This window comes from Pituophis catenifer, unplaced genomic scaffold (assembly GCF_029215685.1).
Source record: "Pituophis catenifer annectens isolate HBS135680 unplaced genomic scaffold, rPitCat1.0.hap2 SCAF_15, whole genome shotgun sequence".
NCBI classification, from domain to species: domain Eukaryota; kingdom Metazoa; phylum Chordata; class Lepidosauria; order Squamata; family Colubridae; genus Pituophis; species Pituophis catenifer.
In genome coordinates, this window is record NW_027256895.1 from 6782111 (window position 1) to 6926289 (window position 144179).

The 144179-nt window shown below is 40.4% G+C and overlaps 8 protein-coding genes and 1 pseudogene across 8 annotated transcripts in view; all 9 read left to right on the plus strand.

Annotated features, from left to right (window-relative positions):
* LOC139324827 (vomeronasal type-2 receptor 26-like) overlaps positions 1-1148 on the plus strand; it is a 9140-nt gene extending 7992 nt beyond the window's left edge. The window contains exon 5 of the mRNA XM_070954579.1: positions 247-1148. Coding sequence (XP_070810680.1) covers positions 247-1148 — 902 coding nt within the window. The remainder of the gene's footprint in view (positions 1-246) is intronic.
* Positions 1149-3609: 2461 nt separating this feature from the next.
* On the plus strand, positions 3610-17001 carry LOC139324828 (vomeronasal type-2 receptor 26-like). The gene is made up of 7 exons (XM_070954580.1): positions 3610-3694; positions 4874-5048; positions 7720-8011; positions 11261-12124; positions 12990-13211; positions 14137-14263; positions 16103-17001. Exons 1-7 carry the CDS (start codon positions 3610-3612, stop codon positions 16999-17001), a joined length of 2664 nt encoding a protein of 887 aa, XP_070810681.1.
* Positions 17002-27818: 10817 nt separating this feature from the next.
* On the plus strand, positions 27819-40085 carry LOC139324829 (vomeronasal type-2 receptor 26-like; annotated as a pseudogene).
* Positions 40086-53591: 13506 nt separating this feature from the next.
* LOC139324830 (vomeronasal type-2 receptor 26-like) lies at positions 53592-58812 on the plus strand. Its single transcript, XM_070954581.1, has 4 exons — positions 53592-54377; positions 56229-56456; positions 57335-57461; positions 57914-58812. The coding sequence occupies exons 1-4, from the start codon at positions 53592-53594 to the stop codon at positions 58810-58812; spliced, it is 2040 nt and encodes a 679-aa protein (XP_070810682.1).
* A 6437-nt stretch (positions 58813-65249) lies between these two features.
* LOC139324831 (vomeronasal type-2 receptor 26-like) lies at positions 65250-81244 on the plus strand. Its single transcript, XM_070954582.1, has 4 exons — positions 65250-65846; positions 78676-78888; positions 79767-79893; positions 80346-81244. The coding sequence occupies exons 1-4, from the start codon at positions 65250-65252 to the stop codon at positions 81242-81244; spliced, it is 1836 nt and encodes a 611-aa protein (XP_070810683.1).
* A 4778-nt stretch (positions 81245-86022) lies between these two features.
* LOC139324832 (vomeronasal type-2 receptor 26-like) lies at positions 86023-100644 on the plus strand. Its single transcript, XM_070954583.1, has 7 exons — positions 86023-86051; positions 87073-87300; positions 87874-88165; positions 91358-92206; positions 96648-96875; positions 97646-97772; positions 99734-100644. The coding sequence occupies exons 1-7, from the start codon at positions 86023-86025 to the stop codon at positions 100642-100644; spliced, it is 2664 nt and encodes an 887-aa protein (XP_070810684.1).
* A 5633-nt stretch (positions 100645-106277) lies between these two features.
* On the plus strand, positions 106278-113628 carry LOC139324833 (vomeronasal type-2 receptor 26-like). The gene is made up of 4 exons (XM_070954584.1): positions 106278-107063; positions 109894-110121; positions 110854-110980; positions 112730-113628. The coding sequence occupies exons 1-4, from the start codon at positions 106278-106280 to the stop codon at positions 113626-113628; spliced, it is 2040 nt and encodes a 679-aa protein (XP_070810685.1).
* A 9045-nt stretch (positions 113629-122673) lies between these two features.
* LOC139324834 (vomeronasal type-2 receptor 26-like) lies at positions 122674-126473 on the plus strand. Its single transcript, XM_070954586.1, has 3 exons — positions 122674-122751; positions 125140-125266; positions 125575-126473. Exons 1-3 carry the CDS (start codon positions 122674-122676, stop codon positions 126471-126473), a joined length of 1104 nt encoding a protein of 367 aa, XP_070810687.1.
* A 10581-nt stretch (positions 126474-137054) lies between these two features.
* LOC139324835 (vomeronasal type-2 receptor 26-like) lies at positions 137055-138646 on the plus strand. The gene is made up of 3 exons (XM_070954587.1): positions 137055-137174; positions 137329-137455; positions 137748-138646. The coding sequence occupies exons 1-3, from the start codon at positions 137055-137057 to the stop codon at positions 138644-138646; spliced, it is 1146 nt and encodes a 381-aa protein (XP_070810688.1).
* Positions 138647-144179: the final 5533 nt, after the last annotated feature.

Sequence of the window (144179 nt, forward strand, 5' to 3'; positions counted from 1 at the left end):
ACAAGAAAGGAAGTTTTAAAAGAAACATGGATGGAGATATTCCTGGGGTTTGCTATACTTTTGTACGTTTTTAAAGGAATCCTTGACTTAATTCCAACAACACACAAACCATACATAGGGAGAGGTTTAAATATATTTTCCTAATGCGGGTTGTATATTTTGTACCAAACATATAAATATCAGGGTGTGGATAAAAATGAAAATTCACAATTATAATTCTTATGAATCTTTTTTTTTCTCTTTCAGACACTGCTGCTTGCTTTCAATGTCCTGATGATCAATATGTAAACCATAAGAAAGATGGATGTATCATGAAAACAATTAACTTCTTGTTTTATAAAGAAGTTTTAGGACTCAGTTTAGCCATTGTTGCTACTTTCTTCTTCCTTACCACGACATGGGTGTTGGGAACATTTATTAAGCACAAAGACAGTCCCATTGTCAAAGCCAATAATCGAGATCTCACCTACACCCTCCTCATCTCCCTTCTGTTCTGCTTCCTCTGCCCTTTCCTCTTTCTTGGACAACCTGGGAGAGTCACCTGTCTCCTCAGACAGCCTGCGTTTGGCATCATCTTCTCATTGTCCATCTCTTGTGTGTTGGCCAAAACCATCCTTGTTTCTCTTGCCTTCAAGGCCACCAAACCAGGATCTCGGATGAGGACATGGGTGGGGAAAAGACTGGCTGTTTCTATTGTCCTTCTCTGCTCTCTAGTCCAAGCTAGCATTTGTACTGTGTGGTTGTCCACCTCTCCCCCATTCCCAGAATTAGACATGCATTCAGTCCCTGAAGAAATGGTTCTACAATGCAATGAAGGGTCAGTTGTTGTGTTTTATTGTGTCCTGAGCTATATGGCCTTCCTTTCATTTGCCAGCTTCTTTGTGGCTTTCCAGGCTCGTAAACTGCCTGATAGCTTTAATGAAGCCAAGTTCATCACCTTCAGCATGTTGGCCTTTTGCAGTGTGTGGGTCTCTTTTGTCCCAACGTACCTGAGCACCAGGGGAAAAGCCATGGTGGCTGTGGAGATCTTCTCCATTTTATCCTCCAGTGCTGGGCTCCTAGGTTGCATCTTTTTCCCCAAGTGTTATATTATTGTTTTGAGGCCTGATTTAAACAACAGGGAACAACTGATAAGAAGGCATGTTTAAATACCTTTTTATTTTTATTTTTTTTATTTTTTCTAAATTTTTATTTTTATTTTCTATTTTTATACATAAGCTTTTAGGTTGGTAAGATTAAAAAATTGAAATAATTATAAGTTTCTTTATCTTTCCTAAAAGGTTACCAAGCTTACCATCATGATTTACTCGTAGCTCTGAAAGCTGGGTTTATGGGAACTTAAGTTATTTTTTCCCCAAGAACATCAAAACATGATTTATTTTTTTTAAAGTTAAACCAGGAAAAAAATGTCCACATACATTTTGAGACGACAGAATTATAAAAACAAAATAAAACTGAAAAAGAAACAAATACATACATGCTATACATGACCCCAGCATACTAAAAAGCAGAGACATCACTCTGCCAATAAAAGTGTGTATAGTCAAGGCTATGGTTTTCCCAGTTGCAATGTAGGGCTGTGAAAGTTGGATCATAAGAAAGGCTGAGCGCCAAAGAATTGAGGCCTTTGAACTCTGGTGCTGTAGAAGACTCCTGTGAGTCCCTTGGACTTCAAGGCAATCAAACCGGTCAGTCCTAGAGGAGATCAACCCTGACTGCTCTTTAGAAGGCCAGAGCCTGAAGATGAAGCTCAAATACTTTGGCCACCTAATAAGAAGGAAGGACTCACTGGAGAAGAGCCTAATGCTGGGAATGATTGAGGGCAAAAGAAGAAGGGGACGGCAGAGAATGAGGTGGCTGGATGGAGTCACTGAAGCAGTAGCCGTGATCTTAAATGGACTCCGGGGGATGGTAGAGGACAGGAAGGCCTGGGTGAGGCCACGATGGGTCGGACATGACTTCGCAACTAACAACAACAATATATGACCCAACAGTAATACATTTACAAAGGTTTTACATAAACGTTCTGCAGTCCATTGGGAACTGAGGTTATTTGCCAAACAAAAGCTTTTTGTCTCGTCTAAAATAGAAAATCCACTTTTCACATTCATATTGTCATATTTATTTCATGGTGTATACTCACATACATATGTAAATTTAATTTAATATTTGAGACCATTAAATCTTGTCTCACGAGATAATGTATATATTAGGATCATAATAGCTGTTGCAATTGTAAATGCTATCATTCACACTTACAATGCCATCATTTACATATCCTGGGCTGTCCTAAGCAGAAAATGTTTGTTTCCTAAAGGAGAAAAACATTTGCAGCTACTAATGTGAAGTATAAATGCTGGCTTTCACTCAAATCTTCCATTTATCATGTTTCTCCATTTAGTTAATGTTGAGATCTGGATTGCACATTGCATTAATTTAGCATGAAAGAAAGGGAATTTTTTTTGCCTTTGTTTTGCACCCATAAATCACCAAAGTCTTTGAGTCGATGTATAAAGTAAAGGTAAAGGTTCCCCTCACACATATGTGCTAGTCGTTCCCAACTCTAGGGGGCGGTGCTCGTCTCCGTTTCAAAGCCAAAGAGCCAGTGCTGTCCGAAGACGTCTCTGTGGTCATGTGGCTGGCATAACTAAATGCCAAAGGCGCATGGAATGTTGTTACCTTCCCACCAAAGGTGGTCCCTATTTTTCTACTTGCATTGTTTACATGCTTTCGAACTGCTAGGTTGGCAGAAGCTGGGACAAGTAACAGGAGCTCACCCCATTATGCGGCACTAGGGATTTGAACTGCTGAACTGCCAACCTTTCGATCAACAAACTCAACATGTTAGCCACTGAGCCACCGCATCCCCTGTCAATATATACTAAGCCATTATTAAAGACTCAAATCAATTCCACTTCTACCACTGGTGGTCCTCTAATATCTAATTAATTACAGATTAACAGAGTTAGAAGGGACCTTGTAGGTCATCTAGTCCAACCCTCCATCCAAGCAGGAGACCCAACACCATTTCTGACAAATGGCAGTCCAGTCTCTTCTTGAAAGCTTCCAGTGATGAAGCTCCCACAATTTCCGAAGGCAACTTCTGTTCCATTGCTTGATTGTTCTCACTGTCAGAAAAGAGAGTCTGCAAGTCCTTAAGGCCCCTTGGTTTATCTGTGCCCTCAGAGTCTCCTGAATGGTGCAAATGGGTGCGGAAACATTTTGGAACTGCTGAAAGGACTGTGTTGTAAATAGCAGATAGTTGGTGTCATATCCCTCTCCTTCTGTTGAGAGAGAGCTGTTCACTCTGAGAAAGAGTGCTAATCAGGGATGGTATTTTTTTACTTTCCCTACCAGTTTGCAAATGTAAGCGTCCTTCAATGCATGTACTTTGCTCGCTCACGCGCCTTCCGTGCATGCACCCGGCCTCAGAAATGTTCCTATTTTACAAATTAATGATGGCTACAGCATATAAAGAGAATTTGTATAAAATGTTTTATAGATGGCACATGTCACCGGAAAGATTTGGCAAAAGTGTTCCAAGATAAATCAACTAAATGTTGGAAATGCCACCAGACAATCGGGATCGTACTCTCACATGTGGTGGACATGTCCAGAAGTGAGAAATTGTTGGGCAAAAATTTGAAAATGACACAGCAATCTATTGATCTTAAACCGGAGCTGTTCCTGTTGGGTATCTTACCGGAGAAATTTAGTAAAGAAAATATATATTTGATTATACATGTAATAACGGCAGCAAGAATGGTATTTGCATAAAATTGGAAAGCAGAAAAAATTCCTACCAAGGGAGAGCTAATTAAGAAAATATTAGAATGTGCAGAAATGAAGTAGATTAACATTAGCAATTAGAGGGAACGAAGAATCGGAGTATTACAACATATGGGGGCAATTTTATCAATGGATGGAGACTGAATATAGACAATAGACAATGTAAAAATAAGAAATATGGGAAGAATATGTTGTAATACTTTAAATTTAAATATAAGAGGGAAGATGTACTAAGAAAATGATGATAAATGTTGAATATGATGACACAAAAATTTTTTGTACCCAGATGTTACACTGATTGATTAATGATGAATTGTTTGTTTAAAAATAAAAATTCAAAAAAATCCATGCCTAAATAGGACAGCATAGAGCCGAGGCAGGTGAGCGGGCCTGCCCGTGATTTCCGCTACCGGTTCAGGCGAATTGGTCTGAACCGGCTGAAAACCACCTCTGGTGCTAATGAAACAGATGACTGCAAGGAGTGTAAATCTTTGCATTCCCCACCATTCAGTCAGAACTGAAGAAGCTTCTTGGATGAGAAATGAAACATCTTCAAGGAAAAACAAACAAGGTCCAGTTGCCTCTTGAAAAAAAGCACCTTTGGGATAACCATGATCCATAACTACATGGGACAATACATGATTGTCCCGTGTATTTATGGGACAATGAATTGGGACAATGAATTGCAGCTATCTTTGTCTTCCCTGCAATTATCTGGATTATAATAATGACTGCTTCTCAAAACAAAATCCAACAGCTTTACCAAAGTTAAAAGAAAAACAGCTAATGTGTCATTTCAAACATGGTTATAAAACCCATTTACCCCACCCTGCCGTTCACATCTGGGCTAACTGGGGAGAAGAGACAGATGGCAGGCTTGGAACCCTGACAACAGATGTGGCTGTGGGTTGTTGTTGTTGTTTTTAATTCCTTTCCATGCTATGTGACATTCTCACCATTGAACGTGGTGCTTGTTTGAATTAAATATAGTCCTAGTGATGAGGTTCTTGATGGACATCTGAGCACCTAATCTGCACCTAGATGATGATATTAGAAGTCTTGTTCTTTCTTTTATCTCACGTAGAAAACAACATCAGTGCAAGGGTCTGCAATCCATCTGATTCCCTTTGCATCCCTCATGAATCGTACCAACCAGGTGACTTCCTCACAGGTGGGGTGACTTCTCAGATGTGGTACTTTTTTCATGAGCTTTCTTTCCACAAGCAACCTTCACAGGACCTGAGCTTCCAGTTTCCAATGTAAGAAACTCTCAGATCTGACTTTAAAGTATTTATTCTATTTTATTTATTTTTTAATATTCGTCAAGCATGTATTTTATGACAGATACAAGTGTAAACATAATTATAAATACATGAAAAGGATACAAATAAAAGAAAACATTAGGACAGGGATGGTAGGCACCCTGGTGCACTTACAAACCTCTTAGGAATGGGGTGAGGTCAACAGTAGACAGTCTTAGGTTAAAGTTTTTGGGGTTTGGGGAAGGAACCACAGAGTCAGGTAGTGCATTCCAGGCATTGACCACTCTGTTACTTAAGTCGTATTTTCTGCAATCTAGTTTGGATCGGTTTATCATGAGTTTGTATCTATTGTATGCTCTTGTATTGTTTTGGTTGAAGCTGAAGGATTCATTGGCTGGTAGGACATTGTAGCAGATGATTTTATGTACTATGCTTAGGTCAGACCGAATAAATATGAAAACCGAATAAATATGAATAAATATAAATATGAATGAAGTAGCTCCCTTATCTTTTCTATGAAATAAGGTATTGATTGGACAACTCTGTAAATCATAAGACTTGGTGATAGGCAAATGTAATGGATGAATGAATGAATGAAGGAGACAGTTTACATTTTTCATAGTTTTCATTCTATTTCATTTCATTTTTCATTCTCGGCGAACACATGCCAGTTCTGTGCTTACTTCTGTGTTTGAGCCACGGTGGCGCAGTGGTTAGAGTGCAGTACTGCAGGCTACTTCTGCTGACTGCCGGCTGCCTGGAATTTGGCAGCTCGAATCTCACCAGGCTCAAGGTTGACTCAGCCTTCCATCCTTCCGAGGTCGGTAAAATGAGGACCCAAATTGTTGGGGGCCATATGCTGACTCTGTAAAACTGCTTAGAGAGGGCTGTAAAGCACTGTGAAGTAGTACATAAATCTAAGTGCTATTGGAATTGCTACTTGCCTTTTATGTATTTTTGTCCTTTTTCAAGAGACACTCACAAGAGGTGCCATTCAAGATTAGCAGAGATGGAAAGAATCAATGAGACTTTTCACTGCTGAGGTTGTAATTGGCCTGGGAGACTTGGCTTATTTGATTTTGACTGGGTGGAGAAATGGTGACAAATAAGGATATTCAAAGAAGTGCCATTTTTAACTGAGACTACTGCAAAAGAAAATGGGAATGTGCCTTTCCCTTAAGCTTCAAATGCCAACATCCTTTTATTCAGTGTGTCTACATTGTCACTGCCTCCACCCTCTGGAACAAACTTATTCTTACAATTTCTAAGGACAAATTAAAGGGGAAATGAGTAAATAAGTAAGCTAAATTCTCTCTTATGTTCTCTCCATGGATTCCTCTAAGACATTATAATTGGAGTAACTACTTCCAAAATAATTTTTATTTGGTTTGGTTTCAGTCACTGAATTCATCTAATAATTCTATTCTTCTTCCCAGGACTAAGGAGAAATATTGTAATAGTGAGAACAGTTAGCCAGTGGAATGGCTGGTTTTCCAGAAGTTGTGGGTGCCAAATCACTGAACATTATCTGAAATGTTATAGAGTCTCCTTCTTGTGCAGGGTTTGCACTGCTCTATTATTTCTATTCTACTCTACTCTACTCTACTCTACTCTACTCTACTCTACTCTACTCTACTCTATTATTTCTACTCTACTCTACTCTACTTTACTCTACTCTATTATTTCTATTCTATTCTACTCTACTCTACTCTATTCTATTATTTCTACTCTACTCTACTCTATTATTTCTATTCTATTCTACTCTACTCTACTCTACTCTACTCTACTCTACTCTACTCTATTCTATTCTATTCTATTCTAATGTTATAGGGTCTCCTACTCAATCAGGGGGTTGAGTAGGACTAGAACACCTCCAAGATCGCTTCCAACTCTGTCATTCTATAGTAGTGGCCAAAATTGTGGAAACCTTTTGGGAAAAGTGTATTTTTGAGGTTTGATGGCTAATAACACCACTTTTTTTTTTTTTTGAGTTTCAAGATAATCATATTCCACTGCTGGAATGGCCTGGGAATAGCCCAGACCTTAACCCAATTGAAAATCTATGGAGCCAATTAAAGAAACTTGTTAGTCAGAAGTGACTCAGCAATAAAACACAGTTAACAGAAGCAAATATTCGATCTTGGTTTCACATTATAAGAGCTGCAGAACTAAAAGACTTGGTTCACTCCATGGGAAGATGTTGTAAGGCCATAATTCATGCAAAAGGTTACCCAACTAAGTATTAACTGAGGTGATAATTTTTGTATATCTCATTTTTTTCTATGGTGATAATTTTTGTATATCTTGTTCTTTCTACGTGTTTCACTTTTCTTCCTTATACTGTAACTGCTATTCTAATAGCAAATCCTTCATAAACATTACTGCATTACATTCTTGATTAAATTATCTTTCCATTGATATATAATTTTATGGTACTACTCCCCCCAAAAAAGTGGTGTTATTAGCTAGTTTTAGAAAATACACTTTTCCCAAAAGGTTTCCACAATTTGGGCCACTACTGTACATAAACAACACCTCATTTTGCTTCTATTGATTTTTTCCCCCCAAATTTTAGATTGCTTGTAGTACGTTAAATGGATCCAGAGACTGATTTTTTTTAAAAAAAGAGTTATATGGGTTGTACAATCTGAACCTAACTGTCTTTCAGCATAGTGACAAAGTTCTACCAACATGTCTTGGGCTTGGCATTTGCAGTAAATGAGATCAACCAAAATCCCCAGATCTTGCCCAATATCACACTTGGATTCCACATCTATGATAGTTATTATGATGAGAAGATGACTTATCGGACCACACTGGACCTGCTCTTCAAATTTGATCGATTTGTCCCCAACTATGCATGCAACATCCAGAAAAACCTCATGGCCATCATTGGGGGACTTGGCTCTGATATCTCCTTCCACATTTCTGACATCTTAACCCTTTATAAAATTCCACAGGTAAGATCTTCAAATGCATTTTTTTTGTCCCTTCTAGTTGTCTTGATTCCTGGTGACTGCCTAAGGAATAGACTAGACTAGACTAGACTAGACTAGACTAGACTAGACTAGACTAGACTAGACTAGACTAGACTAGACTAGACTAGAATAGAATAGAATAGAATAGAATAGAATAGAATAGAATAGAATATTGGCCAAGTGTGATTGGACACACAAGGAATTTGTCTTGGTGCTTATGCTCTCAGTGTATATAAAAGGATAAGATACATTCATCAAGAATCATAAGGTACAACACTTAATGATAGTCATAGGGTACAAATAAGCAATCAGGAAACAATATCAATATAAATCGTAAGGATACAAGCAACAAAGTTACAGTCATACAGTCCTAAGTGGAAGGAGATGGGTGATGGGAATGATGAGAAGATTAATAGTAGTGCAGACTTAGTAAATAGTTTGACAGTGTTGAAGGAATTATTTGTTCAGCAGAGTGATGGCATTTGGGAAAAAAACTGTCCTTGTGTCTAGTTGTTCTGGTGTGCAGTGCTCTATAGTGTCATTTTGAGGGTAGGAGTTGAAACAGTTTATGTCCAGGATGTGAGGGGGTCTGTAAATATTTTCACAGCCCTCTTTTTGACTCGTGCAGTATACAGGCCCTCAATGGAAGGCAGATTGGTAGCCAATGTTTTTTCTGCAGTTCTAATTATCCTCTGAAGTCTGTGTCTGTCTTGTTGGGTTGCAGAACCAAACCAGACAGCTATAGAGGTGCAGATGACAGATTCAATAATTCCTCTGTAGAACTGGATCAGCAGCTCCTTGGGCAGTCCCTACAGTTTTCTTGACAAGATTTCAGAAGTGGTTTGCCATTGCTTCCTTCCTAGAATTGAGAAAGAGTGACTTAACCAAAGTCAACCAGCTAGCTTCATGCCAAATGAAGGACTAGAATTCACACTCTCCTTGTTTGCAATCTGATGCCTTAACTGACTCTCATGCCACTATGAAGGGTATACTGATTTGATTATGAATTAAGATGGAGTAGATATGCATTTAATTCATTTTTGGAACTATTTTATTTATTTATTAAAAACAATGGCTACCAACCTGCCTTCCATTGAGGACCTGTATACTGCACAAATCAAAAAGAGGGCTGTGAAAATATTTACAGACCCATCGTATCCTGGACATAAACTGTTTCAACTCCTACCCTCAAAACAATGCTATAGAACACTGCACACCACAACAACTAGACACAAGAACAGTTTTTTCCCACACGCCATCACTCTACTAAATAAATAATTCCCTCAACACTGTCAAACTAGTTACTAAGTCTGCATTACTATTAATCTTCTCATCGTTCCTATCACCATCTCCTCCCACTTATGAGTGTATGACTGTAACCTTGTTGCTGATATCCTTAAGACTTCATTTGATTGTTTCCTAATATGATTTGATTGCTTATTTGTTCCCTGTGACTATCATTAAGTGTTGTACCTCATGATTCTTGACGAATGTATCTTTTCTTTTATGTACACTGAGAGAGTATGTACCAAGACAAATTCCTTGTGTGTCCAATCACAATTGGCCAATAAAGAATTCTATTCTATTCTATTCTATTTTTGGAACAATTCATTTATTTTAATTAATTTATTTATTTTATTCGTTTGTCAAACAAGTACAAGATAACAAGTATAGGTATGAACGTAAACATGAACAAAGGAAGTAAATACATATAAATGGGGGTAGTAAGACAGGGACGGTAAGGCACGCTGGTGCACTTATGCACACACCCTTTACGGACCTCTTAAGAATGGGGTGAGATCCACGGTAGACAGTTTGAGGTTGAAGCTGTGAGGGTTTGAGGCTGTAACAACAGAGTCAGGAAGAGCATTCCAAGTGTTGACCACTCTGTTGCTGAAGTCGTATTTTCTGCAATCAAGTTTGCAATGGTTTACCTTGAGTTTGTATTGATTGTTTGCCTGTGTATTGTTGTGGTTGAAGCTGAAGAAGTCGTTGACAGGTAAGATGTTGTAGCAGACAATTTTGTGTACTATGCTTAGATCGGACCCCAAGCGGCGCAGTTCCAGATTGTCCAAGCCCAAAATTTCAAACCTGGAGGAATTCTATTGTGATTAATATTATTACTCAATATTACTCAATATTTAGAAAAAAGGAAGAAAGATTTGACTGGCAACAAATGTTTGACTATTCAAAATGAAGCCAAGTTATTGTGGTTTAATGGATTTTGACAATTAAAGAACAGCAAAATAAGCTAGAGGAATGAATTTGAACAGATTTATTTATTATTATCCTCTTTGTATAAATTATTTCATTTCTCCATAGACCAGCATTGTTTATTTTGAATGAAGAAAAGGCATTCAAATCATGATCTGAGGCTCCATGTTCTAAAAGGGCAGTCACAAAGACTGAGAGATGATCAAGGGAGGTACTAATACCACTCTCTAAAGCCTTAGTAAGACCACACCTAGAGTACTGCATCCAGTTTTGGTCGCCATACTATAAAAAGATGTTGAGACGCTAGAAAAAGTGCAGAGAAGGGCAACGAAGATGATGAGGGAACTGGAGACTAAAACATATTTTTATTGTTATTATTATTATTAGTCATATTTCTATGCCGCCCACTCTCTGAGGTCTCTGGGCAGCTTACACCAAAGACAGTATACTAAATAGCATATTGCCCCCTAACAATCTGGGTCCTCATTTTACCCACCTCAGAAGGATGGAAGGCTGAGTCAACCTTGAGCCGGTGAGATTTGATCCGCTGATCTGCTGAACTAGCAGTCAGCTGAAGTAGCTGCAGTACTGCACTCTAACCACTGCACCACCTGGGCTCCATGAAGAATGATTGCAGGAGTGGGCAAGGCTAGTCTAGTGAAGAGAAGGACCAGGGGAGACATGATAGCAGTCTTCCAATATTTGAGGGGCTGCCACAGAGAGGATGGGGTCAAGCTATTTTCTAAAGCACCTGAAGGCCAGACAAGGAATAATGGATGGAAACTGATCAACCTAGAAATAAGGAGAAATTTTCTGACAGTGAGAACAATCCACCAATGGAAACGAAGTTCCCTTCGGAAGTTGTGGGAGCTTCATCACTGGAGGCTTTCAAGAAAAGATTTGTCAGAAATGGTGTAGGGTTTCCTGCTTGGGTGGGGGGTTGGACTAGTTGACCTACAAGGTCACTTCCAACTCTGTTAATCTAATCTAATCAAATATATCTGCCTTTCCTTTCAGCTCACATATGGTTCTTTTGCCTCGGAACAAAACAACCCAACACTGTTTCCTTCCTTTTATCGCATGGTCTCAAACGAAGCCCATCAGTATACAGGAATTGTCCAATTACTGAAGCATTTTGGATGGACCTGGGTTGGACTCATTGTCTTGAGAGACGAGAGCGGAGATCATTTCTTGAAGATCTTGGAACATTTGTTTTTCCAGAATGGAATCTGTTCTGCCTTCACACAAAGAATTCCAAGCCAAAGTCGTTTGCCATCGTTAACCCAAATGAACGAAGTATCCTCAAGCACTTATCAATATGTCATGGACAACAGAGCCAACATATTTGTTGTGTATGGAGAAACTCTTACAGTGATGTGGCTAAGTTCTCTAATGTTTCAGCCAGATTCTTTTCATCAGGAAAATGCATCCATTGGAAAGTTGTGGATTGTGACTGCACAAATTGATTTCACCATCATGGGCCTTGTCACCAGCTGGGATTCAGAATTATTCCAAGGCACCATTTCCTTTGAGGTCCCTTCAAATGAACCACTCGGGTTTCAGACGTATCTTCAGAACCTAAAATGCTGCTCAGAGCAAGGGGACAATTTCCTAAAGGATTTTTGGGAGCAAGCCTTTCACTGTACATTTTCAAATTCCAAAGAATCAGTAGAGCACGATAAAGTATGCACTGGGGTAGAGAGGTTGGAGGTGCTTCCAGATGCTGTTTTTGAAATGCAGATGACTGGTTACAGCTACAGCATCTTCAATGCTGTCTATCTGTTAGCACATGCTTTACATGCCATGACTTCATTTAGGTCCCTTCACCGAGCATCAGTGAAAAGAAAGAGACTGGCAAGCCAAGATCTTCAACCTTGGCAGGTATTAATGATCATGGTGGCTCCGGTGATTAGGACACTGGTTTATAGAATAGAAAAACAGAGTTGGAAGGGACCTTGGAGGTCTTCTAGTCCAACCCCCAGTTTAGGCAGGATACCCTATACCCACACTTTTTTTTAAATATTCCTCAAAACTATTTCATTCTTCTAGTTGAAGAATGAAACTTCCCACAAGTTGATCAATTAGGTGAACTGTTCAGGGGTGGGATTCTACCATTTTATTTATTATTTATTTATTTTATTAAATTTCTATAGCGCCCTTCTCCCAAAGGACTCAGGGCGGTGAACAGCCACAAGATAAAACACATAAATACAAAAATTTAAAATAAAATAAAAACGAATTAAATAATTTGGCTGAACAAATTTAAAATACCCCATAATTTAAAAACAAATTAAAATTTACATTTAAAAAGGGGAGAAGATTTAGGCCAGGCCAGCTTGATGAAATAAAAAAGTCTTAAGCGCGCGACGGAAGGTGCGCAGACCCACCCATTTTGGGTGGGTTCGGGGGAACCAGTAGCTCTAACGATCAGCTGGGAGCGAACCGGTTCTCCCCGACGATCAGATAGACCTATCCGCTCGCTTGCACTATTTTCCTATCTTTATCTCCTCCACTGATTCGTGCAGCAAAGCAGATTGCTGCGCCTCAGCTGTTTTTCTCCTCCGAAGAAACGCGGAAGTGAAATTTTTTTTCAATCTGTGCACATGCACACCCGTTCACAAAGTGCGCGATCACCGAACCGATTGTTAAACCAGGAGGACCCCACTACTGGAACCTTAGCTTGTGTCAATTTTCCCATTGTGTTACATGTGATGTTTTAGCTGTTTTTTTTTTTTTTTTTTGACAGCTTCACCGGTTTCTTCAAGGCATTTCCTTTAACAATTCAGCTGGAGAAAGCGTGGCTTTTAATGATAAAATGGAGGTTGCCACTGGTTTTGATATCATGAAGATGGTCACATTCCCAAATAACTCCTTCACTAAAGTAAAAGTTGGGAGAATAGATTCCAAAGAAGAGCAGAGTTTCAGCTTTTATCAAGACAGAAAGAGCTGGCTCAGGCTTTTCAACCAGGTGAATGATCTCAATTTAAATCCACTGCTCCGTTATCTGAAAAAAGTATTTGATGGATTAGACATTTCTTCTGGTTTAGGAATTGGCCCTGTATGGGTAGTTACCATATTTTTCAGAGTATAAGACGCTCCGGACTATAAGACGCACCTATCTTTTTTGAGGAGGAAAACAAGAAAAAAAAATCTGACTCTGCCTCCCAGCAATTTGCCTTGTTGCAGCAAACAGCCTGCTTTAGTTTCATTTTCATCACAGCCTGATTAGCACAAGAAAAAAAAAAAAAAAACGGCCTCCCACCAATTTGCCTCCTTGCAGCAAACAGCAGAGTCCCGCGTGGCAATAGGCAATGGCAATCCCTGCAGCCGGAAACAGCTGAGGATCGGGAGGCCGATTCAACCGACAATCAACTGCTTGTGGTAATAGGCTGTGCTGAAGCAGAAACGGGCTGTTTGCTATTTGCTGCTTGCTACAAAGAAGTAAATTGCTGGGAGGCAGAAGTCAAAGGGTGGGTGCCAGCGGGTGGGCGGGGCTACATTCAGTGTATAAGATGCACCCAAATTTTCACCCTCTTTTAGAGGAAAAAAAGTGTGTCTTATACTCCGAAAAATACGGTATATTTTGAAATGAAGAGGAATAGCAGTAGCAACAGCACTTAACACTTACGTACCACTTCATAGTGCATTCAGCATTTTCTAAGTGGTTTACAGAGTCAGCGTATTGCCCCCAACAATCTGGCTCCTCATTTTACCAATCTCAAAAGGATGGACGGTTGTGTCAACCTTGGGCCTGTCGGGATCGATCTCCTGGCAGTGGGCAGAGTTAACCTGCAGTTAACCTGCCCTAACTGAATCATGAGTATGATGAGTATGAATATATGATGAAGAAAACCAGGTTTTCTATCTTAAATTATTTTCACATGTATGGATAGGTTCTGCCCTTTTCTCTGTGTAGTGATCCTTGCCAGCCTGGATACCAAAAGAAAAAGAAAGAAGGGGAGAAATACTGCTGCTACGATTGTGCACCTTGCCCAGAAGGGGAGATTTCACACCAAATAGGTAGGTAATATAGTACAAAAAAATATTTCAGCACGTGTTAATGCAACCGAACATGTGCAAAATGTGTTACCCGTGTTTCTCCGAAAATAAGACCCTGTCTTATATATATATATATATATATATATATATATATATATATATATATATTTGCCACCAAAAAAGGCACCAGGACTTATTTTCCGGGGGGGGGCAGGAATGTTGTCCACTGACTCACCGCACTTGCGTGCATCACCACAAGCCTCTTTTTCATTATCAGAGGCCTTCAGGAACTTCTCATCTGGCAAGGCCAGCAAGGCTTTCCTGAAGGCCTCTGTAGCCAATAAGAGATCCCTGGATCAATCCAGAGCTCTGTTATCAGCTACAGAGGCCTTCAGGAAAGCCTTGCTGGCCGCAGCAAAAGAAATAGGCCGAGATGTATGCAGCTGGCTGCAACTATCCAAAGGTAAGCAGTAGCGCAGCTCCACCCCCTACATCCCCACCCTAGCTTAATTTTTACCTGAGCACCCTGGAGTGGGCGGGGTCAAATAATTTACTAAGACTGTATTACTATTCTTCTTCTCTTCCTCACTAGTATCTATCTCTTTCCACTTATGACTATAATCATGTTATTTATTTTATTATTATTTATTTTATTCGATTTTTATACCACCCTTCTCCCAATTGGACTCAGGGCGGTGAACAGCCAAGAGTAAAAACATCACATACAAAATTTAATTTTTTAAAAAAAGAATTAAACAAATTTTGGCCCAGTAAATTTAAGACACCCCAACTAAAATCAATTAACATTTAAAAATATCTAAAAGGGGGGGGGGGGTTAAGCCAGCCCGGCTTGATGAAATAAAAAAGTTTTAAGGGCACGGAGATCTTGGATCCTACGTATCTCCGGGGGCAGGTCATTCCAGAGGACAGGTGCTGCCACAGAGAAGGCTCTCCCCCTGGGGGTCGCCAGCCAACATTGTCTGGCCGACGGCACCCTGAGGAGTCCCTCTCTGTGGGAGTGTACTGGCCGGTGGGAGGCTATCGGTGGCAGAAGGCGGTCCCATAAGTACCCAGGCCCTAAGCCATGGAGCGCTTTAAAGGTGGTAACCAACACCTTGAAGTGCACCCGGAAGATAGCTCAGCAGACTAATGCATTGTAATTTAACTCCAGCTGTCTGCAATTAGCAAGTTCGAATCTCGCCAGGCTCAAGGTTGACTCAGCCTTCCATCCTTTCTAAGGTAGGTAAATTGAGGACCCAGTTTGTGGGGGCAATAAGCTGACTTTGTAAAAAATATACAAAAGTATGAAGGCTATTGCTTAACGCATTGTAAGCCGCCCTGAGTCTCCGGAGAAGGGCGGCATATAAATCAAATTAAAAAAAAAAAAAGACCACCGGAAGCCAGTGCAGCTTGTGCAGGAGGGGTGTCTTGCTTGTATCTTTCAATTTATATTGTTTTTATTTGTTTCCTAGTACGATTTGATAGCCTTATTAGCAACCTTGTCTATCACTAAGTGTTGTATCTTTTTATTCTTGATGAATCTACTTTATTCTCTTATGTACACTGACAGCATAGGCACTAAAGACAAATTCCTTGTGTGTCCAATCACACTTGGCCAATAAAGAATTCTATTCTGTCCTGTCCTGTCCTGTCCTGTCCTGTCCTGTCCTGTCCTGTCCTGTCCTATGCTATGCTATGCTATGCTATGCTATGCTATGCTATGCTATGCTATGCTATGCTATGCTATGCTATAGGCTAACACAACAATGTTCAACAGGGAGGGATTATGTTGAATAGAACATGGAAATGTCCCTTGGACACATATCGTCAATTTTTTATGTTTCTTTTTTCAATGCCCAGATATGGTTGACTGTTCCCCTTGTCCAGAAGATCAATATCCAAGCAAGAAGCACGATCGATGCGTTTTCAAGACTTTAAACTTTCTGTCTCATAAAGAACCATTAGGGATGGGTTTAGCCTTGGTTGGGATTAGCCTATTTATAACTACAGCTTTTGTCCTTAGAACCTTTGTTAAGCACCAAGACACTCCCATCATCAAAGCCAACAACAGGGAACTTACCTTTACACTCCTTCTGTCCCTTCTCCTTTGCTTTCTTTCCCCTTTGCTGTTTTTGGGGCAGCCTAACAAGACCACTTGCTTTCTTTGCCAAAGTGCTTTTGGCATCATCTTTGCTGTGTCCGTTTCCTGTGTATTAGCTAAAACCATCACCGTAGTTGTAGCTTTCATGGCCACCAAACCAGGGTCTAACATGAGGAAATGGTTGGGGAGAAAACTGGCCGGTTCCATTGTTATTTCCTGCACCCTTGTTCAAGCAAGTATTTGTTCTTGGTGGATGGCAACCTCTCCTCCCTTCCCAAATCTGGATATGCACTCCCTCACCAGTGAAATCATAGCAGAATGCAACGTGGGATCTGCTGTCATGTTCTATCTTGTCCTGGGCTACTTGGGATTTCTAGCCATCATTAGTTTTATGGTGGCTTTTTTTGCCAGGAAGTTGCCAGATGCTTTCAATGAAGCCAAGTTTATCACCTTCAGCATGCTGGTGTTTTGTAGTGTTTGGTTGACTTTTGTCCCTACTTATCTGAGCACAAAGGGGAAGTATATGGTGGCTGTGGAGATCTTCTCCATCCTAGCATCCAGTGGTGGATTGCTGTCTTGTATCTTTTTCCCCAAGTGCTACATTATTCTGCTGAGACCTCAATTAAACAACAAGCAGCAGTTAAGAAAAAGCAATTAAGCAAAGTTTATGTGTTCTTTGTGTGGTAGGCATGTAAACATGTGTGTGTATTACAGTTGGTGGTGAGTAATCAATTTCTGCCTAATTTTAAATGCAGCAGAACAAAATTTAGCTCCCTTCATGGAGACTGAATCATGTTGATCTGATAACAAGTGTATAATAAAAAGAACAGAATTTGAGCCCTCATAGAAGTTACAGTGTTCTGTCCCCGTCTCACACACGCACACAAACAGACAGCTGGAGGTTAAATAAACTGGCAGACAACCAATTCTTCCAATAAGATGCTTGGCAGCAACCCAGTAGCTGCTTGCCAAGAGCTTTTACTCAATAAACAAAATACACACAATCAAGAATTGTCCATTTCATAAAATAAATCCAAGGCCGATAATGTTGTTTCCAAAGATGCAATGTGATTCGATAGTAGTTAGTTTTGTCCGTCACAGAGTCTGAATGGCCACCTCACCCCCTTTTATATCCTGTGCGGTATGGTCCAGTGACTCAACCTAATCTCTGGCACGCCTTTGCTTCTGTTGCGCGCGTTTATCTCTGCGACGCTGCCGGGGATCCAGCCAAGACTCATTACCCTCATCACTGTCCACCAGTGGCTGCATGGACATGCTTGGCCCTGGCCCTATCTCTTGCCCTTCGGCGGGCACCGAAGGCATTGCCAGAGAGGAGGGTCTTGGAGAGGGAGGCCTTGCCAACTCCTCTCCTTCACTCTCGGAGTCCTCTCCTGCCAATGACACAGGCTCAGGTAATGGAGCCACAACACTACAGTATAGCACAGTGATGGCTAACCTTTTCTGGACCGAGTGGCCAAAGCGTGCGCACCCCCCCCAAATGCATGCAGCCCTGCATGCATGCATTGAACATACATGTGTGACCCACACGTGTCCCCCAGGCATCCCCGTGCATGCATCCCACCCTCACGCACATGCACGCTCACCCCTGCATACACCCTGACGCCTGCACATGCAGACACAGCCTCCCCATGGCCCTCCGTGCATGCACATGCCATTGCATGCGCTCCCCATGCATGCATGCATGCCCCCCCCCGTCATGCACCTCACTCCCCACGCATGCACGGCAGAGACCCAAAGATCAGCTGACTGGCGGGGGTGCGCGCACATGCTCAGCAGAGTTGAGCTGAAGCGACAGCTCATGTTCCCACAGAGAGGGCGCTGCTTGCCGCAATCACTGGTATAGCAGAATGTCAATTTAAGTTCAACAACTACTTTTCCATAGGGACATAATCTCAGCTCATAGGGGCATTGTCAACCTCCAAAACTGTTATGGGGAGAAAACCGAAGTGTACTTTTTTTTTCCCCTTTAATTTATATGCTGCCCTTCTCCAGAGACTCAGGGCAGCTTACAATGCATTAAGCAATAGCCTTCATAGTTTTGTATATTTATACAAAGTCAGCTTATTGCCCCCACAATCTGGGTACTCATTTCACCTACCTTTGAAAGGATGGAAGGCTGAGTCAACCTTGAGCCTGGTGAGATTTGAACTTGCAGTAATTGCAAGCAGCAGATGTTAATAACAGTGCTTTAGTCCACTGTACTACAGGCTCCTAAAGTTAGTTCTCTTTGGAATTTGAAAACAGTTATGTGGTGTAAGTATCTTGCTGGTTTGTAAAAAAAGGAAGGCTTCGCTGCTCAAAATAAAACATTCTTAGGTAGAACAGACTGGTCTTGTTAGACTTCCAGATCTTTCACAAGTAATTTAAATGTGCTGCGTGCAGGCTTATAACACATAATTAGGATTGCCTCCCTGGAAAAACCAAAATGTTGAATTCTTTTAGAATAACAGAGTTGGAAGGGACTTGGAGGTCTTCTAGCCCAACCCTCTGCTTAGGCAGGAAACAGTACACCACTTCAGACAAATGATTATCTAACATCATCTTAAAAACTTCCAGTGTTGGAGCATTCACAACATCTGGAGGCAAGTTGTTCCACTGATTAATGGTTCTCACTGTCAGGAAATTTCTCCTTAGTTCTAAGTTGCTTCTCTCCTTGATTAGTTTCCACCCATTGCTTCTTGTCCTGCCGTCAGGTGCTTTGGAGAATAGCTTGACTCCCTCTTCTTTGTGACATCCCCCGAGATATTAGAACAGTGCTATCATGTCTCCCCTAGTTCCAAGTTTTTGTGAGATGATTCTGTACCATATTGATTTGTAACAGAGTCCTCAAGAAGGAAAGAACTGAAACGGGTTTGAAAGAACAGTGTCCTATGATACAGGTATATGTGCCTGCTTCAACTTTCCCTCCCTCCCTTCTTAATATTACATTTAGAACAACATGCAGCTATCTTGAATATAGATTTTAAGAATTTAGACTGGACCCTTTCAAAAGGAGAACAGAGAGTATAAGGACATCAAAAAGTAGTTGTGCATGAAATGACATGCATGCTTTTTTTAAAATAAAGCTCACTCTTAAAACAGAATTGGTCTTTTTTATTATATCATCATCATCGTATACATCTTCATTACTATGTAAAGATTGATTGATTGATTGATTGATTGATTGATTGATTTACTGGTTCGATTTATATGCTGCCCTTCTCCGGAGACTCAGGGCAGCTTACAATGCTTTTAAGCAATAGCCTTCATACTTTTGTATATACCTGCTTAGTAGGGCTTTCAGGCCCCCCTAAGCGGTGTTCTTTTTTATACAAAGTCAGCTTATTGCCCCCACAATCCGGATCCCCATTTTACCTACCTCGAAAGGATGGAAGGCTGAGTCAACCTTGAGCCTGGTGAGATTTGAACTTGCAGTAATTGCAGGCAGCTGGTGTTACTTAACAGCACTTTAGTCTGCTGCGCCACCAAGATAAAAGCTTTCTGAACTCAGGCTGACCCTATAACCATTGAAGATCTAATAAGATGCTTTAAAGTATTAGTTGAGTTGCAAAATAGAGTCCCAAAGATGCTTTTTCAGGAGTCAACTGGACTTTCTTGTTTTTTCTTTGAAGATGTTTCGCTTCTCATCCAAGAAGCTTCTTCAGTTCTGAGATTGGGTTTCCCTTTCAAACGCAAGATATTATTTTTGTTTTACAAATTTTTGCTCTATGGTTATTTATTTATTTATTTATTTATTTATTTATTAAATTTTTATACCGCCCCCTCTCCCGAAGGACTCGGGGCGGTGAACAGCCAAATTAAAAACACACAATACAAATATTAAAATACATTAAAACAGAATTAAATTATCTTAGGCTTCTCCAATTTAAAACCCCGTTACCCATAAAATTCACCAATTAAAAATTTTTAACCCAGCCCGGCTTGCTGAAATAAAAACGTCTTCAGGGCCCGGCGGAAGGTCCGGAGATCCGGGATTAGTCGTATCCCTGGGGGCAGCTCATTCCAGAGGGCGGGTGCCCCCACAGAGAAGGCTCTTCCCCGGGGGGTCGCCAGCCGACATTGCCTGACAGACGGCACCCTGAGGAGACCCTCTCTGTGGGAGCGTGTTGGCCGGTGGGAGGTTATCGGAGGCAGAAGGTGGTCTCGTAAATAACTGGGTCCTAAGCCATGGAGCGCTTTGAAGATGAGAACCAACACCTTGAAGCGCACTCGGAAGACCACTGGAAGCCAATGCAGCTCGCGCAGGAGAGGTGTCACGTGGGAGCGCCATACCGCCCCCATAAGTACCCGCGCGGCCGCATTCTGCACCAGTTGGAGCCTCCGAGTGCTCCTCAAGGGGAGCCCCATGTAGAGAGCATTACAGTAGTCAAGGCGGGAAGTAACGAGGGCATGAGTGACCGTGCATAGGGAGTCCCGGTCCAGAAAGGGGCGCAACTGGCGTATCAGGCGGACCTGATAGAAAGCCCCCCTGGCCACGGCCGTCAAATGCTCTTCTAAGGACAGCCGTGCGTCCAGGAGGACACCCAAGTTACGCGCCCTCTCCGTGGGGGCCAATGTCTCGCCCCCAATAGTCAGCGATGGCACCAGCTGACTATATCGGGACGCCGGCAGCCACAGCCACTCAGTCTTGGAGGGATTGAGTCGGAGCCTGTTCCGCCCCATCCAGACCCGCACCGCCTCCAGGCACCGGGACATCACTTCAAGGGCATCGTTGGGGTGGTCTGGGGTGGAGATGTACAGCTGGGTGTCATCAGCGTACAGATGGCACTGCACCCCAAAACCACGGATGATCTCGCCCAGCGGCTTCACATAAATGTTGAACAGGAGAGGCGAGAGGACCGACCCTTGTGGCACCCCACAAACCAAGTGCCTTGAGGTCGACCTCTGCCCTCCAGCCAACACAGACTGCGACCTGTCGGAGAGATAGGAGGAGAACCACCGTAAAACAGTGCCTCCCACTCCCAACCCCTCCAACCGGCGCAGCATGATACCATGGTCGATGGTATCAAAAGCCGCTGAGAGGTCTAATAGGACCAGAACAGAGGAGCAACCTCTGTCCCGAGCCCTCCAGAGATCATCAACCAACGCGACCAATGCCGTTTCCGTGCTGTACCCGGGCCTGAAGCTGGACTGGAACGGATCTAGATAGACGGTTTCCTCCAGGTACTGGGGGAGCTGTCGCGCAACCACACTCTCAACAACCTTCGCCAGAAAGCGAAGGTTGGAAACTGGACGATAGTTTGCCAAAACAGCTGGGTCCAGAGAGGGCTTCTTGAGGAGGGGCCTCACCACCGCCTCTTTCAAGGCGGGAGGCAAGAACCCCTCACTCAAGGAAGCGTTTATAATCCTCTGGAGCCAGCCTCGTGTAACCTCCCGGGTAGCCAGCACCAACCAGGAGGGTTGAATTGCATTTATTTCGTTTGTCTTTTAAAATGGACACCTAACATTAAAAACGTCATCAAAAAAGCACAACAAAGTATGTTCTTTCTGCGTAAACTCAGAAAGTTCAAACTGCCCAAGGAGCTGCTGATCCAGTTCTATAGAGGAATTATTGAGTCTGTCATCTGCACCTCTAGAACTGTCTGGTTTGGTTCTGCAACCCAACAAGACAGACACAGACTTCAGAGGATAATTAGAACTGCAGAAAAATCATTGGCTACCAACCTGCCTTCCATTGAGGACCTGTATACTGTACGAGTCAAAAAGAGGGCTGTGAAAATATGCTGTTGTTTGGCTTTGTGTTCGTGGCCGTGCCATTTCTTCATGTTGGGTGTCAGTCCAATCCATACATGAAGCAGACTGACACCCAACATGAAGAAATGGCACGGCCACGAACACAAAGCCAAACAACAGCAACACAACTCACCAGCTCAAATCCCCCTGCTACTCAGACTAACCGAAGCACAACCAAGCCCCCACCTAAACAGAACACACACCCAGCCAATCGTTTCGACGAAGTCTCATTCGTCATCTTCAGGCTGGTGCTCTCGGCTTCGTGCTTCCAGGAGCAAGATTCTCTATTATTATCTGTCTGCTGTAGAGGGGAAAGGATTCTGGTAGGCATCACAGCACCCTTGATTGTTAGTTGAGATCTCAGCCTATCTTCTGGCTCGATCCTCTCTCTCTCCCTATTGCTAGCAATCCTCTGCAAAGAAGGAAGAATTCTGAGAGAGAGAATCTGAGAAAGCTGGGCCTGTAACACGAAGCCAAGTAGCTAGGAGTAGGAAGCAGGAAGAAAAACTGTTGTCCTCCAATCAGAACACAGAGTTGCAGGCTAGCCAGCATACGTCAGCAGCAGCAAATATAGATAAGTGACAGCTCCGGCCCCGCAACAGAGAACCCATAGCTTCTACATGAAACAGAGCCTGAAGATGACAGGGTGTGAGCCTGTCGAAACGTTGCTTTAAGAAAAACTTTTAAAGTCACTGGTAGGATTTTAGCTGAGGTTTTAAAGGACCTTGCAGAGTGCTCTGTAGGGAATTTTAGAAGATTTTAAGCTGGGATTTTAACTAGGATTTTAAATATTTTAACCAACTTATTTATAATGACGCAGGAAAACATCCGAGATTTTAATTTTTTGCATATATATATATATATATATATATATATATATATATATATATACACACACACACTATATATATATATAAATATAGCTCTAGTTGCTCATTTTCAGCAGCAGGAAAAAGTAGACTGTGACTCTAGAGATATTAATAAAATGTGTGTGCATTTTGTCTGTGTTGACTTCTCTAAGCCACTCTCGTGTCCTCCGAGCAATTCAGTTTCCATGTCAGCAAATTCCAGAGAAAGTTGAAATTATCTCAGCTGTGAAAAAAGCTGAGATGGTTTGTAAGAAACTCTTTTGGGGACTGCAACTCTCAAAGGCCTTGAAGTGGTCTTGTTCATAACATTGAGGCTGAGGAAACATCTAAAGCCAAATTGCAAAGTCATTATCTTGGAAAATAAACAATGGCATAATAAGATGTCTGTCGAACTGGGTATTAGATATCCTACTGTGGCATGCTTATGGCCAGCAGATATGAACATTCATATTTTTAGTTTGTGATTCAACCCAAGAATTAACACAAGCCCTAGCATCAGTCAACCCGCCGGACTGTCTGTGTGGTAATTACACACCAGAGTATATCACTTAATGATGTCAATGGAGATTCTCAGTCATCCAGGTCACGGTTGTCCTGAAAGTGCTTTTTCAAAAGGCAGCTGGATTTTGTTTTTCCATGAGGAAAAAATGTCTCCCTTGAAAAAGCATCTTTAGGATCACTTAATCATAGAGTTATTAGCATTCGCAGAAGAACGGCTGAGGAAGAAAAACTGAAATACTCCTTTGGTAGTTCTCCTAATCTCCCTCTTCTTCATATCTAACTTTTCCAATGACGCAATTAGTGAGCTGCAGTCCTGCTTCTGCTTTTTAAGAAATTATCCTCTCTGTGATTATATTGTAGGAAATTTGGTCCTGTGTTTTTGAAGCATCAGAATTCAAACCAAAACAAACACACTAAAACTATTTGAGATTTGATTCCTGGATCGTTTAATGACAGTGTGTGAACCTTAAGCTGACAAATCTATACAGCTCCCCTCCATTCCGTATTATGCAAAGATATATCAGCTTCTTTCTTTATTAAAATAAAATTTGAAATACAATGAAAAATAAAAAAGATAATATGATAAGATAAAAGGCAAATCACTAGCATTTAGCATTGCCTTTATTTTTTAGGATGTCGCGTGAGTCGTCTATGAGCTCTCAGGCCAATGTGTGGTAAAGCTATTAATAATAACAATAATTAAAAAATAAACTTGTCCAGGCATTTGCTATGAGTTAATACTACTTTGAATGTACAAATGATTCTGATTTTAAAGATCAGAAATTAGATTGCAATGGATATAGTTAGTTTCAAGTGCAGGCTGAAATCATAAGATAATAAATCATAAGAGATACATAAAAAGAACATTGGTTAAATTAGGACTCAGATTAAACCATTTACAGCAAAATTAACAGAATAACAGAATCATGGAGTTGGAAGGGACCTCGGAGGTCTTCTAGTCCAACCCCTCTGCTCAGCATGAAACTCTATACCCGTGATGGTGAACCTATGGCACACATGCCACAGATGGCATGCAGAGTCCTCTCTGTGGACACGCAAACCATCACCCTAGCTCAGCTCCACCATGAATGCACATATGCCTCCCGCCAGCCAGCTGATTTTTGGGTCTCTGCTGCGCATACATGGGGGGTGGGGCGCATGCGGGAGATGCATGTACAGGGGGCAGGGGGGAGCACGGGGGTCACGCATGTATGCATGGGTGGGCGGGGCACGTGTGGGGTTGTGCATGCATTGCATTATGGGTTATAAGTGCAGGAAGGCCTACTAGGCCCAAAATGGGGCACGGGGAGTGTGGTGCACCCCCCCATCCGTGGCTCATTTTTGCTCCCAGGAGGCTGCAGGGAGGTCTACTAGGCCCAAAATGGGGTGCAGGGTGAGAGCATGGGGGGGTCATGTGTGCATGCACAGGGAGGTGGGGCATGTGGGGGGGTCTCACACACGCATTGCATTATGGGTGTGGGCACATGCACGCGCTTTCGGCACGCAACAACAAAAAGGTTAGCCATCACTGCTCTATACCATTTCAGACAAATGATTTTGTGTCACTTTATGTCAAAAGATTTAGGCACCCCTGTTCAGGTTGCAGGTTAAATCAAAAGAAAGGAAGTAATAACTTGTACTTGAGCTGCAGTTAAGGATTATATCTTTCACCCAATGTAACGGTAGTTTTATTTTATGCGGCACGAATAGATTTTTGCATATAAATGGACCTAATACAAGTTTCAATCCTGGCCATAACAAATGGATCTCTTTTCCATTGTTCTGCAGCCTTGATCAGTGATTAATCCAAAATATGTGTTAATGTAATGAAGTCAAATTTCCTTTCTCTTCTGCCACATATTCATCTAAAACTAAGTATAGCTTCACGCCCGAAACCACTGCGCAAGGAACTGAAGTCTTGATTCTTGCTATGGGCTTTGAACTTTTATGCAAGTGTGAATTGTCCTGAATCAGAAACTGTAAGTGCAGAAGAGGCTAGAATTGTGTCTCCATAGAAAGAAAAACTCAGAGCAGGTTGTAACGTGTTCTGTGACTGCACGGTCTATACTCTAATCCGAAAAGGAAATAGTACTCTTCGGTGGGCTATATTGGGTTTTTTAAAAGATTTTATTTAGGCTTAGCTTAGACTTAAAACACTAAGAATAAATATTTAGGAAGTTGTGTATGCGTGTGGTTGAATACTATTGGATTTTAGCTACCGGTATGATTTTATAATCAAGGGTGAAAGGAACAAGAGATTATTCAAAGACGATAATTCCAATGGTTGAATGTAGGTTTTGTCACCAGAACTTTCTTCAGTGGTTAGTTCTTAACATTTCAATGACTTGATTGATTGGTTGATGGATTGTGTTCTGACCCAGGCTTCCCTAAAAAGCACGAAGCAGTCTTGGTCCCGGCAAAACCCCTTTTATTTACACGACAGTGAATTCCTTTCATTCACAGTCGGCAAGGCCTGGGAAACAGTCTTTCCAAGGAATATTTATCAACACAGACCTTATCTTGCTTGGAAAGCTGCCATGTAAATAGTTTCCAAACGCAGTGCAAGGCAAAACTTGGCACAGAGTCTCTGAGACTCACAGACAGATCTTCCCACCTTTCAAATGACTGGCCAAACGAATTGTTTCCTGCAAAAGCCCACTGCCCATTTCCTCCTCTTTTATTTCCTATGGGAGGGGCCAATCACCTCCAAGGTGTGGCTTTACTCCCAAGTCGACCCTGCTTTCTGAGTTGTTCTTGTCTTCTGGCAGCTCTGCACATGTGCACACTGGGAGCGGGCTCCAGCTGTTCCTCTGCCTCACTGCTGTCTAGTTCCCTCTCTGCCTCCGATGCAGAGCCCTCATCTGAGCTTTCCCCAGCCCCCAGGACTGGCCCATGTTCCTCCCCAACCTCCTCACTGTCCGACTCTGCTTCCAGCTCCACTGGCCGCCGGCGGGCCACAACAGATTGATTGATTATATTGTTTTCAATTTAGGAACTCCATAGATCAGTGGTCCCCAAATCTTTCTGGCTCCATGGACCAGCAGCAACAGCAGCTGGTCCATGCAGAGGCAGGAAGGAGAGGATGGTTTTGCACACACAAAACCTAGATCCCACACATGCACAAATGAAGCTTTGCACACTTGCCTGCTACTTGTGCAACTGGTTCCCAACGGGCTGTTGACTGGTACTGGTCCACAGCCCAGGGGGTGAAGACCTCTGCCATAGATAGATTTTTACCATGATGATGAATCTTTAACCTATACTTTCAAGTTTCCTAATGGTGCATTCATGGTCAATGTAACTGAATATGTCATTGTCCTCTTTTTCTCTTTCCTTCCTTCTTTCCCAGCATTAGGGCCTTTTCCAAAGAACTGGGTTTTCATATGAGGTGTCCAAATAGAATAATTTGTGCCTGGTCATTTGTGTTTCAAGTAAAAATTCTGGATTTATTTGTTTCATTAGCCATCAGGATTTTTATTTCTTGGCTGCCAATGGAATTCTCAGGAATCTTCCCCAACAGCAAAGTTCAAAAGCATCAATACTCTTCTTTAAAATCCCACTTTAGCTTCTGCAAAGTCACATACCATGGCAAGCAGGATTCTGATTTTTGTTGGTATAGACACTTCACAATATTTTGTTGGTATAGACACTTCACAATATTTTTTCCAAAGCCTTCACCTGTACTAAGTACTATTCTGTGGCATATTTGGAACATAGAATTACAGAGTTGGAAGGAACCTTGAAGGCTGTCTATGCACCCTCTGCTCAAGTAGGACAATACTATACTATTTCAGATAAATGGCTGTCCTCTTGAAAGCCTCCAGTGATGGGGGACCTACAACTTCTGAAGGCAAGCCATTCCACTGGTTGTTTTCATTGTTAGGATATTTTTCCTTAGTTTGAGATTGCTTCTGTCCATTGGTTTTTGTCTTTGCAGGGGGCCATATCATGTTCGGGGGGTACGTATGCGCTGTTTGCGAGCGATTGCGTACTCCGGCCCCCAGTGCATGTCTCGTTTCCTGGGTTGCACAGAATCTCAGGCCCTGGGTCCTCGGCTGATGCTGTGTAATGCCAGGTTGGTGGTTAATAAAGCCCCCCTCATTTGTGACCTTTTATTGGAGGGGGGTGCAGACCTGGCAGGGATTACGGAGACCTGGTTGGGCCAGGAGGGGAGGTCCCCCTAGTAGAAATGTGTCCACCAGGTTTCCGTGCATTTCATCAGCCGAGGGCCCAGGGGAGGGGAGGGGTGGTGGTGGTGATTATTAGGGAAAGTCTTTGTCTGAGGGAGGCCACTGTTCCTCAGATAGCCGGATGTGAGTCCCTCTTTGTGAAGTGGGGTTGTGGGGTACAGATGGGCTTGCTGACTACGTACCTGGCTCCCTGCCACGTGGTGGCAACCCTACCCGAGCTGCTCGACGTTATTGCCGGGGTGGCGGTGGATACCCCCAGACTCGTTGTCATGGGGGATTTCAACCTGCCATCCGTCGGTGAGATGTCGGAGGCAGATAGGGAGTTCATGGCTTCCATGACGGCCATGGACCTGACCCAGTTAGTTCAAGGCCCCACTCACACAGAAGGACACACTCTGGACTTGATTTTTGTCTCTGGTCAGTGGTTGAATGATCTAGGAATAGGTGATTTAGATATTAAGCCCTTGTCATGGACAGATCATTCCCTCCTTCACTTAGATTTCCGAGCTGCTTCCCCTCGCTGCAGGGAGATGGAACTGACCAGGTGGTTCCGTCCCAGGCACCTGATGGACCCTGATAGGTTCCTGACGGAGCTTGGGCCATTTCCTGAGACTCTGGCACATGACTCGACTGAAGACCTGGTGGCCGCCTGGGATACCTCCCGGCTGGACTACTGTAATGCTCTCTACATGGGGCTCCCCTTGAAGAGCACTCGGAGGCTCCAACTGGTCCAGAATGCGGCCACGCGGGTAATTATGGGTGCAACTCATTGTGCCCATGTAACACCTCTCCTGCGCGAGCTGCACTGGCTTCCAGTGGTCTTCCGGGTGTGATTCAAGGTGCTGGTTACCACCTTTAAAGCGCTCCATGGCTCAGGACCTGCGAGACCACCTTCTGCCACCGATAGCCTCCCACCGACCAGTTCGCTCCCACAGAGAGGGACTCCTCAGGGTGTCATCGGCCAAATTATGTCGGCTGGCGACACCCAGGGGGAGACCCTTCTCGGTGGGGGCACCTGCCCTTTGGAATGAACTGCCCCCAGATATACACAAGATCTCTGACCTCCGAGTTTTCTGCTGTGCTCTTAAGACCCTGCTCTTCCGACAGGCAGGGCTAGCTTCATAATTGAGTTTTAAATTTGGAATTCTTAAATTTTGCATTTTTTTAGCTAACTGGCCTTGAATGTAATACTTTTAATAATTTTTAAATTTAAATTGTGATATTTGTATTGTGTTTTTACCTGGCTGTACACCGCCCCGAGTCCTTCGGGAGAGGGGCAATATAGAAATAAAACTATCCTATCCATCCTATCCTTGTGGTTTGGAAAATAGTTTGTCCCTCTCATCTCTGTGGTAGCCCCTCAAATATTGGAATATTGCTACCCATGTTTTCCCAAAAATAAGACCCTGTCTTATATTTTTTGAACCCTGAAATAAGCGCTTGGCCTTATTTTGGGGGGGTCTTATTTTGGGGTGTGTGAAGCAAGATGGAGCTCCTCTTGCCATCTTACCTGATTTCCAGCTCTGCATTTAAATATTTTCGGGGAGGGCTTATTTTCAGGGGGAGGCTTATTTTAGCGCATGCACTCAAAAGTCTGATTGGGCTTATTATCATGGGATGTCTTTTCAGGAAAACAGGATATCCTGGTTCTTCTTTTCACTAGAAAAGGGAACTCATTTCATCAGACATTTTATAGGGAAATGGATTCCTGATCCATTGATAAAATTAAATCTTTTAATTTTAGGTTAAGAAAATAATTTGGATTTGGATTTTAGAATTAGAGCAATGTTTTAGCTTCCAACTTCCCAATTTGATTTCTCCACTATTTTCAAAACAGGTTAAGCATCAGTCACTTACGATGTCACTTCAAAGAAGGAAAGTTGATCAGACATATAAAGAAAACATTGGAAGAGTAGTGACACACCAACAGAAGATAGAGTAATTAGTAAAATCATGGAATGTGCAGAAATGGACAGACTCACAAAGGAACTACAAGATAAAGAGGGACACGATTACTATCTAGTATGGGAAAAGTGGTACACTTGGTTGGAAAATAGAAAAGGGAAAAAGACTAGGGAGTAATTGGAGTTATAGAAACAGAAACATAAATCACTAATGCAGGCTAGCAGTGAACTACAAAGATAGATATAAGAGAAAGACCAAACAAGGAGGAGTCAAAAACACAAATAAGAACATATATTACAGTTGCGATAACCTTGACAAAATGTATATTCAAATTCTTTGTTTACATATTTTGTATGTTTTGTGGTTACTCGTTTTGTCTTGTTTGTATTTTTAAACAAATAAAAAAAATATAAACAAATAAAAAAAGAAAAAAAAGAAAACATTGCCAGGTTGCCAATGGTTCAATGGCAGTTACGTCCCTTATGAATGACTGCAATCATTCTATTATTCTAGCAGGCCACAATATCAATCGTTCTGCACAGAAGGGAATAGAAAGTGAGAAAGGATCCATATAAATACTTCAAGAGCCACATGGAGGAAGGAAGTCGTAATGCTGACTCTTTGAGATTCATTTCCACAAAGTTCTCTTCCTTCTGTTTTATCTGCCAGATGTTCTCCTTGAAGGCAGACTTGGACATTTCCTCGATATACAGAGAATAATAAAATTGATCCTCCTGGTATTCCTGATGAACAAAGTGGTGACTCTGAGCTGTCCTGCAAGTGATGCTTTCCCTGTTCCACATGAGTGGTATCAACCTGGTGACCTCGTCATCGGTGGGATGATGTCTCACTTGATTTACCATTTCTATCAAACTCTATTCAAACAACATCCTTTTCTCAACCTTTATGATTCACCAGGGTAAATGTTTTCCTTTGAATCATCTGACCTTAGACTCACATTGCAAAGAATCATTTATATGGCTGTTTGCGTAGGAGATGTAGAGTTTTTCATGTAAATGTAAAAATCCTTTGTGTTTTGAAAGTGGTAAGAGAAGAGGGAACTTTCATTGTATTTGTTTCATTAACAACATTCAATAAATAAAGCATATTCGATTGTGTGGAAATTATCAAAAAGAGGAATGCTAAAAACAATCAGCTCTGCCACATTTCACAACCCAGAAATAAAAGTGTTTTTCCAAAAAGCAACTGGACACTATTGTTCTTTTCTTTGAAAATATTTCATTACTTATCCAAGAAGCTTCTTGTTCTGTCTCAGTTCTGGTTCAATTCTGGAAGCTTCTTGGATGAGAAATTAAAAATATTTTCCAAGAAAAAAAACCCCAAGAAAGTGCAGTTGCCTTTTGGGAAAGCACTTTTGGGCCAACCATGACCAGGGTGACTGAGAATCTCCATAGACTTAATATGGGAAAATAGTTAAATCTATTGGCATTCTGTTTTACTAAATAGGTAAGGAAAGATAGGATAAAGATGTTTTAATATTTCTATCTGTTGCAGCAGATAGATGATAGATAGATAGATAGATGATAGATAGATAGATAGATAGATAGATAGATAGATAGATAGATAGATAGATAGATAGATAGAATTTTTTATTGACCAAGTGTGATTGGACACACAAGGAATTTGTCTTTGGTGCACATGCTCTCAGTGTACATAAAAAGAAAAGATACATTTGTCAAGAATCATAAGGTACAACACTTAATGATAGTCATAGAAATAAGCAATCAAATCATACTAGGAAACAATCAATATAAATCCTAAGTATACAGCAACAAGTTACAGTCATACAGTCATAAGTGGGAGGAGATGGGTGATAGGAACAATGAGAAGATTAATAGTAATAGTAATGCAGACTTAGTGAATAGTTTGGCAGTGTTGAGGGAATTATTTGTTTAGCAGAGTGATGGTGTTTGGGGAAAAAAACCTGTCCTTGTGTCTAGTTGTTCTGGTGTGCAGTGCTCTATAGCGTCGTTTTGAGGGTAGGGGTTAAAACAATTTATGTCCAGAATGTGAGGGGTCTGTAAATATTTTCACAGCCCTCTTTTTGACTCGTGCAGTATACAGGTCCTCAATGGAAGGCAGGTTGCTAGTAATTTTTTTTTCTGCAGTTCTAATTATCTTCTGAAGTCTGTGTCTGTCTTGTTGGGCTGCAGAGCCAAACCAGGCAGTTAAGGAGGTGCAGATGACAGACTCAATAATTCCTCTGTAAAACTGTACCAGCAGCTCCTTGGGCAGTTTGAGCTTCCTGAGTTGGCGCAGAAAGAACATTCTTTGTTGTGCTTTTTTGATGACGTTTTTGATGTTGGGTGTCCATTTTAGGTCTTGAGATATGATAGAACCTAGAAATTTGAAGGTCTCTACTGCTGATACTGTGTTGTCTAGTATTGTAAGAGGTGGCAGTATAGTGCACACACATCATGGATATTGACTCTGGGGGAACTAAGAATTATGACCACTCATGTAATATTCCTTCAGAACTGAGCAGATTCAGATGAACAAGATGTATGGGTTTAGAGGGAAGCTCACCCTTAATCTATAATTCTTTCTAATTCAGTAACGTGCCTAGAAAACTAAATCAACAGAGAAACCAAGCCACAGCATTCTAGTTTAAACTGAGCACTGAAGTCAAAACCTCAGAAATTAATGTAGTACGCCTAACGATGAGTAACTTTCTCGAAAAATATAAAGGAACAAAAAATGTGTGCAAAATATATTTGCACTGATTACGAAATTATTTAATACTTCAGACAGAAACAAGTTTTCCCGTAATCAGTTACAAACATTACCATACCAAAATTATTTGGAAAATTATTAAATATTATTATTATTATTTTGAAAAGGTGTGCTTAATCTATTTGCAGTGTAATGACCAAATTCTACCAACACATCCTTGCCTTGGCCTTTGCTGTGAAGGAGATCAATGAAGACCCCCAGATCTTACCTAACGTCACTCTTGGGTTCCACATCTATGACAGTTACCAGAATCCAAGGATGACCTATCGCACCACTCTGGACCTCCTTTTCAAATCCCAGGAATTTGTTCCTAACTACAAATGTGATAGCCAGAAGAATCTGATGGCCATCATTGGAGGATTAGGTTCTGATACATCATCTAATATAGCTGAAGTTGTAGGTTTCTACAAGATTCCACAGGTCAATATGGAGCAAAAAATTCTGTACCATGTTTTTATGGCATAATTACTGCGAATCAGATGTTAGACTTAAATTAAAATGTTCTGCCAATCTTAAGATATAATACTTAGCACTCTTTTCTGAAATTACAATACCGCTCATAGAAGTACATATCAGGGGTGGGATCCTACTGGTTGGACAACCAGTTTGCTGAGTGCGTGCTTCGTTCACTCTCACTCTCTGGTTCGCTCTTGGCACGAAGTGGGAACTAGTGGTCTGAACTGGTAGAATCCCACCACTGGTATGCATCCTGGGACATTCCATAAATAAAGAAAAAAACTGAATGTAGTACTTCCTGGTCCTGTTCAAACAATTGTATATTATAATATATTATATTATAATGTGTTTGAAATAATTCCTAGAAATTCCATTCTATCTTAATATTTCAAAAGAAATAGAGGAAAAATGCCTTCTTTAGATATTTTTTACAGAAAAACTAGATCCAGAAAGATCGGATTTGAGCTAATGACTCAACAGAGTATTATTCTGCTTTATTTTAGCTGACATATGGCTCATTAGCCCAAGAGGAGTTTCAGAGCAGCAAACGCTCGTCACTTTATTTCATGGTCCCAAAAGAGGATCATCAATACATTGGAATCATTCAACTGCTTCATCATTTCAGATGGACATGGATTGGGATTTTTACTATAGATAACAACAATGGAGAACGTTTCTTACAGAAAATGCAGCCCATACTTTCACAAAATGGAATCTGTTCATCGTTCGTAGAAAGGCTTGCACAACTAATCCACATAGAACAGTTTGGTGAACTTTATCATCTAATCTCAAATATTATCATTAATTTGAGGAATAGCAACACCACTGCATTTCTTGTCTACGGAGAATCACTGACAATTATGTGGCTCAGGGCTATCACGTTTGTAGCAGATCCTGAAAACAAGCAAACTGCATTATTTAGAAAGGTGTGGATCATGACTGCACAGATTGATTTTGTGCTCTCCGGATTTCAAGTCATGTGGGATCTCCAGATGTTCCATGGGGCTATTTCCTTCACTGTTCATTCAACAGCAGTTGTAGGTTTCAAGGAGTTTCTTCAGACCATCAAGCCTCATTCAGACTACAGAGATGGGTTTCTGCAGGACGTTTGGGAACAAGCATTTGATTGTTCATTCTCAAAATCAGAATTACAAGAAATCTCCAATAGGCAGTGCCCAGTGGAAAAGAAACTGGAGGATCTACCTGGGCCCGTGTTTGAAATGGAAATGACTGGCCATAGCTACAGTGTCTACAATGCTGTTTATGCTGTGGCTCATGCTTTGCAGGCTCTACTCATGTCGGGGTCCAATAAGAAAAAAATAATGATGGGTAAAAAAACTAACCTTCCCCCTCTGCAGCCTTGGCAGGTATTCTCTCTGCATTCTTTTATTTCAATGAGCAATTTGATATAGAATTACCAATTGAACCTATAGCAGAAAGTCTTCATATTTTCTGCTTATGAAATCCAATTCGGATAGAATAGAATAGAATAGAATAGAATAGAATAGAATAGAATAGAATAGAATAGAATAGAATAGAATAGAATAGAATAGAATAGAATAGAATAGAATAGAATAGAATTCTTTATTGGCCAAATGTGATTGGACACACAAGGAATTTGTCTTAGGTGCATATGCTCTCAGGGTACATAAGGAGAATATTCATCAAGAATAAAAAGATACAACACTTAGTTATAGTCAAGGTTACTAATAAGCTATCAAATCATACTAGGAAACATATAAAAACAATATAATTGAAAGATGCAAGCAACATGGTTACAGTAATAAGTGGGAAGAGATAGATACTAGTAAAGAAGAGAAGAAGAATAGTAATACAGTCTTAGTAAATTATTTGACAATGTTGTGGGAATTAGTTGTTTAGCAGAGTGATGGCATTCAGGAAAAAACTGTCCTTGTGTCTACTTGTTCTGGTGTGCAGAGCCCTATAGCATCCTTTTAAGGGTAGGAGTTGAAACAATTTATGTCCAGGATGTGAGGGGTCTGTAGATACTTTCACAGCCCTCTTTTTGACTCGTGCAGGATACAGGTCCTCCATGGAATGCAGGTTGGTAGCCATGGTTTTTTCTGAAGTTCTAATTATCCTCTGAAGTCTGTGTCTGTCTTGTTGGGCTGCACAGCCAAGCCAGACAGTTAAGGAGGTGCAGATGACAGACTCAATAATTCCTCTGTAGAATTGAATCAGCAGTTCTTTGGGCAGTTTGAGCTTTCTGAGTTGGTGCAGAAAGAAAATCCTTTGTTGAGCTTTTTTGATGACGTGTTTGATGTTAGGTGTCCATTTTAAGTCTTGAGATATGATAGAACCTAGAAACTTGAAGGACGCTACTATTGATACTGTGGTGTTTAGTACTGTAAGAGGTGGTAGTACAGGAGGTTTTCTTCTAAGATCCACCACCATTTCTACGGTTTTGAGTGTATTTAGTTCCAGATTGTTCTGGTTGCACCACAAGGTTAGTTGTTCAACCTCCCATCTGTATGCAGATTCATCATTGTCCTGAATGAGACCAATCACTGTTGTATCATCTGCAAACTTCAGTATTTTAACAGAGGGATCATTTGAGATGCAGTCATTGGTGCATAGAGAGAAAAGAAGTGGAGAGAGCATGCAGCCCTGGGGGGCTGCTGTGCTAATTGTGCAGGTATTTGATGTAATTTTGCCTAGCTTCACCTGCTGCTTCCTGTCTGTTAGGAAGCTTATGATCCATTTACAACTGTGGTCAGGTTCAGCTAGCTGATTTAGTTTAGTTAGAAGAATATCTGGAACGATGGTATTGAATACTGAGCTGAAGTCTACAAAGAGGACCCTCCAAAGACCTATGACCCTTGCATAGGTCTTTGGAGGTTCAAGATGTTGTAGAATGTATGCAGAGACATATTAACAGCATCATCTGTTGATCTATTTGCTCGGTAGGGATCTAACAGCGGATCAGTGTTGAAACTACATTTTCATCATTGACAGTAGTCAAGAAACTACTGTCTTGTTAAGTAATAGAGTTGTAAAGGGAACCTGGCTTCCCTGTTGACTTTGCTTGTCAAAAGGTGACAAGGGTCACAAATTTGAAAAATGGACATAAGTCAGTGCCATTGCAACTTCAAACAGTCACTAAACAAGTTGTTGTAAATAGAGGACTACCTATATTAGCCTTACAACTCTCTCTCTTTTTTTAAATTCTCTTTCACATAGCTCCATCCGTTTCTACAGGGCATTTCTTTTAACAATTCGGCTGGAGAGAAAGTTTCCCTGAATGAAAAAGGGAAGTAATGGGTGGATTTGATATCATCAACCTCATCACATTTCCCAATCGGTCTTTTCAAAGAGTTAGAATTGGAAGAATAGATCCGAGTTCTCCAAAAGGCAACGGATTATTGATTGATGAAGATTTGATTGTCTGGCACCCAGCTTTTAATCAGGCATGGACTCATTTAATGGACTATATCTTGAGCTATTATGATCCCAAACAGAGGCCTTGGTCTCTTAAACCATATTGAGCAAAGCCTCTTTAGAAATCTAATTTCTATGTTTGTAAGAAAAAAATGGCATACTTTGAACAAATATGGCCCAGGATCAAGCATTGATCAAATTGACAAAATAATCTTACAATGTAAAAGTCTGCTTTTTCTTTTGGTTGCAATTACCTTTCAAATTATGGACGTTGCCTTATTTTTATAACATTGTCATCTCGCATATTTATTTACCCATCTTGCCTTTTTCAAAGAGGCCCTTTTCGTCATCATTGTAATTTCGACAACTTTTAATGTGGAATATAAATCCTGCTAGTTAATATTCACTTGCCCTTTGGGAAGTAAAGAATTCCTTACCCCAATAAAAGAGGGTGATTTATAACTCACGAATGAAGATGACCCAAGATAATATTGAAGAATCTACTCTGAGTCGGTCACCGGTCAACCTTTGGTCCCGGTGACTGTCCCAGATTGGATCCTGCAGGATTAATAAATGTTTTTTTTTTTTAATCTCCCTTTGCAAGAATCTTTTATCTTTATCACCAGGTTCTTCCAATTTCTCTGTGTAATGACCATTGCTCCCCTGGATACTGGAAGAAGGAGGCTGAAGGAAAACAATTCTGTTGCTATGACTGTGTTCCATGTCCAGAAGGGAAGATTTCAAATCAAAAGGGTAGGTTAGACAATCTAGGAAGTTTTCATTAGGTTGATTTAAGCAAACGAAGAGGAGCGGTGTTATATGCGAGTAGATAAATAGGTGCCTAGGAAACTGGGTACCTATTTATCTACTCTGGGAAAACTTGACCTCTGATTGTTCAGTTTGGAGGATAAAGACGCAGCATGGCCTTCTCCAATTCGAATAGACACTTGTTCAGCAGGCTGAGGCAAAAGGGCAGTCCTGGAACCAGCGAAATCTGGGGGCTGGGCAGGGGACAGAATGTATCTGCCCTCAGTGTGGAAGGGATTGCCACTCTTGAATTGGCCTTTTTAGTCACACTAGATGCTGTTTTAGGACTTCTTTCCAGAGCATGATACCATAGTCTCTTGAGACTGAAGGATGCCAATGTAACGAAATAGGTACCACTTCGGTGGGAAGACAAGCTGACACTTCATGTGGACTCATAGAATCCTGCTGGCATTGCACTTCCCATTTGCAATGCCCATTTGCGAGGCAGCTTTGGTGGTGGGACAGAACCCCATATGATGCTGCAGCCAAGACCACTCAACTTTCTTTCTGACGCAGAGCTAGTTCACTCCCTATGCTGCATTTTGGAAACATACAAGTGTGAACCAAATGGCTAGGAATCTTTGGCAGCCAAACTAATTGTTATATTAGCATTATAGTCTCCTGGCTAATGGAACATCACCATACACTAAATAATTAAGTGAGTTTGTGAAAAGTAGAAAAATGTGGGTTAGACAGCATCACCACCAGATGGATTCATAACTGGCTGACCAACTGCACTCAACGGGTAGTCCTCAATGGAACTGCATCTACATGGAGGGAAGTATGCAGTGGAGTACCCCAGGGCTCTGTTTTAGGCCCAGTGCTCTTCAACATCTTCATCAATGACTTGGACGAGGGGATAGATGGGGAACTCATCAAATTTGCAGATGACACCAAGCTGGCAGGAATAGCCAACACTCTAGAAGATAGGCTCAAGATACAGAAGGATCTTGACAGACTTGAACATTGGACGCTATCTAACAAAATGAAATTCAACAGTGAAAAAAGTAAGGTTCTACATTTAGGAAAGAAAACAAAATGCACAGGTACCGTATATGTGGTACCTTGCTTAATAGTAGTAACTGTGAGAGGGATCTTGGAGTCCTAGTGGACAACCATTTAGATACGAGCCAGCAGTGTGCAGCAGCTGCCAAAAAAGCCAACACAGTTCTGGGCTGCATAAACAGAGGGATAGAATCAATATCACGTGAAGTGTTAATACCACTTTATAATGCCTTGGTAAGGCCACATTTGAAATATTGCATTCAGTTTTGGTTGCCACAATGTAAAAAAGATGTTGAGACTCTAGAAAGAGTGCAGAGAAGAGCAACTAAGATGATTAAGGGACTGGAGGCCAAAACATATGAAGAACGGTTGCAGGAACTGGGTATGTCTAGTTTAATGAAAAGAAGGATTAGGGGAGACATGATAGCAGTGTTCCAATATCTCAGGGGCTGCCACAAAGAAGAGATAATCAAACTATTCTTCAAAGCACTTGAAGGTAGAACAAGAAGCAATGGGTGGAAACTAATCAAGAAGAGAAGCAACTTAGAACTAAGGAGAAATTTCCTGGCAGAACAATTAATAAGTGGAACAACTTGCCTGCAGAAGTTGTGAATGCTCCAGCACTGGAACTTTTTAAGAAGATGTTGGATAATCATTTGTCTGAAATGGTGTAGGGTTTCCTGTCTGGGCAGGGGGTTGGACTAGAAGACCACTAAGGTCCCTTCCAACTCTGTTATTCTATATTCTATATTCTCATTTAAGCAAACTGTAAAACATTACCTTAGCGTGAACATAACTAATTCTTTTATGTCTTCTTCAAGATGAATATTCATTTTTATAGCTGTGACTCACATTCTGTTGTTCAGGTTTCAAACTTTGTCAATACATTATGTTACTTGAGACGTACATATATCCTCACGGTTTTCTTTTCCACATTTTGGAAAAAAATGGGAAAAGTCCAAATTGCCTACATTGTAATAAATTTTAAAATGATACAAAGGGTTGCATTTCAAAGAACAATTGTCCTTCCTTTTCTGCTTGCTGTTATGCCAATCCTAAATTTTCCATTTGAGGAAAAATGGAATTTTCATAGAAACACAATCCATCTGGTAACCAGTGGAAAGAACTGAAAAGGAATAACAACTGTCACCCGTTCAGAAAGTAATTTGAATAATATGTCAAATTCATTGATTTTCCTTCTAGATATGGAAGATTGCTCTGAATGTTCAGAAGATCATTATCCAAATAAAGAAAAGAATGGATGTATCCTGAAACTGCTGGTCTTTCTAACATTTGAAGAAAACTTAGGAATTGGTTTAGTCTCAGCAGCTCTTTGTTTCTTCTTCTTGACATCTTGGGTACTTGGAACTTTTATTAAGCACAGGGATACTCCCATTGTCAAAGCAAACAACCGGTCCCTCACCTACACCCTGCTTGTCTCTCTTCAGCTCTGTTTTCTCTCCTCTTTGCTCTTCCTCAGCCAACCTAACAAGGTGACCTGCCTTCTCCGACAACCAACTTTTGGCATCACTTTCTCAGTGGCCATTTCTAGTGTTCTGGCTAAAACTATCACTGTGGTTGTGGCTTTCATGGCCACGAAACCAGGATCTCAGATGAGGAAATGGGTGGGGAAAAGATTGGCTTTTTCTATTGTACTTTCATGCTCTATCATCCAAATATGTATTTGTTTTGTTTGGTTGTTGACATCTCCCCCTTTCCCTGAGTTGGACATGCACTCAGAGTCCCAAGAAATGACTTTACAATGCAACGAGGGTTCAGCTTTCTTCTTCTACTGTGTCTTGGGCTACATGGGTATCTTGGCCATTGCCAGTTTTATTGTGGCTTTTCTTGCCCGTAAATTACCTGACAGCTTTAATGAAGCCAAGTTCATTACCTTCAGCATGTTGGCCTTTTGCAGTGTGTGGATCTCCTTCTTTCCAGCCTATCTGAGCACAAAAGGCAAAGCCATGGTAGCTGTGGAGGTCTTCTCCATCTTGTCCTCCAGTGCTGCATTACTGGGATGCATATTTTTGCCAAAGTGCTACATCATTGTTGAACGGCCTGACCTCAACCACAGGGAGCAACTGATAAAGAGGAATTAACACTTGGTGTAATATTTCTGGCTTTGAGAAATTGCTCACGAAAAAAAGAGACAAAGATTGTTTGCTGTCTATAGGAGACATATAGAAGTCCTTAATTCTGACAACAGAGGATTGATGGAGGATTATCCTGACAACTAAGATTTATTATAGTTGCCAATTGCAAAAGAAATGCTCATGCTGCTGCATTTGCAATCATTCTCCAAGATACTTTAATTAAACACCTTCCTTCTTTCAACACCCAAAGATTGAAAGACATTGAAAATTCAGTTGTTTTTTTTTAGAAGATTAGAGATATTGAATCAAATCATGTTTGCAGTTTCCTTATTTATTTATGTAGAAAATTTATATAGCCACCTACTTGCTCACAGTGACTCTAGTCAGTTTACAACAATAAAACAAAATATAGGAATTAATTTTTAAAAAGCTAAATGTCCTTGAAGCCATTTTGCTTCTCACCTAAAAAGCTTCTTTGGTTCTGACTCTGACCAAGAATGGAAGAAGCTTCTTGGATGAGAAGTAAAATGTCTTTGAGCAAAAGCAAAGAAAGTCCAGTTGCCTTTTGAAAAATCACTTTTGGGACAACCAACAACAAAAGAACCAGCACTCAGGAAATAAGTTGCAGACTATAATTTGCTGAGGTAGCAATGAAAGTTTCAGAGAAAGTTTCATGCACCCCAACACACTAGACCCCCATAAATTAATAAAATACAAAGAATTACTGGACCTCCAAGGAAGATTAAAAACACGGCAGGAACTCAGGGAACAAGGCATAGAAATAGATTGGCGGCCCTACCTACAAATACAAACTAGATACAATAAAGACAATGAGAAAGGAGGAATCGACATAAATCCCAACCGACTAGACAAATTATTAGGAACTAAGGATGGAAATTTGATTTCAAAGATATACAAATACTTATTAGAATTTGACCTAGCAGAAAATTTAGTTAAAGGACAAATGATAGCTTGGGCAAGGAACATTGGCAAAAATATACAATTAGAAGAATGGGAAAGAGTATGGGAAACCAACTATAGAATAACAAAATCCGTAGCATATAAGGAGAACCACTACAATATGTGGTACAGATGGTATCTAGCCCCTGCGAGATTGGCGAGGATGTATGCAAACCTTAATCCAACGTGTTGGAAATGCAAGCAAGCACAGGGAACCTTCTTTCATGTCTGGTGGCTTTGCCCAAAAATTTAAAAATATTGGATAAAAATAAAAATTTGCATATCAGAAATAATTGCAGAGGATATTGAGCTAGAACCAGAAATTTTTTTGTTAGGAATGCTTAAACAAAACATTAGAAAGGAAAAAAAGTACCTAATATTACATATAATTACAGCAGCTGGGTTAGCTCTAGCACAAGTCTGGAAAACAGATCAATTGCCAACGGAGCAGCAAATAATTCAAAAAATTTACACATGTGCAGAAATGGATAGACTAACATTGAAATTGAAAGATAAGGAAGACTCAGTATTTTAAGATATGGGACAGTTGGTATGAGTGGATAAACCAATGGAAAAGAAGATAAAGTCAAAACTTAGTAAGAAATTTAAAGTAATAATTATACACAATCATTAAGGGAAAAAAAGGGAAAATAAATTCTTGTATATATGTGTACTTATATACATTATATATACCTTATTTGTTGTTTGTTGATATTGTTGATTGTATTTTAAGGTTGTGAATGTTTTATACAATTTTATGTTTTTTTTTAAATCTAATAAAGTTTGTTTTTAAAACCAAAAAAATAAAATAAAATAGAAAGTTTCAGAGAAGACATTCAAGTGTCCTCATGTGACAATATACAGGAAGATAAGGATTCCCTGAAGAACACACAACCTACTGAAACAGAGCCATGGAAATTGTGAAAGTCACACCCAGCAACCACAATTTTTCTTTTCTTTGAGTATCAGTTCAATATTTCCTACTTTTGTTCGTGGCTTTGGACTTCCCTGCTCAAAAAAAGATTGCTCCATTCACTCATAAGTGACATTTATTTTATTTTATTTATTATTATTTGTCAAACATGTAAGATAACAGATATAAGTATAAACATGATTATGAATGCAGGATAAGGATACGAATAAATGGGGACAGTAGGACAGGGATGGTAGGCATGTTGGTACGCTTATGCACGCCTCCTTAGAGACCTCTTAGGAATGGGGTGAGGTCAACAGTAGACAGTCTAAGGTTAAAGTTTTGGGGGTTTGGGGGAAGAAACTATAGAGTCAGGGAGTGCATTCCAGGCATTGACCACTCTGTTGCTGAAGTCATATTTTCTGCAATCGAGTTTGGAGCGTTTTACCTTGAGTTTGTATCTATTGTATGCTCGCATATTGTTGTGGTTGAAGCTGAAGTAGTCATTGACAGGTAGGACATTGTAGCAGATAATTTTGTGTACTACACTTAGGTCAGACCGAATGCAGCGTAGTTCTAATTTGTCTAAGCCCAAAATTTCAAGCCTGGTTTTATAAGCTATTCTGTTTTGAGCAGAGGAGTGGAGGACTCTTCTCATGAAATAACCCTGGACTCAATCAATTGTATTAATGACTGATATACAGTGCGGGTTCCAGGCAGATGTATTCGAGAATTGGTCTAGCAAAGGTTTTGTGTGCCCTAGTTTGCAGTACAATATTACCAGAGAAGAAGCTTCATAGGATTAGGTTAACAACTTTTAATGCCTTTTTGGCAATGTTTTTGCAATGAGTTCTGGCACTTAGATCATTTGAGATGAGTACTCCAAGGTCCTTGATAGAATGAGCATCATCTACGAGGTCGTGTCTGCCCAGCTTGTATTTGATGTTCTGATTTTTTTTGCCAATGTGTAAGACAGAACATTTGTTGGTTGAAATTTTGAGTGGCCAATTGTTTGTCCATTCTGACGCATAGTTAAAGTCTCTTTATAGAGCAGTATTGTCAGTGATGTTGAATAGTTTTAAATCGTCAGAGAAGAGAATGCAGTTGCTTATAATATGATCGCAAAGGTCATTTATGTAAAGTATAAAGATTGTGGGTCGTAGAACACTACCTTGGGGGACACCGCTGTTAACAGATGTAGGGTTTAATAGAGCACTCCCTATTTTGACTACTTGTTGCCTGTTTGACAGGAACACAGCTATCCACTTATGTAGGGATCCGGAAATGCCATAAGATTTGAGTTTTAGAAGTAGTTTGTCATGTACCACTGAATCAAAGGCTTTGCAGAAGTCTAAGCAAATTGTGTGTGTGTGTGTGTGTGTGTGTGTGTGTGTGTGTGTGTGTATCACAACAAATTGTGGCAAGTTCTTAAAGAGATGGGGGTACCAGACCATCTTATTTGTCTCTTGAGAAACCTATATGCAGATCAAAGAAGCAACAGTGGGAATCGATTGGTTCAAAATTGGGAAAGGAGACCGACAAGGCTGTATACTGTCACCCTGCCTATTTAACTTATATGCAGAACACATCATGAGAAAGGCAGGGCTAGATGAATCAAAAGTTGGAATTAAGATTGCCGGGAGAAATATCAACAACCTCAGATATGCAGATGATACCACTCTAATGGCAGAAAGCGAAGAGGAACTAAAGAGCCTCTTGATGCTGGTGAAGAAGGAGAGTGCAAAAGTTGGCTTGAAACTCAACATTAAGAAAACTAAGATCATGGCATCTGGCCCTCTCAATTCCTGGCAAATAGATGGGGAAGAAATGTAGGTAGTGGCAGATTTTATTTTCCTGGGCTCCAAAATCATCGCAGATGGAGACTGCAATCAAGAAATTAAAAGACGCTTGATCCTGGGGAGGAAAGCTATGGCAAATCTAGTCAGTGTACTAAAAAGCTGTTGTGGCCCCGCCCTCTGAGCCTGTCCCATCGGAGGAAGAAAGCTCCGAGCATGAGGAAGAGGAGTCAGCCAGGCCTCCCTCTCCAGGCCCCTCCCCTCTGGCATTGTCTCAAGTGCCGGCCGAGGGAGAGGAGACAGCTGATTCGAGTCAAAGTGATAATGACACATCATTCCTGGACGCACGCCTCCGAAGGCGTGATAAACGTTTGCAGCAGCTTGGGAGGCATGCTAGGGATTAGAACTGAGTCACTGGACCACACCCCAGAGACCACACCCCAGAGACTATATAATAGAGAGTGGTGGTCAAGGATCTTTTGTGACGAACAAAGCAAAACCTTGGACAGTCACTAAAGCTCGTCCGGAACTGCTGGGAGGAATATTATTTCTGTTTGGACTTTCTTGAACGTTCGTATCTTATCTGTCTGTTTGTGAAAATAAAGTAACTTGGCAGACGGTGTGTCTATCGCTGCCAAGTCGGAGATAAGAACTGGGTGCGTTCCAAAGTGTTTCCTTAACCCTCGACTGGCTGTGTGTGTGTGTGTGGGGACGGGGACAGATCAAAAGCAGAGACATCATCTTGCCAACAAAAGTGCGTATAGTCAAGGCCATGGTTTTCCCAGTTGCAATTTATGGCTGTGAAAGTTGGACCATAAGAAAGGCCTTTGAACTCTGGTGCTAGAGAAGACTCCTGAGAGTCCCTTGGACTGCAAGGTGATCAAATGGGTCAGTCCTAGAGGAGATCAACCCTGACTGCTCTTTAGAACTCCAGGCCCTGAAGATGTAACTGAAATACTTTGGCCATCTAATGAGAAGGAAGGACTCACTCGATAAGAGCCTAATGCTGGGCAAAAGAAGAACGGGACAGCAGAGAACGAAGTGGCTGGATGGAGTCATTGAAACAGTAGGCATGAGCTTAAATGGATTCCAGAGGATGGTAGAGGACAGGAAGGCCTGGAGAAATATTGTCCATGGGGTCACGGTGGGTCGCACATGACTTCGCAACTAACAACAACAACAACAATGTAAATTGCCTCTATTGCTTTACCCTGGACAAGTTGTGTAGTCCATATGTTTTTGCAGTGTAAGAGTTGCAGATTGCAGTACAATTTTTTTTCTGAAACCAAACTGCTTGTTAGAGAGTAGGTTATTTGTCTCTAAGTGGAGGGTAATGGATTGGTTTATTCCCATGAACTCAACTCTGAACTCAAAAGACGTCAAGACCAAGACGTCTTTTGATGTCTTTTGATGCCTTGGTGGCGCAGCAGACTAAAGTGCTGTTAAGTAACACCAGCTGCCTGCAATTACTGCAAGTTCAAATCTCACCAGGCTCAAGGTGACTCAGTCTTCCATCCTTTCGAGGTAGGTAAAATGAGGACCCGGTTTGTGGGGGCAATAAGCTGACTTTGTATAAAAAAGAACACTGCTTGGGGGGGGGTCGAAAGCCCTACTAAGCAGGTACATACAAAAGTATGAAGGCTATTGCTTAACGCATTGTAAGCCGCCCTGAGTCTCCGGAGAAGGACGGCATATAAATTGAACCAATAAATAAATAAGACCAAGGAGAGACTGACTTATACATTGACTACTGCGCTGACTGTATCAAAAGTAAGAGCAACGGCCCCCGGCCCAACAACCACCACCCCAACAACCAATAATAGGTATGCATGCCCCTACCTTCCTCAAGATCCACCACTACAGACCTTAAATGCAAGCTACTTAACGCAAGAAGCCTCGCAAACAAAATACCAGAATTCCTCATCTTACTAAATATGGCTATATTCGACATTATATTTATCTGTGAAACGTGGCTGAATGCATCCCTCCCAGATTCCATTACCACAGTAAGTGACTATCATGTTTACTGGTCCGACTGTGAAATATGTAGAGGGGGTAGTGTTGCTATCTTCTATAAAAAAAATCCCTAAATCTAAAAAATATTCAAGTTACAAAGGAGCTTGTTCTTCCTGAGACCATCGTCTGAGAGCTGTCCCAAAATACCACATTTTGCTTCTTACAATGTTACAGAGCCCCTGATTACAACCTCGTACATGCAAACAAGCTAATTTCACTACTAACGTACTATCTTGCTTGGTGACATCAATCTACCTCTTATTAATTGGACCCTAGCAGAGTTCACAGGAGCGGGTACGTTGTAGTATGGCTAGATCAGGCCGTGAGCAAAGTTTATTATGGTTGGTGTTGCTTTTGGCAATTGACTTAATGGTATGAATGAATTTGTGTCTGCTGGACTCATTCTTGCAAACGATTCTGCAGAAGTGTGGGGCCACCCAGCTGTCGCTGTACTGGAACTCAGGGCTGTCACAGGAAATATCGATGATTTCATCAGGGGAGATTGTTGATGTATGAAAGGTTCTGATGTGCAGTCCAAGTTGTGTAGTCCAAATGTTTCTTCACTGTAGTGTTGCAGGAAATGAAACGAGACTAGGCCAAGCTCTCCAATGCAGGAAAAAGTTTATTGTGCACGGTTCAAACAGCCCAAAGGCAAACAAAAAGTCTGAACGCCGATGGCTTCCTCTGGCCATGTATTTATACAGTTTAAAGGCAAAAGTATTACAGAGAGTGATGCATTTCACACGTAGAAGCTGCCCTTTCATCTATCTCTGGGAAAGGAAATAACAAACTTCTTCTCACATACTCAGGTTCTCTGCTCTGGCGCTCAAGACATAACAAAAGGAGATAAGAGGCTTGGAGACGCCTCAAGGGCAATAAGGAAGCAGCACCCCTTATCCAGGGATATGCATGACATTTGGGATGCAATAAACATTAAACAACAGAATGTATCTGGTTAGGGTCAGTTTGCCCTTTTACAATTCTGTACCTACGTCAAATACCATTTGTCATCTCAGCACCTTGGCACAGAAGAGGCACTTCTGTCTTGACCAAAGATTTGGATTTCTAATATTTGAGTTTTATCCCAATATCGAATCTTAGCCTGGCTCAGTAGGAGTTGTAGATTACAGGATAAATTTTTCATTAAACCAAATTGCTTGCTAGAGAGTAGGTTGTTTGTCTCTAAATGGAGGGTAATGGATTGGTTTATGATTGATTCCATGACTTTGCAGGTGACACAACACAATGAGATTGGTCTGTAACTTTCAACTAGGCTGGGGTCTCCCATTTTGAAGATAGGAATGACCGGGGCTAATGATCATTGGTCGGGCAAGGAGCCGGTTCTGAAAGATATCTCATAGATTATGCTTAGTGGTTCGGCTATGGCAGTGGAAATCTTTTTCAAGAAGTAGGCACATAATCCATCAGGGCCAATAGATAAGGACGGTTTTAGGTTACGTAGTGCCTTTTCATTGTTATCTTCTGTAAAATCGATATGTAGCAGATCGTTGCAATTAGTTGTGGTATGACTAGGAAATGAGGGGCATGACCAGGGGTGAAATGCTCCCGGTTCGGACCGGATCGCCCGATCCGGTAGCGATGGAGATGGGTGGTTCGGAGAACTGGCAGCAAAAATCCCTCCCCCCCCATTACCCAGCTGAGCCGCACAATCATCAGAGGCTTTTTTTTTTATTTTTAAAAGCATTTCTTTCTACAACCTCTTTGGCCGAAAAAATGCTTTTAAAAGTTAAAAAAAAGCCTCTGATGATCACGCAGCTCAGCTGGGATCATCAGAGGCTTTTAAAAGCATTTTTTCTACAACCTCTTCGGCCGAAGAGGTTGTAGAACAAATGGTTTTAAAAGTAAAAAAAAAAAAAGTTGGACACACCCACTTAGTCATATTACTCCCCCCACCAAGCCATGCCCACAGAACTGATAGTAACAAAATTTACATTTCACCACTGGCCATGAGCCATTACTGTTGACAAAGACTGAACTGAAGAACATGTTGAAGAGGTCCTTTTAGGGGTGGCATGGTTTTCGAATCTTTAAGTTTGATATTTATGAAATTATAGAAGGCGCAGGTGGATTTCACGTGTAACAGCTTTTCGTCTTGTTTGCAGTAGTAATTGGTGCATTCTGCCTTTATCTGATGGCATAAGGTTTTGTAGCGGTTTTTAAAGTTAGCTACGTAGTCAGTTTTCATAATCTTACTATGGTTGGCAGAAAGCCCAGAAGCAATTTGCAGAGAACTAAGATCAAGACGTGAAGGAGAGTGAATTTAGTTGTTCCCTGCAAATTGCCTCAATTGTCGTCCTTCCTTAAATAGGGCTAAGGGAGTGCCTAATTAGCCCCCAGCCTTACTCTCGAGGAAACCTCCTCCTGAGGAGCCACTCCTGCCTTTTGGCAGCTCTGCTCGCCCGTGCATCGAGAAGAGGCTTCTCCTCTTCTTCCTCTCCACTTAAAGGAGCTTCTGGAGGTTCTGAAGGCCCTGGCTGAATCCCTGCCTCTGGCATCACATCTTTTTCAGCCTCCACACTGTCCAACTCAAGCGCCACCTGCACAGGTTGCTGGCGCAGCACCACACCAGCCTCCTCGTTGTCAGAATCAGCTACAATCTGCACAGGTGGCTGATGGGCCACAACAGCTGCCCATGTTAGTAGTGAGCTGCATTGGCTTCCAGTGGTCTTCCGGGTGCACTTCAAGGTGTTGGTTACCACCTTTAAAGCACTTCATGGCATAGGACCTGGGTATTTGCGGGAACGTCTTCTGCTGCCAATAGCCTCCCACTGAGCAGTACACTCCCACAGAGAGGGACTCCTCAGGGTGCTGTCAGCTAGGCAATGTCGGCTGGTGACCCCCAGGGAGAAGGCCTTCTCTGTGGCAGCTCCTGCCCTCTGGAATGATTTGCCCCCAGAGATCCGAAGGATATCGGATCTCCAGACCTTTCGCCATGGCCTAAAAACTTTTCTTTTCCATCAAGCAGGGCTGGTGTGAAACCCCCCCCCCTTTTTTTTAGCTTTTAAATTGTCAATGGGTTTTAGTTTGAATGTTTTAAATTTTGGGCCAAAGTCATGTAATTCTTTTAAAAATTTTAAATTTTGTATTGGTATGTATTTTAGTTCTGGCTGTGCACCACCCTGAGTCCATTAGGAGAAGGGCAGTATACAAATTGAATAAAATAAATAAATAAATAAATAGTGAGTTTAGCTTGTTCGCAGGGGCTCTGTAACATACTAAGAAGCAAAACATGGAATTTAGGGAGAGTTCGTAGACGATGGTCTCTGGAAGAGCAAGGTCCTGTGTAACTTGAATGTTATAATAATAATAATAATAATTTTATTTCTATACCGCCCTTCTCCCGAAGGAGTCAGGGCGGTGTACAGCCAATTTAAAAACACAGAAACAAAACAACAATTAAAATTTAAAATCATTAAATAATTAGGCTCCAATTAAAATCCCAGAAATTTAAAATACCCCAATTTAAAACGTTATGTTAATAGCCCGGCCTGGCGGAACAACAGGGTCTTCAGAGCGCAGCGAAACACCCGGAGGTCGGAGATCTTACGTATTTCCGGGGGCAGTTCATTCCACAGGGCTGGGGCTCCCACAGAGAAGGCCCTCCCCCTGGGTGTCGCCAGCCGACATAACTTGGCTGATGGCACCCTGAGGAGACCCTCTCTGTGGGAGCGGACTGGTCGGTGGGAGGCTATTGGTGGCAGAAGTCGGTCTCGAAGGTACCCGGGTCCTATGCTATGGAGCACTTTAAAAGTGGTAACCAACACCTTGAATCGCACCCGGAAGACCACTGGGAGCCAGTGCAGCTCGCGCAGGAGGGGGGTGTCACGTGGGCGCAATGAGTTGCACCCATAACCACATGCGCGGCCGCATTCTGACCAGCTGGAGCCTCCGAGTGCTCTTCAAGGGGAGCCCCATGTAGAGAACATTACAATAGTCCAACCGGGAGGTGACAAGGGCGTGAGTGACCGTGCGCAAGGCGTCCCGATCCAGAAAGGGCTGCAACTGGCGAATCAGGCGAACCTGATAAAAGGCCCCCCTGGCCACGGCCGTCATGTGCTCTTCTAAAGACAGCCGTGCGTCCAGGAGGACAGCCAGATTGCGAGCCCTCTCTGTGGGGGGCAAGGATTCACCCCCAATAGTCAGCGATGGCACCTGCTGACTAAATCGGGGCGCCGGAAGCCACAGCCACTCGGTCTTGGAGGGGTTGAGTCTGAGCCTGTTCCTCCCCATCCAGGCCCGCACGGCCTCCAGGTAGCGGGACATCACATCAAGGGCATCGTTGGGGTGGTCTGGGGTGGAGAATGTTCTTCAAATCTAGGGACTTTTTATAGAAGATAGCAACATCACCCCATTTACACATTTCATAGTCGGACCAGTACGATTTATGTGGTAACGGAGTCTGGGAAGGATATGTTCAACCACATCTTGCAGAAAAATATAAGATTGAATATAGAATCGTATTTAGTAGGAGGAGGAATTCAGGCATTTTGTTTGCAAGGCTTCTTGCATTAAGTAGCTTGCATTTAAGGTCTGTGGTGGTGGACCTGGATGAAGATGGGGGTGTGGAAGCCTAGTTTTGGTTGTTGGGGGGGGAGAGTTGTTGAACCATCAGTTGAACTCCTTATTCTCTCACAAAAACAAAATAATTATTTCCTACAGGAATCAACATATTTTTTTTTAGCTAGGCCAAAACATCAAGGACTGTGCAAAAAGGTATTTAAATCCAACAACAATGAAGGTACCAGTCTGGCTATCAAGAAACTCTTGAACCCCAGGGAGTTTGGCACAAAGGGATATTAATGGCTCCATCAGATTCAGTCCTACTAGTTGTCTCCCTCATTTCTTCTTTTTCAAAACATCTGTTCAATCTTAGTGATAGTCAGTATAGAAATTTGCACACACAAGGAACTTCAAATAGAAAACGATGGGATGTCTGATTAGGTGCATTGTCAGATATAAACCTTGGCTCAATCATTGAATGACCCACTGAAATACAAGCTTCCTTATGGACAGGACACACAAATATTTTCCCTATGACAAACGCCTGAAGATGTTGTTCCTTCTTGTGGTCTTGGTGCAGAAAGCAGTTGCTCTGAGCTGCCCTGCGAGTGATGCTTTCCCGATTCCCCATGAGTGGTACCAGCCTGGTGACCTCATCGTGGGTGGGATGGTGTCTCAGATAATTCAAACATTTTTTGAACTTGAATTTAAGGACACCCTTCTCTAAAACGTTATGATTTACCAATGTAAGGATTTTTTTCTTCCCACTCATTTTCTAATCTTAGCCAGATTTCCCATAATTGCTTATAGAGCTAATAGCTTTTTGAATATAAATGCATGGTTTTGTATATAAACTTACATGTCCTTCCTTGTCTTTCAAACTTATTGGATTGTGGAGAAAACAAATCATTTTCATTATGTTAAAATCTTACTCATGAAATGTATGAAACTATTCTGCAAGAACTCTTTTGGAAAACATTTAGGGAGTGTAAGATAATTAAAAGTATCCAGTCTGAGCAATCACTCCTTGCATAACTTACATGTATTAAAAAAGTGATATTTGCTGGTTATATTATATTTTGAGCCAAACAGATAGAAATAAATGCGATAGCATAAAAAAAAAATCACGATTTTGTTTTATACTTATTCGTTGCAAATCAGAAAAATATTTTAGATAGTTGAAAACTATACAAATTATTGGCTTTTTTTACAAAGACTCCTATGTTCTTATTTACAATAGAGACAGAAATGGTTGTTACTCATATATCAATGCTTTCACTATCAAAGAATTGTCAACTTATTTGTTCAATGGCGGTGTTTAAACTATTTGCAGTGTAATAACCAAATTCTACCAGCATGCCCTTGCCTTGTCCTTTGCTGTGAAGGAGATCAATGAGGACTCCCAGATCTTACCTAACGTCACTCTCGGGTTCCACATCTATGACAGTTACAACAATGCAAGGATGACCTATCACACCACCCTGGACCTGCTTTTCAAAGCCCAGGAATTTGTCCCAAACTACAAATGTGATAGCCAGAAGAATCTCATGGCCATCATTGGTGGACTAAGTCCTGATACATCATCCTTTATGGCAGAAAGTGTACATGTCTACAAAATTCCACAGGTAGTATGGGGTGGAATGAGAGGGAAAATTCTTCTGTAATTGATAGTAGATTCTAGTTGCTTTCTATACCTTTCTCCAGTACTTTAATTAAATACACTTTTATCACTCCTCATCTGTTTTTCCTACAACTCAATAGATTAGCTCAAGGTAATCCAATTAAATCAAAATCTTTTATTACAATCATACATGTGGTTTGACTTCCATGCAGCAATAGGTCACAATTTTTCTTGCTATGATTTGATTGGTGTGTGATAACAGTAGTTTAGTATAAAACTCAACTGTTTTTCCTAGCAATTGTTGAAGGATTGCTGCTAGTTAGTATTTTGCTATGTCTTTCTGCAGGACTTCAATTTGGCTTTCTTTGCTCTCCCTTCTGCAATTGATCCCACAACTCAATATGTTGGCTCAAACTCATCAGTCAAGAAAATCTTTTATTACAATCATAATATAGAAAATTTAAATCACAAATTAGAGTACAAAATTAATCTTATTTGAGAGGGTACCCTCATGTTTTGGATTGACCACTATCTGTGGTGAAATCTGGAGCTGTGCGAAGAGGAGGATAGAAAAGGCAGGCTATCACATGGAACATAGAATAATAGAGTTGGAAGGGATCTTGGAGGTATTCTAGTCCAACCCCCTCTTTAAGCAGGAGACCCAATGCCATTTCAGATAAATCACTGTCCAGTCTCTTTCTAAAACCTCCAGTGATGGAGCAACTGCAACATCTGAAGGCAAGTTGTTCCATTAGTTAATTGTTTTCAACATTAGGAAATTTCTCCCTAGTTCTAGGTTGCTTCTTTCCTTGGTTAGTTTCCATCCATTGTTTCTCATGTTGCTTTTGGTGCTTTGGAAAATAATTTGACCCCCTCGACTTTGTAGGAGCACCTCAAATATTGGAACATCTGCTATCATGTCTCATGGTTTTAGGAAGGATTTCCTTTCAACCACTTCCTGAAATCAAAGCTATCAGCTTCCAGCCACTTGCAGCCCATTCCCAACTCAAAGCCATCAGTATTTTCACTGCTGTCCACAACTCAACTCCAGATTCCACCAAGCTATCTGACAATAGGTCACAACTCTCTTTGGTATGTCTTGGTTGGGTCTGATAGTAATAACTGAATTTAAAACTCAACTGATTTGCCTGGAAATTGTTGAACGATTGGGGATATGTGGTACTTTTGGAGATATCTATAATAATTGCAGTAAATGAACACATGATTAATCCTTTCAATTCCTCCAGAATCTCATGGGCATAGTTTTTCATGTATAAGTATTTTATTTTATCTGCTACAAATAAGGGAAGAAGGTAATCCAGTAAATCTAGCTCTTAACAATCCTTTCCTTAGGCTGAGAAGAGTTCACAAGCTCAGCTATTTAGCAAGTTTCCAGATGTTCTAAGGGGATGAACATACTGGAACTCTGTATTAGGAAACAGTATGGTTGTAATCTAGTTAAATTTTAGATGTGAAAATATTTCATCATGGGGTTTCATCATCTACATAGAATTGGACAAATGTTCAATGTAGGGAGACCTTCATTAAATTTCTAACAAGCAGTCTTCATATTTTTCCCATGATTTTCATAAATAACCAATTTCTCTTTTTTGTTTGTTAAGTTGACTTATGGTTCCTTTGCCCAAGAAGACTTTCAGATTACTAAATTATTTCCACTTTATTGCATGGTCCCAAAAGAGGAGCATCAGTACACTGGACTTATACAACTTCTTCTCCATTTTGGATGGACATGGATTGGACTCTTTGCTTTTGAAAATAAGGAAGGACATTTTTTGAAGAAACTGCAGCCATTGCTTTCACAGAACGGGGTCTGTTTAGCTTTCACAGAAAAAATTCCCCAATATCTCGACTTGGAAAACTTGTCCAAATTGAGTAATTCAGTCTCAATTATTTCTGATAGACTGATAGATCAGAAAGCAAATGTTTTTCTTGTCTATGGAGATTCATTCACAATAGCGTGGCTCAGAAGCATCATGTTTCTACGTGATCCTGAAAATAAAGAGAGTGCATCATTTAGGAAGGTTTGGATCCTGATGAATCCTATCGATTTCATCCTGATGGGAGCTCAAAGGAGCTGGGATCTCCAGATGTTCCAGGGGGCTCTTTCCTTTGCTGTGCATTCAAGAGACATTCAAGGCTTTAAAGAATTTCTTCAAGTCATCAAACCTTCAACCCAGATAGATCAATTTCTTCAAGATGTTTGGGAACAATTGTTCGATTGTTCATTTTCAAATACAGAATTATCTTCAATGATGAATGAAACCTGTACTGGAGAAGAGAATTTGGAGAATCTACCTGCACCTCTGTTTGAATTTCAGATGACTGGCCAAACCTACAGTATCTACAATGCTGTTTATGCAGTGGCACATTCCTTGCATGAGGCAGTGAGATCAAAATCCCAACCAAGAGAGATTCAAAGGGTTGAATTTCCAAATCTGATGCCTTGGCAGGTAATCTTTCCATGCCACACCTATCGTGTATCTCAATGATTATCCACAATCATCCACAATCTAATATATTTTATTTACCCTGGTCTATGGCTGCAACTCAATAGAGAAACTGAGGCAACAAAGTCATTAGTTTTATAAAATAAGTGGATGAACATAAACTGTATGTTTATTAATTTCAGGATAGTCAGTGGGATTTACTGTATGCATCAATTTTCATTGTATATATAACTTTTAACTTCCACATAGAATTGGCCTGTCTTGTAAATTTATCCAACCTGGTTCCAAGAAGAATTCGACTGTATTGTGTCCAAAGGCAGTCTTTCTTTTATTGTGCTCCCAAAATGAGCCTTGGTAGTACAGTGGTTTAATGCACCCTGTTATTAACACAGCTGCCTGCATTTACTGCAGGTTCGAATCTCACCAGGCTCAAGGTTGACTCAGCCTTCCATCCTTTCTAAGGTAGGTTAAATGAGGACCCCCATTTGTGGGGGCAATAAGATGACTTTGTATAAATATACAAAAGTATGAAGGCTATTGCTTAGCACATTGTAAGCCGCCCTGGGTCTCCGGAGAATTTAAAGAATTTAAATTTAAAAAAAAAATATATTTATGAAATGTAGACATTTCACTTTTCTTATTAGCTTTTAAATAATACTCACCAGAGCCATGAGGGCGCAGTGGTTAGAAAGCAGTACTGCAGGCTCCTTGTACTGGCTGCAGGTTATCAGTGGTTTGCAGTTTGATGCCCACTGACTCAAGGTTTGACTCAATCTTCCATCCTTCTGTGGTTGGTAAAATGAGGAGCCAGATTGTTGGGAGCAAATGCTTGACTCTGTAAATCACTCAGAGAGGGTTGCAAAACACTGTGAAGCAGTATATAAGCCTAAGTGCTATTGCTATCCAAATTTATCCTCAACCAGTTCTCTAATCTACTTCTCCTTGAATCACGAACCTTTCAGAGTTGGGATGCAGAGCATTATCTCTCTATAAATGTTCAAGAGGAATGGACCAAATGTCAGTCCTTTTCACCTGTGTCCTCCACCCTTTAAAAACTCTGTTTTTAAGAATACACACACACACACTCACACACACATATATATATTTGTTTACGTAGATTTTCATGGGTACAGGTATGCAAGGCTTGGTGTATTCGGGTCTTTTCCCGTGCTTCTAGGAGCACGAAGCTGAAAACACCAGCCTGAAGATGACGAATGAGACCTCATCGAAGCGTTGCCAAGACAGTTCCAATTTTATGCAGGAGAAAACCCGAATATCCAAAGACCTACAAATACATATATATATATATATATATATACTCACAATCTCTCTCCCCTCTCTCTCAAAAGAATTAAGTCTCAGATGATAAAATCTGACTAAAGGAAATTTGTCAGGACTCATGATGTTAAATACGTTTCTACTAACAAAGAACAAAAAATGTAGGATGAGTTTAGATATGGTCCAAATTTGATTGTTTAGTTGTTTAAATAGTGAATATAAATCATATCTGAATCAAGTTGTGTAATGTCAATCCCTTGTTTTGATTTTGATTTGTTAAATGCTGTTGTTTCATTTTTTTCCCTTGGAAGTAACATTAAATTAATACTCGAACAGACCTGTGTCTTTCTCTGAAATATAGATTGTCTATATTCTATGTGTACTTATTTGATATGAATACGTATCTATATTCTAAGTGTACTTATTTGAATGAGTAAGTGAAAGTTAAATATACTGGCCACTTTTTCATTATCATCCTTCCATCTCTCTCTCTCTCTCTCTCTCTCTCTCTCTCTCTCTCTCTCTCTCTCTCTCTCTCTCTCTCTCTCTCTCTCTCTCTCTCTCTCTCTCTCGTAGCTCCATTCATTTCTTCAAGGCATTTCTTTTAACAATTCAGCTGCGGAGAGAGTGTTCCTGAACCAGAAAGGGGAAGCAACAGGTGGATTCGACATCACCAACTTGATCACTTTTCCAAATAGATCTTTTCAGAGAATTAGAGTTGGAAGGATGGATCCTCATATTCCCAATGTGAAGGAATTAATCATTGATGAAGAGCTGATTGTGTGGCACCCAGCTTTTAACCAGGTGTGGACTCATTTAATCAACTATTCCTCGATCCATTATGATCCAATATTAAACACAGTCTCTTTAGAAATCTAATCTGTGATTTTTGAAATGGCATCTGTACAACTATTGTCAGTGATCAAGCTTTCATCAAATTGACAAAATGACATTACAATTTAAAAGAAAGGTATTCACATTTAGGTTGCATTTCCCTTTGAAATGCAGGAGTCACATTATTTCCATAATATTGTAATCACATATATTTCTTTATTCACCCTGACATTCTCCAAACATGCCCTTTGCTCATCCTTATAATGTCAGCATTTTAATGGATAGTATAAATATGTGATGGCTCAGTGCTGAAAGACACTGAGCTTGTCAGCAGGAAAGCCGACAGCCAAGGTTTGAGACCTGAGCACCACGCAATAGTGTGAGCTCCCCTTCCTGCCTCAGCTCCTTCCCACCTAGGAATTCAAAAGGATGGAAATATAAGTAGAGTCATAGGTACAATTTTGGTGGGAAGGTAGCAATGTTCCTTGTGCCTTTGGCGTATAGCCATGCTGGCCATATGACCATGGAATATTTCCAGTGCTGGGAGAACCGGTTGTTAACTTTCTGAGCAATTTGGCAAATTGGTTGTTGGAAGAAATCATTAGGGCAGAGAACCGGTTGTTAAATTACTTGAATCCCACCACTTAATATATCTTCAGACAATTCTGACTCCCTCGGCCAAGAAATACTGTGAGCACTGTGCCCTAGAGCTGAAAACAACTGGACAGGGAAACCTTTACCTTATAAAAACACCTGGACTAACCCTTTGAGAATTCAAATATTAACAAATTAGCAGTACAAACTGCTTAAAAATCCTCTTTGCAGAAACCTTTTATGTTTATCACCAGGTTCTTCCAATTTCTCTGTGTAATGACCATTGCTCCCCTGGATACTGGAAGAAAGGGTTGGAAGGAAAGCAATTCTGTTGCTACGACTGTGTCCTGTGTCCTGAAGGGAAGATTTCAAATCAAAAGGGTAGGTTAGACATTCCAGCAAGTCCTCAATAGAAGCAAATTGTAATACACTGTTTTAGTGTAGCAAGTAGTTTTTTGAATTTTTCAAGGTGAGTATTCATTTCTATACCTGTGAATCACAATGCCCATGAGAGCTGAGCTCTTATATCCACCCCTACAGATTTCTTCTTTGTGTTTTGGAAAAATGGGAAATGTCAAATTGGTCAAAATTTTAAAATTTGGAAGATTTATTAGACAGGACTGTATTTCAGTGAATAATTGCCCTTTCCATTGTACTTCTGTTATGGTAGTCCCAGCTTATTCAATGATGGAAAAACTTCATTTCCATAGAAACATAATCCAACTGGTAGTAAATAGGAAAAAAACTTGAGCGGGATAATTGTTGGTACTCATAAAGAATATTATTTTCAAAAATATGGAATGTATAAAAACATGCCTTGGCTTTTCTTTCAGATATGGAGGACTGTTTTCAATGTTCAGAAGATCATTATCCAAATAAAGAAAAAAAAGGATGTATCCTGAAACTGCTGGTCTTTCTCACTTTGGAAGAAACCTTAGGAATTGGTTTATCCTCAGCAGTTCTTTGTTTCTTCTTCTTGACATCTTGGGTACTTGGAACATTTATTAAGCACAGGGATACTCCCATTGTGAAAGCCAACAACCGGTCCCTCACCTACACCCTCCTTGTCTCTCTTCTGATCTGTTTTCTCTCCTCTTTGCTCTTCCTCAGCCAACCTACCAAGGTGACCTGCCTTCTCCGACAACCAACTTTTGGCATCACCTTCTCAGTGGCTATTTCTAGTGTTCTGGCTAAAACCATCACCGTGGTTGTGGCTTTCATGGCCACGAAACCGGGTTCTCAGATGAGGAAGTGGGTGGGGAAAAGATTGGCTTTTGCTGTTGTCCTTTCATGCTCTCTATCACAAGTATGTATTTGTATTCTTTGGCTGTCAGCATCTCCCCCATTCCCTGAGTTGGACATGCACTCAGGGCTCCAAGAAATGATTTTACAGTGCAATGAGGGTTCAGCTTTCTTCTTCTACTGTGTCTTGGGCTACATGGGTATCTTGGCCATCGCCAGTTTTATTGTAGCTTTTCTTGCCCGTAAATTACCAGACAGCTTTAATGAAGCCAAATTCATCACCTTCAGCATGTTGGCCTTTTGCAGTGTGTGGATCTCCTTCTTTCCAGCCTATCTGAGCACAAAAGGCAAAGCCATGTTAGCTGTGGAGGTCTTCTCCATTTTGTCCTCCAGCGCTGCATTACTGGGATGCATATTCTTGCCAAAGTGCTACATCATTGTTGTACGGCCTGAGCTAAACCACAGGGAGCAACTGATAAAGAGGAATTAACAAAAAAGAGCCTTGATAGTACAGTGGTTTAGTGCACCCTGTTATTAACACAGCTGCCTGCAATTTCTGCTGGTTCGAATCTCTCCAAGGCTCAAGGTTGACTCAGCCTTCCATCCTTTCTAAGGTAGGTGAAATGAGGACCCAGTTTGTGGGGGCAATAAGCTGACTTTGTATAAAATATACAAAAGAATGAAGGCTATTGCTTAACGCATTGTAAGCCGCCCTGAGTCTCCGGAGAAGGGCGGCATATAAATCAAATTTAAAAAAAAACAAAAAAAACACTTGGTGTAATATTTCTGGCTTTGAGAAATTGCTCACGAAAAAAAAGAGACAAGGATTGTTTGCTGTCCATAGGAGACATATAGAAGTCCTTAATTCTGACAACAGAGGATTGATGGAGGATGATCCTGACAACTAAGATTTATTGTAGTTGCCAATTGCAAAAGAAATGCTCATGCTGCTGCATTTGCAATCATTCTCCAAGATACTTTAATTAAACACCTTCCTTCTTTCAACACCCAAAGATTGAAAGACATTGAAAATTCAGTTGCTTTGTTAGAAGATTAGAGATATTGAATCAAATCATGTTCAATGTTTGCATTTTACTTATTTATTTATGTAGAAAATTTATATAGCCACCTACTTGCTCACAGTGACTCTAGTCAGTTTACAACAATAAAACAAAATATAGGAATTAATTTTTAAAAAGCTAAATGTCCTTGAAGCCATTTTGCTTCTCACCTAAAAAGCTTCTTTGGTTCTGACTCTGACCAAGAATTGAAGAAGCTTCTTGGATGAGAAGTAAAATGTCTTTGAGCAAAAGCAAAGAAAGTCCAGTTGCCTTTTGAAAAATCACTTTTGGGACAACCAACAACAAAAGAACCAGCACTCAGGAAATAAGTTGCAGACTATAATTTACTGAGGTAGCAATGAAAGTTTCAGAGAAAGTTTCATGCACCCCAACACACTAGACCCCCATAAATTAATAAGATACAAAGAATTACTGGACCTCCAAGGAAGATTAAAAACACAGCAGGAACTCAGGGAACAAGGCATAGAAATAGATTGGCGGCCCTACCTACATATACAAACTAGATACAATAAAGACAATGAGGAAGGAGGAATCGACATAAATCCCAACCGACTAGACAAATTATTAGGAACTAAGGATGGAAATTTGATTTCAAAGATATACAAATACTTATTAGAATTTGACCTAGCAGAAAATTTAGTTAAAGGACAAATGATAGCTTGGGCAAGGAACATTGGCAAAAATATACAATTAGAAGAATGGGAAAGAGTATGGGAAACCAACTATAGAATAACAAAATCCGTAGCATATAAGGAGAACCACTACAAGATGTGGTACAGATGGTATCTAGTCCCTGCGAGATTGGCGAGGATGTATGCAAACCTTAATCCAACGTGTTGGAAATGCAAGCAAGCACAGGGAACCTTCTTTCATGTCTGATGGCTTTGCCCAAAAATTAAAAAATATTGGATAAAAATAAAAAGTTGCATATCAGAAATAATTGCAGAGGATATTGAGCTAGAACCAGAATTTTTTTTGTTAGGAATGCTTAAACAAAACATTAGAAAGGAAAAAAAGTACCTAATATTACATATAATTACAGCAGCTGGGTTAGCTCTAGCACAAGTCTGGAAAACAGATCAATTGCCAACGGAGCAGCAAATAATTCAAAAAATTTACACATGTGCAGAAATGGATAGACTAACATTGAAATTGAAAGATAAGGAAGACTCTCAGTATTTTAAGATATGGGATAGTTGGTATGAGTGGATAAACCAATGGAAAAGAAGATAAAGTCAAAACTTAGTAAGAAATTTAAAGTAATAATTATACACCGTCATTAAGGGAAAAAAAGGGAAAATAAGTTCTTGTATATATGTGTACTTATATACATTATATATACCTTATTTGTTGTTTGTTGATATTGTTGATTGTATATTAGGTTGTGAATGTTTTATACAATTTTATGTTTTTTTTTTAAATCTAATAAAGTTTGTTTTTAAAACCAAAAAAAAAATAAAATAGAAAGTTTCAGAGAAGACATTCAAGTGTCCTCATGTGACAATATACAGGAAGATAAGGATACCCTGAAGAATACACAACCTACTGAAACAGAGCCATGGAAATTGTGAAAGTCACACCCAGCAACCACAATTTTTCTTTTCTTTGAGTATCAGTTCAATATTTCCTACTTTTGTTCGTTTGGACTTCCCTGCTCAAAAAAAGATTGCTCCATTCACTCATAAGTGACATTTATTTTATTTTATTTATTATTATTTGTCAAACATGTAAGATAACAGATATAAGTATAAACATGATTATGAATGCAGGATAAGGATACGAATAAATGGGGACAGTAGGACAGGGATGGTAGGCATGTTGGTACTGTCAAATATAAATGCCTTACTCATGCCAGGGGTCAACAGAGACACAATAGTGCAGGGGTTAACATCAACACCCACTTGGTCAGCTCCACCCACAGACCACTCCTTACCTGAGTCTCCGCCCACAGGTATAAAAAGTAGACACACTCTTCCCCATTCCCCACTTCCAGATGCAGTATGTGATGTAATGATGAACCTGTAAATAAAAGAGACTTGATCAATCAATTGACTCATGTCTGTTATTGGGCCTGATCCATGGATCCTGTAACAAATATGGTAGCAGAGGATGGTTTGATGGCCCAATAACCTCCAAACCCACAACGAGGACCCATCACTGCCTACGAGATGGCGACTTCTCCGAAACAACGGGATGGCAACCCAGCTGGATCGCCAGGGAAGGCAGAAACCACGACAGACCCCAAAGCCACCGCAACGGAGGAAAGAGGGGAGACCAAGAAAGGAAAAATAACAGACCCTGGTGACTGAGAGGAAGAAAGACTGCGGCTCGACGTCCTACGACTGCTAAAGGAGCGAGCCAGTGACAAGAACCTCCTCACGGACCTGTGAATCTTCATAATGGACCGCGAGGTGGCAAGGAGCGAGGAAGACTCAGATCTGGAGCTCGAAGAGCTGGACTCGGTGAGTGGATCACCCCAAAACGACCCCACGGCAGTCACCGAGCCCCACAGCCCTGCTCAAAATTCAAAACGGTGGCCATCTTTGACCACATGGTCGGACAAGATGGCCAACCCCCACCCAATCGGAAGCCGGAATTTAAAATGGCCGGCGCGCGAAAAATGCCCGACCCTAAGCGGCGATGAAAGCAACTGGGGTGAAGGGGCAGAGTCCAATTCGGACCACGGATACACCCCAACCGAGCGGCAAGTTGACAAGGCCATGAAGACCCTTGCCGCCGCCTTCGGCCCAGGCCTCAAAGTCTCTAGAGGGGAACCGGAAGGGCCCAAGCGAAAGGGAAAACGAGGGGAGGGGCACCGGAACACCCACTCGAGGGTCGAGGATGCCCACGCCAGCATACCAACCCCCCTGCGCACCCCAAGGATGCCGCGCCACCGATCGCCCAGGCCGCGCACCCCAGAACGCAGGGATTGGGGCAGCTACTTACTTTCATCACCGAGACTCCAACGCCGTCAGGATCTTCACCCCGAAGAAGCCGCTGCAAGCCAACACCTTCCAGAGCGCACCTGGACCCCCCAGACTGAAGCCGAGGCCTACCCGACTGATAGAGACCTCTACGCCGGAGCTGCGATGAACAGGTCCTTCCACGACGACGGCAGAGCAGAAATGGACTTCGCGCATGCGCTGTTTCGCCTAGAGGAAGAAAAAAGAAAAAAACTGCAGAGAGGGACTTTTAAACTACCGGCAAGCGTTCCCATGCCGTATTGCTGTTATAGACACATAAAGAACCATGGACAGCAGCCTGCAGTAAGTAATTTTGCAAATAATGCTGGGAACTTACCAAGTGACTTTCCAAAGTTGAGGATGGATGTGGGCAATATCCTAGAGTGGTCACAGCAGCTTCAGGTGGTGTTCCTAAAAGAAAACATGTCACATTTTATTAATGACCCCCAGAGAGACCATGGACTTTAGAGTTGGACTGTGTGCACCATAGGGCATTTTACCTTTTAATTTCTAGCATATCTCCCACAATTTACCACAGCATTGGTCACAATCTCACTGTGTCGGAAATCATACAAAAATGTTTGGGTTATTTCACAGTGAAAGTGTGGCAACCACCACCCAGATTTCCAAAGATTTCTTCTCTGCTAGAGTCAAACCAGGGACCCCCATAAGTGAGCACCTGGTGTCCCTAAACGCTACCAGGGCAGAACTTCACCTTAGGGGGGAGGTCATATCAGATCAGATCATGAAGAGTGTAATAATTAACTCTTTAGATCACTCATGGGACAGTTTCTTAGCACACTTAGACACCGTTAGTCTAAGCCTACTGTCCATTGAGAAGCTGTCCAACAAACTGATCGCTGAAGACAATTTGAAAAGGAGCCGCTCTGGCTCCTCCAGGGAACATAAACACGAAAAGAAAGTAGCCTTCCAAGACAGACAGCATAGCGCAACAGAGTGCTATAGCTGCGGGTCAAGGGGACATCTCAAGAGAGACTGCCCCAAGAACTACAGAGAGAGGAGCAGACCAGAACATAGGTTCAGACAGACAGAGAGACACACTTCTGAGGAGAGATACAGACGCAGAGACTCACCCAACCCCAGAGACAGGAGGGGAAACAGAGATAGCTCACGTGACAGCAGAACAGGATCATTATATGGGATAGGGGAGCGCACTCACACTTCATGTCAGGGTAGGGAGGCCAACTCTTGGCTTCTGGACTCTGGGGCCTCCAACCATACAACCTTTAACCAAAAGCTGCTCTCCTCATTCACAGAGGAGAACTTTTCAATCAAGGTTGCAAACCAAAGTGAGGTTAAGGTAACAGGCAAGGGGGTGGTTACGCTACCAGGCATAGGAAAAATAGAGGGGGTACTACTGGTCCCGGAGATACCCCACAACATATTAGCCGCATTAAAACTCAGTGAAGAATCAGGGATTAAGGTAACCTTCGCAGAAGGGAAGGCTCACGTTAGCAAGGGTAGAGAGGATGTAAGGAGAGTGACAGTCAAACAAGGGCTACCATACATAACATTCTATGAGAGTAGCACACCCAGCATATACACCAACTCAGAATGCACGAAAGACACTAACCAGGACAAAGCTGAAGAAGAACAGGTGAATGAGGGAGAGACGGAGAGCGAGGAGAACATATCACATGAAACACACACCACCAAACACACCCAGAGAAGGCCATTGATAGGCAAGCTCATGCACGAGGACTGTGCTCACCTACTACACCGGAAACTAGGGCACGCCAGTTTCCCCGTAGTCCAAAAAATGGCCAACTGTACCGAGGGCATCAAAATAAAGAGTTGTGAAAATTACCTCGAGTGCTCAAGCAAATGTTCTAAGTTAAAGGTCAAGCCCAGACCTAAGAAATCCACACACGCCGCCAAACAGGTATTCAATTTAGTCCACATGGATCTGGTGGGGCCCCTAAGGCCATCCATCAAATACAAGAAAAGATACTTCCTCACCATCGTAGATGATTATAGTCGTTATGGCTTCATCTATACTCTAAAACGAAAGGATGAGGCTTTCCAAAAATTCAAAGAGTTCTACAAAAGGGTAGAGACCCAAAACAACACCCAAATCAAACAAATCATGACAGACAGAGGGTCTGAGTTCCTGTCAAAGGATTTCTCCCATTGGCTCAGATCCAAAGGCGTGCTTCACTTTACGTCGTCCCCATTCTCGGCCTTCCAGAACGGTGTCATAGAACGATGGAATTCCACGCTAAAGACCATGATCAGGTGCGCCTTACAGGATGCGGGAATTGGTCAACACTTTTGGTCTGAGGCCTAGTAAAGAGACCAACAGCGGGGACACCTGGCTACTTCACAAAAGCCTATATGGACTGAAACAATCCGGCAAACGCTGGTATGAATGCCTAGTTGAGGTCCTGAAGTCAATGGGATTTACTGCAACCATAGCCGACAACTGTTTTTTCACTAGGAGAGAGGGGGATTCACTAGAATACATCCTAGTCTACGTGGATGACATACTTTACATCAGTAAACACGAAGGGAACCGTAACGCCTTCACCAGTAAACTAAGTGAACACTTCACATTAAAATATCTAGGGAAAATAAACAGATACCTAGGCGTGCAAGTCAACGAAACCCCCAAAGGTTTTCAACTGTCCCAGAAAGAGAAGATAGAAGAAATACTACACAAATGCAACATGGCAGATTCCAAGGGGTGTGAATCACCCATGCAGCCGGACTTCCTAAAAAATACGCATGGTGAATCACCCGAATTTGAAGACAACACTCTGTACAGGTCAGTCATAGGCTCCCTTTTATATATTGCCAACTGGACTAGGCCAGACATTGCATTATCAGTTAATCTATTGTCCAGGCACGTAGGCAAACCTACCATGTACCACTGGGACGCTGTAAAGAGGGTACTGAGGTATCTGAAGCAAAGTGCCGATGCATGCCTAGTCCTAGAACCAGAACCGTCCAACGAGCCCATCCTCTCCTGCTATGCTGATGCTGACTGGGCCGGGGACACCAAAAGCCGGAAAATCACATCAGGATACATATTCTACTTGAACAATAGCCCGGTGCATTGGTACACAGGTAAACAAAACTTGGTTGCCACCTCAACCACAGAGGCAGAGTATATATGCCTATCCAAGGCCGCAAACAACCTCATCTGGTTCGATGACCTCCTCACCAGTGTGTGGTGCGAACCAGCATATCCGATAAACATCTACGAAGACAACAAGGCTGCCATAGAAATCTCCATGGCCGACGCGGTAGGACAGAGATCAAGGCATATTGACATAAAGTACAAGCATGTGAGGCAGCTCTCCAAAATCGGGTTCGTAAAGGCCATACACTGCGACACAGAAGAACAGACTGCAGACATACTCACAAAACCACTACAGGGCAGGCAACACTCACACCTGGTATCCAAACTCAATATCCGCCCTTGGGCAACACTTAAACAGTCAGATCCACAGCAACAGGTCAGGCATTTAGAGGGGGATTTGTCAAATATAAATGCCTTACTCATGCCAGGGGTCAACAGGGACACAGTAGTGCAGGGGTTAACATCAACACCCACTTGGTCAGCTCCACCCACAGACCACTCCTTACCTGAGTCTCCGCCCACAGGTATAAAAAGTAGACACACTCTTCCCCATTCCTCACTTCCAGATGCAGTATGTGATGTAATGATGAACCTGTAAATAAAAGAGACTTGATCAATCAATTGACTCATGTCTGTTATTGGGCCTGATCCATGGATCCTGTAACAGGTACGCTTATGCACGCCTCCTTAGAGACCTCTTAGGAATGGGGTGAGGTCAACAGTAGACAGTCTAAGGTTAAAGTTTTGGGGGTTTGGGGGAAGAAACTATAGAGTCAGGTAGTGCATTCCAGGCATTGACCACTCTGTTGCTGAAGTCATATTTTCTGCAATCGAGTTTGGAGCGTTTTACCTTGAGTTTGTATCTATTGTATGCTCGCATATTGTTGTGGTTGAAGCTGAAGTAGTCATTGACAGGTAGGACATTGTAGCAGATAATTTTGTGTACTACACTTAGGTCAGACCGAATGCAGCGTAGTTCTAATTTGTCTAAGCCCAAAATTTCAAGCCTGGTTTTATAAGCTATTCTGTTTTGAGCAGAGGAGTGGAGGACTCTTCTCATGAAATAACCCTGGACTCAATCAATTGTATTAATGACTGATATACAGTGTGGGTTCCAGGCAGATGAGCTATATTTGAGAATTGGTCTAGCAAAGGTTTTGTGTGCCCTAGTTTGCAGTACAATATTATCATAGAAGAAGCTTCATAGGATTAGGTTAACAACTTTTAATGCCTTTTTGGCAATGTTGTTGCAATGAGTTCTGGCACTTAGATCATTTGAGATGAGTACTCCAAGGTCCTTGATAGAATGAGCATCATCTACGAGGTCGTGTCTGCCCAGCTTGTATTTGATGTTCTGATTTTTTTTGCCAATGTGTAAGACAGAACATTTGTTGGTTGAAATTTTGAGTTGCCAATTGTTTGTCCATTCTGACGCATAGTTAAAGTCTCTTTATAGAGCAGTGTTGTCAGTGATGTTGAATAGTTTTAAATTGTCAGAGAAGAGAATACAGTTGCTTATAATATGATCACAAAGGTCATTTATGTAAAGTATAAAGAGTGAGGGTCATAGAACACTACCTTGGGGGACACCGCTGTTAACAGGTGCAGGGTTTAATAGAGCGCTCCCTATTTTAACTACTTGTTGCCTGTTTGACAGGAACACAGCTATCCACTTATGTAGGGATCCAGAAATGCCATAAGATTTGAGTTTTAGAAGTAGTTTGTCATGTACCACTGAATCAAAGGCTTTGCAGAAGTCTAAGCAAATTGTGTGTGTGTGTGTGTGTGTGTGTGTGTGTGTGTGTGTGTGTATCACAACAAATTGTGGCAAGTTCTTAAAGAGATGGGGGTACCAGACCATCTTATTTGTCTCTTGAGAAACCTATATGCAGATCAAGAAGCAACAGTGGGAATCGATTGGTTCAAAATTGGGAAAGGAGACCGACAAGGCTGTATACTGTCACCCTGCCTATTTAACTTATATGCAGAACACATCATGAGAAAGGCAGGGCTAGATGAATCAAAAGTTGGAATTAAGATTGCCGGGAGAAATATCAACAACCTCAGATATGCAGATGATACCACTCTAATGGCAGAAAGCGAAGAGGAACTAAGGAGCCTCTTGATGTGGGTGAAGAAGGAGAGTGCAAAAGTTGGCTTGAAACTCAACATTAAGAAAACTAAGATCATGGCATCTGGCCCTCTCAATTCCTGGCAAATAGATGGGAAAGATTTTATTTTCCTGGGCTCCAAGATCATCGCAGATGGAGACTGCAGTCAAGAAATTAAAAGATGCTTGATCCTGGGGAGGAAAGCTATGGCAAAGCTAGCCAGCGTATTAAAAAGCAGAGACATCACCCTGCCAACAAAAGTGCGTATAGTCAAGGCCATGGTTTTCCCAGTTGCAATTTATGGCTGTGAAAGTTGGACCATAAGAAAGGCCTTTGAACTCTGGTGCTAGAGAAGACTCCTGAGAGTCCCTTGGACTGCAAGGTGATCAAATGGGTCAGTCCTAGAGGAGATCAACCCTGACTGCTCTTTAGAACTCCAGGCCCTGAAGATGTAAATGAAATACTTTGGCCATCTAATGAGAAGGAAGGACTCACTCGATAAGAGCCTAATGCTGGGCAAAAGAAGAACGGGACAGCAGAGAACGAAGTGGCTGGATGGAGTCACTGAAGTAGTAGGCACGAGCTTAAATGGACTCCAGAGGATGGTAGAGGACAGGAAGGCCTGGAGGAACATTGTCCATGGGGTCGTGGTGGGTCACACATGACTTCACAACTAACAACAACAACAACAACAACAACAACAACAACAACAACAATGTAAATTGCCTCTATTGTTTTACCCTGGTCGAGTTGTGTAGTCCATATGTTTTTGCAATGTAAGAGTTGCAGATTGCAGTACAATTTTTTTTTCTGAAACCAAACTGCTTGTTAGGGAGTAGGTTATTTGTCTCTAAGTGGAGGGTAATGAATTGGGTTATTCCCATGAACTCTACTCTGAACTCAAAAGACGTCAAGACCAAGACGTCTTTTGATGTCTTTTGATGCCTTGGTGGCGCAGCAGACTACAGTGCTGTTAAGTAACACCAGCTGCCTGCAATTACTGCTGAGCACATTGGAAGCCACCCTGAGTCTCCAGAGAAGGGCGGCATATAAATCAAATAAAAAAAAAAAATACTGCAAGTTCAAATCTCACCAGGCTCAAAGTTGACTCAGCCTTCCATCCTTTTGAGGTAGGTAAAATGAGGACCCGGTTTGTGGGGGCAATAAGCTGACTTTGTATAAAAAAGAACACCGCTTGGGGGGGCCCAAAAGCCCTACTTAGCAGGTACATACAAAAGTATGAAGGCTATTGCTTAACGCATTGTAAGCTGCCCTGAGTCTCCGGAGAAGGGCGGCATATAAATCGAACCAATAAATAAATAAGACCAAGGAGAGACTGACTTATACATTGACTACTGCGCTGACTGTATCAAAAGTAAGAGCAACGGCCCACGGCCCAACAACCACCACCCCAACAACCAATAATAGGTATGCATGCCCCCTTCCTCAAGATCCACCACTACAGACCTTAAATGCAAGCTACTTAATGCAAGAAGCCTCGCAAACAAAATACCAGAATTCCTCATCTTACTAAATATGGCTATATTCGACATTATATTTATCTGTGAAACATGGCTGAATGCATCCCTCCCAGATTCCATTACCACAGTAAGTGACGATCATGTTTACTGGTCCAACTGTGAAATATGTAGAGGGGGTAGTGTTGCTATCTTCTATAAAAAAATCCCTAAATCTAAAAAATATTCAAGTTACAAAGGAGCTTGTTCTTCCTGAGACCATCGTCTGAGAGCTGTCCCAAAATACCACATTTTGCTTCTTACAATGTTACAGAGCCCCTGATTACAACCTCGTACATGCAAACAAGCTAATTTCACTACTAATGTACTATCTTGCTTGGTGACATCAATCTACCTCTTATTAATTGGACCCTAGCAGAGTTCACAGGAGCGGGTACGTTGTAGTATGGCTAGATCAGGCCATGAGCAAAGTTTATTATGGTTGGTGTTGCTTTTGGCAATTGACTTAATGGTATGAATGAATTTGTGTCTGCTGGACTCATTCTTGCAAACGATTCTGCAGAAGTGTGGGGCCACCAAGCTGTCGCTGTACTGGAACTCAGGGCTGTCACAGGAAATATCGATGATTTCATAAGGGGAGATTGTTGATGTATGAAAGGTTCTGATGTGCAGTCCAAGTTGTGTAGTCCAAATGTTTCTTCACTGTAGTGTTGCAGGAAATGAAACGAGACTAGGCCAAGCTCTCCAATGCAGGAAAAAGTTTATTGTGCACGGTTCAAACAGCCCAAAGGCAAACAAAAAGTCTGAACGCCGATGGCTTCCTCTGGCCATGTATTTATACAGTTTAAAGGCAAAAGTATTACAGAGAGTGATGCATTTCACACGTAGAAGCTGCCCTTTCATCTATCTCTGGGAAAGGAAATAACAAACTTCTTCTCACATACTCAGGTTCTCTGCTCCGGCGCTCAAGACATAACAAAAGGAGATAAGAGGCTAGAAGACGCCTCAAGGGCAATAAGGAAGCAGCACCCCTTATCCAGGGATATGCATGACATTTGGGATGCAATAAACATTAAACAACAGAATGTATCTGGTTAGGGTCAGTTTGCCCTTTTACAATTCTGTACCTACGTCAAATACCGTTTGTCATCTCAGCACCTTGGCACGGAAGAGGCACTTCTGTCTTGAACAAAGATTTGGATTTCTAATATTTGAGTTTTATCCCAATATCGAATCTTAGCCTGGCTCAGTAGGAGTTGTAGATTACAGGATAAATTTTTCATTAAACCAAATTGCTTGCTAGAGAGTAGGTTGTTTGTCTCTAAATGGAGGGTAATGGATTGGTTTATGATTGATTCCATGACTTTGCAGGTGACACAACACAATGAGATTGGTCTGTAACTTTCAACTAAGCTGGGATCTCCCATTTTGAAGATAGGAATGACCGGGGCTAATGACCATTGGTCGGGCAAGGAGCCGGTTCTGAAAGATATCTCATAGATTATGCTTAGTGGTTCGGCTATGGCAGTGGAAATCTTTTTCAAGAAGTAGGCACATAATCCATCAGGGCCAATAGATAAGGACGGTTTTAGGTTACGTAGTGCCTTTTCATTGTTATCTTCTGTAAAATCGATATGTAGCAGATCGTTGCAATTAGTTGTGGTATGACTAGGAAATGAGGGGCATGAGCAGGGGTGAAATGCTCCCGGTTTGGACCGGATCGCCCGATCCGGTAGCGATGGAGATGGGTGGTTCGGAGAACTGGCAGCAAAAATCCCTCCCCCCCCCCATTACCCAGCTGAGCCGCACAATCATCAGAGGCTTTTTTTATTATTTTTATAAGCATTTTTTCTACAACCTCTTTGGCCGAAAAAATGCTTTTAAAAGTTAAAAAAAAGCCTCTGATGATCACGCAGCTCAGCTGGGATCATCAGAGGCTTTTAAAAGCATTTTTTCTACAACCTCTTCGGCCGAAGAGGTTGTAGAACAAATGGTTTTAAAAGTAAAAAAAAAAAAAGTTGGACACACCCACTTAGTCATATTACTCCCCCCCACCAAGCCATGCCCACAGAACTGATAGTAACAAAATTTACATTTCACCACTGGCCATGAGCCATTACTGTTGACAAAGACTGAACTGAAGAACATGTTGAAGAGGTCCTTTTAGGGGTGGCATGGTTTTCGAATCTTTAAGTTTGATATTTATGAAATTATAGAAGGCGCAGGTGGATTTCACGTGTAACAGCTTTTCGTCTTGTTTGCAGTAGTAATTGGTGCATTCTGTCTTTATCTGATGGCATAAGGTTTTGTAGCGGTTTTTAAAGTTAGCTACGTAGTCAGTTTTCATAATCTTACTATGGTTGGCAGAAAGCCCAGAAGCAATTTGCAGAGAACTAAGATCAAGACGTGAAGGAGAGTGAATTTAGTTGTTCCCTGCAAATTGCCTCAATTGTCGTCCTTCCTTAAATAGGGCTAAGGGAGTGCCTAATTAGCCCCCAGCCTTACTCTCGAGCAGACCTCCTCCTGAGGTGCCACTCCTGCCTTTTGGCAGCTCTGCTCGCCCGTGCATTGAGAAGAGGCTTCTCCTCTTCTTCCTCTTCTGGAGGTTCTGAAGGCCCTGGCTGAATCCCTGCCTCTGGCATCACATCTTTTTCAGCCTCCACACTGTCTGACTCAAGCGCCAGCTGCACAGGTTGCTGGCGCAGCACCACACCAGCCTCCTCGTTGTCAGAATCAGCTACATCTGCACAGGCGGCTGATGAGCCACAACAGCTGCCCATGTTAGTAGTGAGCTGCATTGGCTTCCAGTGGTCTTCCGGGTGCACTTCAAGGTGTTGGTTACCACCTTTTAAGCACTCCATGGCATAGGACCTGGGTATTTGCGGGAACGTCTTCTGCTGCCAATAGCCTCCCACTGACCAGTACACTCCCACAGAGAGGGACTCCTCAGGGTGCCGTCAGCCAGGCAATGTCGGCTGGTGACCCCCAGGGGGAGGGCCTTCTCTGTGGCAGCTCCTGCCCTCTGGAATGATTTGCCCCCAGAGATCCGAAGGATATCAGATCTCCAGGCCTTTCGCCATGCCCTAAAAACTTTTCTTTTCCATCAAGCAGGGCTGGCGTGAACCCCCACCCCCTTTTTTTTTAGCTTTTAAATTGTCAATGGGTTTTAGTTTGAATGTTTTAAATTTTGGGCCAAAGCTATGTAATTCTTTTAAAAATTTTAAATTTTGTATTGGTATGTGTTTTAGTTCTGGCTGTGCACCACCCTGAGTCCACTAGGAGAAGGGCGGTATACAAATTGAATAAAATAAATAAATAAATAAATAAATAAATAAATAAATAAATAAATAAATAGTGAGTTTAGCTTGTTCGCATGAACGAGGACATAATCAGGGGCTCTGTAACATACTAAGAAGCAAAACATGGAATTTAGGGAGAGTTCGTAGACGATGGTCTCTGGAAGAGCAAGGTCCTGTGTAACTTGAATGTTCTTCAAATCTAGGGACTTTTTATAGAAGATAGCAACATCACCCCATCTACACATTTCACACTCGGACCAGTACCATTTATGTGGTAACGGAGTCTGGGAAGGATATGTTCAACCACATCTTGCAGAAAAATATAAGATTGAATATAGAATCGTATTTAGTAGGAGGAGGAATTCAGGCATTTTGTTTGCAAGGCTTCTTGCATTAAGTAGCTTGCATTTAAGGTCTGTGGTGGTGGACCTGGATGAAGATGGGGGTGTGGAAGCCTAGTTTTGATTGTTGGGGGGGGGGGAGTTGTTGAACCATCAGTTGAACTCCTTATTCTCTCACAAAAACAAAATAATTATTTCCTACAGGAATCAACATATTTTTTTTAGCTAGGCCAAAACATCAAGGACTGTGCAAAAAGGTATTTAAATCCAACAACAATGAAGGTACCAGTCTGGCTATAAAGAAACTCTTGAACCCCAGGGAGTTTGGCACAAAGGGATATTAATGGCTCCATCAGATTCATTCCTACTAGTTGTCTCCCTCATTTCTTCTTTTTCAAAACATCTGTTCAATCCTAGTGATAGTCAGTATAGAAATTTGCACACACAAAGAACTTCAAATAGAAATTGATGGGATTTCTGATTAGGTGCTTTGTCAGATATAAACCTTGGCTCAATCATTGAATGACCCACTGAAATACAAGCTTCCTTATGGACAGGACACACAAATATTTTCCCTATGACAAGTGCCTGAAGATGTTGTTCCTTCTTGTGGTCTTGGTGCAGAAAGCAGTTACTCTGAGCTGCCCTGCGAGTGATGCTTTCCCGATTCCCCATGAGTGGTACCAGCCTGGTGACCTCATCGTGGGTGGGATGGTGTCTCAGATAATTCAAACATTTTTTGAACTTGAATTTAAGGAACACCCTTCTCTAAAACGTTATGATTTACCAATGTAAGGATTTTTTTTTTCCATTCATTTTCTAATCTTAGCCAGATTTCCCATAATTGCTTATAGGGCTAATAGCTTTTTGAGTATAAATGCATGGTTTTGTATATAAACTTACATGTCCTTCCTTGTCTTTCAAACTTATTGGATTGTGGAGAAAACAAATCATTTTCATTGTGTTAAAATCTTACTCATGAAATGTATGAAACTATTCTGCAAGAACTCTTTTGGAAAACATTTAGGGAGTGTAAGATAATTAAAAGTATCCAGTCTGAGCAATCACTCCTTGCATAACTTACATGTATTAAAAAAGTGATATTTGCTAGTTATATTATATTTTGAGCCAAACAGATAGAAATAAATGCGATAGCATAAAAAAAAATCACGATTTTGTTTTATACTTATTCGTTGCAAATCAGAAAAATATTTTAGATAGTTGAAAACTATACAAATTATTGGCTTTTTTTACAAAGACTCCTATGTTCTTATTTACAATAGAGACAGAAATGGTTGTTACTCATATATCAATGCTTTCACCATCAAAGAATTGTCAACTTATTTGTTCAATGGCGGTGTTTAAACTATTTGCAGTGTAATAACCAAATTCTACCAGCATGCCCTTGCCTTGTCCTTTGCTGTGAAGGAGATCAATGAGGACTCCCAGATCTTACCTAACGTCACTCTTGGGTTCCACATCTATGACAGTTACAACAATGCAAGGATGACCTATCGCACCACCCTGGACCTGCTTTTCAAAGCCCAGGAATTTGTCCCAAACTACAAATGTGATAGCCAGAAGAATCTCATGGCCATCATTGGGGGACTAAGTCCTGATACATCATCCTTTATGGCAGAAAGTGTACATGTCTACAAAATTCCACAGGTAGTATGGGGTGGAATGAGAGGGAAAATTCTTCTGTAATTGATAGTAGATTCTAGTTGCTTTCTATACCTTTCTCCAGTACTTTAATTAAATACACTTTTATCACTCCTCATCTGTTTTTCCTACAACTCAATAGGTTAGGTCAAGGTAATCCAATTAAATCAAAATCTTTTATTACAATCATACATGTGGTTTGACTTCCATGCAGCAATAGGTCACAATTTTTCTTGCTATGATTTGATTGGTGTGTGATAACAGTAGTTTAGTATAAAACTCAACTGTTTTTCCTAGCAATTGTTGAAGGATTGCTGCTAGTTAGTATTTTGCTATGTCTTTCTGCAGGACTTCAATTTGGCTTTCTTTGCTCTCCCTTCTGCAATTGATCCCACAACTCAATATGTTGGCTCAAAATCATCAGTCAAGAAAATCTTTTATTACAATCATAATATAGAAAATTTAAATCACAAATTAGAGTACAAAATTAATCTTATTTGAGAGGGTACCCTGATGTTTTGGATTGACCACTATCTGTGGTGAAATCTGGAGCTGTACGAAGAGGAGGATAGAAAAGGCAGGCTATCACATGGAACATAGAATAATAGAGTTGGAAGGGATCTTGGAGGTATTCTAGTCCAACCCCCTCTTTAAGCAGGAGACCCAATGCCATTTCAGATAAATCACTGTCCAGTCTCTTTCTAAAACCTCCAGTGATGGAGCAACTGCAACATCTGAAGGCAAGTTGTTCCATTGGTTAATTGTTTTCAACATTAGGAAATTTCTCCCTAGTTCTAGGTTGCTTCTTTCCTTGGTTAGTTTCCATCCATTGTTTCTCATGTTGCTTTTGGTGCTTTGGAAAATAATTTGACCCCCTCGACTTTGTAGGAGCACCTCAAATATTAGAACATCTGCTATCATGTCTCATGGTTTTAGGAAGGATTTCCTTTCAACCACTTCCTGAAATCAAAGCTATCAGCTTCCAGCCACTTGCAGCCCATTCCCAACTCAAAGCCATCAGTATTTTCACTGCTGTCCACAACTCAACTCCAGATTTCACCAAGCTATCTGACAATAGGTCAGAACTCTCTTTGGTATGTCTTGGTTGGGTCTGATAGTAATAACTGAATTTAAAACTCAACTGATTTGCCTGGAAATTGTTGAACGATTGAGGATATGTGGTACTTTTGGAGATATCTATAATAATTGCAGTAAATGAACACATGATTAATCCTTTCAATTCCTCCAGAATCTCATGGGCATAGTTTTTCATGTGTAAGTATTTTATTTTATCTGCTACAAATAAGGGAAGAAGGTAATCCAGTAAATCTAGCTCTTAACAATCCTTTCCTTAGGCTGAGAAGAGTTCACAAGCTCAGCTATTTAGCAAGTTTCCAGATGTTCTAAGGGGATGAACATACTGGAACTCTATAAGGAAGCAGTATGGTTGTAATCTAGTTAAATTTTAGATGTGAAAATATTTCATCATGGGGTTTTAATTGCTTCTCCTTTTCATCAGAATTATGATAATCTACATAGAATTGGACAAATGTTCAATGTAGGGAGACCTTCATTAAATTTCTAACAAGCAGTCTTCATATTTTTCCCATGATTTTCATAAATAACCAATTTCTTTTTTTCGTTTGTTAAGTTGACTTATGGTTCCTTTGCCCAAGAAGACTTTCAGATTACTAAATTATTTCCACTTTATTGCATGGTCCCAAAAGAGGAGCATCAGTACACTGGACTTATAAAACTTCTTCTCCATTTTGGATGGACATGGATTGGTGTCTTCGCTTTTGAAAATAAGGAAGGACATTTTTTGAAGAAACTGCAGCCATTGCTTTTACAGAACGGGGTCTGTTTAGCTTTCACAGAAAAAATTCCCCAATATCTCGACTTGGAAAACTTGTCCAAATTGTGTAATTCAGTCACAATTATTTCTGATAGACTGATAGATCAGAAAGCAAATGTTTTTCTTGTCTATGGAGATTCATTCACAATAGCGTGGCTCAGAAGCATCATGTTTCTACGTGATCCTGAAAATAAAGAGAGTGCATCATTTAGGAAAGTTTGGATCCTGATGAATCCTATCGATTTCATCCTGATGGGAGGTCAAAGGAGCTGGGATCTCCAGATGTTCCAGGGGGCTCTTTCCTTTGCTGTGCATTCAAGAGACATTCAAGGCTTTAAAGAATTTCTTCAAGTCATCAAACCTTCAACCCACAAAGATCAATTTCTTCAAGATGTTTGGGAACAATTGTTCGATTGTTCATTTTCAAATACAGAATTATCTTCAATGATGAATGAAACCTGTACTGGAGAAGAGAATTTGGAGAATCTACCTGCACCTCTGTTTGAATTTCAGATGACTGGCCAAACCTACAGTATCTACAATGCTGTTTATGCAGTGGCACATTCCTTGCATGAGGCAGTGAGATCAAAATCCCAACCAAGAGAGAATCAAAGGGTTGAATTTCCAAATCTGATGCCTTGGCAGGTAATCTTTCCATACCACACCTATCTTGTATTTCAATGATTATCCACAATCATCCACAATCTAATATATTTTATTTACCCTGGTCTATGGCTGCAACTCAATAGAGAAACTGAGGCAACAAAGTCATTAGTTTTATAAAATAAGAGGATGAACATAAACTGTGTCTTTATTAATTTCAGGATAGTCAGTGGGATTTACTGTATGCATCAATTTTCATTGTATATATAACTTTTAACCTCCACATAGAATTAGCCTGTCTTGTAAATTTATCCAACCTGATTCCACGAAGAATTCAACTGTATTGTGTCCAAAGGCAGTCTTTCTTTTATTGTGCTCCCAAAATGAGCCTTGGTAGTACAGTGGTTTAATGCACCCTGTTATTAACACAGCTGCCTGCAATTACTGCAGGTTCGAATCTCACCAGGCTCAAGGTTGACTCAGCCTTCCATCCTTTCTAAGGTAGGTTAAATGAGGACCCCCATTTGTGGGGGCAATAAGCTGACTTTGTATAAATATACAAAAGTATGAAGGCTATTGCTTAGCACATTGTAAGCCGCCCTGGGTCTCCGGAGAAGGGCGGCATATAAATCAAATTTTAAAAAAATATATTTATGAAATGTAGACATTTCACTTTTCTTATTAGCTTTTAAATAATACTCACCAGAGCCATGAGGGCGCAGTGGTTAGAAAGCAGTACTGCAGGCTCCTTGTACTGGCTGCCGGTTATCAGTGGTTTGCAGTTTGATGCCCACTGGCTCAAGGTTTGACTCAATCTTCCATCCTTCTGTGGTTGGTAAAATGAGGAGCCAGATTGTTGGGAGCAAATGCTTGACTCTGTAAACCACTCAGAGAGGGTTGCAAAACACTGTGAAGCAGTATATAAGCCTAAGTGCTATTGCTATCCAAACTTATCCTCAACCAGTTCTCTAATCTACTTCTCCTTGAATCACAAACCTTTCAGAGTTGGGATGCAGAGCATTATCTCTCTATAAATGTTCAAGAGGAATGGACCAAATGTCAGTCCTTTTCACCTGTGTCCTCCACCCTTTAAAAACTCTGTTTTTAAGAATACACACACACACACTCACACACACATATATATATTTGTTTACGTAGATTTTCATGGGTACAGGTATGCAAGGCTTGGTGTATTCGGGTCTTTTCCCGTGCTTCTAGGAGCACGAAGCTGAAAACACCAGCCTGAAGATGACGAATGAGACCTCATCGAAGCGTTGCCAAGACAGTTCCAATTTTATGCAGGAGAAAACCCAAATAACCAAAGACCTACATATACATATATATATACTCACAATCTCTCCCCCCTCTCTCTCAAAAGAATTAAGTCTCAGATGATAAAATCTGACTAAAGGAAATTTGTCAGGACTCATGATGTTAAATACGTTTCTACTAACAAAGAACAAAAAACGTAGGATGAGTTTAGATATGGTCCAAATTTGATTGTTTAGTTGTTTAAATAGTGAATATAAATCATATCTGAATCAAGTTGTGTAATGTCAATCCTTTGTTTTGATTTTGATTTGTTAACTGCTGTTGTTTCATTTTTTTCCCTTGGAAGTAACATTAAATTAATACTCGAACAGACCTGTGTCTTTCTCTGAAATATAGATTGTCTATATTCTAAGTGTACTTATTTGAATGAGTAAGTGAAAGTTAAATATACTGGCCACTTTTTCATTATCATCCTTCCATCTCTCTCTCTCTCTCTCTCTCTCTCTCTCTCTCTCTCTCTCTCTCTCTCTCTCTCTCTCTCTCTCTCTCTCTCTCTCTCTCTCTCGTAGCTCCATTCATTTCTTCAAGGCATTTCTTTTAACAATTCAGCTGCGGAGAGAGTGTTCCTGAACCAGAAAGGGGAAGCAACAGGTGGATTCGACATCACCAACTTGATCACTTTTCCAAATAGATCTTTTCAGAGAATTAGAGTTGGAAGGATGGATCCTCATATTCCCAATGTGAAGGAATTAATCATTGATGAAGAGCTGATTGTGTGGCACCCAGCTTTTAACCAGGTGTGGACTCATTTAATCAACTATTCCTCGATCCATTATGATCCAATATTAAACACAGTCTCTTTAGAAATCTAATCTGTGATTTTTGAAATGGCATCTGTACAACTATTGTCAGTGATCAAGCTTTCATCAAATTGACAAAATGACATTACAATTTAAAAGAAAGGTATTCACATTTAGGTTGCATTTCCCTTTGAAATGCAGGAGTCACATTATTTCCATAATATTGTAATCACATATATTTCTTTATTCACCCTGACATTCTCCAAACATGCCCTTTGCTCATCCTTATAATGTCAGCATTTGAATGGATAGTATAAATATGTGATGGCTCAGTGCTGAAAGACACTGAGCTTGTCAGCTGAAAAGCTGACAGCCAAGGTTTGAGACCTGAGCACCACGCAATAGTGTGAGCTCCCCTTCCTGCCTCAGTTCATTCCCACCTAGGAATTCAAAAGGATGGAAATATAAGGAGAGTCATAGGTACAATTTTGGTGGGAAGGTAGCAATGTTCCTTGTGCCTTTGGCGTATAGCCATGCTGGCCATATGACCATGGAATATTTCCAGTGCTGGGAGAACCGGTTGTTAACTTTCTGAGCAATTTGGCAAACTGGTTGTTGGAAGAAATCATTAGGGCAGAGAACCGGTTGTTAAATTACTTGAATCCCACCACTGAATGTATCTTCAGACAATGCTGACTCCCTCGGCCAAGAAACACTATGAGCACTGTGCCCTAGAGCTGAAAACAACTGGACAGGGAAACCTTTACCTTATAAAAACACCTGGACTAACCCTTTGAGAATTCAAATATTAACAAATTAGCAGTACAAACTGCTTAAAAATCCTCTTTGCAGAAACTTTTTATGTTTATCACCAGGTTCTTCCAATTTCTCTGTGTAATGAGCATTGCTCCCCTGGATACTGGAAGAAAGGGTTGGAAGGAAAGCAATTCTGTTGCTACGACTGTGTCCTGTGTCCAGAAAGGAAGATTTCAAATCAAAAGGGTAGGTTAGACATTCCAGCAAGTCCTCAATAGAAGCAAATTGTAATACACTGTTTTAGTGTAGCAAGTAGTTTTTTGAATTTTTCAAGGTGAGTATTCATTTCTATACCTGTGAATCACAATGCCCATGAGAGCTGAGCTCTTATATCCACCCCTACAAATTTCTTCTCTGTGTTTTGGAAAAATGGGAAATGTCAAATTGGTCAAAATTTTAAAATTTGGAAGATTTATTAGACAGGACTGTATTTCAGTGAATAATTGCCCTTTCCATTATACTTCTGTTATGGTGGTCCCAGCTTATTCAATGATGGAAAAACTGCATTTCCATAGAAACATAATCCAACTGGTAGTAAATAGGAAAAAAACTTGAGCGGGATAATTGTTGGTACTCATAAAGAATATTATTTTCAAAAATATGGAATGTATAAAAACATGCCTTGGCTTTTCCTTCAGATATGGAGGACTGTTTTCAATGTTCAGAAGATCATTATCCAAATAAAGAAAAGAATGGATGTATCCTGAAACTGCTGGTCTTTCTAACTTTGGAAGAAACCTTAGGAATTGGTTTATCCTCAGCAGTTCTTTGTTTCTTCTTCTTGACATCTTGGGTACTTGGAACATTTATTAAGCACAGGGATACTCCCATTGTGAAAGCCAACAACCAGTCCCTCACCTACATGCTGCTTGTCTCTCTTCTGATCTGTTTTCTCTCCTCTTTGCTCTTCCTCAGCCAACCTGGCAAAGTGACCTGCCTTCTCCGACAACCAACTTTTGGCATCACCTTCTCAGTGGCCATTTCTAGTGTTCTGGCTAAAACCATCACTGTGGTTGTGGCTTTCATGGCCACTAAACCTGGTTCTCAGATGAGGAAGTGGGTGGGGAAAAGATTGGCTTTTGCTGTTGTCCTTTCATGCTCTCTATTACAAGTATGTATTTGTATTTTTTGGCTGTCAGCATCTCCCCCATTCCCTGAGTTGGATATGCACGCAGAGCTCCAAGAAATGATTTTACAGTGCAATGAGGGATCAGCTTTCTTCTTCTACTGTGTCTTGGGCTACATGGGTATCTTAGCCATTGCCAGTTTTATTGTGGCTTTTCTTGCCCGTAAATTACCAGACAGCTTTAATGAAGCCAAATTCATCACCTTCAGCATGTTGGCCTTTTGCAGTGTGTGGATCTCCTTCTTTCCAGCCTATCTGAGCACAAAAGGAAAAGCCATGGTAGCTGTGGAGGTCTTCTCCATCTTGTCCTCCAGCGCTGCATTACTGGGATGCATATTCTTGCCAAAGTGCTACATCATTGTTGTACGGCCTGAGCTAAACCACAGGGAGCAACTGATAAAGAGGAATTAACACTTGGTGTAATATTTCTGGCTTTGAGAAATTGCTCACGAAAAAAAAAGAAAGAAGGATTGTTTGCTGTCCATAGGAGACATATAGAAGTCCTTAATTCTGACAACAGAGGATTGATGGAGGATTATCCTGACAAATAATATTTATTATAGCTGCCAATTGCAAAAAAAAAAAAAAAAATGCTCATGCTGCTGCATTTGCAATCATTCTCCAAGATTCTTTAATTAGACACTTCCTTCTTTCAACACCCAAAGATTGAAAGACATTGAGAATTCAGTTGTTTTTTTAGAAGATTAGAGATATTGAATCAAATCATGTTTGCAGTTTCCTTATTTATTTATGTAGAAAATTTGTATAGCCACCTACTTGCTCACGGCGACTCTAGGTAGCTTATAACAATAAAACACAATATAAAAATTATTTTTTTAAAAAAGTATATCCCCCTCTGGTAACAAGTCAAATAAGCCATTTGATGGGCTCCATTCCACTCTTGGCTCCCTAGGCCTGCTGGCAAAACCAGGGCTTCAGAGCCTTTCGTGAGAGTGTCAAAATGGGGGCCAGTCTCATTTCTGCCGGGATGATGTTCCAGAGAGTTGGAGCCACCATGGAGAAGGCCATTCTTCTTTGACCCACCAAATGCACCTCCTTAGGGGATGGGACTTTTATATTTTCTATTCATAAATGACTTCATAAATGTACAGTAAAAAGGGAAGGAAAAAGGGAAATACATTTTATGAAGATGTCTTTAATACAAAAAGAATTAATGAAGGGAAATGAAATGCATTCCTCCTTCCATCTCATCCTTTACTAGAAGCATATGCTTGCCGATAATCACCATAAACATTGATTTGATTTGATTTGATTTGATTTGATCTTTTCCTGTTTTAGCTTTGATTCTTTTAAATAATTGTTATAGAATGATTTTAACTAATGATTATCTCACATGTACAGGATATTTGCATGCTGTCAAGAGTCACTTGCCTCAAGATGCACAGCCATATAAAGTGACTAAATTAATAAATTTGTCGTTAAAAGATATGAGATATTATTGTGCTCTGTGGCAACTGCATGAAATAGAAACCCGGGAATATCCATTAGAAATGGGGATATGGTTTTTCCATTTTTTTTTTAATTTTTAAACAAACATAAATAAAAACATAAAACCATCTTCAATTACACACAGTGTGTCCGCTGGTTACAAGTCCTTTGTGCATCTTCACCATATTCATAGCTTACAGTTTTCCTAAATTCTCATATTATCAATTTAATATATATCTATGTATTATTGTCCTCATTAATCATTTATTTAACTATAGCTATTCTTCCCTCATTTTATACAAAATATTCTAAAATTTGAGTTAATTTATATTATAACATTCATTTCATCATCCTAAATCGATCCAATAATAATACGTCTTTATGTTATATTTTATATAATTCTACAATTCTTGTATTATAAAGATCTCTATCATATTTCATTTCCACATTTTTTATGTAACCATTGATAAAATAAGTCCCATATCTTATAATATTGTTTAACTTCTTGTTCTCTGATTTCAAATGTCAATTTACTCATTTCAGCACATTCCATCATTTTCTTAATAACTTCATCTTGCGTTGGTATTTTCTCATTTTTCCAATTTTTAGCAAACACAATTCTAGCCGCTGTTAATACATTCACAATCAGATATCTCAATCCTCTATTATATCTTTTAGGTACAATCCGCAATAAAAAAATCTCTGGTTTAAAATTTATGTGTTTCTTTTATCATTTTTTCCAACCATGTGTGGATTTTAGTCTAGTGTCTTTTGGCTTCTGCACACGTCCACCACATATGGTAATATGAACCTGGTATCTGATGACATTTCCAACATTTTTCAGATTTATTCTTGAACATTCTGGCTATTCTCGTTGGGGGTAAAACATCTTATACAAATTTTCTTTATATGCAGTTGACATTGTCATTTTGTAATTTTGCGACCACAATTTTTGCCATTTCTCTAAGTCAATCCCATGTCCAAAATTTTCCCCCCAAGCAATCATTATTTCTTTAACTTGTTCTTCTTCCAATTTAACCTCTAATAAATATCCATATAGTTTTTTAATTACGTTTTCATCAGTAGCTGTTAAAATTATATCTAGATTAGTCAAGTTATCATAAAAACCTTCTGTCTTAAAATCTTTATCATATCTAGAATGTATTTGCAAATAGGAAAACCAATTCATCTTAATACCTTTTTCTTCTAAATAATAATAATAATAATTAAATAGTTTTGGCCGAATTTTAAAACCCAAAATTAAAACCCAATTTAAAATCATTCAGTTAGACAGCCCCGCCTGTCGGAACAGTAGGGTCTTGAGGGCACAGTGGAAGACCCGGAGATCAGAGATGTTACGAATGTCCGGGGGCAATTCATTCCAAAGGGCAGGAGCTCCGACAGAGAAGGCTCTCCTCCTGGGTGTCGCCAGCCGACATAACTTGGCTGACGGTACCCTGAGGAGTCCCTCTCTGTGGAAGCGAACTGGTCGGTGGGAGGCTGTTGGTGGCAGAAGGCGGTCCCATAGATAACCTGGTCCTATGTCATGGAGCCCTTTAAAGGTGGTAACCAACACCTTGAATTGCACTCAGAAGACCACTGGGAGCCAGTGCAGCTCGCGCAGGAGAGGTGTTACATGGGCGTAACGAGGTGAGCCCATAACCACCCGCGCGGCCGCATTCTGGACCAGTTGGAGCCTCCGAGTGCTCTTCAAGGGGAGCCCCATGTAGAGAGCATTACAGTAGTCCAGATGGGAGGTGACGAGGGTGTGAGTGACCGTGCGCAAGGCGTCCTGGTCCAGAAAGGGACGCAACTGGCGGATCAGGCGAACCTGATGAAAAGCCTCCCTGGCTACAGCTATCATATGCTCTTCTAAAGACAGCTGTGAGTCCAGGAGGACACACAGATTGCGAGCCCTCTCTGTGGGGGACAAAGATTCACCCCCAATAGTCAGCGATGGCACCTGTCTATACCAGGACACCAGAAGCCACAGCCACTCAGTCTTGGAAGGGTTGAGTTTGAGCCTATTTCTCCACATCCAGACCCGCACGGCCTCCAGGCAGCGGGACATCACATCAAGGGCATCATTGGGTTGGTTTGGGGTGGAGATGTACAGCTGAGTATCATCAGCGTACAGATGGCACTTCACCCCAAAACCACGGATGATCTCACCCAGCGGCTTCACATAAATGTTGAACAGGAGGGGCGAGAGGACCAACCCTTGCGGCACTCCCCATGTGAGACGCCTCGACGTCGACCTCTGTCCCCTGCCAACACGAACTGTGAGCGGTCAGAGAGGAAGGAGGAGAACCACCGCAAAACGGTGCCCCCTATTCCTAACCCCCTCAATCGCTGCAGCATGATACCATGGTCAATGGTATCAAAAGCCGCTGAGAGATCTAATAGGACTAGGACAGAAGAGCAACCCCTGTCCCGAGCCCTCCAGAGATCATCCACCAACATGACCAATGCCGTTTCTGTGCTGTACCCCTGCCTGAAGCCCGACTGGTACGGGTCTAGATAGATAGCTTCATCCAGGTGCCGGGGAAGTTGTCGTGCCACCACACTCTCAACAACCTTCACCACAAAATGAAGGTTGGAGACTGGACGATAGTTGGCTAATTCAGCCGGGTCCAGGGAAGGCTTCTTGAGGAGGGGCCTCACTACCGCCTCTTTCAAGGTGGCAGGAAAGGCACCCTCACTCAGAGAAGCACCTATAATCCCCTGGAGCCAGCCTCGTGTAACCTCCCGGGAGGCCAGTACCAACCAGGAGGGACATGGGTCCAATAAACACGTGGCGGCACTAATCTTACCCAGAACCCTGTCCACATCCTCGGGAGTCACAGGATCAAACTCCTCCCAGATAACATTCTCAAGACCTGCCCTCGTCACCTCCCGTGGACTCTTCCAATCGGAGTCCAAGCCATCCTGAATCCGAGCGACTTTATCGTGCAGGAATTGCACAAAATCCTCAGCACGACCCTGCAAGGGATCTTCCCGCACTCCCCCCCGAAGAAGGGAGTGGGTCACTCTAAACAGGACAGCTGGGCGGTTCTCTGCAGATGCAATAAGAGCGGAAAAATTGTTAGATTTTGCTGCTTTTATCGCCACTAGGTAGGTCTTGATATAAGACCTCACCTGTGTCCAGTCGGAATCGGATTGACTAGTCCTCCAGATGCTCTCTAGGCGTCTTTTCCGATGCTTCATCTCTCTCAGCTCCTTGGAGAACCAAGGAGCCAATTGAGGTCGACATTGGGTCAGAGGCCGCAAAGGCACAACGCGGTCCAAAGCCCCTGCGGCCACACTATCCCAGGTGGCCACAAGGTCTTCAGTCGAGTGTGCCAGAGTCTCAGGAAATGGCCCAAGCTCCATCTGGAACCTTTCGCGATCCATCAGGTGCCTGGGATGGAACCATCTGGTCAGTTCCGTCTCCCTGTGGTGGGGGGAAGCGGCTTGAAAGTCTAAGTGAATGATCTGTCCATGACAAGGGTTTAATGTCTAGGTCCCCTCTACCAAGATCATTCAGCCATTGACCAGAGATGAAAATCAAGTCCAGAGTGTGTCCCCCTGTGTGAGTGGGGCCTTGCACTAACTGGGTAAGGTCCATGGCCATCATGGAAGCTATGAACTCCTGAGCCACCTCTGACGCCTCACCCGTGGATGGCAGGTTGAAGACCCTCATAACAATAAGTCTGGGGGTATCAACCGCCACCCCGGCAATCACGTCGAGTAGCTCAGGCATGGTCTCTGCCACGTGGCAGGGAGCCAGGTACGTAGTCAGCAGACCCATCTGCATCCCACGACCCCACTTTACAAAAAGGGACTCACATCCGGCTATCCTATCCTATCCTATCCTATCCTATCCTATCCTATCCTATCCTATCTATCATATCATATCATATCATATCATATCATATCATATCATATCATATCACATCATATCTATCATACGCTAAATAGGAGGAGGAAGGTATGTTAGACATCATCTCTGCCTTGAGTTATATGTAAAAATAATACAATTCAGGACACAAATAAGTAAATAAATAAATAAAGATTTGTAGGGGTAGATTATTAAAATGAAGCCAATGGCTAATGCTCTTTCCAAATATCAGCATAAATGTTATTATTGTTTCATTCTTCAACATTCTTTGAATGACATTGTGGATAAAACCTCCAAAGAAAGTATTGCCTTATTGTTCAGACCTTAACATGTAAAAAATATTTACTCTTCTCTACTGAACAATTCTATTCATTTTATATCAAAAATGGGAACTCTGCCCCACTGTAAGGAATGAACATGACCTTCAACACTTAAGGCTACTTTCAATTGCCAATGTCCCTTTGATTAATTTTATTAGCATTTGCTCATTTAAACAAAGTTGAATCATCAGTTGAACTCCTTATTCTCTCATAAAAACAAAATAATTATCTCCTACAGGAATCGCCATATTTTTTTTAGCTAGGCCAAAACATCAAGGACTGTGCATAAAGGTATTTAAATTCAGCAACAATTAAGGTATCTGTTTGGTTATAAAGTAACTCTTGAACCCCAGGGAGTTTGGCACAAAGGGATAATAATGGCTCCATCAGACTCACTACTACAAGTTTTCTCCCTCCTTTCTTCTTTTCCAGAACATCTGTTCAATCCTAGTGACAGTCGGTATAAAATTTGCACACACAAGGAACTTCAAATAGAAATTGATGGGATTACTGATTAAGTGCATTGTCAAATATCAACCTTGGCTCAATCATTGAATGAACCACTGAAATACAAACTTCCTTATGGACAGGAGACACAAATACTATGACAAATGCCTGAAGATGTTGTTCCTTCTGATGCTCTTGGTGCAGAAAGCAGTTACCCTGAGCTGCCCTGAGACTGATGCTTTCCCGATTCCCCATGAGTGGTACCAGCCAGGTGATCTCATCGTGGCTGGGATGGTGTCTCAGATAATTCATAACGTTTTTGGAATTGAATTTAAAAAGCAGCCGTCTCTAAAACGTTATGATTTACCAATGTAAGGATTTCTTTTTCTTTCCATTCATTTTCTAAACTTAGCCAGACTCCCAAAATAGCTTACATAACTAATAGCTCTTTGAGAATAAATGCATGTTTTGTTTTTTTTAAATATAAACTTATTCTTGCTTCCTTGTCTTTAAAAAATTATCTGATTGTGGGAAAACAAATCATTTTCTTTTCGTTGTATTAAAGTCTTATGATAAGAAGTCTTTTGGAGAACATTTAGGAAGTACAGTATAATTATCTAGTCTATGCAGTCACTCCTTGCATAACTTACATAGATTAAAACAGTGATACTTGCTAGTTGAATTTTATTTTGTGCCAAACTGATAAAAATACATGTCATGGCTTGAAAAAAATAATCACAACTTTGTTCTACACATATTTGTTGCAAATCATGGAAATGCTGTATGTGGTTGAAAAGTACACAAATTATTGAGGGTTTTACAAAGACTCTCATCTTCTCACTTACAACATAGACAGAAATGGTTGTTACTCATATATCAATGCTTTCACCATCAAAGAATTGTCAACTTATTTTGTTCAATGGGGGTGTTTAACCTATTTGCAGTGTAATAACCAAATTCTACCAGCATGCCCTCGCCTTGGCCTTTGCTGTGAAGGAGATCAATGAGGACTCCCAGATCTTACCTAACATCACTCTCGGGTTCCACATCTGTGACAGTTACTACAATGCAAGGATGACCTATCGCACCACCCTGGACCTGCTTTTCAAATCCCAGCAATTTCTCCCTAACTACAAATGTGATAGCCAGAAGAATCTCATGGCCATCATTGGGGGACTAAGTCCTGATACATCATCCTTTATGGCAGAAAGTGTACATGTCTACAAAATTCCACAGGTAGTTTGGGATGGAGTAAGAGAGAAAATTATTTTGTAATCAATAGTAGATACTAGTTGCTTGCAATACCTTTCTCCAGGAATTCAATTAAATACACTTTTTATCACTCCTCATCTGTTTTTTGCACAACACAATAGACTGGCTCAAGATAATCCAATGAAATCAAAATCTTTTATAACAATCGTACATGTGTTATGACAGCCAAATAGCAATAGGTCACAGCTCTATTTACTTAAATTTGCTTGGTATATGATAAAAGTAGTTTAGTGTAAAACTCAACTGTTTTTCTTAGCACTTGTTGACCGATGGTGCTGTAGGGTTAGTTAGTATTTTGCCATGTCTTTCTGCAGGACTTCAATTTTTGCTCTCCCTTCTGCAATTGTTCCCACAACTCAATATGTTGGCTCAAAATAATCAGTCAAGAGAATCTAAATCTTTTATTACAATCATAGATTGGAAAATTTAAATTTAAATCACAAATTACAGTACAAAACTAATCTTATTTGAGAGGGTAACCTGTTGTTTTTGATTGACCACTATTTGTGTAGAAATCTGGAACTGTCTGAAGAGGAGGATAGAAAAGGCTGGCTATCACATAGAACATATAATAATAGAGTTGGAAGGGATCTTGGAGTCCAATCCCCTCTTTGAGAAGGAAACCCTATAACATTAGAGATAAATCACTGTCCAGTCTCTTTTTGAAAGCCTCCAGTGATGGAGCACCCACAACATCTGAAGTCAAGTTGTTCCATTGGTTTATTTATTTATTTAATCTAATTTTTATACTGCCCTTCTCCCGAAGGACTCAGGACAATGCACAGCCAAGAAATAAAACAAACCCATATATAAAATTGAAAGCAATTTAAAAAACATATTAAATAATTTAAAATTAATGTTTAGGCCAGCCCAGCTTGTTGTTGGAACAATAACGTCTTGAGGGCACAGTGAAAGGTGCGTAGGTCAGGGATCATCCGTATCTCCGGGGGGCAATTCATTCCAGAGGGCGGGTGCCCCCACAGAGAAGACCCTCCCCCTGGGGGTCACCAGTCGACATTGCTTGACCAATGGCACCCTGAGGAGTCCCTCTCTGTGGGAGCGTACTGGCCGGTGGGAGGCTATCAGTAGCAGCAGGCGATCTCGTTAGTACCCAGGTCCTAAGCCATGGAGCACTCTAAAGATGGTAACCAACACCTTGAATCGCACCCGGAAGACCACCGGAAGCAAGTGCAACTCACGCAGGAGAAGTATTACATGGGAGCGCCATGTCACTTCCATAATCACCCACACAGCCGCATTCTGGACCAGTTGGGCCCTCCGGGTGCTTTTCAAGGAGAGCCCCCTGTAGAGAGCATTACAGTAGTCCAGACGGGAATGACGAGGGCATGAGTGACTGTGCGCAAGGAGTCCCGATCCAGAAAGGGACGCAACTGGTGAATCAAGCAAACCTGATAAAAAGCCCCCCTGGCCACAGCTGTCACGTGATCTTCTAGAGACAGCCGCGCATCCAGGAGGACACCCAAGTTGCAAGCCCTCTCTGAGGGGGCCAAAATCTCACCCCCAATAGTCAGCGATGGAATCAGCTGGCTATAACGGGATGCCAGAAACCACAGCCACTCAGTCTTGGAGGGGTTGAGTCTGAGCCTGTTTCTCCCCATCCAGATCCGCACGGCCTCCAGGCACCGGGACATCACATCAAGGACATCATTGGGGTGGTCCAGGGTAGAGATGTACAGCTGAGTATCATCAGCGTACTGATGGAACTTCACCCCAAAACGATGGATGATCTCACCCAGCGGCTTCACATAAATGTTGAACAGGAGGGGCGAGAGGACCGACCCTTGCATCACCCCACAGACATTGCACCTCGAGGTCAACCTCTGCCCCCCTGCCAACACAGACTGTGTACAGTCAGAGAGGAAGGAGGAGAACCACTGTAACACGGTGCCCCCCACTCCTAACCCCTCAAACCGGCACAGCATGATACCATGGTCGATGGTATGAAAAGCCACTGAGAGGTCTAATAGGACCAAGACAGAGGAACAACCCCTGTCCCAAGCCCTCCAGAGATCATCAACCAATGCGACCAATGCCGTTTCTGTGCTGCACCCAGGCCTGAAACCCGACTGGTATAGATCTAGATAGACAGCTTCATCCAGATACCGGGGAAGTTGTCGCACCACCACACTCTCAATAACCTTCGCCACAAAGTGAAGGTTGGAGACTGGACGATAGTTCACTAATACAGGTGGGTCCAGGGAAGGCTTCTTGAGGAGGGGCCTCACCACCAACATCAGCCGGAGGCCTGGGCCCTGATGATCTGTGCAACCCGGGGAACGAGAAAAGCATTGGGGACCGGAGTGCGCAATCGCTCAAAGACCGCGGGTTGATTGCTTTTATAGTTAGGACATTGCTCCTTAGTTCTAGATTTCTTCTTTCCTTGCTTAGTATCCATCCAGTGTTTCTCATGTTGCCTTTGATGCTTTGGAAAGTAGTTTGACCCCCTCATCTTTGTAGGAGCCTCTCAAATATTGGAACACTGCTATCATGTCCCATAGTTTTAGGAAGGATTTCCTTTCAACCACTTCCTGAAATCAAAGCTATCAGCATTTTCACCGATGCCCTCAGCTCAGCTCCAGATTCCATCAAGCTACCCGACAATAGGTGACAACTCCCCTTGGAATGTTTAACATTCAACTGATTTGCATGGAAATGGTTGAAGGATTGAGGCTGTGTGGTACTTTTGGAGATCTCCATAATAATTGTAGTAAATGAAGAGATGATTAACTTTTCTATTCCTCCGGAATCTCATGGGCATAGTCTTCCATATATAAGTATTTTTTTATCCGCTACAAATAAGGGAATAAAGTAGTCCAGTAAGTCTAGCTCTTCAGAATCCTTTCCTTAGGCTGAGAAGAGTTCACAAGCTCAGATATTTAGCAAGTTTCCAGATGTTCTAAGGGGATGATCCTACTGGAACTCTGTATTAGAAAACGGAGCGTGGTTGTAATCTAGTTAAATTTCAGATAAGAAAATATTTCATCATGGAGTTTTATTTGTTTCTCTTTTTCATCAGAATTATCATAATCTACATAGAATTGGACAAATGTTCATTATTAAGTTTCTAACAAGCAGTCTTCATATTTTTCCCATGATTTTCATGAATAACGATATTTCTCTTTTTCGTTTGTTTAGTTGACTTATGGTTCCTTTGCCCAAGAAGACTTTCAAATTAGTGAGTTATTTCCACTTTATTACACGGTCCCAAAAGAGGAGCATCAGTACGCTGGACTTATTCAACTTCTTCTCCATTTTGGATGGACATGGATTGGAGTCTTTGCTTTTGAAAATAAGGAAGAACGTTTTTTTCAGAAAGTGCAGCCATTGCTTTCACAGAATGGGGTCTGTTTAGCTTTCACACAAAAAATTCCACAATATCTCGACTTGGAAGACATGCCCGAATTGTCTAAATCAATCTCAATTATTTTTGATAAACTGAAAGATCAAAAAGTGAATGTTTTTCTTCTCCACGGAGAATCCATCACAATAGTGTGGCTCAGAACTATCATGTTTCTCCGTGATCCTGAAAATAAAGAGAGTGCAACATTTAGGAAGGTTTGGATCCTGATGAATCCTATTGATTTTATTCTGCTGGGAAATCAAAGGAGTTGGGATCTCCAGATGTTCCATGGGGCTCTTTCCTTTACTGTCCATACAAGAGATATTCAAGGCTTTAAAGAATTTCTTCAAGTCATCAAACCTTCAACCCACAAAGATGCATTTCTCCAAGAGGTTTGGGAGCAATTGTTCGATTGTTCCATTTCAAATACAGAATTATCTTCAACAATCACTGAAACCTGTAGTGGGGAAGAGAATTTGGAGAATCTACCTACACCTCTGTTTGAGTTTCAGATGACTGGAGAAAGTTACAGTATCTACAATGCTGTTTATGCAGTGGCACATTCTTTGCATGAGGCAGTGAGATCAAAATCCCAACCAAGAGAGATTCAAAGGGTTGAATTTCCAAATCTGCTTCCTTGGCAGGTAATCTTTCCATGCCACACCTATCGTGTATCTCAATGATTATCCACAATCCTCCACAATCTAATATAGCTTATTTACCCTCATTTATGGCCACAACTCAATAGAGAGACTGAGGCAAGAAAGCTATTAGTTTTATAAAGTAAGAGAATAAACATAAGCCTAAAACATAAAGTTGTCTAAGCCCAAAATTTGAAGCCTGGTGGCATTAGGTATTTTTTTGAGAGTAGAGGAATGGAGTAAAATATCTCTGGACTCTCTCAATTGTATTTATATCCAATACGCAGTGTAGGTTCCAGACAGATGAGCTGTATTCGAGAATTGGTCTAGCAAATGTTTTGTATGATCTAGTTAGTAGTACAATATTACCAAAGAAGAAGCTACACAAGATTAGGTTAACAACTCTTAATACCGTTTTGGCAATGTTACAGTGTTACAATGTTACAGTGGACTCTGGCACTTAGATTTTTAGAGATGAGTACTCCAAGGTCCTTAACAAAATGAAGGTCGTCTACACGGTCGTGTCCATCCAGCTTGTATTTTATGTTCTGATTTTTTTTTGCCGATGTATAAGACAGAGCATTTGTTGGTTGAGATTTTCAGTTGCCACTTATTTGACCATTCTAACACATAGTCAAGGTCTTTTTTTTTTTTAAAAAAAATATTTTTTATAGAGTATAAATATTAAAAAAAACAAACATAACATATACACAACAAACATTTATACAACATATACACAAAAAGATTATAATTTCTTCTTAAGCATTTTTTCAAAGTGACATTCTACAATTCTACTTATAATATATTCCTTCACCTCTCCTTAATCTAATAACATTTTTTATATATATATTTAAATCAGTAATATTTCCCCCTATATTTTTTTTGTATATTTCTTATTTTTAACCAATTATACCAATTATTCCATATTTTGTAATAATCTGATTCTTCTCTTTCTTGTAATTCTTTGGTTAACCTATCCATTTCAGCGCATTCTAAAAATTTTTCTATTACTTTTGTTTCACTTGGTGCTTTTTCTTGCTTTCAATTTTTTGCGTAGGTTATTCTTGCAGCAGTTAATATGTGAATTATGAGATATTTGATATCTTTAGGGTATGATTTGTTAAAGATTCCTAATAAAAATGTTTCTGGTTCTTTTTCAATCTGTGTTTCTGTTATTTGTTCCAACCATTTTTTGATGTTAGACCAAAATTTCTTTGCTGCCGGGCAAGTCCACCATAAATCATAGAAAGTCCCTTGTATCTTTTTTGCATTTCCAACAAATCGGGCTATTTTTAGGTTGTAGTCAAGGTCTTTTTGAAGGGTAGCAGCATTGTCAGTGATGTTGAATAGTTTTACATCATCAGCGAAGAGAACAGTTGCTTTTGATATGATCTAATATGATTGAATATGTTTTAATATGATTTCATATTAATATTTAATATGATTTAATATGTTTGATTCCCACTGGCTCAAGGTTGACTCAGCCTTCCATCCTTCTGAGGTTGGTAAAATGAGGAGCCAGATATGGGCAGTATGCTGTCTCTGTAAACTGCTTAGAGAGGATGGTAAAGCACTGTGAAGCTGTATATAAGTCTAAGTGCTATTGCTATAACCAGTTCTCTAATCTACTTCTCCTTGGCTCATGAACATTTCAAAGTAGGGATGCAGAGCAGTGGTGGGTTCTAAAATATTTTACTACTGATTCTGTGTTCATGGCTTATTTGGTGGGCATGGCTTTGTGGTCATGTGACTGAGTGGTCATGGCTTGGCAGTCATGTGACTGGGTGTTGTGGCCTGCCAGCAGCCTGCGCGGACCGTGGCTGATCCCAATGACGAGGAGGCTGGTGTGGTGTCTCACGGCGGACAGCAAGGAGGCTGAAGAGGATGTGGTTCCAGAGGAAGAGACTCAGCTAGGGCCTTCAGAACCTCCAGAGGCTCCTTCAAATGGAGAGAGCGAAGTGGAGGAGCCTCTTCTCAATGCAGGGCTGCCAAAAGGCAGGAGTGGCTGCTCAGGAGGAGGAGGTCTCCTTGAGAGTAAGGCTTGAGGATAATTGGCCACTCCCTTAGCCTATTTAAGTCACACGCCGTTAGTAAGTTTCTTGCTAGAAACAACTTGTAATTATCATCAGAGCATTTTTGGAAAAGTCTTATCCAAGACTTTCTTTCTGGGCTAGTTGCCAACCTTTGCCGGACTTTGGTTTATTCTTGCTACTTAATAAATTTGGTAAGGACCATTGGTGTGTGTCAATATCCTCGGGAATCCAGAGCTGGGGCAGAACACTGGGTGGGAGTGGCTTGGCAGTCATGTGGCTAGGTGGTCACAATCCTAGTTCCCCCTATGAGGATTCCCCCATCTGGAGCTTTTGCAATCCCCCAAAGGGTCAAAGGAAATCAGATTCCATACAGCTCTGAACCCTTAAGGCAAACCAAATACAAGTGGTCCTCCCTTAATGGCCAGTTGCTTAGAAAATGTTCTAATTTATGACTGACCTCCCCAGAGATCTCTTGATCTGTTTTTGGAGTTTTGACAGCCATGCACACACACACACACACACACACACACACACACACACACACACACTTATGACAAGTTACAACATCCCACACAGTCATGTAACTGAGGTTTTCTATGTTTTTTGCCCGTTTCCAACAATTCCTTCTCCCTCTCTCTCATCTTCTCTCTCTTTTTCTCATTTCTCTCTCATCTCTTTCTTTTTCTTTCTCTCTCTCTCTCTCTCTCTCTCTCTCTCTCTCTCTCTTTCTCATCTCTCTCATCTCTCTCTCTGTCTCATCTCTTTTTGTCCCCCCTTTCTCTGTGTCTTGCCTCTCCCCCCTCTCTGTGTGTCTGTCTCTCTTTTTCCCACTCTCTCTGTCTGTCTCTCTCTTTCCCCCTCTCTCTGTGTCTGTCTCTCTCTTCCCCCTTCTCTCTGTGTGTCTTCCCTCTCTCTTTTCCCCCTCTCTGTGTCTGTCTCTCTCTTTCTCCCCTCTCTCTGTGTCTGTCTCTCTCTTCCCCCTTCTCTCTGTGTGTCTTCCCTCTCTCTTTTCCCCCTCTCTGTACGTCTGTCTCTCTCCTCCCCTTCTCTCTGTGTCTGTCTCTCTCTTTCTCCCCTCTCTCTGTGTGTCTGTCTCTCTCTTTCCCCCCTCTCTCTGTGATCTGCCGGCTGCCTCTAATTTGCAGTTTACTTATGAGCAGCATTGGCCTTTCTCCCTAACTCTCCCAGCCAATGGTGCTCATGAGTAAACTGCAGCTAGGAATCTCAAATATGGCCAGGAATGAACATTTGTGTGGTAGCCGCTGGCTGGAGCTACTAAACAGGCGGCCAAACTAAGTGCCTGAAGTAGCCCATCCCATCACTGGGAGTCCAGGCGACTTGGCGATTGGCGAGCAGCTGGGCTCCTCGAGAGACGGAGTTTGCAGGGGGCTGATCTACCACTGGCTACAACACAATGTTCATTCTCATTAGTATTTGAGATTCCTAGCCCAGCCTCCAAAAAGTACCAGCAGAGAAAGCTGCTGCCGTTGTTGACATGTTCTTCGCACAAGCACATCCCATTCGATTTGCAAGGTAATGGGATGCACCTGCCCAAAGAACATGGCGGTGACAAACATGGTGGCTGGGACAAGCGACCGGATGACCGGGCGAATGATTCGGGGGCATAGCCAGCCAGCCATTTCTACCGGTTCTGCGACCTTGGCCCAATTTTTGCTAACGGTTCTCGCAAACCGGTGCGAACCGGTAGCAACCCACTACTGATGCAGAGCTCTCTCTCTCTCAATGTTCAAAAAGAATGGACCAAATGACACTCTTTTTCAGCTCTTGCGTCCACCCTTTAAAACAACTCTATTTGAAAGAATCCCTCCCTCCCTCCCTCTCTCATTCTCTCTCTCTCGTTCTCTCTCTCTCTCTCTCCCTCTCCCTCTCCCTCCCTCCTTCCCTTCCTCTCTCTCATTCTCTTTCTCTCTCTCTCTCTCTCTCTCTCTCTCTCTCTCTCTCTCTCTCTCTCAAAAGAATTGAGTCTCAGATGATAAAATCTGGCTAAAGGAAATTTGTTAGGACTCATGATGTTAAATACGTTTCTACTAACAAAGAACAAAAAATGTTTAGATATGGTCCAAGTTTGATTGTCTAGTTGTTTAAATAGTGAATATAAAATATATCTGAATCAAGTTGTGTAATGTCAGTACCTCATTTTGATTTTGATTTATTAACTGCTGTTTTCATTTTCCCCCTGGAAGTAATATTAAATTAATATTAGAACAGTGTCTTTCTCTAAAATATAGATTATCTATATTCTAAGGGTTGTTAGAGCAATGGGAAGTGAAAGTTAAATATATTGGCCACTTTTTCATTGTTATCCTTCCAACTAACTCTCCCTCCCTCCCTCCCTCCCTCCCTCCCTCCTTCCCTCCCTCCCTCCCTCTCTTTCATTCTCTTTCAATTAGCTCCATTCATTTCTTCAAGGCATTTCTTTCAACAATTCAGCTGTAGAGAAAGTGTTCTTGAACGAGAAAGGGGAAGCAACAGGTGGATTCGACATCACCAACTTGATCACTTTTCCAAACAGATCTTTTCAGAGAATTAGAGTTGGAAAGATGGATCCTCATATTCCCAATGTGAAGGAATTAATCATTGATGAAGAGCTGATTGTGTGGCACCCAGCTTTTAACCAGGTGTGGACTCATTTAATCAACTCTTCCTTGATCCATTATGATCCAATATTGAACACAGTCTCTTTAGGAATCTAATTTGTGATTTTTGAAATGGTATAATCTGTAGAAATATTGTCAATGATCAAGCTTTCATCAAATTGACAAAATGACATTACAATTTAAAAGATAAATATTCACATTTGGGTTGCATTTCCATTTGAAATCATAAGATAGTGTTCCCATAATATTGTAGTCACATGTATTTCTTTATTTACTCTGCCATTCTCCAAACACGCCCTTTGCACATCCTTATAATGTCAACATTTTAATGGATAGTATAAATATGTGATGGCTCAGTGGTTAAAGACACTGAGCTTGTCAGCTGGAAAGATGAAAGATTTGAGACCTGTGTTTCATGCAATAGGGTGAGCTCCCATTCCTGCCTCAGCTCCTTCCCATCTAGGAATTCCTAATGAGAGTAGATTCATAGGTACCACTTTGGTGGGAAGGTAACAATGTTCCTTGTGTCTTTGGCATATTGCCATGCTGGCTACATGACCATGGAAAATATCTTCAAAGAATGCTGGATCCCTTGGCCAAGAAATGGAGATGAGCACTGTGCCCTAGAGTTGGACATGACTGCAGAGGGGAACTTTTCCCTTATAATAAACCTGGACAAACCCTTAAGGAAATCAAATATTCTTCCTGCTAACATAAATGAGAACATTATAACTGCTTTAAAAACTGCTTTAAAAATTCCCTTTGCAAAAATCTTTTATGCTTATCACCAGGTTATTCCATTTTCTCAGTGTAATGACCATTGCTCCCCTGGATACTGGAAGAAAGGGTTGGAAGGAGAGCAGTTCTGTTGCTACAACTGTGTTCCTTGCCCAGAAGGGAAGATTTCAAATGAAAAGGGTAAGTTAGACATTCCAGCAAGTTCTCATTGGATAGACTTAAGCAAACTACAGTCAGGTCCAGAAATATTGGGACATCGACACAATTCTAACATCTTTGGCTCTATACACCACAACAATGGAGATGGAATGAAACAAATACAATGTGTGTTAACTGCAGACTGTCAGCTTTAATTTGAGGGTATGTACATCCAACTCAGGTGAACGGTGTAGGACTTACAGCAGTTTGCATATGTGCCTCCCACTTGTTAAGGGACCAAAAGTAATGGGACAGAATAATAATCATAAATCAAACTTTCCCTTCTTAATACTTGGTTGCAAATCCTTTGCAGTCAATCACAGCCTGAAGTCTGGAACGCATAGACATCACCAGACAGTGGGTTTCATCCCTGGTGATGCTCTGCCAGGCCTCTACTGCAACTGTCTTCAGTTCCTGCTTGTTCTTGGGGCATTTTCCCTTCAGTTTTGTCTTCAGCAAGTGAAATGCATGCTCAATGGGATTCAGGTCAGGTGATTGACTTGGCCATTGCATAACATTCCACTTCTGTCCCTTCAAAAACTCTTTGGTTGCTTTTGCAGTATGCTTTGGGTCATTGTCCATCTGCACTGTGAAGTGCCGTCCAATGAGTTCTGCAGCATTTGGCTGAATGTGAGCAGATAATATTGCCCAAAACACTTCAGAATTCATCCTGCTGCTTTTGTCAGCAGTCACATCATCAATAAATACAAGAGAACCAGTTCCATTGGCAGCCATACATGCCCACGCCATGACACTACCACCACCATGCTTCACTGATGAGGTGATATGCTTAGGATCATGAGCAATTCCTTTCCTTCTCCATACTCTTCTCTTCCCATCACTCTGGTACAAGTTGATCTTGGTCTCATCTGTCCATAGGATCTTGTTCCAGAACTGTGAAGGCTTTGTTAGATGTTGTTTGGCAAACTATAATCTGGCCTTCCTGTTTTTGAAGCTCACCAATGGTTTACATCTTGTGGTGAACCCTCTGTATTCATTCTGGTGAAGTCTTCTCTTGATTGTTGACTTTGACACACATACACCTACCTCCTGTAGAGTGTTCTTGATCTGGCCAACTGTTGTGAAGGGTGTTTTCTTCACCAGGGAAAGAATTCTTCGGTCATCCACCACACTTGTTTTCCATGGTCTCCCAGGTCTTTTGGTGTTGCTGAGCTCACCGGTGCATTCCTTCTTTTTGAGAATGTTTCAAACAGTTGTTTTGGCCATGCCTAATGTTCTTGCTATCTCTCTGATGGGTTTGTTTTGTTTCTTCAGCCTAATGATGGCTTGCTTCACTGATAGTGACAGCTCTTTGGATCTCATCTTGAGAGTTGACAGCAACAGATTCCAAATGCAAATAGCACACTTGAAATGAACTCTGGGCCTTTTATCTGCACATTGTAATTGGGGTAATGAGGGAATATCACACACCTGGCCATGGAACAGCTGAGAAGCCAATTGTCCCATTACTTTTGGTCCCTTAACAAGTGGGAGGCACATATACAAACTGCTGTAAGTCCTACACCGTTCACCTGAGTTGGATGTACATACCCTCAAATTAAAGCTGACAGTCTGCAGTTAACGCACATTGTGTTTGTTTCATTCCAACTCCATTGTGGTGGGGTATAGAGCCAAAGATGTTAGAATTGTGTCGATGTCCCAATATTTCTGGACCTGACTGTATAATACCCTGTTTTCGTATAGCAAATAGTTTTGTGAGTTCTTCAAGGTGAATATTCATTTCAATGCTTGTGAGTCACATTCTGTTGTTCTGAATGTAAAGTTTTCCCATAAGAGCTAAACTCTTATATCCCGCCCCCCTCAGATGTTTTCTTTGTGTTTTGGAAAAATAGGAAAAGACAAAATGCTCTAAATTTTAATAAATTTGAATTTTTTTTCAAAAATATGTAATGTATAAAAATTTGCCTTGACTTTGCTTTCAGATATGGATGACTGTTTTGAATGTTCAGAAGATCATTATCCAAATAAAGAAAAGAGAGGCTGTATCTTGAAATTGCTGGTCTTTCTAACTTTTGAAGAATCGTTAGGAATTGGTTTATCCTCAGCAGTTCTTTGTTTCTTCTTCCTGACTTCTTGGGTACTTGGAACTTTTATTAAGCACAGGGATACTCCCATTGTCAAAGCCAACAATCGGTCCCTCACCTACAACCTCCTTGTCTCTCTTCTGATCTGTTTTCTCTCCTCTTTGCTCTTCCTCAGCCAACCTACCAAGGTGACCTGCCTTCTCCGACAACCAACTTTTGGCATCACCTTCTCAGTGGCTATTTCTAGTGTCCTGGCCAAAACCATCACCGTGGTTGTGGCTTTCATGGCTACTAAACCAGGATCTCAGATGAGGAAGTGGGTGGGGAAAAGATTGGCCTTTGCTATTGTCCTTTCATGCTCCCTCTTACAAGTATGTATTTGTATAATTTGGTTGTCAACATTTCCCCCATTCCCTGAGTTGGACAAGCACTCAGTGCACCAAGAAATAATTCTACAGTGCAATGAGGGGTCACCTTTCTTCTTCTACTGTGTCTTGGGCTACATGGGTATCTTGGCCATCGCCAGCTTTATTGTGGCTTTCCTTGCCCGTAAATTGCCTGACAGCTTTAATGAAGCCAAGTTCATCACCTTCAGCATGTTGGCCTTCTGCAGTGTGTGGATCTCCTTCTTTCCAGCCTATCTGAGCACAAAAGGAAAAGCCATGGTAGCTGTGGAGGTTTTCTCCATCTTCTCCTCCAGTGCTGCATTACTGGGATGCATATTCTTGCCAAAGTGTTACATCATTGTTTTGCGGCCTGACCTCAACCACAGGGAGCAACTGATAAAGAGGAATGAGAACATCATGTAACATTTCTGCCTTTGAGAAATTGCTCAAGAAAAAAAAGAGAGAAGGATTTTTTGTTATCCATAGGAGACATATAGAAGTCCTTAATTCTGACAACAGAGTAGGGATGAAATCCAGCAGGTTCTGACAGATTCTGACAGGTTCTGGAAAACCGATAGCGGACATTTTGAGTAGTTCAGAGAACTGGCAGCAGACATTTTGAGTAGTTCAGAGAACTGGCAGCAGACATTTTGAGTAGTTCAGAGAACCGGCAAAAACCACCTCTGGCTAGCCCCAGAGTGGGATAGGAATGGAGATTTTGCAGTATCCTTCCCCTACCATGCCCACCAACCCACACCCAACAAGCCACACCCAGAGAATCGGTAGTAAAAAAAATTGGATTTCACCACTGCAACAGAGCATTGATGGAGGATTATCCTGACAACTAAGATTTATTATAGTTGCCAATTACAAATGAAATGCTCATGCTGCTGCATTTGCAATCATTCTCCAAGATTCTTTAATTAAACATTTTCTGTCTTTCAACACCCCAAGATAGCAAGACACTGAGAATCACTGTTCTCATGTTAGAAGATTAGAGATATTGAATAAAATCATGTCCAATGTTTGCAGTTTCCTTATTTATTTATGTAGAAAATTTATATAGCCACCTACTTTCTCACAGTGACTCTAGTCAGCTTAGAAGTATTAAAACACAATAAAGAAAATAATAATAATAAAAAAGCTATATTCCCCTCTGGCAACAACACACAGTCAAATAAGCCATTTGATGGGCTCTCTACACCTGCGAGCAAAACCAGGCCTCCAGGGCCTTACGTAAGACTGTCCAAGTGGGGGCCAGTCTCATTTTTGAAGGAATGGTATTCCAGAGGATTAGAGCCACCACGGAGAAGGCCCTTCTTCTCTGTCCCACCAAATGTACCTCCTTAAGGGACATTTTCATGGTCTATTTCTATTTTCTATTTATAAATGACTTCATAAATATAGTAAAAAGGGAATTGCATTTTATGAAGATATATTTAACATGGTATCAAGGGAATATCCTTTTTGGATAAGTGTGGGGTCTTTGAAATGTGAATGTTATAGAGCTTCTATGCCCAGTCCAGTTGCCTCTTGGAAAATCACTTTTGGGACAACCAACAATAATGGAACCAGCACTCTGGAAATACTTTGCATAATTTCATAAGATAGCAATGAAAGTTTCATAGAAGACATTCAAGTGTCCTTGTGTGACAACATACATGAAGATAAGGATTCCCTGAGGAACACACAACCTACTGAAACAGAGCCATTGAAATTATGACAGTCACACCCAACAATCACAATTTTTCTATTCTTTGAGTATCAGTTCAATATCTCCTACTCTGGTTGGTGGCTTTGGACTTCCCTGCTCAAAAAAAGATTGCTCCATTCACTCATAAGTGAAATATTTGACTTGAGAGCCAGATTCAGATATGAGAGTCAGTTTGGTCCAGTGATTTATGCATCAGGTTAGAAAGCAGAAGGTTATGAGTTCAAGCCTCACCTTAGCCATGACAGCCTACTAGGTAACTTTGAGCCAGTCAATCTCTCTCAGCCCAACCCACCTTTTTGATTTGGTGAGGAAAATAGGAATAACAGAATAACAGAGTTAGAAGGGACCTTGGAGGTCTTCTAGTGCCATCCCCTGCTCCAGCACAAAATCCTATACCATTTCAGACAAACAGTTGTCCAATCTCTTCTTAAAAACCTCCAGTGATGGAGCACTCAGAGCTTCTGGAGGCAGGTCATCCCACTTATTAATTATTTTCACTGTCAGGAATTTTTTCTTAGTTCTAGGTTAGTTCTCTCCTTGATTATTTTCAATCTATTGCTTTGTGTCCTGCCTCCAAATGCTTTGGAGAATAGGTTGACCCTTCCTCTTCTTTATGGCAACTCCTTAGATATTGGAAAACTCCTATCATGTCTATCCTATCCTATCCTATCCTATCCTATCCTATCCTATCCTATCCTATACCATATCATATCATATCATATCATATCATATCATATCATATCATATCAATCATATGATATAACAGAAGGAAGAAGGTCTGTTAGATATCTTCTCTGCCTTGAGTTATTTTTAAAAATAATACAACTCAGGACACAAATAAGTAAATAAATAGCTAAAGATTTAGAGGGGTAGATTATTAAACTCGAGCCAATGGCTAATGCTACTTTCCAAATATCAGCATAAATGTTGTTATCATTTCATTCCTCAACATTTTTTGAATGAAAATGTGGATAAAACCTCCAAAGAAAGTATTGCCTTATTCATCAGACCTTAACATGTAAAAAATATTTCCTCTTCTCTACTGAACAATTCTATTCATTTTATATGGAAAATGGGGACCCTGTTCCATTGTAAGGAATGAACATGAACTTCAACACTTAAGGCTATTTTTAATTGCCAATGTCCGTTAGATGACTCTTATTACCATTTGCTCCTTTGAAAAAAACGTTGAACCTCCAGTACAAAATAATTATCTCCTACCGGAATCACAGTATTATTTTTTTAGGCCAAAACATCAAGGACAATTCAGCAACAATTAAGGTATCAATCTGGTTCTATAGTAACTCATGAACCCCAGGGAGTTTGGCACAAAGGGATAATAATGGCTCCATGAGATTCATTGCTACCAGCTCCCTCCCTCCTTTCTTCTTTTCCAGAACATCTGTTCGATCCTAGTGATAGTCAGTATAAAATTTGCACACACAAGGAACTTCAAATAGAAAATGATGGGATTTCTGATTAGGTGCATTGTCAGATATCAACCTTGGCTTAATCATTGAATGAAACACTGAAATACAAACTTCCTTATGGACAGGAGACAGAAATATTTTCACTATGACAGATGCCTGAAGATGTTGTTCCTTCTGATGCTCTTGGTGCAGAAAGCAGTTACTCTGAGCTGCCCTGCGACTGATGCTTTCCCGATTCCCCATGAGTGGTACCAGCCTGGTGACTTCATCGTGGGTGGGATGGTGTCTCAGATAATTCACAACCTTTTAGCAATTGAATTTAAAAAGCAGCCACCTCTGAAACATTGTGATTTACCACTGTAAGGATTTCTTTTTCTTTCCATTCATTTTCTAAACTTAGCCAGACTCCCAAAATAGCTTACATAACTAATAGTTCTTTGAGAATAAATGCATGTTTTTTTAAATATAAATTTACTCTTGCTTCCTTGTCTTTCAAAATTATCTGATTGTGGGAAAACAAATTATTTTCATTGTATTAAAATTTTAATCATGAAATGTATGAATGTATTCTGCAGGAAGTCTTTTGGAGAACTTTTAGGGAGTGTAAGATAATTAAAATTATGCAGTCTGTGCAGTCACTTCTTCCATAATTTACATAGATTAAAAGCTGATATTTGCTGGTGGTATTCTATTTTGTGCCAAACTGATAGAAATACATGTGATAGTTTGAAAAGAAAATCACGATTTTGTTCTATACTTATTTCTTGCAAGTCATGGAAATGCTGTATGGGGTTGAAAACTATACAAATTATTGTGTGTTTTACAAAGGCTCTCATCTTCTCACTGACCACAGAGACAGAAATGGTTGTTACTCATATATCAATGCTTTCACCATAAAAGAATTGTCAACTTATTTTGGTCAATGGGGGTGTTTAACCTATTTGCAGTGTAATAACCAAATTCTACCAGCATGCCCTCGCCTTGGCATTTGCAGTGAAGGAGATCAATGAGGACTCCCAGATCTTACCTAACATCACTCTTGGGTTCCACATCTGTGACAGTTACTACAATGCAAGGATGACCTATCGCACCACCCTGGACCTGCTTTTCAAATCACAGCAATTTCTCCCTAACTACAAATGTGATAGCCAGAAGACTCTCATGGCCATCATTGGGGGACTAAGTCCTGATACATCATCCTTTATGGCAGAAAGTATACATGTCTTCAAAATTCCACAGGTAGTTTGGGGTGGAGTAAGAGAGAAAAGTCTTTTGTAATTGATAGTAGATGCTAGTTGCTTGCCATACGTTTCTCCAGAAATTCAATTAAATACACTTTTATCACCTCTCATCTGTTTTTCCCACAACTCAATAGACTGGCTCAAGGTAATCCAATTAAATCAAAATCTTTCATTACAATCATGCATGTGTTTTGACTTCCATGCACCAACAGGTTACAACTCTTCTTACTACTTTACTTGGTGTAGGATAAAAGTAGTTTAGTGTAAAAGTCAGCTGTTTTTCTTAGCAATTGTTGACTGATTGGTATTATAGGGTTAGTTAGTATTTTGCCATGCCTTTTTGCAGATTTCAATTTTATACTCTTTGCTCTCCCTTCTGCAATTGTTCCCACAACTCAAAATGTTGGCTCAAAATAATCAGTCAAGAGAACCTAAATCTTTTATTACAATGATAGATTAGAAAAAAATAAATTTAAATTGTAAATTACGGTACAAAGTGTATCTTAATTGAGAGAGTAACCTGATGATTTGACCACTATCTGGAGCTGTGACAAGAGGAGGGTAGAAAAGGCCAGCTAACACATAGAACACATAACATAGAACATAGAATAATAGAGTTGGGAAGGTATTTTGGGGGTATTCTAGTTCAAACCCCTCTTCGAGCAGGACACTATTTATCATTTTCGATAAATATCCAGTCTATTTTTGAAAGCCTCCAGTGATGGAGCACCCACATCATCTGATGTCAAGTTGTTCCATTGGTTGATTGTTTTTACAGATAGGACATTTCTCCTTAGTTCTAGGTTTCTTCTTTCCTTGGTTAGTTTCCATCCAGTGTTTCTCATGTTGCCTTCTAATGCTTTTGAAAATAGTTTGACCCCCTCGTCTTTGTAGGAGCCCCTCAAATATTGGAACACTGCTATCATATCTCATGGTTTTAGGGAGGATCTCCTTTCAGCCACTTCCTGAAATCAAAGCTATCAGCATTTTCTCTGATGCCCTCAACTCAACTCCAGATTCCATCAAGCTACCCGACAGTAGGTTACAACTCCCCTTGGTATATTTTGGTTGGGTTTGATAGTAATAGTTGAATTTAACACTCAACTGATTCGCACGGAATTGGTTGAAGGATTGAGGCTGTGTGGTACTTTTTGGACATCTCCAGAATAATTGTAGTAAATGAAGAGATAGTTAACTCTTTCTATTCCTCCAGAATGTCATTGGCATAGTCTTCCATATATAAGTCTTTTTTTTATCTGCTACAAATAAGGGAAGAAGTTAATATCCAGTAAGTCTATGTCTTCAGAATCCTTTCCGTGGGCTGAGAAGAGTTCACAAGCTCAGATATTTAGCAAGTTCTAAGGGAATGAACATACTGGAACTCTGTATTAGGAAACAGTATGGTTGTAATCTAGTTAAATTTCAGATGACAAAATATTTCATCAATGAATTTTAGTTGCTTCTCTTTTTTATCAGGATTGTCATAATCTAAATAGAATTGGACAAATGTTCAATACAGGGAGATCTTCATTAAATTTCTAACAAGCAGTCTTCACATTTGTCCCATGATTTTCATGAAGAACGAATTTCTCTTTTTCATTTCTTTAGTTGACTTATGGTTCCTTTGCCCAAGAAGACTTTCAGATTACTGAGTTATTTCCACTTTATTACATGGTCCAAAAAGAGGAGCATCAATACCCTGGATTTATAAAACTTCTTCTCCATTTTGGATGGACGTGGATTGGAGTCTTTGCTTTTGAAAATAAGGAAGAATGTTTTTTTCAGAAATTGCAGCTGTTGCTTTCACAGAACGGGGTCTGTTTAGCTTTCGCACAAAAAATTCCACAATATCTCGACTTGGCAGATATGCCCGAATTGTCTAATTCAATCTCAATTATTTCTGAGAAACTGGAAGATCAAAAAGTGAATGTTTTTCTTCTCCACGGAGAATCCATCACAATAGTGTGGCTCAGAACTATCATGTTTCTACGTGATCCTCAAAATAAAGAGAGTGCATCATTTAGGAAGGTTTGGATCCTAATGAATCCAATTGATTTCATCCTGATGGGATTTCAAAGGAGTTGGGATCTCCAGTTGTTCCATGGGGCTCTTTCCTTTATTGTGCATTCAAGAGAAGTTCAAGGCTTTAAAGAATTTCTTCAAGTCATCAAGCCTTCAACCCACAAAGATGCATTTCTCCAAGAGGTTTGGGAGCAATTGTTTGACTGTTTTTTTTCAAAGGCAGACTTACCTTCATTGATCAGTGAAACTTGTAGTGGGGAAGAGAATTTGGAGAATGTGCCTGCACCTCTGTTTGAGTTTCAGATGACTGGCCAAAGCTACAGTATCTACAATGCTGTTTATGCAGTGGCACATTCTTTGCATGAGGCAGTGAGATCAAAATCCCAACCAAGAAAGATGGAAAGGGTTGAATTTGCAAATCTGCTGCCCTGGCAGGTAATCTTTCCATGCCACACCTATCCTGTATTTCAATGATTATCCACAATCCTCCACAATCTAATATAGCTTATTTACCCTGGTCTATGGCTTCAACTCAATAGAGAGACTGAGGCAATAAAGCTATTCTTTTATAAAATAAGAGGATAAACTTAAATCATGTCTTTTCTAATTTCAGTATAGTTAATGGGATTTAATGTATGTATCAATTTTCATTGTATATATATAACTTTTCACCTCCGCATAGAATTGACCTGCCTTGTGAATTTATCCAACCGATTTATAAGGAGAATTCAATTGCATTGTGTCTGAAGGCAGTCTTTCTTTCTGTGCCCCGCCCCCCACAAATTTTCTGAAATGTAGACATTTCACTTTTCTTATTAGCTTGTGAATAATGATTCTCAGCAGAGCCATGGTGGCACAGTGGTTAGAAAGCAGTACTGCAGGCTCCTTGTACTAGCTGTTGGTTGCCAGTAGTTTGGCAGTTTGATGCCCACTGGCTCAAGATTTGACTCAATCTTCCATCCTTCTGAGAATTGTAAAATCAAGACCGAGATTGTTGGGGGCAAATGCTGTAAAATGCTTAGAGAGGGCAGTAAAGCACTGTGAAGCAGTATATAAGACTAAATGCAATTGCTATCCAAAATTCTATTTTTCCTTGGCTTATTTCAGGGTTCAAAAGAATATAAGACAGTGTCTTATTTTGGGGGAAATACAATATATATGTATATATATGTATATATATGTATATATATATAAAGTGTTTTTCTATCGAGACACCTGGTCTACCCCAACATGTGGGAGAGGGCATTCTGCTCCCTTTTGCTTTTCAGCTCCAATCCAGGAGCCCTCAAGCAATCGCATTCACGACAAACCATTTTATATCAAATTTATATTTTGCTGATAAAGAAATAAAGGGAAACTAGTATAGATCTATTTCAAGCTAATTAGCTCTCATCAGCTAGCCATACCCTTATTCGGATTCGAACTTGGGCTTCCTGCATGTTAGGCAGTTGAATAAACCTCAGAGGTAGTACTCCAGCAGCTAAAGCCAAGGAGCGGGCATATCTTTATTAGATCTGCAAGCTCAATGGATACTCAATGGACTTTATGCGAAGGTGTACTACACCTAGGGTTCTGCAGCCTATTGAAGGTGCCAGTGGAACTGCTGCGTGGAGGGTACTCCCATATGTACATGGGGTATCTGAAACCGCTGCATGCATCCTCTCGGCACATGGAGTCAAAGTGGCGCATAAGCCAGACCAAACACTAAGAATGAGAGTGATGCCCCCAAAAGAAGCATTATCCAAGGAGGAGACATCTTCAACAGTTTACCGCATCAACTGTAGTTATTGTGCAAGCAATTATGTAGGAGAAATGGCCAAGCAGTTACAGACCAGAGTACACGAACAGGAACTGGCTGCCCGACGCAAGGAACAGCGCTCCCAGATCTGGACGCATATGAAGGAGCACAACCATACATTTGATTTTCAAGAAGCTGAGGTTATTGCCCATGATAGGACCAAAGGAGGACACCTACTAAAAGAAGCCTGGTTCTGCAATAACAATTCCATCAACAGGCATATTGAACTGCCACCGGCCTACCAGGCTTTGAGACACCAGGAAAGACCCTGCAGGAGGAGCAGAGGTGCCTTTCCATCAGGGAGCAGAGGCACCCACCCCCCACCTCTGGGCATGCAGACTCAGCCTGTGAAGGCATAGTTAGTCCTGACCAAACACAGAGCAACCCAGCAGGGCTGTCTCAAACTGTAACAGATAGGATCAATGAGAAACATACCTGGCCGACCACGAGGTCACAGACAAGGCAGCAAATTGCAATGGCTGACAGGCTAACATCATCCCCCACTGATAAGCAAACTAGGGCAGCAAACATGATGGCAGCAAAAACAACACAGCTGATTCCAACTGGGAGACAGCTGGAAGGGCCGATTACAGGATTAGCAAGGGCTAAATTGATTAATGGCATATAAAGGCAGATATCTCTGTAATGGTAGTTTAATACTCTGATGATGTCAGCAGATGACTGACAAAAGCTTAATAAAATAAAATTTTAATTCTTTTAAAATTTTAAAACTTTAAGTTCTGGAGTTCGCAGTATCTCTGCTTCTTTCTTTACTAATATACCTGGAACTCGTATTTTTAGAATAGTTTGTAAGATACACACACACACACACACACACACACACACACACACAATCTCTCTCTCTCTCTCTCTCCCTCCCCCCCCCCTCTCTCTCTCTCACATACACACAAAACAATTGAGTATCAGAATATAAAATCTGGCTAACTGAAATTTGCCAGGTCTCAGGATGTCAAACACCCTTGTACTAATGAAGAACAAACAATGTAGGATGAGTTTAAGTATGGTCGAAATTTGATTGTCTAGTTGTTTAGCTAATGAATATAAATCATATCTGAACCAACTTGTGTAATGTCAATACCTTGTTTTGATTTTGATTTGTTAACTGCTGTTGTTATGTTTTTTCCCCTGGAAGTAACATTAAATTAATACTAGAACAGTTCTGTGTCTTTCTCTGATATATAGATTATCTATATTCTAAGTGTACTTATTTCACACTTGTGAGAACAATGGGAAGAATGAATAAGTGATATTTAAATATACTGGCCACTTTTTCATTATTATCCTTTGAACTCCCTCTCCTCTCCTCTCCTCTCCTCTCCTCTCCTCTCCTCTCTTCTCCTCCCCTCCCTCTCTCTCCTTCTCCCTCCCTCCCTCCCTCTCTCTCTCTCTCTCTCTCTCTCTCTCTCTCTCTCTCTCTCTCTCTCTCGTCCATTCTCTTTCAAGTAGCTCCATTCATTTCTTCAAGGCATTTCTTTCAACAATTCAGCTGGGGAGAGAGTGTTCCTGAATGAGAAAGGGGAAGTAACAGGTGGATTTGACATCACCAACTTGATCACTTTTCCAAACAGATCCTTTCAGAGAGTTAGAGTTGGAAAGATGGATCCTCATATTCCCAATGCGAAGGGATTAATCATTGATGAAGAGCTGATTGTGTGGCACCCCGCTTTTAACCAGGTGTGCTCTTGTTTGATCAACTCCTCCTTGATCCATTATGATCCAATATTGAACACAATCTCTTTACAAATCTAATGTGTGATTTTTGAAATGCTATCTTCTGTAGAAACATTGTCGATGATCAAGCTTTCATCAAATTGATAAAATGACATTACAATTTAAAAGACAGGTATTCATAGCTGAGTTGCATTTCCATTTGAAATCACAGGAGTCACACTGTTTCCATAATACTGTAATCACATATATTTCTTTATTCACCCTGCCATTCTCCAAACATGCCCTTTGCGCATCCATGTAATGTCAACATTTTAATGGATAGTATAAATATGCAATGGCTCAGTGGTTACAGACACTGACGGGTTTGTGACCTGAGCGCCATGCAATAGTTTGAGCTCCCATTCCTGCCTCAGCTCCCGCCTACCTAATTCAAAAGCATGCAAACGTTAGTAGATTAATAGGCAGCACTTTGGTGGGAAGGTAACAATGTTCCTTGTGCCTTTGGCATATAGCCATGCTGGCCACATGTCCATGGAAAATATCTTCAGACAATGTTGGATCCCTTGGCCAAAAAAATGGAGATGAGCACTGTGCCCGAGAGTCAGACGTCACTTGAGAGGGAAACCTTTATAATACACTTTTAGGTATTAAAATATTCTTCCCGCTTCCATAAATGAGAACATTATGAACTGCTTAAAGTTTTTCCTTTCCAAAATCTTTTATGTTTACTACCAGGTTATTCCATTTTCTCAGTGTAATGACCATTGCTCCCCTGGATACTGGAAGAGAGGGGCTGAAGGCAGTCAGTTCTGTTGCTATGACTGTGTTCCATGCCCAGAAGGAAAGATTTCTAATCAAACTGGTAGGTTATCAGTTTCACTGTATATTTTTCTTCAACCCGTTGTTATTTCATAAATTAAACATTCATTATTTAGTGTTCAAAAGAGCAGCATGATCGCCCTCACCTCCTAATCAGGAGCCTTTGATGATAGATAAAAGCAGATATTTTTCTCTCTGGCACAATGAGTAATTGTCTGCTGTGAACTCCAAGTTAGGTGTCAGGAAGGGCATCCAGCTTCAGTCAGTTGCCCCGACCCTATCCCAAAGCAAAGAATTGCAGGATCATTAATAGATATACAGATACAGATAGAATTATAGAATAATAGAATTTAGAATTATTATAGAATTATTATAGAATTATAGAATTATTATAGATATTATAGAATTATTATAGAATTATTATAGAATTATAGAATTATTTATTGGCCAAGTGTGATTGGACACACAAGGAACTTGTCCTGGTGCATATGCTATTAGTGTACATAGAAGAAAAGATACATTTGTCAAGAATCATAAGGTACAACACGTAATGATAGTCATAGGGTAAAAATAAGCAATCAAATTATATTAGGAAACAGTCAATATAAATCATAAGGATACCAGCAATGAGGTTACACTCATACAGTCATAAGTGGGAGGAGATGGGTGATAGGAATGATGACAAGATTAATAGATTAATAGATAGATAGATAGATAGATAGATAGATAGATAGATAGATAGATAGATAGATAGAAGATATAGATAGATGGAGAGAGAGAGAGAGAGAGATGATAAATGATAGAATGAGAGAGATTGAGAGAGAGAGAGTGGTAGAGATAGAAATAGAGAGGTAGAAGTAGAGATGGAGCTGGAGAGAGAGAGGGAGAGAGAGAGAGGGAGAGGTAGAGGGAGGGAGAGAAAGAGAGAGAGAGATAAAGAGAGAGTGAGAGAGAGTGAGAGAGAAAGAGAAAGGAAGAGAGGGAGTTGGAGAGAGGGAGGGAGAGGGAGAGGGAGAGAGTCAGAGGTCAGTCAGGCAGATCTCATTTCATCACAGAACCCTGTGATTATTAGTTTATTAGTGGAAGTTGCTCTTGTTCACACTTGCATTCTCCTTTGCATTGGTCTTCTGGCCCCTATGTTTTCTGTGTTTTTGCAACAGTAACAAATATTGCAAATGCTGATGGTCATCCATTGTCTTAATGAACTTTGGGTGCTAGGTGGGCATATGAATTTTCATTGGCTATGATTAAAAGCTGGTGTTGTGATGTTGATTCCTGGATTGTGTGTTGGGCCTCAACCTCGTAATAACTCCAGCGAAGCAATGTCTGATCTAACAAATTTATGAATGGGAGATGACCAGCCTATTATAGGACCAGCAGAGTAGATTCAGGATTAAAGAAAAAGTGTAATGGAAAAAGACAAGGGTAAAATATTTGATCCTTATGAAGAAAAAGGAGGGGCTTTTTCTGCCATCAGTTTCTATGATTCTATTTGAATCTATGAGCATGGGCTTAACTGAGAAATTCCTTGATCTGTTCTTTTGGGCTGAATTAATGTATGATTAATTAAGTGGTGGCTCAGTGACTAAGATGCTGAGCTTGTCGATCGAAAGGTCAGCAGTTCAGTGGTACGAATCCCTAGCGCCGCGTAACCAGGTGACCTCCTGTAACTTGTCCCAGCTTCTGCTAACCTAGCTATTCGAAAGCACATTAAGAACTGGCATCCACTCAGGCTATGTCTTTCAAAAATATGAAATGGATAGGTGATAAATTCAGTGGCTTTTATTTCCAGATATGGATGACTGTTTTGAATGTTCAGAAGATCATTTTCCAAATAAAGGAAAGAAAGGATGTATCCTGAAACTGCTGGTCTTTCTAAATTTCAAAGAACCCTTAGGAATTAGCTTGGTCTCCGCAGCTCTTTGTTTCTTCTTCATGACATCTTGGATACTTGGAACATTTATCAAGCACAGGGATACTCCCATTGTCAAAGCTAACAACCGGTCCCTCACCTACGCCCTCCTTGTCTCTCTTCTGCTCTGCTTTCTCTCCTCTTTGTTTTTCCTCAGCCAACCTAGCAAGCTGACCTGCCTTCTCCGGCAACCAACTTTTGGCATCACCTTCTCAGTGGCCATTTCTAGTGTACTAGCCAAAACCATCACTGTGGTTGTGGCTTTCTTGGCCACTAAACCAGGATCTCTGATGAGGAGATGGGTGGGGAAAAGATTGGCTTTTTCTCTTGTTGTTTCCTGTTCTCTCTTACAAGTATGTGTTTGTATACTTTGGTTGTCAACATCACCTCCATTCCCTGAATTGGACATGCACTCAGAGCTCCAGGAAATGATTTTACAGTGCAATGAGGGATCAGCTTTCTTTTTCTACTGTGTCTTAGGCTACATGGGTATCTTGGCCATCGCCAGCTTTATTGTGGCTTTTCTTGCCCGTAAATTACCTGACACTTTTAATGAAACCAAGTTCATCACCTTCAGCATGTTGGCCTTTTGCAGTGTGTGGATCTCCTTCTTTCCAGCCTATCTGAGCACAAAAGGAAAAGCCATGGTAGCTGTGGAGGTCTTCTCCATCTTGGCCTCCAGTGCTGCTTTACTGGGATGTATATTCCTACCAAAATGCTACATCATTGTTTTGCGGCCTGACCTCAACCACAGGGAGCAACTGATAAAGAGGAATTAATACATGGTGTAATATTCCTGGCTTTGAGAAATTGCTGACAAAAGAGAAGAGAAGAGAAGAGAAGAGAAGAGAAGAGAAGAGAAGAGAAGGGAAGGGAAGGGAAGGGAAGGGAAGGGAAGGGAAGGGAAGGGAAGGGCAGGGCAGGGCAGGGCAGGGCAGGGCAGGGCAGGGCAGGGCAGGGCAGAGCAGAGCAGAGCAGAGCAGAGCAGAGAAGAGAAGAGAAGATGACTGCATTTGCAATCATTTTACAAGATTCTTTAATTAAACAACTTCTGTTTTTCAACACCCCAAGATAGCAAGACATTGAGAATCCAGCTCTCGTGTTAGAAGATTAGAGATATTTAATCAAACCATGTCCAAAGTTTGCAGTTTCCTTATTTATTTATGTAGAAAATGTATGTATCCGCCTACTTGCTCAAAGCGACTCTAGGCAACTTACAACAATAAAACACAATATAGAAATTAATTTAAAAAAACACTATATCCCCCTGATAAGGATATTTTTGAGTTAAACCCGAAGTTGTGGCTTATAAAGCAGAATACCGTTAGAGTTTTACACACGGAAATGGTTTTAGAATAATTGTGAATAACATACAGACAAACTGGGTTTTATATATTTTACTGTTAGGGAAAAGCAAATTATTAGTCCTTTAACGATCCAAGTCTTAGCCATATAAAGTGCAATATAAGATCAATCCAGGGATATAAAATCTTCTTATCAGTTTGTAGAAAAATACAAGGAACAATCGGGAACAATATAAAAACAGTTCAATAAATATCAGAAAGCAGTTAAATATATCATCATGATCAAAACAGTTGATCATAGAGAGATCAAAAAGAGTTACAGCAGCAGATAAAGCAGCAGATAAAATGGTGTAGTAGTCCACATTAACCATAATTTAGCTCTCCTTAAATACATTGGCTACAGAGCTCAGCCAATTAAATGCAGAATGACTCAGCACAATTCTTAAAGCTACATAATACATTTACATAATACAAACATACAATGTTGGCTTATATATTTCCTGGCCAACCAATTAGGCAATAACCATTTCCTAACCATTTCCTGACAACAAATCACAGTCAAATAAGCCACTTGATGGGCTCCATCCCATTCTGGGTTCCCTAGCCTGCTGGCACAACCAGGCCTTCAGGGCCTTGCATAAGAGTGTCAAAATGGAGGACAGTCTCATTTCTGAATGGATGATGTTCCAGAAGGTGGGAGCCACCGTGGAGAAGGCCCTTCTTTTCAGTCCTGCCAAATGTACCTCCTTAGGGGCTGGACTTTGCCATTTTCATGGTTTTTATATTTTCTATTTATAAATGATTTCATAAATGTAATAAAAAGGGAATTGCATTTTATGAAGTTGTATTTAACACGGTATCAGGGGGATATCCTTTTTGAATTGGCCTGGGGTCTTTGATATGAGAATATTATAGAGTTTATGATTTTTTTTAAAAAAAAATCATGCTCACTCTCTATCATCTACCTATTTCCACTGTAACCTATACTTTTAATAATACAAAAAGAATGCAAAAATCCTTAGAATTAATGAACGAGATCCTGATATTTATGTAGATTTTGCATCTCAGGATGAACAACCAAGAATCAATGTCTACAGAGATTTCTAGTTTATCCAGGTCATGGTTGTCCCAAAAGTGATTTTTCAAAAGGCAGCTGGACTTTCTTGGGTTTTCCTTAAAGATGTTTTGCTTCTCATCCAAGAAGCTTCTTCAGTTCTGATTCTGACCAAGAACTGAAGAAGCTTCCTGGATGAGAAGTAAAATGTCTTTGAGCAAAAGCAAAGAAAGTCCAATTGCCTTTTCAAAAGTCATCTTTTGGACAACCAACAATAAAAGAACCAGCACTCTGGAAATACTTTGCAGACTTTAATTTCATAAGGTAGCAATGAAAATTTCAGAGGAGACATTCAAGTGTCCTTGTCTGACAACATACAGGAAGATAAGGATTCCCTGAAGAACACACAACCTACTGAAACAGAGCCATGGAAATTGTGAAAGTCACACCCAGCAACCACAATATTTTCTACACTGGTTTGTGGCTTTGGAGTTCCCTTCTCAAAAAAGATTGCTGCTTTCACTCATAAGTGAAATATTTTATTTGAGAGCCAGCTTTAGATACGAGAGTCAGTTTGATCTAGTGATTTAGGCACCAGGTTAGAAAATGGAAGGCTATGAGTTCAAGTCCCACCTTAGCCATGAAAGCCTACTGGCTAACTTTGAGCCAGCCACTCTCTCACACACACCTTTTTCCTTTTGTAGGGAAAATTGCTTTTTCCTGCCTTCAAATGCTTTGGAGAATAGGTTGACCCCCTCTTCTTTGTGGCAACTCCTTAGATATTGTAAAACTCCTGTCCTATCTATCCTATCCTATCCTATCCTGTGATATCTATCATATCATATCAGGCCATATTATATCATATCATGTACCATATCATATCATACCATATCATACCATATCATATAATATATCATATCATATCATATCATATCATATCATATCATATCATATACCATATAATATCTACCATACACTAAGTAGGAGGAGGAAGGTATGTTAGCTACCTTCTCTGCCTTGAGTTATTTCTAAAAATAATACAACTCAGGACACAAATAAGTAAATAAATAACTAAGATTTTCATTCCACAGCATTCTTTGAATGAAAATGTGGATAACGCCTACAAAGAAATGTTTGGCTTTTTTGTCAGACCTTAACATATAAAAAATGTTTCCTCTTCTCTACTGAACAATTCTATTCGTTTTATATGGAAAATGGGAACTCTGCTCTACAGTGGTAAGGAATGAACATGACCTTCAACACTTAAGGCTATTTTCAATTGCCAATGTCTCTTCGATTAATTTTATTAGCATTTGTTCATTTAAACACAGTTGAACCATCAGTTGAACTCCTTATTCTCTCACAAAAACAAAATAATTATCTCCTACAGGAATCGCCGTATTTTTTATTTTTTTTTAGCTAGGCCAAAACATCAAGGATTGTGCATCGAGGTATTTAAATTCAGCAACAATTATGGTATAAATTTGGTTATAAAGTAAATCTTGAACCCCAGGGAGTTTGGCACGAAGGGATAATTATGGCTCCGCCGGATTCATTGCTACAAGTTTCCTCCCTCCTTTCTTCTTTTTCAGAACATCTGTTCAATCCTAGTCATAGTCAGTATAGAAATTTGCACACAAATAGAAAATGATGGGATTTCTGATTAGGTGCATTGTCAGATATCAACCTTGGCTCAATCATTGAATGAACCACTGAAATACAAACTTCCGTATGGACAGGAGACACAAATATTTTCAATATGACAAACGCCTGAAGATGTTGTTCCTTCTGATGCTCTTGGTGCAGAAAGCAGTTACTCTGAGGTGCTCTGTGAGTGATGCTTTCCTGATTCCCCATGAGTGGTACCAGCCTGGTGATCTCATTGTGGGTGGGATGGTGTCTCAGATAATTCACTACTTTTTTGAAATTGAATTTAAAGAACATCCTTCTCTAATACCTTATGAGTTACCATTGTAAGGATTTTTTGTCTTTCCATTCATTTTCTAATTTTATTGTTTATATGACTAATAGCTCTTTGAGAACAAATGCATGTTTTTTTTATATCAATTTATTCTTGCTTCAAAGTGATCAGATTGTGGGAAAACAAATCATTTTCATTGTGTTAAAATCTTACTCATAAAATGTCGGAAACTATTCTGCAGGAATTCTTTTGGACAATATTTAGGGAGTATAATTATCAAGTCTATGCAGTCACACCTTGCATAACTTACATATATTAATCATCATTTTCTTTTCACTGTATTAAGTCTAACAACAAGTCTTTTGTAGAACATTTAGGGAGTGTAAAATCATTAAAATGATCTAGTCTGTGCAGTCACTCCTTGCATAACTTACATGTATTAAAAGAGTGATACTTGCTGGTTGTATTCGATTTTGTGCCAAACTGATAGAAATAAATGTGAGAGCTTGAAAAAAAATCATAACATTGTTCTCTACTTATTTGTGGCAAATCATGGAACCACTAAATCATGAAAACTATACAAATTATTGAGTGTTTTTACAAAGACTCTCATCTTCTCACTTACAAAAGAGACAGAAGTGGTTATTACTCATATATTAATGCTTTCACCATAAAAGAATTGTCAACATATTTTGTTTAAATTATTTGCAGTGTAATAACCAAATACTATCAGCATGCCCTCACCTTGGCCTTTGCTTTGAAGGAGATCAATGAGGACTCCCAGATCTTACCTAACGTCACTCTTGGGTTCCACATCTATGACAGTTACAACAACCCAAGGATGACCTATCGCACCACTCTGGACCTGCTTTTCAAATCCCAGGAATTTGTCCCAAACTACAAATGTGATAGCCAGAAGAATCTCATGGCCATCATTGGGGGACTAAGTCCTGATACATCATCCTTTATGGCAGAGAGTATAAATGTCTACAAAATTCCACAGGTAGTTTGGGATGGAGTGAGAGAGAAAAGTCTTTTTTAATTAATAGTAGATACTAGTTTGCCATACCTTTCTCCAGAAATTCAATTAAATACATTATTATCATCCCTCATCTGCTTTTCCCACAACTCAATAGACTGGCTCAAAGTAATCCAATTAACTAAAAATCTTTTATTACAATCATAGATTAGAAAATTTAAATTTAAATCATAAATTACAGTACAAAATTTATCTTATTTGAGAGGGTAACCTATGATTTGATCACTATCTGTGGTGAAATCTGGAGCTGTGTCAAGAGGAGGATAGAAAAGGCCGGCTAGCACGTAGAAGACAGAACATAGAACATAGAATAATAGAGTGGGAAGGTTTCTTGGGGGTATTCTAGTCCAACTCCCTCTTCGATCAGGGGATCCTATACCATTTCATATAAATCACTGTCCAGTCTCTTTTTGAAAGCCTCCAGTGATGGAGCACCCACAATGTCTGAAGGCAAGTTGCTCCATTGGTTAATTGTTTTCACAGTTAGGAAATTTCTCCTTAGTTCTAGGTTGCTTCTTTCCTTGGTTAGTTTCCATCCATTGCTTCTTGTCTTGCCTTCTGGTGCTTTGCAAAATAGTTTGACCACCTTTTCTTTGTAGGAGCCCCTCAAATATGGGAACACTGCTATCATATCTCATGGTTTTAGGGAAGATCGCCTTTCAGCCACTTCCTGCCCATTCCCAACTCAAAGCTAGCCAGTATTTTCACGGCTGCCCTCAACTCAGCTCCAGATTCCACCAATCCACCTGATAATAGACCACAACTCTCTTTGGTATGTCTTGGTTGGGTCTCATAGTAATAACTGAATTTAAAACTCATCTGATTTTCCTTGAAATTGTTGAAGGATTGGGCCTACATGGTACTTTTTGGAGATGTCTATAATAATTGCAGTAAATGACATGATTAACCCAGAATCTCACGGGCATAGTCTTTCATCTATAAGTATTTTATTTTATCTGCTACAAATAATGGAAGAAGGTAATCCAGTAAGTCTAGCTCTTCTTTGTAGAAGCCCCTCAAATGTTGCACTATTGCTGTCATGCCTCCCCTAGTCCTTCTTTTCATCACACTAGACATACCCAATTCCTGTAACTGAATTCTTTTGGATATCTCTATAATAATTGTAGTAAAGGAAGACATGATTAATCCTTTGTATTCCTCCAGAATCTCATGGGCATAGTCTTTCGTGTACAAGTATTTAACTTTATCTGCTACAAAGAAGGGAAGAAGGTAGTCCAGTAAGTCTAGCTCTTAAGAGTCCTTTCCTTAGGCCAAGAAGAGTGCACAAGCTCAGATAGTTAGGAAGTTTCCAGATGTTCTAAAAGGATGAACATCCTGGAACTCTGTATTAGGAAACTGAGTGTGGTTGTAATCTAGTTATATTTCAGATGAGAAAATATTTCATCATGGGATTTTACTGGCTTCTCTTTTTCATCAGAACTGTCATAATCTACATAGAATTGGACAAATGTTCAATGTACGGAGACCTTCATTAAGTTTCTAACAACCAGTCTTCACATTTGTTCCATGATTTTCATGAAGAACGAATTTCTCTTTTTTGTTTCTTTAGTTGACTTATGGTTCCTTTGCCCAAGAAGACTTTCAGATTACTAAATTATTTCCACTTTATTGCATGGTCCCAAAAGAGGAGCATCAGTACGCTGGACTTATTCAACTTCTTCTCCATTTTGGATGGACATGGATTGGACTCTTTGCTTCTGAAAATAAGGAAGAATGTTTTTTGCAGAAACTACAGTCGTTGCTTTCACAGAACGGGATCTGTTTAGCTTTCACAGAAAAAATTCCACAACATATCCACTTGGAAGATTTGTCCCAATTGTCTAATTCATTCTCAATTATTGATAAGAAACTATTAGATCAGAAAGCAAATACATTTCTTGTCTATGGAGAAACATTCACAATAGCGTGGCTCAGAACTGTCATGTTTCTACGTGATCCTGAAAATAAAGAGAGTGCAACATTTAGGAAGGTTTGGATCCTGATGAATCCAATTGATTTCATTCTGATGGGAACTCAAAGCAGTTGGGATCTCCAGATGTTCCATGGGGCTCTTTCCTTTACTGTGCATTCAAGAGACATTCAAGGCTTTAAAGAATTTCTTCAAGTCATCAAACCTTCAACTGACAAAGATGCATTTCTTCAAGATGTTTGGGAGCAATTGTTCGATTGTTCATTTTCAAATACAGAATTATCTTCAACAATCAATGAAACTTGTAGTGGGGAAGAGAATTTGGAGAATCTGCCTGCACCTCTGTTTGAGTTTCAGATGACTGGCCAAAGCTACAGTATCTACAATGCTGTTTATGCAGTGGCACATTCTTTGCATGAGGCAGTGAGATCAAAATCCCAACCAAGAGAGATTCAAAGGGTTGAATTTCCAAATCTGCTGCCTTGGCAGGTAATCTTTCCGTACCTATCTTGTATTTCAATGATTATCCACAATCCTCCACAATCTAATATAGCTTATTTACCCTCATTTATGGCTCCAAATCAATAGAGAGACTGAGGCAACAAAGCTATTAGTTTTATAAAGTAAGAGAATGAGCATTAATCTAAAACATAAAGTTGTCTAAGCTCAAAATTTGAAGCCTGGTGGCATTAGTTATTTTATTGTGAGTAGAGGAATGGAGGAAAATATCTCCTGACTCTCTCAATTGTATTTTTGTCCAGTATGCAGTGTAGGTTCCAGACAGTTGAGCTGTATTCGAGAATAGGTCTAGCAAATGTTTTGTATGATCTAGTTAGTAGTACAATATTACCAAAGAAGAAGCTACACAAGATTAGGTTAACAACTCTTAATGCCTTTTTGGCAATTTTACAGTGTTACAATGTTACAGTGGGCTCTGGCACTTAGATTTTTAGAGATGAGTACTCCAAGGTCCTTAACAAAATGAGGGTCGTCTATAAGGTCGTGTCCATCCAGCTTGTATTTTATGATCTGATTTATTTATTTATTTTTGCCGATGTAAAAGAGAGAGCATTTGTTGATTGAGATTTGAAGTTGCCACTTATTTGACCATTCTGACACATAGTCAAGGTCTTTTTGAAGGGTAGCAGCATTGTTGGTGGCGTTGAATAGTTTTACATCATCAGTGAAGAGAAGGCAATTGCTTTTGATATGATCTAATATGATCAAGAGCCTTTTTGGCACAGCAGACTAAAGTGCTATTATGTAGCACAAGCTGCCTGCAATTACTGCGAGTTCAAATCTCACCAGGCTGAAGGTTGACTCAGCCTTCCATCCTTTCAAGGTAGGTAAAATGAGGAGCTGGATTGTGGGGGCAATAAGATCACTTTGTATAAAAAAAAGAACACTGCTTAGGGGGCCCCGAAAGCAGGAGAAAGAGCGGCATATAAATCGAACCAATAAATAAATAAATAAATAAATAAATAAATAAATAAATAAATAAATAAATAAATAAATATTTAATATGATTTCATATTAATATTTAATATGATTTCGTATGTTTTATTATTAGTATGATTTAATATGTTCGATTCCCACTGGCTCAAGGTTGACTCAGCCTTCCATCCTTCTGAGGTTGGTAAAATGAGGAGCCAGATATGGGCAGTATGCCCACTCTGTAAACTGCTTAGAGAGGATTGTAAAGCACTGTGAAGCTGTATATAAGTCTAACTGCTATTGCTATCCAAAATTATCCTCAACCAGTTCTCTAATCTCCTTGGCTCATGAACACTTCAAAGTACGGATGCAGAGCATTCTCTCTCTATCAATGTTCAAGAGGAATGGACCAAATGTCACTTTTTTTCAGCTCTGGCATCCACCCTTTAAAACAACTCTATGTTTGAAAGAATCCCTCTCTCCCTCCCTCTCTCTCCCTCTCCCTCCCTCCCTCTCTCTCCCCCTCCCTCCCTCCTCCCCCCCTCTCTCTCAAAAGAATTGAGTCTCAGATGATAAAATCTGGCTAAAGGAAATTTGTTAGGACTCATGATGTTAAATATGTTTCTACTAACAGAGAACAAAAAATATAGGATGAGTTTAGATATGATCCACATTTGATTGTCTAGTTTTTTAAATAGTGAATATAAATCATATCTGAATCAAGTTGTATAATGTTAATACCTCGTTTTGATTTTTATTTATTAACTGCTGTTTTCATTTTTCCCCTGGAAGTAATATTAAATTAAGACTAGAACAGTGTCTTTCTCTAAAATATAGATTATCTATATTTTAAGGGTTGTTATTTGTTATTTGTTAGAGCAATGGGAAATGAAAGTTAAAAATACTGGCCACTTTTTCATTATTATCCTTCCAACTCCCTCCCCTCCCTCCCTCCCTCCCTCCCTCTCTCTCTTTCATTCTCTTTCAAGTAGCTCCATTCATTTCTTCAAGGCATTTCTTTTAACAATTCAGCTGGGGAGAGAGTGTTCCTGAACCAGAAAGGGGAAGCAACAGGTGGATTCGACATCACCAACTTGATCACTTTTCCAAATAGATCTTTTCAGAGAATTAGAGTTGGAAAGATGGATCCTCATATTCCCAATGCGAACGAATTAATCATTGATGAAGAGCTCATTGTGTGGCATCCCGCTTTTAACCAGGTGTGGATTCATTTAATCAACTGTTCCTTGATCTATTATGATCCAATATTGAACATAGTCTCTTTAGAAATCTAATTTGTGATTTTTAAAAAATATATATATTTTTTTATTTAAAACAAAAACAAAACATAAAATCACCATCATTTAAATACAATTACAAACAGTGTGTCGATCAGTTAAAATTTTTTTGTCCTCGATCCCTTATCCCAAAATACCACTTATTTAATTTCTCTTATTTAACAGTGTTATATGTTATACTCATTTAGCCATTTTTTAACAAAAGAAAACATTTCATATATTTTATCATTACATTAATTTCATATTTCATCTCCATGCTTTATTATCTAGCCATTGATAAAACAAGTCCCAAATCAAAGAGTATTATTTATCTTCCTGTTCTATAATTTCAAATGTCAATTTACTCATTTCAGCACAATCCATAATTTTCTTAATAACTTCATCCTCATTAGGTATCTTCTCACCTTTCCAATTTTTAGCAAAAAGAATTCTAGCCGCTGTTAAAACATTCACAATTAAATATCTCAGTTCTTTATTATATATTTCTGGTAAAATCCCTAATAAAATATCTCTGGTTTAAAGTCAATGTGTTTCTTTGTCATTTTTTCCAACCATGTGTGGATTTTAATCCAATAGCTTTTAGCTTCTGCACATGTCCACCACATATGATCATATGATCCTGGAGTCCGATTGGAATTTCCATCATTTCTCCAATTTATTCTTGAACATTCTGGCTATTCTCGTCGGGGGTAGATGCCACCTGTAAAACATCTTATACAAATTCTCCTTATATGCTGTAGACATTGTCATTTTATAATTTTGAAACCACAGTTTTTGCTATTTCTCTAAATCAATCCCGTGTCCAAAATTTTTCCTCCATGCTATCATCATTGTCTTCTTAACTTGTTCCTCTTCCAATTTTACCTCTAATAAATAACCATACAGTTTTTTAATTACATAATCATCAGACCCTGTCAATATCTTATCTAAATTAGTCAAAACATTGTAAAAACCTTCTTGTTTAGAATCTTCTTCATTTCTAGAATGTATTTGCAAATAAGAAAACCAATCCATCTTAAAACCTTGTTCTTCCAATTTTTGCTTCGACTTAAGTTCACCCTTTTCATCCATTAATTCACTATATCTAACAATTTGTTCTCTTCTAAATATTACTGAATATGAAAAAGCTTCAATCATTGAAACCCAGACTGGAATTTTCAAATAATGTTGTTTTTTAATCTTCTCCCAATTCAATAACAAAGCCTCACGTATATGATGTCTCCTAAAATACCCCTGTATTTTTGTTCCCTTATATCATAAAAAAGCATGCCACCCCATCAACAAATCATGACCTTCTAAATTCAATAGTCTAGTATTCCTTAATGTTATCCATTCTTTAATCCACATCAAACTTGTCGCTTGATAGTAAAGTTCCCAATTAGGTAGGCCAAAACCCCCTCTCATTCTAGCATCTTGTAGCAATTTAAGTCTTATCCTCACCTTCTTTCCCTGCCAAATATATATTAACACCATTTTATTCAATTCTTCAAAGAAGTCTTTCCCCAATCTAATTGGAATTGTCTGGAACAAATATAAAATTCTGGGCAAAATATTCATCTTTATAGTTGATATCCTTCCAATCAAAGAAAGCTGTAAATTTTCCCATTTTTAATTTGTGATTTTTGAAACGGTATATTCTGTACAAATATTGTCAATGATCAGGTTTTCATCAAATTGACAAAATGACATTACAATTTAAAAGATAGGTATTCACATTTGGGTTGCATTTCCATTTGAAATCATAAGATAGTGTTCCCATAATATTGTAGTGACATGTATTTCTTTATTTACTCTTCCATTCTCCAAACACGCCCTTTGCACATCCTTATAATGTCAACATTTTAATGGGTAGTATAAATCTGTGATGGCTCACTGGTTAAAGACACTGAGCTTGTCAGCTGGAAAGATGATAGCCCAGGTTTGAGACCTGCGTGTCATGCAATAGGGTGAGCTCCCATTCCTGCCTCAGCTCCTTCCCATCTAGGAATTACAAAGCATGCTAATGAGTGTAGATTCTTAGGTACCACTTTTGTGCGAAGGTAACAACGTTCCTTGTGTCTTTGGCATATTGCCATGCTGGCTACATGACCATGGAAAATATCTTCAGAGAATGCTGGAGGACTTGGCCAAGAAATGGAGATGAGCACTGTGCCCTAGAGTTGGACGTGACTGCAGAGGGAAACTTTTACCTTATAATAAACCTGAACAAACCCTTGAGGAATTCAAATATTCTTCCCACTAACATAAATGGGAACATTATAAACTGCTTTAAAAATTCCCTTTGCAAAAATCTTTTATGCTTATCACCAGGTTATTCCATTTTCTCAGTGTAATGACCATTGCTCCCCTGGATACTGGAAGAAAGGGTTGGAAGGAGAGCAGTTCTGTTGCTACAACTGTGTTCCTTGCCCAGAAGGGAAGATTTCAAATGAAAAGGGTAAGTTAGACATTCCAGCAAGTTCTCATTGGATAGACTTAAGCAAACTATAATACCCTGTTTTCATGTAGCAAATAGTTTTGTGAGTTCTTCAAGGTGAATATTCATTTCTATGCTTGTGAATCACATTCTGTTCTTCTGAATGTAAAGTTTTCCCATAAGAGCTAAACTCTTATATCCCCCCCCCTCAGATTTCTTCTTTGTGTTTTGGAAAAATAGGAAAAGTCAAAATGCTCTAAATTTTAATAAACTTGAAAATGTTTCAAAAATATGGAATGCATAAAAACTTGCCTTGACTTTGCTTTCAGATATGGATGACTGTTTTGAATGTTCAGAAGATCATTATCCAAATAAAGAAAAGAGAGGCTGTATCTTGAAATTGCTGGTCTTTCTAACTGTTGAAGAAACTTTAGGAATTGGTTTAACCTCAGCAGCTCTTTGTTTCTTCTTCTTGACATCTTGGGTACTTGGAAGTTTTATTATGCACAGGGATACTCCCATTGTCAAAGCCAACAACAGGTCCCTCACCTACACCCTCCTTGTCTCTCTTCTGCTCTGTTTTCTCTCCTCTTTGTTCTTCCTCAGTCAGCCTGGCAAAGTGACCTGCCTTCTCCGACAATCAATGTTTGGCATCACTTTCTCAGTAGCCATTTCTACTGTACTGGCTAAAACGATCACTGTGGTTGTGGCTTTCATGGCTACTAAACCAGGATCTCAGATGAGGAGATGGGTGGGGAAAAGATTGGCTTTTTCTATTGTCCTTTCATACTCCCTCATACAAGTATGTATTTGTATAATTTGGTTGTCAACATTTCCCCCATTCCCTGAGTTGGACAAGCACTCAGTGCACCAAGAAATAATTCTACAGTGCAATGAGGGGTCAGCTTTCTTCTTCTACTGTGTCTTGGGCTACATGGGTATCTTGGCCATCACCAGCTTTATTGTGGCTTTCCTTGCCCGTAAATTACCTGACAGCTTTAATGAAGCCAAGTTCATCACCTTCAGCATGTTGGCCTTTTGCAGTGTGTGGATCTCCTTCTTTCCAGCCTATCTGAGCACAAAAGGCAAAGCCATGGTAGCTGTGGAGGTCTTCTCCATCTTGGCCTCCAGTGCTGCATTACTGGGATGCATATTCTTACCAAAATGCTACATCATTGTTTTCAGGCCTGACCTCAACCACAGGGAGCAACTGATAAAAAGGAATTAACACTTGGTGTAATATTTCTGGCTTTGAGAAATTGCTCACAAAGAAACCGAGAAAGATTTGCTATCCATAGGAGACATATAGAAGTCCTTAATTCTGACAACAGAGGATTGATGGAGGATTATCCTGACAACTAAGATTTATTATAGTTGCCAATTGCAAAAGAAATGCTCATGCTGCTTCAATTGCAATCATTCTCCAATTAAACTTTAATTAAACACCTTCCTTCTTTCAACACCCCAAGATAGCAAGACATTGAGAATCCAGTTGTCGTGTTAGAAGAATAGAGATATTGAATCAAATCATGTCCAATGTTTGCAGTTTACTTATTTATTTATGTAGAAAATTTATATAGCTGCCTACTTTCTCACAGTGACTCTAATCAGTTTACAAGCATTAAAACACAATAAAGAAAAAAAAAGACTATATTCCCCTCTGGCAACAACACACAGTCAAATAAGCCATTTGATGGGCTCCCTACGCCTGCGAGCAAAACCAGGCCTCCAGGGCCTTATGTAAGACTGTCCAAGTGGGGGCCAGTCTCATTTTTGAAGGAATGGTATTCCAGAGGATAAGAGCCACCACGGAGTAGGCCCTTCTTCTCTGTCCCACCAAATGTACCTCCTTAAGGGACATTTTCATGGTTTTTCTATTGTCTATTTATAAATGACTTCATAAATATAGTAAAAAGGGAATTGCATTTTATGAAGATATATTTAACATGGTATCAGGGGGATATCCTTTTTGGATAAGTGTGGGGTCTTTGAAATGTCAATGTTATAGAGCTTCTATGCCCAGTCCAGTTTCCTTTTGGAAAATCACTTTTGGGACAACCAACAATAAAGGAACCAGCACTCAGGAAATATATTGCAGACTATAATTTCATCAGATAGCAATGAAAGTTTCAGAGAAGACATTCAAGTGTTCTTGTGTGACAACATACATGAAGATCAGGATTCCCTGAGGAACACACAATGTACTGAAACAGGGCCCTGGAAATTGTGAAAGTCACACCCAGCAACCACGATTTTTCTTTTCTTTGAGTATCAGTTCAATATCCCCTACTCTGGTTGGTGGCTTTGGACTTCCCTGCTCAAAAAAGATTACTCCATTCACTCATAAATGAAATATTTGACTTCAAAGCCAGATTCAGATATGAGAGTCAGTTTGGTCTAGTGATTTATGCATCAGGTTAGAAAGCGGAAGGTTATGAGTTCAAGGCTCACCTTAGCCATGAAAGCCTACTGGTGTAACTTTGAGTCAGTCAATCTCTCTCAGCCCAACCCACCTTTTTGATTTGGTGAGGAAAATAAGAATAACAGAATAACAGTGTTAGAAGGGACCTTGGAGGTCTTCTAGTGCCATCCCCTGCTCCAGAAAAATGTCCTATACCATTTCAGACAAACAGTTGTCCAATCTCTCCTTAAAAACCTCCAGTGATGGAGCACTCAGAGCTTCTGGAGGCAGGTCCTCCCACTTATTAATTATTTTCACTATCAGGAAATTTTTCCTTAGTTCTAGGTTGATTCTCTCCTTGATTATTTTCCATCTATTGCTTTGTGTCCTGCCTTCAAGTGCTTTGGAGAATAGGTTGACCCAGGGGTGGGCTGCTGAGGTTTCGAAGGGGTTCAGGAGAACCTCTAGCTAAGTTTCTGTGCAACTCGGAGAACCCCCAAATCCCACTCCTAGCTGGCCCTGTCCCACCCACCGCATGCAGCCTCTTTTGGATGCAGGTAAGTGCAGGGCATGCACGGAGTCTCAAGGAGGGCAAAAATGGGCCTACCAGAAGTTTGGGAAGACCAGAAATGGTCCCTCCGCCGTGGTGGTGGATACTGACTAGGCCACCTCCACCATGGCTATGCCCACCCAGCAACCTGGCAAAGAACTCCTTGCTAAAAATTTATTTTAAAGCCCACCCCTGAGATGACCCCCTCTTCTTTGTGGCAACTCTTTAGATATTGGAAAACTGATATCATATCTATCCTATCCTATCTTATGATATCTATCGTATCACATCACATCACATCACATCACATCACATCACATCACATCACATCACATCACATCACATCATATCATATCATATCATATCATATACCATATCATATCTATCATACACTATAATAGGAGGAGGAAGGTATGTTTGATATCTTCTCTGCCTTGAGTTATTTGTAAAAATAATAGAAGTCAGAACGCAAATAAAATAAGTAAGTAAATAAATAAAGATTTGGAGGGGTAGATTATTAAACTCGAGCCAATGGCTAATGCTACTTTCCAAATATCAGCATTAATGTTCTCATCTTTTCATTCTTCAACATTCTTGGACTGAAAATGTGGATAAAACCTCCAAAGAAATTATTGGCTATCTCTTCAGTCCTTAAACATGTAAAAAATATTTCCTCTTCTCTGCCGAACAATTCTATTCATTTTATATGGAAAATGGGAAAATGGGATTCATGTAAACATGAATTTCAACACTTAAGACTATTTTTAATTGCCAATGTCCCTTAGATAATTTTTATTAGTATTTGCCCATTTGGAAAAAAAAAGTTGAACCATCACTTGAATTACTTATTCTCTCACCAAAAACAAAATAATTATTTCCTACAGGAATCAACATATTATTATTTTTTTACCTAGGCCAAAACATCAAGAATTATGCATTTAAATTCAGCAACAATTAAGATATCAATCTGGTTATAAAGTAACTCTTGAACCCCAGGGAGTTTGTCACAAAGGGATAATAATGACTCCGTCATATTCATTGCTACAAGTTTATTCTTTTCCAGAACATCTGTTCAATCCTAGTGACAGTCAGTATAAAATTTGCACACACATGGAACTTCAAATAGAAAATGATGGGATTTCTGATTAGGTGCATTGACAGATATCAACCTTGGCTCAATCATTGAATGAACCACTGAAATACAAACTTCCTTATGGACAGGAGACACAAATATTTTCACTATGACAGATGCCTGAAGATGTTTTTCCTTCTGATGCTCTTGGTGGAGAAAGCAGTTACTCTGAGCTGCCCTGCGAGTGATGCTTTCCTGATTCCCCATGAGTGGTACCAGCCTGGTGATCTCATCGTGGGTGGGATGGTGTCTCAGATAATTCATACCTTTTTTGAAATTGAATTTAAAGAACATCCTTCTCTAATACCTTATGAGTTACCACTGTAAGGATTTTTTGTCTTTCCATTCATTTTCTAATTTTATGGTTTGTATGACTAATAGCTCTTTGAGAATAAATGCATGGTTTTTTATATCAACTTACTCTTGCTTCAAAGTGATCAGATTGTGGGAAAACAAATCATTTTCATTGTGTTAAAATCTTACTCATAAAATGTCTGAAACTATTCTGCAAGCATTCTTTTGGACAATATTTAAGGAATATAATTATTTAGTCTATGCAGTCACTCCTTGCATAACTTACATGTATTAATCATCATTTTCTTTTCACTGTATTAAGTCTAACAAGAAGTCTTTTGGAGAACATTTAGGGAGTGTAAAATCATTAAAAGTATCTAGTCTGTGCAGTCACTCCTTGCATAACTTACATGTATTAAAAGAGTGATACTTGCTGGTTGTATTCGATTTTGTGCCAAACTGATAGAAATAAATGTGAGAGCTTGAAAAAAAATCACAACATTGTTCTCTACTTATTTGTGGCAAATCATGGAAACACTGTACATAGTTGAAAACTATACAAATTATTGAGTGTTTTTACGAAGACTCCCATCTTCTCACTTACAAAAGAGACAGAAGTGGTTACTACTCATATATTAATGGTTTCACCATAAAAGAATTGTCAATTTATTTTGTTTAAACTATTTGCAGTGTAATAACCAAATTCTACCAGCATGCCCTCACCTTGGCCTTTGCTGTGAAGGAGATCAATGAGGACTCCCAGATTTTACCTAACATCACTCTTGGGTTCCACATCTATGACAGTTACAACAACCCAAGGATGACCTATCACACCACTCTGGACCTGCTTTTCAAATCCCAGGAATTTGTCCCAAACTACAAATGTGATAGCCAGAAGAATCTCATAGCCATCATTGGGGGACTAAGTCCTGATACATCATCCTTTATGGCAGAAAGTATACATGTCTACAAAATTCCACAGGTAGTTTGGGGTGGAGTGAGAGAGAAAGTCTTTTGTAATTAATAGTAGATGCTAGTTGTTTGCCATACCTTTCTATAGAAATTCAATTAAATACACTATTATCACCCCTCATCTGTTTTCCCCACAACTCAATAGACTGGCTCAAGGTAATCCAATGAAATCAAAACCTTACAATCATAGAGGTGTTTTGACAGCCAACCAGCAATAGGCTGCAACTCTACTTACTTAATTTTCCTTTTGTATGATAAAAATAGTTTAGTGTAAAACTAAACTGTTTTTCTTAGCAATTGTTGACAGATTGGTGCTGTTGGATTAGTTAGTATTTTGCCATTCCTTTCTGCAGGACTTCAGTTTTGCTCTCTTTGCTCTCCCTTCTACAATTGTTCACACAACTCAAAATGTTGGCTCAAAAAAAATCAGTCCAGAAAATCTAAATCTTTTATTACAATCATAGATTAGAAAATTTAAATTTAAATCATAAATTACAGTACAAAATTTATCTTATTTGAGAAGGTCACCTATGATTTGACCACTATCTGTGGTGGAATCTGGAGCTGTATCAAGAGGAGGATAGAAAAGGCCGGCTACCACGTAGAAGACAGAACATAGAATAATAGAGTGGCAAGGTTTCTTGGGGATATTCTAGTTCTACCCCCTCTTTGAGAAGGGGATCCTATACCATTTCATATAAATCACTACCAGTCTCTTTTTGAAAGCCTCCAGTGGTGGAGCACCCACAATGTCTGAAGGCAAGTTGCTCCATTGGTTAATTGTTTTCACAGTTAGGAAATTTCTCCTTATTTTTAGGCTGCTTCTCTCCTTGATTAGTTTCCATCCATTGTTTCTTGTCTTGTCTTCTGGTGCTTTGCAAAATAGTTTGACCACCTCGTCTTTGTAGGAGCCCCTCATATATGGGAACACTGCTATCATATCTCATGGTTTTAGGGAAGATCTCCTTTCAGCCGCTTTCTGCCCATTCCCAACTCAAAGCTAGCCAACATTTTCACTGCTGCCCTCAACTCAGCTCCAGATTCCACCAAGCCACCTGATAATAGACCACAACTCTCTTTGGTATCTCTTGGTTGGGTCTGATAGTAATAACTGAATTTAAAACTCATCTGATTTTCTTTGAAATTGTTGAAGGATTGGGCCTACGTGGTACTTTTGGAGATCTCTATCATAATTGCAGTAAATGAAGACATAATTAACCCAGAATCTCATGGGCATACTCTTTCATCTATAAGTATTTTATTTTATCTGCTACAAATAATGGAAGAAGGTAATCCAGTAAGTCTAGCTCTTCTTTGTAGATGCCCCTCAAATGTTTCACTATTGCTGTCATGCCTCCCCTAGTCCTTCTTTTTATCACACTAGAAATACCCAATTCCTGTAACTGAACTCTTTTGGATATCTCTATAATAATTGTAGTAAAGGAAGACATGATTAATCCTTTCTATTCCTCCAGAATCTCATGGGCATAGTCTTTCGTGTACAAGTATCTAACTTTATCTGCTACAAAGAAGGGAAGAAGGTAGTCCAGTAAGTCTAGCTCTTAAAAATCTTTTCCTTAGGCTGAGAAAAGTTCACAAGCTCAGATATTTAGCAATATTCCAGATGTTCTAAAAGGATGAACATACTGGAACTTTGTATTAGGAAACTGAGTGTGGTTGTAATCTAGTTATATTTCAGATGAGACAATATTTCATCTTGGGGTTTTAGTTGCTTCTCTTTTTCATCAGAATTCTAATAATCTACATGTCAGCGTTCCAAATTAGGCTCTTTGGAACGCTGACACTACACTGAATTAGACAAATGTTCAATATAGGGAGACCTTCATTAAATTTCTAACAAGCAGTCTTCTCATTTGTCCCATGATTTTCATGAAGAACAAATTTCTCTTTTTTGTATCTTTAGTTGACTTATGGTTCCTTTGCCAAAGAAGACTTTCAGATTACTGAGTTATTTCCACTTTATTGCATGGTCCCAAAAGAGGAGCATCAGTACGCTGGACTTATTCAACTTCTTCTCCATTTTGGATGGACGTGGATTGGACTCTTTGCTTCTGAAAATAAGGAAGAATGTTTTTTGCAGAAACTGCAGCCGTTGCTTTCACAGAACGGAGTCTGTTTAGCTTTCACAGAAAAAATTCCACAACATATCCACTTGGAAGATGTGTCCCAATTGTTCGATTCAATATCAATTATTTCTGATAAATTGATAGATCCAAAAGCAAATGCTTTTCTGGTCTATGGAGAAACATTGACAATAGTGTGGCTCAGAAGTGTGATGTTTCTACGTGATCCTGAAAATAAAGAGCATGCATTATGTAAGAAGGTTTGGATCCTGATGAATCCAATTGATTTCATTCTGCTGGGAACTCAAAGGAGTTGGGCTCTCCAGATGTTCCATGGGGCTCTTTCCTTTACTGTGCATACAAGAGATATTCAAGGCTTCAAAGAATTTCTTCAAGTCATCAAACCTTCAACCCACAAAGATGCATTTCTTCAAGAGGTTTGGGAGCAATTGTTCAATTGTTCATTTTCAAATACAGAATTATCTTCAACGATGAATGAAACTTGTACTGGAGAAGAGAATTTGGAGAATCTACCTAGTGCTCTGTTTGAATTTCAGATGACTGGCCAAACCTACAGTATCTACAATGCTGTTTATGCAGTGGCACATTCTTTGCATAAGGCAGTGAGATCAAAATCCCAACCAAGAGAGATTCAAAGGGTTGAATTTCCAAATCTGCTGCCTTGGCAGGTAATCTTTCCACACCTATCATGTATTTCAATGATTATCCACTATCATCCACAATCTAATATAGTTTATTTACCCTGGTCTATGGCTACAACTCAATAGAGAAACTGAGGAAACAAAGCTATTAGTTTTATAAAATAAGAGGATGAACATAAACTGTGTCCTTACTAATTTCAGTATAGTTAATGGGATTTACTGTATGCATCAATTTTCATTGTATAAATAACTTTTCACCTCCACATAGAATTGGCCTGTCTTGTGAATATATCCAATCTGATTCCAAGAAGAATTCAATTGCATTGTGTCTGAAGGCAGTCTTTCTTCTTTTTGTGCCACCACCCCCCCGTGAATATTTTCATGTCATGTAGACGTATCATTTTACTTATTAGATTGTGAATAATAATTCTCACCAGAGCCATGGTGGCACAGTGGTTATAAAGTAGTACTGCAGCTAATTGTGCTGACTGCTGGTTGCCAGCAGTTCAGCATTTTGAGTCCCACCGGCTCAAGTTTGATTCAACCTTCCATCCTTCTGAAGTTGGTAAAATGAGGAGTCAGCAATATGTTGACAATGTAAATTGCTTAGAGAGGGTTGTGAAGAAGGCACAGAAGAGGCTGTACTTCCTGAGAATGCTCAGGAAGAGAAATCTATCTCAGCATCTACTTCTGTCCTACTATCGCAGCATCATGAGAGTATCCTGACATATGGCATTCTTGCATGGAATGGGAGCAGCTCTGTAGCAGACAAAAAAGCTCTACAGGGAATCATTAAAACTGCCCAGAATATCATCGGACTCCAGCTACCAGCCCTGGATGACATCTTCAAATCTCGATGTTTGAGAAAGTTGCAAAACATTCTCAGAGACTCTTCCCATCCTGCTTACAATCTTTTTGGACTGTTGCCTTCTGGCAGAAGATACAGAACAATTAAAACTTGGACCACACATTTTCTGAATAGTTTTTCTCCCACAGCTATAATTGCACTCAACAATGAACTAAAGGGCCACCATCAGTGAGCTGTTGGACAGTATTACTTGGTCTGTTGTGTGGATGTTTGGGTGGTTTAGGGTTTGGGAATTGTGGTGGGTGGGAGTGTGTTTGGAGATTGTTATATGTGTTGGACCTGGTCTTTGGGTGTTATGTGAATCGGTGTACCATGTATACACATACAATGACAATAAAGTTATTTATTTATTATTGTAAAGCACAGGGAAGTGGTATAAGTGTCCCAAAGATGCTTTTTCAAGAGGCAACTGGACTTTCTGGATTTTCTTTGGAGACGTTTCACTTCTCATCCAAGAAACTTCTTCAGCTCTGATTGAATGGTGGGGAATGGAAGGATTTATACTCCTTGCAGACAAGCGGTCATTTACATTCTTTTAGCGAGTCGTTAAGGTCACCTGGAGGTTTATCTGAGTCATCAGGATTACCTGTGTGGTACAAATGGGTGTACTTTCTTCTTGGAACTTTTGTAAGGACTCTGTTGTAGATGGGAGATAGATGATGTTGTATCCGTCCTTTTTCCCCTGGAAGTAACATTAAAGTAATACTAGAACAGACCTGTGTCTTTCTCTGAAATATAGATTATCTATATTCTACGTGTACTTATTTGATATTTGTTAGAGCAATGTGAAAAATGAGTAAGTAAAAGTTTAATATATTGGCCACTTCTTCATTATTATCCTTCCAACTCCCTTTCCCTCTCTCTCTCTCTTCCCCCCCTCTCTCCCCCCCTCTCTCTTCCATTCTCTTTCAAGTAGCTCCATTCATTTCTTCAAGGCATTTCTTTTAACAATTCAGCTGGGGACAGAGTGTTCCTGAATGAGAAAGGGGAAGCAACAGGTGGTTTCGACATCACCAACTTGATCACTTTTCCAAACGGATCCTTTCAGAGAGTTAGAGTTGGAAAGATGGGTCCTCATATTCCCCATACAAAGGAATTAATCATTGATGAAGAGCTGATTGTGTGGCACCCAGCTTTTAACCAGGTGTGGACTCAGTATTATTTGATACTATTTTACTATTTGTATTAAGATATAAACCTTTATTATGAAATTATTCAGTATTTCAATGTATCATTCTAATGCCAATTACACCATTGTTTAAGCATGCATAATAATAATACTCTCTTTCAACCTCTAATCTTGCCATTTAATTCTTTAATTTATTCTATTTAATCAGGCCAATTTTACTAATCCTAGTATTGTATTAAAATCTAACCCCCTTACTCCATCCGGACAACAATCACCATATTATTTATACATACATATTAAATCCATCTTTCAACCTCTAATCTTCTGCCCATTTATTCATTTTATAACACATGTATCTTTATTTCTACCTCTACTTCTATTATAAGAAGTATAAGAAGAAAAAGAGCCTTGGTGGAGCAGCGGACTAAAGTGCTGTTAAAGTAGCACTTAGCTGCCAGCTGCCTGCATTTACTGCGAGTTCAAATGTCACCAGGTTCAAGGTTGACTCAGCCTTCCACCCTTCCGAGGTAGGTAAAATGAGGAGCCGGATTGTGGGGGCAATAAGCTGACTTTGTATAAAAAAGAACACCGCTTAGGGAGGGCCAAAAGCCCTACTAAGCAGGTATATACAAAAGTATGAAGGTGATTGCTTAACGCATTGTAAGCTTGCCCTGAGTCTCTGGAGAAGGATGGCATATAAATCAAACCAATAAAAAAATAAATAAATAACTTTTAATCAGGCCCCCATTATATTAAAGAAAGAAGGGGGGAACATGGAAACCCCTTTCCTTTCTATCCATCTCTTGCCCATTTTAATATTTCAATTCTTATTTGTTTTTTGACATACCTCCCATACTCCTCTCTTGGATCTTTGTCTCTAGCTACCTCTGCATTTTTACTGTTTCGACTGTTTCTGTTTACTCTTTCTATATTCCTCCATCTCTATCCTCTTATGCTGCCAAGCCTCCAGGATATTTGCCCAAATTCCTATCTCTTTTTCAATGGTATCTTCCCATTCCATTTTGAAATCTCTTAAAATACTTTCCCCCTGATTTGTTTCATTCATCATTATAGTCTTTATTATCTTCTCTTCTTGTTTTGCTTGTTGATTTATCTGTTCTGTCTTTTCCTCCATTCTTTCTCTTGTCTCCTCCCTCTCCTGGGCATCTTGGTCTTTATTCATTCTCCCTTGTAGAATCTTTTCTATTTTCCCATCTATGCTTTGCATTAAATTGGTTATCTCCCTGAAGTTCTTTGTCATAGAGTACTTAATGCTTTTGAACATCAACAATATTTCCCTTGAACTTCCACTCATTTCCCCCATATGGAGCATCTTGTCTTATTTTAATAAGGTCCACTTTTACTCAATAGTTCAACAACCATATATATATTCAGGCCTAATGTTGATCTTCAAAGAATACTTTAGTCACAGTTCTTTTATATCCCAGGATTATTCATTCAGATGTTCAGGTAGTCCAGGGAACTCTCCAAATATCTCTTATGTCCCCTCTATAACCTTAATCATATATCTTAACATTCAAAAATTGCTTTACTTAGGTATCTTCCTTGTTCTCACCATTGCACCGCCCATAGTCATAAGGTAAATAAGTATAGAACAGTAAATATCACCACAGTTTTCCAAATAAATGTTGTTTATTTTTCTAATCGAAAATTTTCCCAGGGTTGTAGAATATAGTATGTTTTCCTTTGTCAGTAGATGGCGCTCTCAACAGGAGAGATTGCGACTCTCTGCGACCTGCAGGGTGCCCCTCTTTATTTCACCACCCCTCCAGGGTGGCTTTCTCTCCTTTCAGAGCCCTTTAATGTGGAGAACTTGGTGTGGGAGCTCGGAGACCCCCTTCTCATGTCCAATATTGCTGCGATATCAGCCAGAAGTCAGGAATTCAAATATTCTTCTCACTACCATGAATGAGAACGTTATAAACTGCTTAAAAATTTCCCTTTACAAAATCATTTATATTTATCACCAGGTTATTCCCTTTTCTCAATGTAATGACCCTTGCTACCCTGGATACTGGAAGAAAGGATTGGAAGGAAAGCAGTTCTGTTGCTACAACTGTGTTCCTTGCCCAGAAGGGAAGATTTCAAATGAAAAGGGTAGGTTAGGCATTCCAGCAAATTTTCATTGAATAGACTTAAGCAAACTATAATACACTACTTTAGTGTAAACAAATATTCACAAGTATAGAAATATTCATTTCTATACTTGTGAATCACAATCTTTTGTTCTGAATATAAAGTTTTCCATAAGATCTAAACTCTTATATCTCCCCTCAGATTTTTTCTTTGTGTTTTTTGAAAAACAGGAAAAGTCAAAATGCTCTAAATTTTAAGAAATTTAAAATGTTTCTAAAATATAAAATGTATAAACACTTGCCTTTTCTTTCAGATATGGATGACTGTTCTGAATGTTCAGAAGATCATTATCCAAATAAAGAAAAGAAAGGCTGTATCTTGAAATTGCTGGTCTTTCTAACTTTTCAAGAAACCTTAGGAATTGGTTTATCCTCAGCAGCTCTTTGTTTCTTCTTCTTGACTTCTTGGGTACTTGGAACTTTTATTATGCACAGGGATACTCCCATTGTCAAAGCCAACAATCGTTCCCTCACCTACACCATCCTTGTCTCTCTTTTGTTCTGTTTCCTCTCCTCTTTGTTCTTTCTCAGCCAACCTGACAAGGTGACCTGCCTTCTCCGACAGCCAACTTTTGGCATCACCTTCTCAGTGGCCATTTCTAGTGTACTGGCCAAAACCATCACTGTGGTTGTGGCTTTCATGGCCACTAAACCTGGATCACAGATGAGGAAGTGGGTGGGGAAAAGATTGGCTTTTTCTGTTGTTCTTTCCTGTTCTATTGTCGAAGTATGTATTTGTGTTCTTTGGTTGTCAACATCACCTCCATTCCCTGAGTTGGATATGCACTCAGAGCTCCAGGAAATGATTTTACAGTGCAATGAGGGGTCAGCTTTCTTCTTCTACTGTGTCTTGGGCTACATGGGTATCTTGGCCATCGGCAGCTTTATTGTGGCTTTCCTTGCCCGTAAATTACCTGACATCTTTAATGAAGCCAAGTTCATCACCTTCAGCATGTTGGCCTTCTGCAGTGTGTGGATCTCCTTCTTTCCAGCCTATCTGAGCACAAAAGGCAAAGCCATGGTAGCTGTGGAGGTCTTCTCCATCTTGTCCTCCAGCGCTGCATTACTGGGATGCATATTCTTGCCAAAGTGCTACATCATTGTTCTCAGACCTGACCTCAACCACAGGGTGCATCTGATAAAGAGGAATTAGCACATCATGTAATATTTCTGCCTTTGAGAAATTGCTCACAAGAAAAAAGACAGAAGGATGTTTGCTATCCATAGAAGACATATAAAAGTCCTTAATTCTGACACAGAGGATTGATGGAGGAGTATCCCAAACACTAAGATTTATTATAGTTGCCAATTTGAAAAGAAATGTTCATGCTGCTGCATTTGCAATCATTCTCCAATATTCTTTAATTAAACAACTTCTGTCTTTCAACACCCCAAGATAGAAAGACATTGAGAATCCAGTTCTTGTGTTAGAAGATTAGAGATACTGAGTCAAATCATGTCCAATATTTGCAGTTTCCTATCCAGTTTTTTACAAATTTGGATAGGAGTATATCTAAATTTATCTGGCAGGGAAAGAGGCCGCGGATTAGACTTAAAATGTTACAAGAACCCAAAAATAGAGGAGGATTTGGACTCCCAAATTGGGAGCTCTATCACCAAGCAGCGAACTTGATTTGGGTGAAAGAATGGATGGTCCTACAAAAGAGACGACTTTTGACATTTGAGGGAGCCGGTCTTCAACATGACTGGCACTATTTTCTGTGGCCGGGAGCATCCGGCCACCCTAGACACTTTGATGATCACTATTTACGTAGGACACTTGGGTATACTTGGGAAAAGGTTAGAAGAAGAGTATATTCAAAAGTTCCATGTTGGATTTCGGCGCAGGAAGCTCAGATTTACCCGACATTGTATAAAGGGGAGAAAACCTTGACGTATGTAGGTTTCTTAGATGTTCAGGGTAATCCGAAGTCACGAGAATTATTAACTCTTCAAGGATATAAGATAGACTGGTGGTCTTATTCTCAAGTGCACTCCAGGTATAAAAAAGATTTATATAGTGAAGGAATCTACCGTAAAAGACAAGAATTGGATAAGATCTTATTAGAAGGAGGGAAAGGGATATTATCTAAATGTTATGCATATTTATTGTCTCTGCAGATAGGACAGGATGTAGTGAAGGATTGTATGATAGCATGGGGGCGAAATTTTGGATATCCCCTTGACTTCCAACAATGGGAACAGATTTGGTTGAAAAATATGAAATTAACCATGGCCTCCTCATATAAAGAAAACATATATAAAATGGTCTACCGGTGGCATCTCCCCCTGGCCAGATTAGCTAAAATGTTTCCCGGGACATCTGCCTGCTGTTGGAAGTGCGGTTACAGTAATGGAACCTATTTTCACCAATGGTGGACCTGCCCGCAGGCAGTTAAATATTGGAAAAAAATACGGCAATGGATTTTGGAAATTACACAGATTAATTTGGAATTAAGACCTGAGATTTTCCTATTGGGGGCAAAACCTTTGAATGTTAAATCAGATATATGGTTCTTGTTGATTCACATTATCACTGCAGCAAGATTAGCGTATGCGCAGGAGCGGAAAAATCAATACTTACCGATAGATTTGAAAATAATATATAAAATTAATGAGTGTGCGGAATCAGATAGATTAACTAGATTGATCAATGGTAAAAAAGATTCAGAATTTTATAACAGTTGGAAAGTATGGTACGATTGGGTCCAGAAAAGGTGGGATAGAATAGATATATGATGATGTGTATATATATATATATATATATATATATATATATATATATATATATATATATATATATATATATATGATGGCAAATATGTATGTATAAAGGAATGACTTTATACTTATGGACAATGTAATCATATTATACCATGGTGGAGGATTGTATATTTTATTTGTGTATTAGTGTATAGAATATATTAATAAAAATTATATTTATAAAAAGAAGCAACATAGAAGATAATAAAGAACTATATCCCCCTCTGGCAACAACACACAGTCAAATAAGTCTGTAGATAGTCTCAGTCATTCATGTCATGGTTGTCCCAAAGGTGCTTTTTCAGGAGGCAACTGGACTTTCTTTCTTTCTTCATTTTTTCTTTTGAAAAAGTCTTCAAAAGAAAAAACAAGAAAGTCCAGTTGCCACTTGAAAAAGCACCTTTGGGGCAGTAGTGAAATCTGAACTGGTTTACTACCAGTTCGCTGGCTGCGCATGAGCATTGTGCACCAAAGGTGTGCTGTGCGCGTTCATGCTAGTGCTCACCATGCACCAAATGTGAGGGGGGGGTGTGTGCATGCACAGTGCATGCCAAAAGGAGGCATGGGGTAAGTAGAAGAGTGCGCAGAGAGTTGTGATCAGCTGTGGTGCATGACCTTCAGAGCCTTTTTTTTTACTTTTACTTTTTATCCGAATAGGTTGTAAAAAAATGCTTTTAAAAGTTTTTTTTAAAAAGTCTCTGGCGATCACATGCCACAGGTTTTATCATCGGAGCCTCTTTTTTTACTTTTCTAAAGCATTTTTAGTACCGATTCTAGAGAACCGGTAGTAAAAAAATACTAGAAAATTAAAAAAAAAAAAAAAAACCCTTCTGATGATTGCGCATCGCTCACATGATCTTTGGAACTTTTCTTTCTTTTACACTTTTTATTACCGGTTCGGGCAAACCGGACCGATCCAGGAAAATTTCACCTCTGCTTTGGGGCAACCATGACCTGGATGACTGAGAATCTCGACAAAATTTTAGCAATTTAGGATGAACACAGTTTGGAACGTGTGAGAGTAGGAATGGATTTCTGAGCAAGCTGTTTACTCAACGAAGAAGAGGAGAGTAAACACCAGAGCATTTACCAGGCAGATGGCAGCGCAGCTAACACTCACCAGAGCCATACTGAAGATCACCCCAACTGGAAAGGTTAGGACCATAGACTTGAGCACGCCATCGAGTTGTGAAGAACTGCAGGGAGAAGAAAACGATGACTGCAGAGACGCATCACAAATAAATGATGACATCAGGCAAGCCATACTTAACATGATGGAGATGCCTGCATCTAACGAGGACCTCGTCGTGAACCTCCCCAGCCTACTCAAGAGCCGTGGAGCAGCAACCGAAGGACCAGAACCAACCCCAAAAGCCACCACTGCGGTAAGAGAAGAGCTACCCCAACCCGGCACGCCAGAAGCAGCCAAATCCATTTTTGTGCCCTTTTCGTGGTGGCCATCTTGGAATGATCAACAGCCAATGGGAGGCCTGAATTACAACCTCTTGGCACGAACTAGCTCCGAATCCAAAAAAAATAAGGGAGCACCCAAAAATAATGAAGAAAAACAAAAACTAGTTGCCAGGAGCTCCCCTACCGAGCTCGAAATAGAAAGGGCCATCGAGACCCTCGCAGCGGCATTCGGCCCCTCTTACAAGCCACCCAGCCTTCCTCCCAGCCTTGGAACGACACCTGAGTCCTGAAGATACAACCAAGTGCCCACCGAAGCCGAGACACCGACCGTGATGCACCAGAGGGACACAACACCGGCCACCAACAAGACACAGCCACCCGCCTCAACCCACCAATCCCATGGCGCACCACAAATCAACTGGCACAAGACCTGAGGCCCAGGGCCCAAGCGGACTACTCACCAGCACCGAGACCTCCGCCAGGATTCTCGGCCCGCTCCGCAACCAGCATCTGCAGACCGGAGCCGTTCGCCAGGACCACTGACCAGCCGATCTTCTGGAGGCCCCATCCAGCAAACGCAAGTGTTCCAGGCCTCCTGTCGACGACCGACGACAATTCCGCAGCCCAGAACCAGTTCCGGACTTCCACTGCCCAGCTCCGGCCCCCCAGGGGTGAGTCCGACCTTCACCTGGCATGTCTGGGCCTAACTTCAGGAGCCGCAGCCGCGAGCTCCTCACCTGATGGATCCCAGCACAGAATCGGCTTTGTGCATGTCCAGTTTGCCTCTGTTGAAAATGGAGGAAAAAAAATAGATGCTTGCTTTTTTAACCTGTCAGCCTGTATACCAATCCCCTACTGTGAGTTCCCTCATATCCAGGACCATGGACAGCTGCCTTTTGTAAGTAGCAGTTCTCACAATTCTGGGACTTTACCCAATGGCTTTCCCAAGCTCCAATTAGATGGGAAAAATCTCCTGGAGTGGAGCCAACAACTCCAAATAGTATTTATGAGGGAGAATGTACTTTTTCTAATTTCTAAGCCACCCAATAAGCCATGGTCTTTTGAGATTGATTGTATGCACCACAAAGCGTTTTGTCTGTTGTTAGCGAGTATATCACCCACCATGTATCCCAGCATAAGTAACCACCTGACCGTGTATGAGGTTATGCAGAAACTCTATGGCTTATTCTACAGTAAAAGCAGGGCCACCACCATGAGAATATCGAGGGATTTTCACTCAGCCAGGCTCAGACCAGGGGTGTCCATGAGTGAGCATTTATTAAAACTCAATGCTACCAGGGCTGAATTACTGCAGAGGGGTGAGGCCATCACGGAGGAAAGCATGATGAGCATAATTATAAATTCACTGGACACCAGCTGGGATAACTTTGTCACGCAGCTAGACAGCTTGAGTATAGGACACATGTCATTAGATAGTCTCACCAACAAATTGATTGTGGAAGACAGTTTAAGAAAGGACCGCCACCTGTCCAGAAAAGACTACAGACCCATAAAGAGGGTCGAGTTCCAGGACAGAATAAACAGCATCCCTGAATGCTTCTCATTTGGTTCCAGGAACCATTTTAAGAGGAACTGTCCCAGAAATACTAGGGACAGGGGTTATAATGAGCGCAGGGGAAGGCCTGATCCCGGATGAAGGTACCAAAGGGGGCAATCTCCAGATGACAGACCCACACAGGAACGAGGGTGTGGGTGGTCTCCCAACCCCAGATGAGGTAGAGAGCACAGGGACAGCTCCCGGGACAGTAACACAGGATCCGTCTATGGCTTTAGGCACGGGGAACCAACTCTCAGTCAGGAAGACAAGAGGAACGTTTGGCTCATAGACTCAGGGGCCACCAATCACACCACATACAATGATAAATTATTCACCACTTTCACTGAGGTGAATTTTGAAATAAAGGTAGCCAACCAGAGCAGCATCAGAGTGATTGGAAAGGAAACGTACACATCCCAGGGATAGGAGAAATAGAGGGGGTACTTTTCGTACCTGATATACCATAAAACATACTGGCTACCATAAAGTTAAGCTGTGACACCAACATTGAGGTGGTACTCAGAGAAGGTAGCGTACACATGTCCTGCAATGGAGAAAACGTTGGGGGAGTAACTATACGTGATGGCCTACCATACTTCACGCCAAACGAGGGTGACCAACAGTGTGTAAACACAAACGTGGCCAGTGAAGGAAGGGAGGACAGAGAAACAGAGGGGGTCAGCCAGAAGCCCACCAGCTCTAAGTCATCCATATGTGCCAAGATTTCCCTAGGGAAACCGGTCCACGATAACTGCGCTCACCTCCTCCATAGGAGACTAGGCCACATTAGTTTCTCAGTTGTCAAAAAGATGTTTGAATGTACTGAGGGATTGAAAATAAAGAGTTGTGAAAATTACCTTGAGTGTTCTGTCTGTAAATACTCAAAGATCAAACCTAGGCCAAGGCCAAGGAAATCAGGGCAGACTACTAACTCCGCCTTCCAATTAATACA

Coding starts and splice junctions, on each gene's coding strand:
- LOC139324830 (XM_070954581.1), top strand. CDS start 53,592: ATGGTCCCAAAAGAGGAGCATCAGTACACTGGACTTATACAACTTCTT. Junction 54,378..56,228: donor CAAATCTGATGCCTTGGCAG/GTAATCTTTCCA, acceptor TCTCTCTCGTAG/CTCCATTCATTTCTTCAAGG. Junction 56,457..57,334: donor GGCACCCAGCTTTTAACCAG/GTGTGGACTCAT, acceptor GTTTATCACCAG/GTTCTTCCAATTTCTCTGTG.
- LOC139324832 (XM_070954583.1), top strand. CDS start 86,023: ATGGTCTCTGCCACGTGGCAGGGAGCCAG. Junction 87,301..87,873: donor AAACGTTATGATTTACCAAT/GTAAGGATTTCT, acceptor ACCTATTTGCAG/TGTAATAACCAAATTCTACC. Junction 92,207..96,647: donor CAAATCTGCTTCCTTGGCAG/GTAATCTTTCCA, acceptor TCTTTCAATTAG/CTCCATTCATTTCTTCAAGG.
- LOC139324834 (XM_070954586.1), top strand. CDS start 122,674: ATGGATCCTCATATTCCCAATGCGAACGAATTAATCATTGATGAAGAG. Junction 122,752..125,139: donor GGCATCCCGCTTTTAACCAG/GTGTGGATTCAT, acceptor GCTTATCACCAG/GTTATTCCATTTTCTCAGTG. Junction 125,267..125,574: donor GAAGATTTCAAATGAAAAGG/GTAAGTTAGACA, acceptor CTTTGCTTTCAG/ATATGGATGACTGTTTTGAA.
- LOC139324835 (XM_070954587.1), top strand. CDS start 137,055: ATGGCGCTCTCAACAGGAGAGATTGCGACTCTCTGCGACCTGCAGGGT. Junction 137,175..137,328: donor CCTTTAATGTGGAGAACTTG/GTGTGGGAGCTC, acceptor ATTTATCACCAG/GTTATTCCCTTTTCTCAATG. Junction 137,456..137,747: donor GAAGATTTCAAATGAAAAGG/GTAGGTTAGGCA, acceptor CTTTTCTTTCAG/ATATGGATGACTGTTCTGAA.
- LOC139324831 (XM_070954582.1), top strand. CDS start 65,250: ATGTACCACTGGGACGCTGTAAAGAGGGTACTGAGGTATCTGAAGCAA. Junction 78,889..79,766: donor GGCACCCAGCTTTTAACCAG/GTGTGGACTCAT, acceptor GTTTATCACCAG/GTTCTTCCAATTTCTCTGTG. Junction 79,894..80,345: donor GAAGATTTCAAATCAAAAGG/GTAGGTTAGACA, acceptor CTTTTCCTTCAG/ATATGGAGGACTGTTTTCAA.
- LOC139324828 (XM_070954580.1), top strand. CDS start 3,610: ATGTCCAGAAGTGAGAAATTGTTGGGCAAAAATTTGAAAATGACACAG. Junction 8,012..11,260: donor CCCTTTATAAAATTCCACAG/GTAAGATCTTCA, acceptor CTTTCCTTTCAG/CTCACATATGGTTCTTTTGC. Junction 14,264..16,102: donor GGAGATTTCACACCAAATAG/GTAGGTAATATA, acceptor TTCAATGCCCAG/ATATGGTTGACTGTTCCCCT.
- LOC139324833 (XM_070954584.1), top strand. CDS start 106,278: ATGGTCCAAAAAGAGGAGCATCAATACCCTGGATTTATAAAACTTCTT. Junction 107,064..109,893: donor CAAATCTGCTGCCCTGGCAG/GTAATCTTTCCA, acceptor TCTTTCAAGTAG/CTCCATTCATTTCTTCAAGG. Junction 110,122..110,853: donor GGCACCCCGCTTTTAACCAG/GTGTGCTCTTGT, acceptor GTTTACTACCAG/GTTATTCCATTTTCTCAGTG.